The sequence below is a fragment of the Gracilinanus agilis genome, chromosome 1 (genome assembly GCF_016433145.1).
Source record: "Gracilinanus agilis isolate LMUSP501 chromosome 1, AgileGrace, whole genome shotgun sequence".
NCBI lineage: Eukaryota > Metazoa > Chordata > Mammalia > Didelphimorphia > Didelphidae > Gracilinanus > Gracilinanus agilis.
The window spans coordinates 683,474,862-683,597,899 of NC_058130.1; the positions used below are offsets into that span (position 1 = coordinate 683,474,862).

The 123,038-nt window shown below is 36.2% G+C and overlaps 1 protein-coding gene across 1 annotated transcript; it reads right to left on the bottom strand.

Moving 5' to 3' along the window:
* Positions 1-17,403: 17,403 nt before the first annotated feature.
* On the bottom strand, positions 17,404-108,714 carry DNAAF11 (dynein axonemal assembly factor 11). Its single transcript, XM_044684342.1, has 12 exons — positions 108,486-108,714; positions 85,033-85,200; positions 81,151-81,228; positions 67,715-67,887; positions 60,298-60,530; positions 56,115-56,300; positions 51,736-51,813; positions 43,820-43,885; positions 39,977-40,046; positions 39,792-39,887; positions 22,499-22,581; positions 17,404-17,584 (listed from the first exon to the last, which is right to left on the bottom strand). The coding sequence occupies exons 1-12, from the start codon at positions 108,712-108,714 to the stop codon at positions 17,404-17,406; spliced, it is 1,641 nt and encodes a 546-aa protein (XP_044540277.1).
* Between the last annotated feature and the right edge of the window lie 14,324 nt (positions 108,715-123,038).

Sequence of the window (123,038 nt, forward strand, 5' to 3'; positions counted from 1 at the left end):
GAAGGAAGGAAGGAAGGAAGGAAGGAAGGAAGGAAGGAAGGAAGGGAGGAAGGAAGGAAGGGAGGAAGGAAGGAAGGGAGGAAGGAAGGAAGGAAGGAAGAAAGGAAGGAAGGAAGGAAGGAAGGATCTTGCCATTTAGAACAATCTACTGTGATGTTATGGTGAAAGACACTTGAGATAAATCCAAAAGAAAATGACTCTAAAATATTTACAAGCAAATCCTCAAAGAGGAACTTAGCTTAAACACAAATTCAACTAGAATTCCTAGAGGAGATGAAGTAGGAGTTGAAAAGACTTTGAAAATACTTTTTATTTGTGAAATTAGAGCACTAGAGCAAAACAATATAAAGAAAGTGAGAGCTATAACAGGTAAAAAGGGAAAGGAAATTAACAGGTTGGCACAAAAAGTATAAAACCTTGCCCAAGTAACAAACATTCTGAAAATTAGAATTGACCAAAAAGAATGATTTCATGAGATAATACAAAATGTTAATATGTCAAAAGACTGAAACAATAGATGAAAATCCAAGGTATCACAAATTCTTTTCAAGGGCTGGGAGTGTTGATCTTAAGATGAGAAGGGAAAGGTAGGGAAGAAAAATACACTAAGGTTAAAAGGAAAGAAAAGCTGGAGAAAATTATCTCAAAAATAGCTCAAGTATATACTTATACAAACATGGAGTAGGGGTTAGGGAGAGCAGATGACATTAAAACATTGCTCACATCTGAACTGGTCAAAAGAGGAAAGAATACATACATACATACACACCAATACACAAAGAGTTCTGTGCAGAAATACATTTTACTCAATAGGGACTAGAACAGAAAAGAGATAAGGGAAAAAGACCAGTATAAATCCTACCTCAGACACTTACAGGCTTCATGACCTTGGATATGTCACTTAATCTATGTCTGTCCCAGGTCCATCAACTGTAAAACAAGGATAATGATGGGACATATTTTCCAGAGTTATAGATTAACTAGATAATATTTGTAAAACACTTAGCACAGTGTCTGGCATGTAGGAGACATTATATAAATGCTAGCTATTATTATCATGATTATATTGAACCATTTACAACGTAAATTAAGGGGTTTTGTATTTGTCTATAACCTTTCATTTTTTAATCTGAAAAATTTTATTTAATTAATTTAGAACATTTTTCCATGGTTACATGATTCATGCTCTTTCCCTCCCTCCCAACTCTGCACCCCCATGTAGCTGACATGCAATTCAACTGGGTTTTACATGTATCAGTTTATAACCTTTCGGGGGCATGCAGAACTCTGTGTCTGCATATATGTCTATCTACATACGTATATGCATATATGTCTGTATATTTATCTCTGTACTCACTATTACAGTAGTCAAAGGAAAGAATCTATCTGATATAAGTATGAATAAACAAGAACTAGACTGAGTCCAAATATCTCCATGGAAAAGAAAATAGCATGGTAGGTGCTCTAATTTCCATTTTATAGTTGAGGAAACTATAGTTAAGTGACTTGCCCAAGATCACAGAGCTAGTAAATAGCTTAATTCAGATTTTAATCCAAGTCTGCCTGATTTTTGAATCTAATACTTGATACATCATGTGACCAACTGTCCTACATATGAAGGTCTATGTGGGTCTTAAAATATACTGCCTATTTTCTATCATACACTCAAGTCACAGTCTGAACAGAGCCTCCAAATGAATGGTTCAAAGGTAAAGACAAAGTAGAGTATCCTACAGCAAATGTTGAGACCTTAACTGGAGATGAACTGAGGAATGAAGCAGAAATTTCTGTAGTAGATTATTAAATTATAATGTCTTTTATTATTATGTGTTATTTGTATATCATCATAATATATTAATATAGCATATAGTATATATTAATAATAAATGGTTAAATCATAATTTATAATCTGTAAATTATGAAATACTAAAAAGAATTCTTTTAGTAATATTAATGCTTTTCTGAGGAACAACATCATCCGATTAAATAGCTTTTGGTTTTTTGGGGAGGGAGAGGGACAGAAAATGAGCAGAGTTTCCATTATCCAATTAAACTCTCCTGAATCTGGGCTACTTTAATCAATTTGCCATTTTGAAAATGGTTCTCAAATTCAAAATGTTTTCTTCATTTGCTTTCAGTTAAAACAGCATTTACTTTGAAATGTCAAATACTTCCATCAAAATGGACACTGCCTTCAAATGACTTAGAGAGAAAGCCTGCTTCCTATTAATTCATACAAACATTTTTAGTGCCTAATTAATTCTGATGGTTCCATCCTGGACTTTTTTTTTTTGATTAGTCAAGCTCTTAAACTGGCATAGTCAAGTGTTGCTAAAGTGCCCCCAAATTAATAACACCTCATCAAGACTGATAGATGGTGAGAAATTATCTTTTAAAGTGTGTCACCTGAAGGCTGTTAACACCCCCATCAGGTGCTAAGTTCATATTTAATGGGCCCAAGCAAAGAACTCTGCACTTCTGTGATTGCCCTCAGCAAAATTAGAGGGTCATTGTAGGCAATGTTTGTTATCTTTTTTTTTTTTTTTTTGCTATTCTTGCTTAAAAAAAGTGATGTCCCTATTTTCGATGTGAGAAAATATGATTTTTTATTCTGGTATTCAAAGCCTTTCTTTGTCTGACTCAAACTACCTTTTTACCTTTTCTTCAATATTACTTCTCTTTCCAAGTTTTACATTTCAACTAAGCTGGACCAACCTTCCAGGCTGTTCAAACTACTGGTCAGAACAAGCAAATCCACAAGCATTTAAGTGCCTACTCTTAAATGTCTGAAACTTAATCAGCCATCCCCAACTTCTACACATTTAGATAGCTCACTTCTCCTTGGAATATATATCCCCTTTACCTCTGCCTGTTGAAATATTTCTCTTCCTTCCAGGTTCAGAAAAGATGTCATCTTCATGAAGCTTTCCTTGGGCCTCCCCAACTGCAAATGACTTTGCAGGCTTCTGATTTTTCAAGGGTAATTTATCTGGATCTCTCTTTGGATGCCATTATATTCTTCATTCCATTATATTTATTTGTGTACATGCCATATACCCCAATAGAATGTATAATCATTGAGAGAATGGGCTGAAATTCATATTTTTATCCTCAGGATGTAGAATAAGATGCCATGAGGCTAATTATAGCTTTTTGTACTAACATTAGTTACAGGTGATGAGTGAGGTAGAGAAATTCTATGAAGAACTTGATTAAAACTCTAAAATTAAATCAATATATGCTTCAATCCTCATGGATATCAATACAAAAGTGGGCATAGGGGAAGGCCTTGACAAATACCTCAGAAAATATATTTCACCATAAGATAGGAGAGTAGCCAAAGTTTTGTAGACTATGCAGAAGCCTCATGCTATATTGTCACAAACACTTCCTTCAAGAAGAGAGCTAGGAGGTACTTAGACAGTATACTAAGTGGAAATACCTTTCATTATCTAGTGCCATATGTTATTTACTTAGATTTACCTCAAGGTATCTTCAAGGCTTACCTCATGGGCCACTTCTAACAGGAATTTTCTCCTGATGCCCCAATAGAGGTCCCTGTGTCCTGAGATTATTTTGTCTATATTTTCTATTTATTTTTCTGTTTACATGTTGCATTCCCTCTCTGGAATATGCGCTTCTTTTTTCATTTGGATTTTAAAAACAAATTTCCACATAAGTTTTTCAAAGTTATATGATACATATTGTCTCCCTCCTTCCTTCATTCCTCCAGGAGCTGACAAGCAATTCAACCTGGGTTATACATTTTCATCCCACAAAAACATATTTCTATATTATTCATTTTAAGTGAATAGTTCTATAAAACTCAACCCCCAAAACATATACTCAAATAAACAAGCGATAAACCATATGTTTTCATCTGCATTTATGTTCCAACAGTTCTTTATCTGGAGGTGGGTAGCATTATTTTTCATAAGTCCCTCAGAAATTGTCCTGGATCAATGTATTATTGTTGCAGCAAAATCTATCACATTTGATCATCCCACAATATTATTGTTACTGTGTATAATGTTCTCCTGGTTCTGCTCATTTCACTCTGCATCAGTTCATCTAGGTCTTTCCAGTTCTTTCTGAAATCATCCTGTTCATCATTCCTTATAACACAACAGTATATAAGTTTCTTGATAGCAGACATCATTCTGTTTTTGAACTTTGTATATCACATATCTAGCATGGTATGTTCCACATAATCAATACTTTATAAATATTTGTTAAATTGATAATATTGATAACTCAGACATAAAATGAGGTCTCCAGTTCAGGAGTCCTAAGAACAGGAAGAAAGAGAACCTAAATAACCATTTATATTTGGCATCTTAGCTTTCAATCATACCATTCGTATGGGGCACCCTATTACACATGAGTGAATAATATCATCCTATTCCTTGAGAATGTATAATAGAAAGAACACTGAATTTAAACTAGAAGAAATCAATTTAAATTGGAAGAGCTGTAATTATATTCCAAAACATGATACTTGCTACTTGTGAGACTTGGCCAAAGTGGCTTAACTCTCTGATTCATAGGGTCTTCATCTGTAAAACAGGAACAATAATATTGGCAAGATATGTTTGGATTTTATAGAAAAAAGGACCTTATTTTAAGTATTAATCACTACAAAAACTAGTGATGATGATGATGATGATGATGATGATGTCTCAGGCCTGATAGGGCCACATCTGGAACTGTGTCCAGTTCTAGTTATAGTTTTGGGGGAAGACATTGACAGATTAGAGTGGAATGTACCCATGATGATGAATGAACTGGAGGACATGCCAAATGAGGATCGTGTTAAGGAGTTAGAGATGTTAGACCTGAAGAAAATATTTTGGAGATACAAGAAGAAATGCTATCTTGGACCATTATTTAAAGGACCATTATGTGGAAAGGCTTGGCCTCTCTCCAGCCTCAGATAGCAGAAGTAGGACCAATATATGAAAATTGCAGAAAAGTAGGTTTCAGGTTGATGAAATGAAAAAAATCCCATAACAATATGAGCTTCTCAAAAGAGAAATGGTCTTCCTTACTATTCCTGAAGGCCTTCATTTGGCTGAGTCATCAAAGTACCCTTCCAAATCTGAAATTTCAATTCACCTGCACTCATCAAAGCTACCTCCTTTTATGGGTTAGGGAGTTTTGGGGGAGAAGGAAAGAACATGAACATGTAACTATGGGAAAATATTCAAAATTAAAATTTAAAAAAGGAAAAAAAAACCTACCTCCTTTGTCATCAAGAAAGGTGATTCTATGGTGACTCTCTTGATCTTCCTAGCAGAGGTCCTCCTAAGATTCCTGTTTAGTGTCCACTTTCCTTCACCATCAGTAAATTCTATGTTCAAATCCTTTTCTAACCCTTTCCCCAGAGAGAAGCAATTCTAAGTATTTAACCTTATATAACCCCCCACAGGCTAATCCAGTTATTGCAGGTATCCATTCTCCTAAAGACTCAGGTTCTCTGATCTTCAAGATTAATAGGGTGATGAATACCGTCACAGTGAAAATTTCTTTGGAAATAAGAATATTGCTTTCAAAAGCTAATTTCTGCTTAGCCCTATGAGTTCTTGGACTCTTAAATCATTCTGACTCAAGAAAGAATTGAAATGAGTTGAATTGAACAGTCGTTAATGAATGAAATATGGGGACATTTGTAATGAAAAGATCTCCAGAAATATAATTAGAAAAAAAAATGGCTTCAAGTTTTAGCTTCAGTTCTGCGGCATCGGTTCAGTTAATTTCCCTTTCTAGAATTTGGCTTCTTCATCAATAAAATGAGGGATTGGGCTAATCATCAATATCCTTTCTAATCCTAATAGTTCCTATTGTGAGCCCATGTCAAAATTTTAGAGTAAACCTATCCTTATTATATGGGAAGGGCTTTCTCAGAGGAAATTTGGGATGACCACATCAGGTGATGTCCATCTTAGACTTTAAGGTTTCTCATACAAATGGAATCTCTAACAATGCACTACAACACCATTGAGTGTTAGTGTAGTGTACACAATTCTTCTCCCTAATGGATGAAAAGGCTTGAATTGTTCCCAAGACTTGCCAATTATCTCCCCAGGGAAGGAGATTGGTTTAGGGTGTAATCTCTTTTTCAGTTGCTTCCCATGCCCTTTCTCCCTGGAGGTTTAATCAGACGTGGCCTGTTATAGTAACAAGTTCATTTTTCAGGCAAGGGGGAATAAGACGACCCTCAGGGCCACATGGTCCTTTCCTCTGCTGGTTCATGAAATTTATATTAGACACAACATTACTGGCATAATTCCAATAACCTGAAGCTCCCAGTTATGAAAAATTCCTAACATTCAGATGGAGATTTGGCTCTCTGTCCTAATTTACATATTTGAGTATCTCAAGCTAAAACCTGTCTTCTCTATAGTTGAGACAAGGTCATGCTATGATTCAGGAAATGTGGAAGCAAAAGAAGAGAACAGAGCATATTACAGTGCATCTATCACTAGATACGAATATAGAGATTAGAAAAAATTATATTTTATAAGAATTTCTTTGATTCCTTGAAAAGGTGAGTACAACTGATATCTTCAGCTCAATCACTCCTTTCTCTGCTATAGTTCCACCTAGTTTCTCCTTTTGGTTTCTTCTGTCAGTTGGTTTGGATAACTGGTCATTATTGGATAATTGGTCATTGGTCATTGCCCCTCAGTCGCCATTGCTTTTATAGATCAGCTCATTATTTTTCCATTACTTCCTCTCAGGCTGTCCTCTCACAGACTATTGTAGATGTCACTTTTTAAAATCCCAAGTTTTTCTCAAGTTCTCTTTCTGGCTCAGAGATCACAATATTCCAGACTGCGTCTTTATGAAGAACTTTGAAATCAATTATGTGACATATGAGACACTAGTGCAGATTTGTCCAGTATAGTATGCTCACATCAAAGAAGGTGCTGTGCTCTATGAGCAAAGTGTAATTGCAGTAACTAAAAAAACCATAAGATACCCAAATTTAGAGACATCTCTACTCCAAATGTTTATATGAACTATCTGTGCTCGACCTGTTGTAGAACCCTCCAAGCTCATCTCAGTCTGATGAGCCACAGTCATGCACACCTCAACTTTGTGATGTCATTTTGGTTCTCTTTGGGTACAAATTGAGCAACCAATTCCAGATCACTTTTACTGTTGGTTGAGTGCTTGGCTCTCTGAATTACAAATCCCAGAATGTCAATTGTCAATGATATTCCTGTTATACTTGTGTCACAGAAAACTTCCACATGGTTAGATAAATGAGGGTTTTATCTAAACCTTGTATCTCCCCTCAAGGTCTAGCACAATATTCTATGCATAACAGATACTCAATAAATGTTTGCCAAATTGAATTTAGCTCTACACCTTTCTATATTTCACTTCAAGAATATCACTGAGTTATTTGCAATGTGCAAGGCACTCTACTGAACTCTGGCACTATGAAGAAAACACTCCTTTTCCTAATTGATATTACAGTAAAGCAGGGGAGATAATATTTACAAATAATTGCAATACAAAGTAGAATATAACAAGTACTGAAGGGAGATACAAATGAAGAGATATAAGAAATTTTGAAGAAAGGAACACTTCCTGCTGAAGAAATAAGTGGATACTTCATGGAAAATGTGGTATCTAAGCTTGGCTTTGAAAGATAGGGAAAAAACCAACCAGTAGAAATATGGATAGAGAGAAAGGAACATTCCCAGAATGGGGGAACAACAGGAACAATGATATGCAGGCAGGAAAGGAGGATAATAGTGACTACTCTAGTTTGGCAAAATATTGAAATATTGAAAGAATAATAATTGGAAATGAGGTTTAAAAGGTACAACAGAGATTTTGATAGTCCTTGAATTCCAGGCTAATGAGTTTTCATGTTATTCTGTAGGTAATAGGGAGCCAGTAAAAGATTCTGAACAGGAGAGTGATGTGATAAGAGCTGTGAGAAAATTACTCTACCTTGTGTCTAAATTAGATTGCAGAGGAAGACTGGAAGAATTACAAGGCTAGTCTAATAATCCAGGTGACCATAACTGTCAAGTTAATTTATCCTTGGCCACATTATTATAAAAGTACATCATTAAGGAGTTCCAGGACAATAAAGTAGGTCTTTATCTACTTTCATAGTGTTAGGCTCTGATTACAAGCTTTGCCCACAGGGAATCTGTCTTCCATTTTCCAAGTAGAATGATCAAATTGAAGGGTTGAAAGGAGGCTAGAGAAAAGTAATCAATTGTTTTCAAAAAATGTGCCATATTTAGGAAATATTCATCATCATGTGCCAAACAATGTACTTGGGGATACCAAGCCAAAAATAATACAGACTCTGTTCTCAAAGAATTTGCTTTTTTGTGGGAGAAGTAACATCTATGCATATTAAGTAAGTTTTATGTTTGTATATATTCACATATGTGTTTATATAAAGTAAATGTAAGATAATTTTGGGGAAAGGGCACTGGAAGCTATCAGGAACCATGTAGTATTAAATGTATTATTTAACACTAGAAAGTAGCGCTGTGGAAACAATTATTTCACTATTTATCTTAATATGAAGTTTTGTATTTCTCTAGCTAACATTTCTTGCTGAAGAAATACATGGATACTTCATGGGAAATGTGGTATCTAAACTTGGCTTCAAATGATAGGAAAAAATTCAACCAGTAAAAATATGGATAGAGAGGAAGATACTTTTCCAAAATGAGGGAATAATAGGAACAATTATATGCAGGCTGGAAAGGAAGATAATAGCGACTACTCTAGTTTGGCAAAAACCAGAATATTGAAAGAGGAGTAATTGAAGAAAGCAGATCACACACTGGATAGAATCCCGAGATTGGAGTTAGGAATACTTGAATTCAAACCCATTCTCTTACACTTACTTGCTGTGTGAATTTGCTGGGCAAATCACAATTTCTGTCTGCCTCGGTTTCCTCAGTGGTAAAATAAGGATAATAATAGAACCTATCGCATAGGGTTGTAAGAATCAGTTAAAGAACATTTATTAAGCACTTAACTATGTTCCAGGAAGCCATTGAGCTAAGTGCTTGGAATACAAAAGGTGCCAAAAGATAGTGCCTGCAGTCAGGGAGCCTGGAATCTAATGACACCAAAAGAGAGAATATTTGTAAAATACAGCACAGTGATTGGCATACACTGGAACTTTGTTTGTTTCCTCCCCTTTTTCTTTGTGTATGTTTGAGGTAAAAATCAGGATACAGGAAATGTTCAGGTAAAGATGCAGTCTATTACTGAACACAGAGAGAAGTAAAAGAAAAACAAATCTTTTGTGGGGGATTTCCCTTATACTAGAAAAAGTGAGTACAACTGATAGCTTCAGTCTTAGTCATTACAGGACTAAGAACCCAACAGTTCTCATTAGTCCTCAGAACCCAAAGGTCTCCCTAGATCCCTTCTTGGCCATAGCTCAACCCTTTAAAATTTTTCTTTCTTAGAAATTAAAGCCATCTATATATTCATAAAAATATTCTACATCACTCTTGATTAGAGAAATGCAAATTAAAACAACTCTGAAGTACCACTTCACACCTGATCAGACTAGCCAACATGACAGAAAAAGAAAATGATACATGTTGGAAGGGATATGGGAAAACTAGGGACACTACTGCACCATTGGTGGTATTATGATCTGATCCAACCATTTTGGAGAGTAACTTGGAACTATGTCCAAAGTACTCCAAAACTGCATACCCTTTGATCTAGCAATACCACTACTAAGTCTATATCCCCAAAGAGATAACAAAAGGGTTGAAAAGACATATATATATATGTATATATATGCATATATATATGCAAAAACATTTATTGCAGCTCTTTTTCTGGTAGCAAAGAACTCAAAATGGAAGGGTTGTCCATCAATTAGGGAATGACTGAACAAATTGAGGTGTATGATTATAATAGAATACCATTGTACTATAAAAAATGACAAGCAGGATGATTTTGGAAAAACCTGGAATGACTTAACATAAAACTGATACAAAGTGAAGTGAGCAGAAGCAGAAGAACATCATACACAATTACATCAATTTTTTTGATGAACAACTGTTAATGACCTAGTTATTCTCAGCAATACAGTAACCCAAGATAATCCCAAAGATTCATGATGAAAAAATGCCATCTACCTTCAGTGAAAGAAGTGATGGAGTCTATATGCAGACCAAAATATACTATACTTCTTTCTTCTTTTGTTTTTCTTCATGAGATTTCTTCCGCAAAATTATTAAAATGTTGAAAACATTGAAAAATATTTTACATGTCTGCACATGTGTAAAATCTATATCAGATTTCTTTCCATCCCAGGGAGGGGGAAAGTTTAGAGAGAGGGAGGGAAGGAGGATGGAAAGAAGAAAGAGAATTTGGAACTTAATTTTTTAAAAAAATGTTAAAAATTGTTTTTACATTTAATTGAGAGAAAATAAAATATTGAAAAACTACAAAATAAAAGCATAAAAATAAATACATTAAAACTCAGAGAATGTTTAATCTTCAAAAAATAGTTTGAGGTTCAGTGTATTTTGTAATGATTCACATACACATATATATATATATACCATTCATTATTATGTATCTTCCATAATAACCAATACAACAATTTTATTTTTTTATTTCTCTTTCAAAATTTCTCCCTTTCAGTTTCTGCTTGTAAGGGTTAAATTTAGTGGTTGGACTTAAATTATGTGAAATGTGGTCTCCGGAGTTATTATATCTCAAGTCAGAAGTATATTTATAAAATAGAGTGAGAAACAATAAAGTAGACAATGTGACAGATGTTAGAGAAAATACCTATACTAGTCCTCAGCCAGGAGGGCTGATAGTGACTATGAGGCCTCCTCCAAGATGGAAGCTAGTCTCTTAGGAAACTAGGAAAGTAGTCAGCCCTTTTCACTCACCCAACAAAGTTCTCCAGTGAAGTTCCTTCAAAGATTATCTCCAGAAGACACTCTTCACTAAAGTCAAGTTCATCAGCCTGACTGCTCAGAGTTTTTCATGGCTTTTATGGTAGTTTCCTATCCTTACCCCTTTTTATGGGGGCCAATAACAGTTTCCAAATTGTCTGAGTTGTCACCTTTGTATTCACATCTTTCTGAGTATGTGAACTCTTAAGTTTCTGACTGCATGAGTTTGGGGAAAAATTGGAGCTCTCCAAGTATCTTGCTGGTTTCTCACCTAGCATCGCATTATGGTATGAACTCACTAAGTGGTTTGTGAGCTCTTCCATCTAGTTCAAGCTTGTGTTGATTCAATCAAAAGGTAGAAAAAGGAGAACTAATCTTTTCCTCACAATCCAGGAAGTACTAAGTAGGGGTACTTAAGTTATTGTCAAAGTTTTAACTCCAAGGAGGCAAAGACAACAAAGGATTCTCTTTTCACAAGTGTGAACTCAAAGAGAACTAAAAATTCCCTTTCACAATCCACGCCCCCCCCAGATTCTTTGGGAGACTAGTCTCCCCAATGAATCATTTTACATAACCATCTTTTATCTCTAAAGATCTTCTAGATAAAAGTGCATATAATATTCAATAATTAGAGATAATAAGGAAAAAAGAAATCGAACCAAGAATTCCCTTTCACATGCTTTCATTTGTTGCCCCTGATTCTTTCCAGCTCCAGTCATTAAGTTCTGGAGGGGCTAGGGACTGCTGCTGCTGCTGCCCTTCAGCTCTTGCCTTTTCTTCTTTTTCTTCTCAGTCTTCCTCTTCTAAATGAAGTGTGTCCCTTTAAGAACTCCCAGGCATGTCTTGTCTGCCCTCTGGCTCAGAGACCATGAGGCTAAAAATTCTATACCAAATAGACTAAACATGACATTGCCAAATTGTTCACAAGCTTGTGAGATGCTTGTACCTCTGACCTGGACACTGGTTAATCTCAGACCCACATTATGTTCTATTACTTAGAGCCATAAGGGATTAGCCAAATTAAGTCCAGACACATCAGTAGGTCCTGTAGTCAAACTCTTTGTCCAAAACAAGTATAAATAAACAATTTGTAATCTTTCCAGAATCTAGAAAAAAATAACATGAGAATTGTAATTGAGAGAAAGATAAAATAAGTTACTGAGACATAGCAATCACATTGGATTTTGTTTTTAGAATATTGACAGAATTAGAGTGTAATAAAATCACAGAGTTTGAGAGTTGGAAGAGACCTCAGAGGCCATCTAGTACAACCCATACATGAAAAGAATATCCACTCTAAGATACCTGACAAATGAAAAAAGTGGTCATATGTGAGCAGATAACTGATTAAAAGCAAGATATACAAGCAAGTTACACAGACACACTGTGTCACCCACCTAAAGGCAATAAAGTTTCCCAGTTGAAAACACTTTTCTATCACATCTTAAGGAAGAAATATTTTACCTATTCATAGCCTTTTTGCTAATGGTAAGTTTGCTTATCTGGCAAATGACCCAGAGAAGGAAATGGTAAACCATTCTAGTATTTCTGCTAACAAAATCCCAAATGTGGTCACAAAGGATGGGATACAACTAAACAACATCAACAAAAAAGCTCCTGGAAACCCAACAAAACAAAACAGTCATAAAGCTATTACTCTAAAGTGGGAAGTAGCACTTGAATTGAGCCTTAAAGGATGATATGAGGTCAAATCTCATATCACTTGCCACAGACACCTATTGACTCTGAGCAAAAATTTCATTTTCTCTATTTTCTAATCTATAAAATGGGGCCAATAATAGCACCTTCCTCAGAGGGTTGTTGTGACAATCCAAAGTATTTATTATATAAAAAAACACTTGGCAAATCTTAAATCATCATATAAATGTGAGCTGTTATTATTACTGTCACTATTATTGTTATTTTTGGTACAATGAGCAGACTCTACAAAAGCATAAAAGTGGAAGATAGTATGTCATACGCGAGAAATAGAAAGTAATCCAGTTTGGCTAAATCTTGCAATATACGGAGAAGAATGACACCTCTGGCCAATGTCCCACCACCTGTCAATTACTTTGATCTTTCGTTGCTATTGTTGAGTTGTTTCAGTCCTGTCTGACTCTTTGTGACCCCATCTGGGATGTTTGTGGCAAAGATAGTGGAATAGTTTGCTATTTCTTTCTCTAGCTCATTTTACAAATAATGAAACTGAGGAAAACAGCATTAAGTGACTTGCCCAGGGTCTAAGGCTAGATGTGAATTCCCATATAGGGGTTTTCTCGACTCCAGGCCCTGCACTCTATCCACTGCACCACCTAGAACTTAAAAGACCAAAACTAGACACTGAAGACCTGATGAAGGAAGAAAAAGAATAAATTGCCAAATTCCTTCCAGAATATGTTTTATCTAAACTAAGTAAATTGAGGTACAATTAAGCAATAATTAAATATAATTCTTTACTCTTTGAACTCACCCTAACCCCTTTAAGTACCCTAAAATACCAATAATATGATTTTGGACTTTAATATAGGAATGAGGCTTTTATTTTGTATCCTGGATAGATTTGATAGTTAACAGCTGGCCTTTAGCAGGTGTTTCCATTAGGTGACCAAGAAGGTGTTTTTATAACCCATTAAACAATGAAGAAATTGTATGGCATTAACAGCTTTCCCTTGAAGAGTTCCCAGTGGGAAACAGAATTTTATTCATCATAGGATCATAGGATATTAGAGTTGAAAGGGATTTGGATATCATATTAGCCAATTCTATAAATTATAAAGTAACTGAGGCTCAGAAAAATTAAAATAACTGTTCTCTTCTTTCCTTCATGCATCAAAATATCAATATTTCTCCATCTTTCCAAGGAAAACCTCCCTCACTACATTTTATACATCCTAATCTCTCTCATAGGATCTTTGTTCATTAATTTTTTAGAAATTAAATTTTATTTCTTTTTAAACAATGAAAATCTTACTTTTTCATTCCCATCTATCTCAACTCTCTTGTTGAGAAAATAAAAGAAAATAAAACGTTGCTAACAAACATATATTTTCAAGCAAAGGAAAGTTCCATATTCATTGGCCATGTCCAAAGCAGGGAGGGTAGACAGGGAATTTGTCAACCTGCAGCTGAGGCCATCACCTCTATCAGATGAGTAGCAAATCTCATCAGGTGTCCTCTGGATTTGTGTTTGGTCATTGCAGTGCTCAAAATTCCTAAGTCTTTCAAGGTCATTTGTCTTTGCAATACTGTTGTTTATATATGAATTGTTTTTACAGGTTCTGTTTTCTCTGATCAATTCATACAAGTCTTCCAAGGTTTTTCTTATCCCCTTCATCATTTCTTGCAGCACAATAAAATTCTCATTTTTCAAATGTAGAATTTATTTTGATTATATATAGTTTTTAGTGAAAGACAAGAAACATGATACAGTAGCTTGAGGTCTGGACTAGGAGTCAGGGGAACTGGGTTCAAGTTGTGGCACTGCCACTCAATAACTATAAAACATTAGACATTGCTGCTTTGTTTCCTCAACGTGAAAATGATGGGGAGTGGGACTGGATGATCTCTAAGATCTCTTCTATAATTGTCTACTAGGCTAACAATTCTACAACCCTGAATTATTTCTACCCTTTCAATTATAACATACCAGCTACCAGTCACTCCTTTTTTCCAAGCCCTCTAATTAAGCCACACCTATTCTTCAAAACTGGCTTGGATACTTCTTCCATGGTAAAGGAGTCCCACTGTCCACAGAAATCTTTCCTGCCTAGAGTATTTATTGACTGCATCACTTATTTGGCACTTAAAATCATAAGCCACTGGGGGAAAAAGTTTCTAATGGATGAAGCTATTTCGTTTGCAACCCTCTTTATATAAAGTAAAAAAAAACAAAAGTAGAAAATCAACATTTAGTGTAACATATTGCTTTTTCTCTCTCATTTGAAAGAGACTCAAAGGTCTGTACAGTTTTTCAAAGGAGGCATTTGTATGCCTTTTCACACACACACAAAAATGTGAACATGTGCCTTTACAGAAGTTAGAGTGGGTAATTAGAAGCTCTTAGGGAAACATAATTCTAGATTTAACAAAAATATAATTAATAAAAACCTCATACTTTGAATTCTTTAATGGCTATTTCTTCCTAATAGAAGTGGTCTTTAAAACATAGATGTAACTATTAAAAAAATTTCTTTTGGAAAAACCATCAGGACAGTTTAAAGCTGTTCCTTTAAAATATGTTTGTTCATACTCTGAGTCTCTGTTCATTTTCCTGGGAGAAAAGTCAATCTGTATTTGTTGTACCAATAGGTCACCGTGTCATGCTTTAAGTATTTAGTAATTCATATTTATGAGTTTTTGTATTTATTAAATATATTTTGTGGTGAAGGAAATTAATATCTTTCTGATACTTGATCTAATTTATAATGAGTATCTTTCTAGAAGAAACAATTAGTTCCTTTCAGGGAAACATCAGACACAAGCTATTACTAAGTTTTGTCTTAGAGATTTTTCCAAGAATTCTCCTCTGTAGTAGGGGGATAATGTGCCAGAGAGAGTGGTAGTCCTAGAGAGCCCGATTAGCCCTTCTTAGGGACATAAACCTGGTCTTTGGACACCCAGAGCTGGACCTCTCTGTTGAAAGAAGGGTACCTCTCTCCTCAACATAATGCATGTGTCTTTATATTCTTTAGCATTCTTATTTGACCAATGAGGAAATAGAGTGACGGAGCTATTACATGACTTGTCAAAAGTTACAGAGACATTTTAGAGACAAGATTCAAACTAAGGTCTTCTGATTGCCAAACAAACATTCAAGGTAAGAATGAAAATTCAGAAGAGAAAGAAAAGCTATTCATTTGCAAAATTTCCCTCTCTCTTCTGATGGATATCGAAGGAGACTTACAGAATCTTTATATGCTCAAAAAAAAAAAGGAGAGAAAATGATAGCAGAAGTTGTTTCACCTTTTAAGCTTATTGAGTGGGGGGATGCTCTTCCTGTTCAGTGGCCAATACACTTACCATATGTCCCTTGTATGTACTTTGTCATGAGAACCAAGAAAATGATGAAGGGATTGCTTTATTTCCACAAAGTCTGAGATGATGGTAACCAACAAAGAGCTTCTTTATCATTCCTAAGTTCTGCATGCTGATTAAGATGTCTCTCCAAAAGTAGATTAGAATCAAACAGATCAAAGAGACTCCTCTTATTATAATAGTTTAAAAAATCACAAATCAAAGAAAGCATTTAGAAGATCAGAGGGGCCAGTTAATTCTTGATTTACAGAAAAATAAAGAAGGAATTAGGGTTTTCACCCCTTAGTTCCCTCTCCTTTGCCTGTCTGATCACTTTATGTCTTGCACTGAGAATCTCCTAGCTTATTACTGCCCAGTCTTCTTCACTGTTATATTAATCTCTAGATTTCCAGCTCATACTTTAATCTGGTAAATCTGTTAAGGTTCTCAGCTCCTACAGTCACCTTCAGGATGTAGCTTCAAGGCTTCAAGACTAGAAAGAGATAAATCTGTCACAGACCAAAAGAAACACTGTTCTTGTCACCAGCCTTCCCTAACCAAGAGAAATCTACCATTATTTGGCAGCTAAAGACTTCTTTGGGTATCAGCTTGTCTACATTTATTCAAGGAGTCACTTTGAGCTTTGGAAGCTCTATTTCATGCTTACTGAATTCTCCCTGTCTTATCTGGTTTATTGAAGCAACTTTCTTACATGGCTGGGTCTAAAGGTCCCTCTGACCTTTGCAGGGATCTGGCTCTTTTATTCCATTTTCCAGCAGGCTCTTTAGTCCTTTTCCCTGCTGAGACCCTAGAGCTCTCAGATGGTGCTAAACTGCTATGATTTCTTTTGCCAACAACATGGGTTCCCCCAGACTAGTTTTCCTTTCCCCATTCAAGTCTAAAGTCTCTGGTTCACCTCCCCTGGTTCTCAGATCATTGGCAAGGAAGAGATCATATCTTTTTTCTGGCACAAAGGCTGTTCTTGGGATCAGAATGCTATATATTTCCCACTCTTTAAATCCCCAACCCTAGAAAATTAGAATCTAGATTCACAGTTTAAAAATTTTTGAGCATACAGAAAAGAACAAATACCTTAACTGCCAATTAACTGTAGAATTATATATAAATATAAATTATTACTTTCCCAGTCTAAAGAACATTTTTATAATCTAGTGGTCACTTCCTTTCATACGCTCTTACAATATTTCTGTTGCATGAAAAACTTAGATAAAACATTATTAAATGTTAATAAAATTTAAACAATTTCTGAGATGCTACAACAAAATCAGTAGTACACACATGATATATATTATTTTTAAAGAATATTCAAAGTAGATTAGAAATATAATGGAAATCATTTTGATAGATTAAAATATGATACAATTTTAACTTAATATGATATATTCTCTTAACTGAAGGAAATAGATCATGCAGATCATATTCAATGAAAGTCCTTTCTGATGGTTTAAATCAAAGGTGGTACTTCAAGGTTATCTTCAAAGTCTGGGTCTTCATCAGCACAGGGCATAGTTTGCGGTTTAGCTCTGATTCGTCCCAAAGTGTTTTTGTTCTCTTGGACTATAGTAGTCACATCAGGGAATGAATACTTGCTGGGATCTACCTCTAGTTTCTCAATTTGCTTGCCTCTATAGTAACAACAACAACAGAAATAAAGATGATTACAAAGTCAAAAGATTTTCAAAATTATAACGGTGCTTTTAAGCCTAATAATATAACAAATAAAAGTTTCAAACATACTCAATTCAATTTAACAATCATATTAAACACACAATGTACAAAAATCACTGTTCTAAGTACTAGGGGAGATAATAATTTTAAATAACTCTTGCTATCAAAATAATAACTCACATTTATATAATGCTTTAAGATTTATATATTATTGTATCCCAAAATATCCTAAGAAATGAGTAGTACAGATATTACAATGCCCATTTTACAAGTGAAGAAACTGAGGTGAAGTTGTTTGTCCTGTATTGCCCAGCTAGAATCAGTACCAAAACATAAACCTAGTTCTTCAACTCTAAAGATCAGTGTTCTTCCCACCAGAGCAAACTGCCTCAGAGCTCACAGTCTGTTGGGGGAGTGGCCTCAATTAGATGCCTCAAACTAGATTATGAATTGAATCAAGAATATGAGCACGATAAGAAAAGATGAGCAGGATGATTTCAGAAAAAGCTGTAAAGATCTACATGAACTGATGATGAGTGGAAATGAGCAAAACCAGGAAAACACTGTATACAATAACAGCAGTACTACTGATGATCAACTGTGAAATCTCTCACTAATACAAAGATCCAGGACAATTCTGAAGGACTTATAACAAAGAATACCATCCATCTCCAGAGAAAGAACTTTGAAGTCAGAATACAGATCAAAGCAAACTGTTTTTCACTTTATTTTTATTTGGGGGTTTTGGTTTAATAAGAATATTCATTTATGGCAATGACCCAGATCAAATTGATTATCATCTCTGGGACAGGAGAGGGAAAGAAAGGAGGGAGATATTATGATTTGGATCTTATAATTTTGGAAAATGTATCCTAAAATTGTTATTACATGTAAAATATTTTTAAAAAAAGGATATGAGCACAAATATAACAACAACATATCTAGTCTATAGCTAGCTATAGTGGAATGAATACCAGCTATAGTGAAAAGAATACCAGCTCTGTTATTTACTAGCAATATGAGCCTGGATAACATTTGGAATCTCTGTTGACAATTTCTCATCTGTGCAATAATGATTATGCTATCTATCATGTCAACACTGATAGTTTATTGTGATAATTATTCTAAGTAATATGATATATGTAAATGTATTTTATAGACATTAGTATAATCATGGGACTGTGATTTCATTGATTGGTCTTCCAATGACCACATCCTATAGGCCTTCCTGACCCTTCTAATCTGTCTTATCTGTTTTCTCCAAAGAGAATATCCCCAAGATGCTAGACCTCTCCTAATACTTTTGTTCTGTAGGTAGTTTATCTATCTTAGCTCTTCCTGCTTGATTGCTCCCCCTCCCATTCTGATCATACATTTTCTAAATATCAACCCAAAATGCACATTTCCCATATAGGTCACAATTGGAAACATGCTACATCTTAAATGCATGAAATGTGAGTTTCTATATTGGTCTTTGGGTCACCCATGACTTTATTTGGAAGTCTCCGATGTGTCAAGATTCATAGACAGATAGAATCAGTGTGAAAATACTCATGTTTAAAAAAAAGTTTTGGTTTTGGGCCACAGATAGACATTATTTTAAAAAACTAAAACAAATATATTGAGCACATTTATAATCACAGTTTAGCCTCTGATCTTCATCCAGTTCCATTGTGGGTTCAATGTTGTCTATCTGTAATATTTCTTTATATACATATACTATGTACTAATATAATAAGTTAGCTACCCAACTTCATGTTAATATTCTGAATTATAAGTACTTTTCATTCATTTTTTCCCTTGTGTGAAATAAATAGGCCATTTTCTCTTAAGTATGCACATATCTCATTTAGGAGGCTCTAAGAATAACTTATAAATAAAAGTTATGTAGTTTGATGTAATCAACATAAAGGGCCAACTCAAGAGCATCTGGAGAACCCCATACCAGCTATAAGGAATCTCTCTTCAATTTTGGACTTTGTCCATGATATCCCTCCAAATCAGGAGTAAAATACTTTAGTATAAAGCATCTTTCTCCCTATTTTTATGACTCATTCACATTAATAATAAACTTTTAGAACAGAATTTTTGTTGTTATATTATGCTAGGAATTTGATATGGGCCAAATGTATGTATGCACGAGAGACTCCGTTGAACAACAGCCTTTAAGACTACATTTTTGTTCTACTGAGATGATGTTTTGATTTTGTCATTTAAAAAATGATGTGATGCTTTTTTCTCTACTTTTTGGGCAATGGTGTGACTATAAAAATGTAGTCTGCTGAAGAAAATGTTTATAAAGAAAACCTTATTTGTTTCCTTTTAATATCTTCAGCAAGGATATCCCATCTCCTTCCTTCTCCTTTGGCAATTTGCCCTGGCAATTTTCTTCCCCTCTAATTTCCAAACTCTCAGTTCCTACTGACTCTTTCCTCTGCTGCTATGATTATGCTCAAATATCTCCTATTCTTTAAAAGAATCTTCAGTTTATCCTTTTATCACCTCAAGTTATCATCCTACATCTCTCCTCCTTTTCATAGCAAGACTCATAGAAAAAGCCACCTACATTCCTCACTTCTATTTCTTCTCTTCTCTTACTTCTCAATCTCTTTTAAATTGATTTCCAATTTGATCCCTCCACAGAAATGGCTCTCCCCAAAGTTGCCAATGATCTTTGAACTGCCAGATGTAATGGCCTATTTTTTATGTGAATCCTTACTGAACTCCATGTAGAATTTTATACTTTTGATTATCTTCTTCCCAGATACCTTTTCTTTCTTTTTTTTTTTTTGAGTTTTCATGATACTTCTCTCCCGAGTCTTGACCTACATAACTGGCCATTCTTTTTTAGTCTCCTTTGATGGATCATAATCCATGTTCCTTCCTCTCTGTGTGTTCCCACCTCTTAGGCTCTATACTGGGCCCATTCTATCTCTAAATTTTCCCATCTGGTGTTCTAATAAGTTACCATGGGTTCAACTATCATCTTTAGGCAAATGATTCTTAGACTTGTATCTAACTCTAGTCTGTTTCCTGAACTATCAGTTTCATATTTCCAACTATTGATAGCTTGAACTCCAAATGCCCCAAACAGAACTCATTCATCATCTTCCTCCCACTTTCCCATACTTTCTTCCAAAATTCCCTATTTTGTTTGAGAGAAATACCATTCTTCTAGCAAACTGCCTTCATAACCTTGGACTCATCTGTATAGTTGTCTTCTCTCTCTTCCCCTCCCCCAAACAATCAGTTAATGAGCATTAGCAATATTTCTCCTTCTTCAGTATGGCACAGTGGAAATAAAGTTAAGTTTTGGAATTAGAGGAACTTGGTCTGAACCCTGACCTTACTAGAAGAGGAAAGGATTGGATCTGTGATTTCACTGGTATATAGGGAAGCTGTGGGTGAAGAATTTCCCTCTACTAATGTGGGCCAGCATCTTCTTTGCAACTTAGAAAGTTAACTAGAATTCTGAGAGGTTAAATTATTTTCCCGGGGCCACGGAGCCAGTGTATGCCAGAGGGAGGACTGAACCTGAAGTACTCTCAGCTTTGAGGCAGTAACTGTCACTGAGCACCTTCACATTTACAAAGCATTTTATGCACGTCATCTCATTCGATCCTCACAACAATCCTGAAAGGTAGATACTAAACTATTATTAGTTCCATGTTGAAGGTGTGGATGCTGAAACTCAGGAAAGTGAGATGACTCCCGTGCCCATACCTCAAATACAGAGCAGAGCCAGGACATCCAGACAGCGTGCTCGCTAAGACACTGACATCCAAAGCATCATTCTAGTTAGGGGGGAAGAGTTGACTTTGTGTGAGGGGATGCAGGGAATGGCTGTCGCTTCTGCTTAAAGCCCACATGATCCCTGTTCACAGTCTTCTTCATCGACCACCTAGAGCTGGTACCTTTTTCTCCCTCAGCCCATCGAGTCCTGAGCCAGCCTAAATTTCTCAGTGGCAGACATCCATCCATGCCATGCACAAATAGTGTTGTCCACGAAGAGATAATGATAAGCTGGCTAAAATACCTTGTATGTGACATTTGTAAAAAGTGATCACCGCACAACTGAGTAATCAAGCTGATAGAGAACAGGGTTAAAAAGGCAACAGTACAGTGAAGGATACCTGGAAGTATCTTACTAGGAGTTCTGGAAGCCGTAAGTGTAATCACTGAAGTAACGAGGCTCTGTCTTGTGAAAGCCCAGCTCCTAATGATTCTGATTACCTCGATTGTCTCTTCTCAGTCTGGAGGTTGAGACTCCTTCTGCATCTTGCTATTCCTTCCTATGGTGAATCCTTGGCAGTGGCATTCAGCTACCATGATCCAGCTTTCTTGTAACTCACTCATGGAGTTGGAATTTAAATTGCTCTACTGAACAAAACAACCTGCTTAACTGATTGGGGGGTACGGAGATTACATTTCATCCATCCAAGAACAAAGACCACACCTGTGGTTTAAACAAACCTCCTCTTTGGAAGCCTTTGCACAAATTCAGCTGTCGCCTTTAATCAGAGATATGCCCAACTCCTTGAATATGTTACATTAGAGACATAAATATAGCTTACTCAGGCCTTTTCTGTGGCTACAACATTGCATAAACATTTACAAGCTATATGCTGATGGGGGGAAATTCCAGAGCTTTAAGTAGTGATGTGGACTCTTCTTCTGGGGACCACTGAAACCAAGACCTTTATAAGCCAATGTTTCCTACTGGAGACTCAGGTTTCTAGGACAAATTGCACTGTCTATAAGCAATACCATTTGTTGTTTTTCTTTCCTTAATTACATGATGGTTAAACAGTAACATCTTCGCTTGAAATTACAAAGGCAAGAATATAAAACTATTAAAGAAGAAATATTACCTTTTATTTTCTTGCAATTTGTTTCTTTCAGGATATTTCACAGATTTATTTGCTTTTCTGTTAACCAGAATTACTTCTCCTACCTAAAACAAGGAAATAACAATAATAAGTGCTATGTTATTTCCTGATGCATCTTCCATGATGTATTTGTATGTTTGTATGCATTTAAAGATTATTAAACATTAAACAAATCTTCAACTAATGGGACATGAAAGAATCCCATTTCAAATGTTGATCTACGCAAACAAAATAAGTCAAACAAAAGCTTTTTAAATAATATTTTGTTTTCCCCAACTACATGTAAAAACAATTTTTAACATCCATTTTTTTAAAATTTTGAGTTCTAAACTCTTTCCCTCATTCTCATTCCTCCTGCCCTCCATTTCCCCCATTCTTCCCTATCCAAAACACAGTAAGCAATCTGATCTAGATTTTACATGTTCATTTATGTAAAGTATAAAAGCATTTTTAAAATAAAAGTAAAATTTAATAGCTTCTGTGAGACTTGAGCTTAGGATCCTTAATTATGAGACTGAAGACCCATCATTGAACAAAAAATGGCATAAAAAACATCATCCAGATAATGTATGATAAAAAATGACTTTGGTCAGTCATGTAAAAAGAAAAGTAAATAAATAATAAAGCTGGTCTGACCAGGGCAGAGTATAGTTGGACTACCACATCAAGCTATCAATTATCACATTTCTGGACATAAATTCAGAATCTATATACCCAACCCAAATATCTTCACTAAACAACATTCTTACATGTGCACCTACATGCTTGTCATTTCAACTTGGTCGTTCCAATGGCACCTCAAACCTAACAAGTTCCAACTTATTAGTTTCCCCAAAAACTCATTTTTTCTAATTTACCTATTTTTACTGATGCCATTAAAAATCCTCCTAGTCCAGTGATGGGCAAACTACGGCCAGTGGGCCAGATGAAGCCCCCTGAAATGTTCTATCATGACATTATTCCTAATCTGATGAATACAATACAATGAAACTTCAAAAGAGTTGCCTTAGAAAAAGACCAACAGATAAGCATTTCCTTTTCTTTGGCCCCCTCTTTAAAAAGTTTGCCCATCAGGCTGCCATCTGAGTAATCTTTGATTCATCCAATGAACTGCCAAATCCTGCCCATCCTATTCTAATAATCTCTCAAATCTATTCTTTCTTCTCTACTAACACTGCCAGTACTCCAACTCGTCATCTTCACTTCCTGTTTGGACTACTATAATGACCTACAATAGCTAATTAATTAGTCTACCTAACATCTACCTTTTATCACATTTATCCTCCATAAGGATGCCAAGATAACCTTCTTAACACATAGTATTCACAGGGATACTCCCAAGTTCAAAAAACATTAGTATCTATAGGATTTAATATAAACTTTCTTGACATCCTGCTCCAACCTACTTTTTTGATCTTACAGGATTCCCTTTCATCTCCTCTCTATTATGGCCATACTGTATTATTAGTTCTTTGATTTCATCCCATACTCTCTTACATCCATACTGATTTTTTAACCCTCATACTTGGAATTTATAATTACCTCATTTTTCTCATTTAAATCCTCCTTTCAATGTCCAGATGAGGTACTATCTAATACCCCTTGATGATTTTCAAATAGATAAGTAGAATAGAAGATATTTAAGATGAGGAGGAAGGAAATATTGATGTCACTATCTGCTGGAGAAGGTGGGAGGGGATAGAATCAAGGACTCACACTAAGTGTTTGATTTTGGCAAGGAGAGGGCATTTTTATTGTCAGAAGCTGGAGGTCAAGAGGAAAGATTTGGAGGTGATATTCAGAGGTTTTGAAATGAACATGAAGGAAGAATAAAGAACTTTCATCAAAGGTTCTTGACTTTCTCAGCAAGGTAAAAAGATCTTTGGTTTACAGAGAGGGAAAAATGCAAGAGGGTTAGAATAGTTTTTGAAGGGAATGAGGCAGGGAATAAATTAAGGAGGAATGTCAAAGAATTCCTGTTTTAAAAGTCAAGTATGTTCCTCTAAAGGGGAATCCACACCATAAGGTAAAACTAAATATCTGGATATCTTTGTGGATTAAAGGGGGTAAAGAGGATCTCACCAAAATTTCTGAGGGATTCAACTCCAAATTAGATTCAATTACTAAGGAGAGTCCAAACCACATAGATTATTTTAGGTCCCTGAGAGGTATAACTCATCGGAAAGAGTTATCAATTATTTTCTTGCTATTGAAAATTCTTGATGTATTTTTTAAAAATCCTTATCTTCTGTCTTAGAATCAATACTGTGTGTTGGTTCCAAAGCAGAAGAGTGGTAATGGCTGAGCAACAGGGATTAAAATGCCCAAGGTCACACAGTGAGATGTGTCTAAGACCAGATTTGAACTCAGTCCTCCCATTTCTAGACCTGACTCTCAATTCACTGAGACATCTACCTGCCCCTTCTTAATGTTTTTTTTTTGCATGTTATGTGTGACAGAACAAAGGATGTGCTGTATCTAATAAACATGTAATTACTTTGAAAGCTTGTATGGGATCATTGGACTCTTTTTTAACCTAATGGTGGTTTGGCACATGTGCATATCCCCTGAGATGGCATCTGTCACATGGAGAGGGCAAGGAGCTTGTTTCAGAGGAAATCTGACTATCCTGGTGATATATAAAGTTTGGGCCTTAGAGACCCTGGAGAGCATGCAGACACATTCACTCACTTGCTCCAGTCAACATTGTGTTAAAGAATGGATGGACTGCAGCGGCATCCAAAAGTGCCTGTCAGGACCAGCTACCTCTCCTTCTGTTTTAGTCACTCTTGAGGGAGCTCAAGTCACTCTTTCATTTAAAAAGTCAGGTAAGAAGTCATAATATAAGAGACTTTCAGGACTCCTCCCTTCTGATGCCAAGAAACAGACCTTGATTCTTGGCTTTTTCATTTGTTCTTTTCCATTCTAGGTGGGAGCGAGGGATCTTTAGGGTGCCTCAGCACCTCCCTCCCCATCCAGGCTGGGTTTTGCAGCTAGTCCTGTAGCAGCATCTCAGGTATCAATGAGCAACCTTCTGGACCATGCCAGAGAGGGCTGATATGATCATGCGCAATTCTAATTTAGACAGTGTGTTCCTGCCAATGTCTATAGAGTTGAGGCCTGCCAATATTACTACATGATGCTGTTGTGCCAGTCTTGTAGCCTATTTCCTGAACTCATTATTTCTGTGCTTTTAAAGATGAAGTAACATACTCCTATCCAGTATTGTTTGTTTCCCTCTGCTAACATTGCATTCAAATGCTAAGCCTAACTACAAGGCCATCCCATTGTCTCTTTTATTATTTTGTTCCTTCTGAATAAGGCATACTCTTCAATATAGATATCAATTATCACACAGCCTTCCTAGTTCTTTCCTCCAGAGCCAAGGCCAGATTCACAATATAAACTCCACATTATGAAATAGAGATTTAGGAGAGCTTTGACAGATCTCTAAATTCTAAAAATTAGAATTAGAGTAAAAATATCCAAGTACTGCTCACCTGAAAATCATGTTTTTATATACAATCTCCTGCTTATTATTTCTGCAGCTCTCCATTATCATAAAGGAAAAAACCTTTACTTTTACATAATTATTCTATCATTATTATAAGCCATATTGACATTGTTTTGTTTGGTTCCAAAGGGCAGAAGTAGGAAGAAGAGATGGAAATTTCCAGAAAGACAGATTTCTGCCTTACTATAAGAAAAACACTAAGAATTAGAACTGTTCAAAAGTAGAACAGGCTGCCTCAGAAAACAGCATCTTCTCCATTACTGGACATCTTTAAGAGGAAGACTGAATAATGTGTAGATGGAATTAGCTCACCCTCATTCATTCTTCAGACTCTAGCCACCAGAAATAATGCCACCCTACCCAACTTAGAATTAAGTGGGGAGAGGGGAGGTCTGTGACCCACATGTGATAATAACAAATCAAAAACAAGGGACTGCCCCTTGGGAGTCCAAAACAGAGTTGAGGCTGTCATTTGTCCACTTGAAATTGGAAGTGGATGCAGGAAATGATGAAAGATGCTATCTTTTAAATATGATGGTAACTTCCTGTGGGGGGAGTTGGTGCTTTGAACTTGGTATTTGAAGCAGCTCTGGTGAGACCTCAGACTGTTTCCCTTTGAATTGTCACATGGGGAAGTTAGGCCGACTCTCTTTCTCTTCCCTTGGTGTTTCTGGGGGCTCTAGCCTCAAGGAGGCCTCTCTTCTTAGAGGAAGCCTTGTGGCTAGAAGCTTTGTTTAATTAACCTCTGTGTCCCTCTGCTGGGGCCTCTGAATCCCTACCTGGTTCTGGCCTCTGGTCCAGGCTAGAGTTTTTCTCTCTCTCAATTTCCCTACCTTCAACCTTCCTAATTGTAAATAAACCACCATAAAGGTTATCCTGACTTGGGTCTATTTTATTTTGAAATGGAGTTAATCGATTTCTGGTGACCATACCTTAAATATCTAGTCCAACCATAATAATTCCCATTTTCCCCTCTTACAATAACCACTTGTTGGGGATATTGTAGAGGACCTAACAATTCTTTTGGCATGGTTTGGAGTAGATCATCTCTCGTTCCCTTTTAACTCAGATTCTTTGATTCTATGAGGTACCAAATTTTTCTGGGACAGCTTAAAACTGTTCCACATTGCAAATGTATTAACAAGAAAGTGAAGTGTGTGCATAATTACTATCTTAAAAAACCCTTTTCCAACACTATTATTTTGCTGCATAATAAGTAAGGACAAAGATTTTCTGTGTTTAAAGAAATGCAAATAGCATAACAAATTTAGAACTTTTCTTCACAGAAAATTTGCTGTCTCCAGAATCTAAGCTTATTTTTTTATTCTAAAAGATGTTTCTATCTGAACTAATCACAAAGGCTCTTTGCAGGTTAAAAGAATTTCAGGCTTGCCTTTTGGAATTAAAAAAACAGAAAAATAAAGAACTAACACCCAGGGGAGTCTTGGATTTCCACAATTCATAATAATAGCAAAACAATATATTAGTGCTATCTTTGACTCCCACCTTTTTCTTTTCTCTCATGTCAAAATCTGTTATTAAGTCTTGATGATTTTTATCTCCACAACATCTCCTGATTCTATCCCTTCTTCCCTTCTCCCCACCACCTTAGTAGAGTCTCTCATTAGCATTCACCTGGATAATTGTGAGTTTCCTAACAAGTTCTCCTGCTTCCAATTTTGTTCCCCTTCAATCTATATTCTTGCCTGACTACTCATCATAATGATCTAGTCAATAATTGATCTAGTAAAGTCACTCCTCAGCTCAAAAATCTTCAGTGACTCATTGCTGAATACTGAGTAAAGTTTACCTTCATTTTTTTCTGATATTCAAGGCTCTTTATAACCTTTCCCTAGTCTTATGTCTTATTGCTGCTCCTCAACGTGAACACTGTTGCTCCTGTCAAATGAGACACAACTCTATTCTTAATCTTGTGCTTTCTCATTCTTGTGCCTATATTTCCTATGCCTGAGATTATCTAAGTGTTGTCCTTTCCAATAACTGATTGAAATCTATCCTTTAAAGCTCACCTCGAGTGCTATTTATTCCACAAAGCTTTTTAGGATCTCTTAGTCAGTTTTCCTCTAACCTTCATAAAACAGGGTTTTATATGTCATTAAAGTTTTTGTTTTGTATTATTTAAGCCTACAATAATATAAACTCTATCTTACCCCAAGGCCAAACTTGGATGAATTTATTAACATGCTCTGTTAACAGATTTTACTTATGAGAAGACAATTTCCCAACTCACATGGAGGGAAGGGGAAGGAGTCCACAAGTGTGAAGCACGGTATATGTTGTCCAATTTTTTTCAGTACATAGATTGATTTTGCTAGTTTTTTTGCTCCTCTTTTTTGAAAAGACATTCTTTTATAGAGGATGGTTCTCTAAGAAGGAAGGATTTCTAATCTAAGAGGGGATTTTAACAATCTAAAAGATATCAATGAACGTTTTATTTAAAACATGTATTTTATCCCAATTGCCTATAGGCATTGTCTGCTTTTGTTTGTGTTTGATTATTGCATTAGCAGAAACCAGCACACTGTAGGTCTTCCTTAGTCCAAATCTGTTAATTCAATGATTATGGAATTTCATTGATTATGAGGAGCTTATAATGGGGAATAACCAGGGTTGTTGCCTTAAATATTATTTTATGGGCTCAGTGGGTGTGAAAGAGACAGGAATGACGGAAGGCAGGACCAAACAAGGTAGGGAGACTGGGTTTAACTGCTAAGGAGATTATCTGTTAACAGAAGTGGTGGTTAGGCCCCAACTGTCACTCTGTACCATCTAGGCATGGGGCCTATGGAAGCTAGCAGGCAAAAGGCAAGAGTTTATAACAATTTAATTAAAGAAACTATGGTAAAGGATAGGAATAGGGGTTTCTACACTTTTCAGATTAAGGGCAAACCACAGGGTCAGGGGAGGGACTTAACTACTCTCATCTAAGACCTAAGCCAGGCAGGGCCCAGAGAATAGCAGGGCTGGAGTGGGAATCCTCACAGCAGAGTCCAGAGATGTTATCAGGATGCCAGGAGCCAACTCCTCCAGAACTGATGATCCAAAGTAGCCCAGTAGGGAGAGGAAGTCTGCAAGCTGTAACCAGATCACAGGCCTCTTCCCTACTCAGTGCTGTCTTGCAGGATTGATGTCTTCTGCTTTCAACCTTCACCACTCTCCAGGATCCCAGGGAATCAGGGTACAGCTCCACTAGCTCTGAGGTCTCCCAGCTTGTCCCAACCACCATGAAGTCTGTCTCAGAGAGCAAAGCCACACTTCCTGCTTCCCCATTCCATGTGGAATTCTCCAGCCCTTCCTGTTAGGTCTCCTAAATGATAACTAAATAATCTTCCTCATAACAAGCTTCCCAATGAAGAAACTGCTTTTACCAATACATATTAAAAATGCTCTGTGACTTAGAGTCTTAAGGAGCTCTCTGGGTCACCAAGAATCCTAGTGAATTACTCAGAATCAGAGATAGGATGTATCTGTCAGGACCTAAACCCAGGTCATCCTGATTTCATCCTGGCCATGGACAGCTTCAAGCTGGCCTTAGTTTATGTATTCTGGATTGGATTGGAATATTCAAGAAAAGAAGAGGAAAATAAGAACTCTAGATCTGGGGTAGGGGAGCAGGTTATACATACTTATAAATTTTCATTTAAATATACATGTATATTTAAATGAAAAATTAGTAATTTAGTATGACCACCAATTTTGTCAAAGAGACACAGAAAATTAAAAAAAACGATGACCATAAAACATGAAGCCACACTGTGGAGGTCCTTGGAAGCTAGGTTAAAGGGTTAGGACTTTATTCATCAATGAGAGGTATTAGCATCCTATTTTCCTATTTTTATGTTATTATATCAAACCAAGCATATATGTAAATTATAATATATTAAATGTTATAAATATTTATATATTTAATATATTTTTGTATAAAATAATATTTGATTATAATATAAATATATAACATAATAATATTTTATAGTATATATACAATGGCATTTTATATAATTATATATTAATATATGCTTACATATTATATTTATGTATTATTTAAACTAAACTAATAAATAATATAAATATATTTAAATAATATGAATAATCATTTAAGGTATATGTCTCAAGGATTTTATTTGAAGAATATGCTTGTCTTGTTTATTCACTGCTCTAAAGATATATGCCATGCAATGTTTTTGAAGCAATATAGTTTTGCAATATATAACCAAATTCTACCATCATATCTCAAAATTTTTTTCTAATGTTACTCAACATCCTCTAGCAATGACAGGAGTTAACACTGAAATTCCAAAAATATTAACTGCCCTGGGCATCAGTCTTGCTAATATTGCACTGTTGCNTATATTTAATATATTTTTGTATAAAATAATATTTGATTATAATATAAATATATAACATAATAATATTTTATAGTATATATACAATGGCATTTTATATAATTATATATTAATATATGCTTACATATTATATTTATGTATTATTTAAACTAAACTAATAAATAATATAAATATATTTAAATAATATGAATAATCATTTAAGGTATATGTCTCAAGGATTTTATTTGAAGAATATGCTTGTCTTGTTTATTCACTGCTCTAAAGATATATGCCATGCAATGTTTTTGAAGCAATATAGTTTTGCAATATATAACCAAATTCTACCATCATATCTCAAAATTTTTTTCTAATGTTACTCAACATCCTCTAGCAATGACAGGAGTTAACACTGAAATTCCAAAAATATTAACTGCCCTGGGCATCAGTCTTGCTAATATTGCACTGTTGCTTATGTTGTATGTATAAAAGTTTTCTTGGATAACATGCTCTTAATTTTTTAAAATAAAGCAAAATGATCACAGAACTAATTAATGCCACTAGGCAGAGTATTCCAAAGCACATTTAACTCCAATTTTTTTATGCTACATAATTTCCAATAGGTTCTCCAGAATTTCTATTCTCAGAATTTTCAATATCTAAGTTCGTTTGATACCAAGAAACTGTGTTTTAATAGCAAGAAAATGTGGCCTATATCAGCTGGTTTGCAGATTCATAAATCAGTCATTTGGTTGAAAGCTCACAGCATTTAAGCCCTGCTCTTAAAATAAATTATTTTTGAACGATCCTTATATGAATGTAATCCATATATTATTTAAAAATTTCTGGTGTTGATATTTATCATTAAGCATCTGTAGAACTGACATTAAATATTTAATATTTGGATTTTTAGAAAGAACATCAAATTTAATGAGATTGAGTTTTTCTCTTTGGCTCAGAGTAGGTAATAAAGCATATTTTGCCTGTCTATAAGGAAAAATGTCCTGAAAAATAGAACTATAGAAAAATGAAATTTCTTGAGTCAGAATAGTGGATTCCTTCCTTCATGATGACCAGTTTGAAGTATTAAAGAAAGGTATTGTATTCAGACATTGAATTACTTGGGTCACAGGTCCTTGTTTAAACTGTGGTAAAGCAAGAAGGGCCTAGACTGTCAATACTCTTAACTACCAAACTAAAGACATTTTATTTGATCCTGGGAGAATCAGCAAGACGCTGGAATTTATTTGGAAGAGGAATAACATGATCAGGCCTTGGAAAGTCACTTCAGCAGCTATATGAAGAGTGGATTCAAATGGAGAGACAGTGGAGACAGGTAAGATAATGAGAAGACCATTGCAATAATTCAGACAAGAGGTGATAAGGTCCTATACCTGTGTAGGAGTTACATAAACGGAGAGAAAAGAACATTTAAAGAGATGTGAAAATGAAAAAGAAAACATATGGCAAATGATTAGATATTTGGAGTCAGAAATAGTAAGAAGTAATGAACTTAGGAAACAAGCAAAAGCTGAATGACAGTGGGATTTCTTTTTCATACAGAGGTTAGATTAGACAGCCACTGAGGTCTCTTCTATCTCTCAAAACCCACAATTCTATGAGATTGGAAGAACGATGGTGGTTTCAACAGATATAATGAAGTTTGGGAAAGGGGTAGAATTGAAATGAAAGATATTAAATAGTCCTAGTTTGGGCATGTTAAGTTTGAGATGGCTTTGGGATATCCAGTTTCAAATGTCTAAGACGTAGTTATAGGATTTACACTTAGAAGAGTGGCTAAGGCTAGATATAGAGATCTAGGAATCATCTGTGTAGAAATGATAACTGAACTACCTAGGCAGCGGATAATAAAGAGAGAGAAAACGATCCAGGTTTTGGAAGACAGGGGAAGATATTGAAAAATTTTGGCTCCTTCTTCTCAGATATCCAGTTATAATAAGTAGGAGAAAAATACTAGTAAAAGATGGAATTGCTGACATTTTATATAAAATTATGCATACATATATATACATGATTTTTTTAAACCCTTACCTTCCATCTTGGAGTCAATACAGTGTATTGGCTCCAAGCAAGAAGAGTGGTAAGGGCTAGGCAATGGGGGTCAAGTGACTTGCCCAGGGTCACACAGCTGGGAAGTGTCTGAGGCCAGATTTGAACCTAGGACCTCCTGTCTCTAGGCCTGGCTCTCAATTCACTGAGCTACCCAGCTGCCCCTTTATACATGATTTTTTAAAAGCAGAACAAAACTCTTAGAATTGACTGACTTCTTTGAAGTTGTGTCATACTTAAGAAGATTGATCATATTTGAACATTCATCATAAAAGATCATCAAAATATTTTAGCATAAAATGGAAAATATTATTAAAAGGATTTCTTCCTCACTGCCCCAGAAAAAGTATTTTGCCAAAGTCAGTCTCAAAGGACAAAATAGTCTTTCCCAACTTAAGCAAGTACCTAAATTATGTTTGGTTGCTTATTTTCACTAGCTTTCCAATACCTAATTTACTTTATAAAAAATTTAAATGTAGATCACCACCAGAAATATCCACATTCCTGTCTCTTCTCTGAACTTTGGAATGGTAGAAAGAACACTGGTGCTCAAGTCAGAGTCTTGGGTTGTGCTAATAACTGGCTACGAAGCAAGTCAAATAATAATTCTGGGGCTGTTTCCTTGTTTGTACAATTAGAGAAATAGGCCATAAAGATTTCTAGACCTTTTGTTTTTCCCACAAGTCTCTAGTCCCAAATGGTCTTACTCATAAAAGGTTGCTATTTGGAAGAAAACATCAAGGTAATACATCATTCACTCCTGTGTTCATCCTTGTCCCTGGTAGAACATATCACTGTCTACAACCATCCTTTCATCTGTCTTGGCATGAAAGATGAAATTCAGAGGATTCCTGAGGCCTGACAAATGGAATGTACTCAAAGATGGCTTTTCCTGCCTAGGTTTTACCTATGGATAAATAGAGATAAAAGTTATCTGTATCAAGATGGCCTTAAGCAGTAGCAGCTGCTCTAGTTTCCTTGGCCAGTCCTGAATCATGGGGGTACAATGACCTGGGCTAGCAATTTGTTCCACTCAGGTCAGGATGCCTGTGAGAGCCGACTTAACCAGGCACCAAATCCTATAATCAAACGACCTGTCATTTATCCAAATATCTCCTATTGAATTGAGACTTTAATAGTTTCTTCCTCTCCTAAAAATTAGGAGCACTGGCAGAGCTTCTGGGAGGAAAAATCACAAGTGGTTATCTCAGAAGCAAAAGAATAGGAAAAAAGGAGAAGGTAGATTAACAACTTCAGTGGCAGAATAGCCTAAACCAGTGATGGCAAACCTTTTAGAGACCCTGTGCTGTGCCCCTGCCCCCCACCCCATGCTGGGTACACCCTGCCCCTTCCCTTCCCCCACACAGGGAATCTAGGAAGCACTCTCATTGGGCTTCTGGGGGAGGGGTGGGTGAAGTGAGGAATGTCCTCAGTAAGTGTAGAGAGGGGGAGGGGAGTGGCTCAAGCACTCCATTCCCCTTCAACTCTGCCACCTGTGAGCTGCCTCTCCTCACCCTCTGTGCCCTCCCATTGGGCTGCTGGGCAGAGGAGCAGGTGATGTGAAAAAATGTCATCAGACATGGTAGAGAAGGAGAGGGGAGCAGCTCTATCTTAGTCCCTCTGCCTTTCTTGTAAGGAACTCTTGGGATGGATGGCATGGAGGATGACCACATGCCCACAGAGAATGCTCTGCCTGCCATCTTTGGCACCCATGCCATTGGTTCTTCAATTTAATGCTGTGAACCTATAAAGACAATTGAGAACTCAAAAGAAAAATTCTTTCACCTTTTCTATTTTCCATCTGCCCCACTTCCCTATCTGTTTTCTCTTGGATAAATGGGGGGGGGAGTTAGAGAAAAAGTTGTAGGACTTAAGTAGTCACTAATAAAACTATAGAAGAAAAGGGAGAGTTTCAGCAATAAACTTGGCAATATTTTTTACTATAATTGGAGTCCTTTTGAGAGTTGCTATGTTTTTTGGGGGGGAGGGTTATATAGGTTTTGTTTTATTTTTTTTACCTAGAATGAGCAGAGAAGAAAACAAAAGGAGCTTTTGCTCCCAAAATATGTTGCATAAAAGAAAAACTAAAATTATAAATCAAGATAAAAAGTTCTTTCCTTACACTCAAAGAATCAGGGAATCAGGCATAATCTCTTAAAATATGAACCTGGAATCATGTATGATACTTGAATTAAGGGTAGAAAACAGTCTGGAAGTTATATACTACCTGGACCAGGTTGAGATCAGATCAAATACTCTTCACACATGATCCTTGGCAAAGAGTTCCTATTGAAATTACAAGACCCACCAAGGAAGTGGTTTCTTCAACTGTAATAGGAATCCTGACTAATGAAGCATAAACTACTGATAGGGATAACTGTTTCCCTGGGTCTAGTGATATTTGAAGGTTAGAGGAAACATAAAGAGCAGCTATCCCCCTTGGGACCCCTAATTCTTTTCTCTATGTGTCCTCAAATAAAGTCCAAGCAAGCAGAACTCCCCATAAGTACATGTACTCAATTCCATACTATTTTATATTATTGCAATTGATTCCTTTTGTTAGTTGTTATCTTCCCAACGAAATTATAAGTATATGAAGAGATGGTATAGTATGTGATGTCTCCATCCCCCAGAGCACATAGCTTACCTCTGAACACACAATAGTGTACAAGTGAACTTAAGCACCATCCCTGAAATTTAAAAGGAAATGGAAACCTAAATGTATTTGCCTTACAATCTTGGATGATAATAAGCTGTGTAAATATTGCTACATTTAATAGGTGAAGAAAGTCAGAAACAGAAGCTTAGCAGAACATAGGCCTTCTGACTTTAAGATTAGTGTTCTAAACCAGTGATGGGCAAACTATTCCAAACCCTTTCCCCTGGCTCAGGCCATAGTTTGCCCATCATTGCCCTAAGCAATTCCCTAATCACTACATCTGGATGTGGGGGTGTAGTGATTAGGGAAATGCTTAAGACAGCGATGGACAAACTACAGCCTGGATCTGGCGGGGGGGGGGGGGGGGGGGGATAGTTTGCCCATCACTGTTCTAAACCATATAATATTTTATCAGGGACTCAATAACAAGGTTGAAAACAAACTAACAACTTGTTTATTACAGGAGAAAACTGACTACTGAATAAAGTATAAGCTTATAATTCTGTTACTCATAACCTGGCTTCCACCTTACCTCCCCCTGCCTTAGCTCACATTTCTCTCCCTCTTGTCCTCTATAATCCAAGCAAATCAAACTCTTCATTGTTCCCCATTCCTGGCATGCTCTTTCCCATCTCTGTGCCTTTGTTCACAAAATCATCTCTCCTAGAAAAAGCTTACGGCCACCTGTATAGTTCCTCTCTTCTTTCAAAGAGTTACTCAGAAACCAACTCATTAGTGAATCTTCTAGCAGAAAGTGATCTCTCTCAAGTAAAATTGATCATAACACTTTTACTATATTTTTTCTTTGCATTCATCACATCCCCTTTTGTATCCCAGCTATCTGTGCATATGTCTTACTCCCGTTATAAGATTCTTGAAGACAGAGCCTGAGTCTTATTCATCTTTCTATCACCAGAACCTATAAAAATGACTTGTAAATTATACAAAACCGAATAAACGTTTGTGGAATTGTACTGCTCAAGGTCACACAGCAAATTAGTGAAAGAGCCAAGGCTAAAACTCAGGTCTCCTTACACTCTATCTTAATTTCATTATTTAAAAAGAAACCTCACTTGTACACTGTGCATACCTATATCATTTGTTAATATGGTATCAGCTCCTCTATGGAACACCTCCATCTTGGATGCCATCTATAGTTCATAAGTCCTCATAGCTGCATTTTTACTTTAAATAAGTAGCAAGAAAACATAATTAGCTCAAAGCAAAGGGATTTACTTAATGGCACACCATAAGTAGTAACAATAAAATATTCCCCCATAATTATGGGGCAAACTTGCCACAGCATCATTGGAAGAGTGGACACACATGTAATATAGGGAACATACATGATCATGACAACTCACACCTCCAACACTTCTGGACCCCAAAGGCTTTTTTTTCTCAAGGTGCCCTCATATTACTGCCCCAGAATGCAGGATGTATGACAGATAGGTCACACACCACTGGACTCCATGAGTCTCCTCTTCTTCCCAGGGCAATCAATTTCCTTAGCCAGCTTCTCTGAGGCTCCTTTCTGATGGGCACAGCGTCCCCTGCTCAGAATTGCTTCTCTTCAACATGTCTTTGCTTATGGGAAGAAGGGGAGATAGAATACCCCTTCCTTCCTTTCACAGATATAAAGGGAAAAGCTAAGAGCAGTTTTCCCTCACCAGAACTGTGTTCTTCCACAGCTGGCTTTCTTTCCAAGTTCCAGAACTGACTTCTCTCCGCTGTCAGAGACAGCTCTCTTGATGGCAGTAATCTCTCCCTACTACCTCCAGCTCTTTAAATTGTTTTTAAATACTACCAGAAATATGCCTGCTCCTTTAATTAGCCAATAGCCCTTTGATAATTGCATTGTTGACAGAATATATTAATACCTTCTAAAGAATCAAGAATACTCATCTACATGTCCTTAAAAGCTGTCAATTGGCTAGTTTCTGTTTAATGCCATTAATATGCTACACATCCACTTAGGTGTGGGCTACTCAAGGTTTCATCTTTTACATAGTGCAAAGTGATACTCAAAATGAAGGGGCCCAGCTCTTTGAATTCTTCAATTTCATCAAGTGGTCTAGGGGTACCAAATTGACCAGGAGTCTTATGATCAGCCTTCTACTACAATATAATCAGATATTATATCCAGAGGTCATCATTTCTGCAAGCTAATTCCAAAAGTAATATTCTAGCATTTTCTCAGAGATACAATTATAAATTTATATACATTATGTGTATATACTGTATATACTAAACATAATGTATATATGTGTGCCCTGTATTTGTGTGTATATATATCCTCTCTCTCTATATATATAATATAGATTTACACACACATATATATATATTTAGAAAATAGCCTAATTAAAAGAATGATAAATGTATATGAAGAATAAAAAATGTAAACAAACTTTGAAAGTATTTAATATTCAAAAACAAAACAATGTGAAAAATAGTTCTAAAGTCAAGATAAAATTATGAAAATGAAACAAGGTAACAAGATTCCTCAATTATAAACAACTCTTTAAGTGTGAATTAGTTATTTCTGGAAGCCAGATCAACCATTTCAAGGAAATGAGGTATTATTTTAGGCTATTAAAGGAGGAATTTATTAATTACATCTAATGGATTTATAAAATGTCTAAATCACTCTTGGGGTACAGTGCCACATTCAGGGATTATGATTCAATATATATATATTTAGAAAATAGCCTAATTAAAAGAATGATAAATGTATATGAAGAATAAAAAATGTAAACAAACTTTGAAAGTATTTAATATTCAAAAACAAAACAATGTGAAAAATAGTTCTAAAGTCAAGATAAAATTATGAAAATGAAACAAGGTAACAAGATTCCTCAATTATAAACAACTCTTTAAGTGTGAATTAGTTATTTCTGGAAGCCAGATCAACCATTTCAAGGAAATGAGGTATTATTTTAGGCTATTAAAGGAGGAATTTATTAATTACATCTAATGGATTTATAAAATGTCTAAATCACTCTTGGGGTACAGTGCCACATTCAGGGATTATGATTCAATAATCATAGTAATTGGTATAATGACAAACTTCCATTATCATTTATTGTAATTATATAACTTTCCTAATTTAGAAAATTAGGAAATCTATATGACCCTAGAGGAGAGAATTAGAAACAATGAGTGGAATTTGCAGAGGCAAATTAGGGTGGATGTAAAGAAAATAATCTTTAACAATTAAAGTTGCCCCAAAGTAAAATGGCCTGCCTTGGAAAGTTAGTGGATTCCTCCTTACTGGAAAGTCTTCAAGTTGAGATTAGATGACTATTCAGGGATATCAGAAGAAGTTTCTGATTAGGTCAAAGGACTATATGCAAAATACCCCAAATTTAACTTATTATCTTTTCTCTTAAACCAAAGATTCTTAACCTTTTTTGTGTCCTGGTTCCCAAGCAATCCATGAGTTACAATAAGCTGAGAAAGAGAGAGACAGAGAGAGACAGAGAGAGAGAGAGAGAGAGAGAGAGAGAGAGAGAGAGAGAGAGAGAGAGAGAAATGATGATGATGCATGATTGATAAATAGATGATAGATTAATATAATAGTTAGATAAATGAAGATTAAATTACTTTTCTGCATTAATTATTTTTGAAACTTAAGTTTTCTGCAACATACAAAAGTATAATACACTTAGTTATTAATACAAACCAGGTCTGTATCCCAAAGATAAATTTTTTTAAAAGACCCATATGTACTGAAGCAGAATGAAGGGAGTGAGGGAAAAAATCTGAGTCTTATAATTTGGGAAAATGTACAGTAAATATTGTTATTACAAATAGTTGGGAAAATAAAGTGTAGAAAAAAGATATGGAAATGTTTGTGTTAACTGCTGTTTGATCAGTAAAGAATATCAAAAAATAAATATTACTTTTTCAAAAAATGTTTAAAAAGTATGTCTATATTATGTAGAATTATTTTAAGAAATATGCATTCATTAACTCCTTTTTTGCTTAAATTTCTATATCTTAAAATGAGGAAGGGACTAGATTATATCCAGTAGAAAGAAGATAAGCTGGGTTTAAATCCCAATTCAGATGCTTACTATCCATATCACCTAACCTCCATGGATCTCAGTTTCTTCATCTGCAAAATGAAAAGATTAAACCTGATAGTTTCTGAAGTTCCTTCTCTCTCTAAATCTCTGATCCTATTATCCTACATAGCAAAAGTCCTTTTCAGCTCTAAATTTCTCTTATCCTATTTTCAATAGTACTTTTCTGGTCAGGTGATGTGATTTATTTATCATTTAATTGAAACATTTGCTTTTGATATAGCAGACACATCCCATTACACACACAAATAAACTCTCCGTATAGTCCTTCATAACTAATAAGACCCACCACCTGGAAAGCTGTTGTGCCTGAAAGTAAATGTCATTATTATGAGACCCTGAATTCCTTTAGCCAGTGTGATAGTTCCACAGGGTTTACAAGATCATAGATTTAGCATTGGAAGGGACCTTAGAGATCTATTCCAAACCATACTTTATATAGATGAAGTTATATAGAATAAATTTAATTGCATTTTTAAGGTCACACACATATTTTGGAGTAGAGATTTGAACTGAGGGCCTATGCACCTCCATTTTAATCTCTATGTTTCATATAAAGCTGAAGGTTTTAAAGACTATTTTTGTCTAAAATCAGTTCATCACAGACCTTTGGCATGGTGATCATCAGGTGTCCAGTTGTTTGAGATCTTTTAGCACAACTACTATCAGGGTTCACTTCAGCAGGAAGTACAATTTGAAATGGCTGAAAATAAGAGTTTATAGGATTATAGGATTTAATAAATATTTGTTGACTGACTAGTTCATCAAACTATTATATACATTTATACCTACCTTACCCTTGACCATTACTCGGACATAAGTTGGCTGCACATCAACATCAATTAGAGAAGTATCCATGAACCTTCAAAATTAAATATCTTAGTGGTTAAGTCTTATAAAAACATAAATGTATAAAAATGTAAGTCCAAATATTCATGAATAATTTTAAATTAAGTAAATTCAGTTCTATTCAATTAAACAAATATTACACTACTACAATATTCATTTTTATTGGTTTGACCACATCTCAAAAAATTTCTCAAGTCAAAGACCCAGGACAACTTCAGCTTGAAAAGAGCTCAGTTTAATAAGTAACTCCAGTTTTAGAATCATTATTAAATGTCTTTTATCTTTCTGTTCTCAGGAATCTTTAACAATAAAGCTAGACAATTTTTATTTTGTGAATATATTATTTTCTATCCTTCTACCTTAGAATGAAGTAACCACAAGTTTTCCCATGACTCTAGTAGTTCTACAACTTTTCAGTCAGTCACTTCATATATAATTAATAGATTCTTCAATATTGCTTCAAGATGGTTAGTAGAGTGACTTCTCCTCCTATACCTGAAATAATAACTAGCTGAGAATCAGCATGAGTTGGGAAGGACAGATGTCCTAATATAAGGACATTTATAAGGCAATGTTAGAATTTCATTACATAGAATAAAACATTTATATATGTAAGGTTTGGGTGATTGATTTATTCAATCTTATCCCACTTAAAGTACTTCATAAGATGTCCAATCAATCTCATAGGCATTAGAGTAGTTTTGTAAGCCCTTTTAACTCTACTGATGTTGCACAAGAATTATGTTCAACAAGGCCAAGAAAACTTGGACATGCCCCCAGAATCATCCATAAACTATTAAGCAATTTGAGAAGGGATAGATTAAAGAGACTAGAGCAAGTATGTCATTAACTTGGGAAACAAAGGCAAGAGTGAATTGTGCCACAGAAAGGAGATGAGGAAAGTCATTGACTCTATAGGCATCTCAGTTCAGATGTGATCTGAGAAATCCCAAGGAAGGGTCCGCTTTTTCCTCAATTTCCCTTTCCATTGCCTGTCTACATGCATAAACTATGATATAATTTGATATTTTATTACCCAAATATTTCTGTTAACTTAATATTTTGCTTCAACCACAAAGAAGGAGTAACTAAAGATAAACATACATTTTAATTTAAGCAGGGAATTATGACTAAGCATAACTTTTTCTTTAACATAAACTACCTAAAGCTGAAGAAGAAGGGATCATGTAGATATATTGCCTCTTGGGCCTAAAACTAGCTAAATTATTTTCATGGTGATAATATGGGTCAAATGTTTTTCTGCAATTGTATCCTGATTATGAATATTAGAAAAATCAGTACAGGTAATTAAAATATGGATAACCAAAAGGTAAAGACATAACTAATGCTAATTTAATGTAATATCAATCTTTGATTTTTAGTTTCATTTTATTATTTTAATGAAAATTCTTATTCTCTTCCTTCAACTATAAGAATTTCTAACAAAGCAGATTTTCCTAGTATCAAGTGCCCTAGCCTTGGAGACTTGAGTATATCTTGCCTCTAGTACCGAGTGTTTATGTGATTTATTATTATTATTAATTATTATTCCTGTTGACTCCTTAGGAGCATAGGGCTGCAACCATCTCACGCCAGCGGACTCTGTTCTGGGCAACTTCCCCCAACTGGGCCCATGTCATTCTGACTGTTTTTGTTTCATTTTCGGCAGAAAAAAAAAATTCGTATAGCCTCTTCATGTTCCCCTGCCCAGCTGCTGTTTCTGCTTCTTCGGTCATACCGTGAATGAACCGTCTCTTGTCATATCTTGCGCTCTTCTTGACTTGACGGTTAATTTCCCACCACTGTGTCCGAATTTCTTCTTTCTCCTGTTGATCTTGGCACTGGCTGATCTTCTGTTTCAAATCTCTTCTCTGTTGTATCTTGGCCCAAGTCTCTTGTGTTAACCATTCCTTGTGCTTTCTCTCTCTCTTTCTCAGGACTTCTGCGCAGGTGATCTTCCAGGTCTGCTGGAGTTTGGTTTATGTGATAGTGGCCCTTTATTTCCTTGGGCCTCAGTTTCTTCATCTGTAAAAAGGGAGTAATAATGTTGCTATGGCCTATTTTATAAGGCTGTTGTGGGAAAGTACTCTAATTCAAGTTATTTTTACTATTTACATTATATATCTGATGACTCCAAGATGACCTGATTAAGCTAAGCTCTAAACTCAATTCACACAATGACATCTACTTTCAGGCACAATAGCTTTCCAGGAGGCAGGTCTTATTAGTTATGAGGGACTATACTTTACAGAGAGTTTATTTGTGTGTGTAATGGGATGTGTCTGCTATATCAAAAGCAAATGTTTCAATTAAATGATAAATAAATCACATGACCTGACCAGAAAAGTACTCACCAAGATGAGGTTCATATGAGCATAAGAAGGTAGACATAAGTTATACTAGAGGCATCAAACACATGGCCTGCAACATTTCCAAATGTGGTCCAAACCAGACTAAAACACCATTGAGAAATGCTTTTCAAAAATAAATAAAAATACAGATAACACTAATATGTGGTTTTCATTGTGCAGTCTACAGGGATCTTTGTGTGTTTCTATTTGAGTTAAGACACAATTGAGCTAAACCACAGCTCATTAAATCTTCTGACCACATATGGAGGCACTACAGTATTCATAGTGATGACTCCCAAAGCATCAAGGTTTCTCAATTCATTAGCCTGTGACCTAAACTGATATGGCAGGCCAAAAAAGAAATGTGATCTTAGGTTGCATTAAATGTCTAGAAGGAAAGAGGTTGTATTTCCACTGTCCTCTGGTCTAAAGATACCTGGAGTACATTTAGTATGAGATGTCAGTTGAAGATGGACATGTATAGCTGGGAAAGTAGGGACAAAAGAAAGGTGCTGAGTATGGAGAAAGGCCTCAGAATGATTGTGTATGAAGAGTGGTTGAAGGAAAAGAGGATGTTTCACTTGGGAAAAAGAAGACAACAAAGATATGAAATCTTTCCTTGAATATCTGAAGGGCTGACACCTGAAGAGGAAATAAATGAACAGTCTCCTTGGCCATAGCAGTCATTACAGTTTTGATGTAATGAAATAGTCTCTAATGATATCATCCAAAAATGAAATGGAGGGTCTCAGGAGGTAGATTATTCTTCCTCATTAAAGACTTTTAAGCAATGGTTAAAAGACCATGTTTCTGGACATGTTAAGTGGATTCTTGTACAAGCATGGTTGGACTAAATGATTCTGAAATGACTACCAACTCTGAAGTGGGGAGCACTTAGGAATCTTGTTGCTCATTTTATGAAACTGGTCGAGGTTCTTCTCAAGCAAGGTATAATGAAGACAAGGTAGAATAGCGAGGGATTTGTGGCACAGTGAATCAATATGTTCACACTGGCTCTTGGGGTTCTTCCTTGTGTATACATTCTCTGTGGCTCTAATTCAACATCTACTCAACATCAACTCAATTAACAAAAGGCACTCAAGGAGTCTTGTCAGCCTAGAAGTATCTATGGGAAGGCTACTGTGTTACCTCTCCGTGTCTATTACGGCAAGTGGTGCAGTAATCAAAGCAAAGAAGACATTAGGAGAATCACCCAATATCACAACCAGCACAACAGATGCTAAATATTTGAAGCTCACTCTCTCCCTGATGAAATGTCTAATCCAGAGGTTTTAGCCTCTAACAGTAAACCACAAACTTCAGCTTGCGTGTTGCAAATGAGTGATACATTTTCTTTTTTAATTAGATATGAGGATAAATAAAACTACTTTTAAATTAGGTATAAATACTACATAAAGTAATAAAATACATTTACCTATATACAGCAAGATCCAGGACAATTTGATTATTTTTTTCATCATCTTTCAAAGAAAAATCAAGCCTAGGAATAATGGGAAAGGAAAAAGAAACATTAGACAAAATCCTCACCACATTATATTTAAAAGCAAAATAAGGGACAGCTAGTTAACACAGTGGATAGAGTCCCAGGCCTGGAGGATCTGGCTTCAACTCTAACCTCACATACTTCTTGGCTGTGTCATCCTGGACAAGCCACTTAACCCCACTTGCTTAGGTCTTGCTGCTCTTTTGTCTTAGAATTGATACTAAGGCAGGAGGTAAGTGTTTTAGAAAAAATAAAAATTAAAAAAAAAAGCAAAGCAAGACATATCACAAAAACTTCTATTGATGTGGGTATTTTGGTATTTGAACTATATTTCTTAATTATTTATAAAACTTCATGAGAATCAAACAAAACACTGAAATTTTTTTTTCTATAGGTTTTTTCAAGCATAAAATTTGTGGCAAGTTATAGATATATTTTACATTGGTGCAGAAATAGAGACATCTGGTGGTTAAAACTTTCCTTTTTTAAACTATTAAATTAATTTTTGCTGAAGAAATCTAGTTTAAGATTTGTTTGTAAATAAACAGATGCTTTATTAGTAAGACTTTCTGTATTCTGATTTTAAATATCTATATATCATTCCTTAGTTTTTATATATTAAATACATAAGAATTCTTATTAACACAATGACCACTCATGAATATAGAGGACCCATGATAAAATATGCCCTGATAGATCAGTGCTTTTATTCAGGAAACACAATATGATATATTTTTTGGTAGAGACAAAGTGAGACGTTTGGATTTTGTTTTGTTTGTCTACTTAATAATTGCAAGAAGTTTTTTTCTTTTCTTTTTTTACTTAATGGGAGATTTAGATAAATCTTTATCTAAATTAAAATTTAGATAAAGAGAAGCAGAAAATAAGCTCACCTTATAAGCAAAACATATTGTAATCAAAGACAGGATGCATAAAGAAAACCTCAGCATAATGTCTCCTAGGAGAACATGACAGGAGGAAAAAAAAATCTCAACCCAAATTAATTTAGTAATAGAGAACTGCCCAGAATTTCTAAACACAGAAAGTAAAACTCAAATTGAAAGAATTCACAGATCATCTTCACAAAATAAAAATGGTTGCACACTCCAAAATAAATGGTGGTTAAATTTAATAATTCAGAAACAACAAGTTCTGCAAGTCATCAGGAGAAAGACTCAAATACAAAGCAAAGAACATTAAAATAATGAAAATTATTCTGCACCCACTAAACAGAAGATAAAGGAATGGAATGTTGTGTTCCAAAGAACATTGAAACTCAAGATGAAGTCCAAGGTGACCTATCCTGAAAATCTAAGCTTAATCATACAAGATAAAAGATGAACAATAAATAATAAAGAAGAGTTTGAAACATCTTTAGAATGAAAACCAGAACTAAAGAGATTATTTGCCTCTTGAAAATTCTAAACAACAGAACTGCAGGAGGAGTGATTAAATGCAGCAGGCAAGGCCAGTAACAGCAGAGAGACCAGTAAGAGACTTCTTTCTACATATAAACCAGGATATAGGGGTAAAGGTGGAAATCTGGTAGAGTTAATAGTGAAGATGCCAACAAGGAGATATTATGCAGAGAGCCTATACATCCTCTGCTTAGAAATGTATATTCGTGGGACACATCATAGAGAAGGAGGAAAGCAAGGGGAAACAAAGTGATGCATGGGGTCAAATCAAGGGTTAGCAAGGAAGGGAAGATGACCTTTTTGGTCTGAGAAAGAGAAAAGCCTACACTGAAATGGGGGGAAGAATGGGGGATAAAGGAAGAAAGTCTTACTTTGGAGCTTCTTGTCCTGGGAAGGAAGGAGTTGGAATCCTTGGGGGGCACCTGGAAGAATGGAGAGATAGACATAGGGAGGAGATTTCTAAGGCAAATGTAAGAAAAAAAGGATCAATATGAGAGAGTATTGATCAGTGATGGGCTGCACGATCAAAAACACAATAGGTAGGGGAGGGCCCTTTCTGACCCCTACAATAACTGGTATTGTTCTAGAAATGAAATACAACAGAAAAGGGGAATCCATGAAGCAATTTCTACAAGTCAATGCCAGAAAGCACCAGGAAGAAAGAACCTAGAATGGATCTTGGAAGATCTGAATGCATAAAAAATACAAAGAAAAGAGAAAGACCAGATAATTATAGGAGTTATGAATCAGAAATTGAAAGAGATAGATAATGGAGAGAATGAGAAAAAATTTTTGGAAAGGGGAATTAAAAATGAAATTTCAAAACTAACAAAAAGGACTAACTAAAGGGGAGGAGAAGAAGAAATATTGAAAGAATTAGAATAGGCAATGAGGAAGGAAATAGAGCTATAGCTCTTTAAATATGATATGATGACATACTTTAAAAAATTCAAGAAAATCAACCAAAAACCTTAATTAAACAATTAACAACTTAGGTAAAATTGCAGGATATAAAATAAATCCACATAAATAATCAGCATTTTTCTATACTACCAATTAAATCTAAAAGTGAGAGGAAGAAAGAGAAATCCCATTTAAAGTAACTGCAGACAATATAAAATATCTGGGACTCCTTCTGCAAAGACAAACCTAGGAATTCTGATAACTCCAAAACACTCCTTGCACCAGTTAAGTCAGATCTAGACATTAATTGCTTAGGGGTAGGTCAGTCTAGTATAATAAAAATGAAACTCTACTTAAGTGAATTTACCTATTCAGTGCTACACCAGTCAAACTACCCAAAAATTATTTCAGAGAGCTAGAAAAGCAATAATAAAATTCATCTTAAAGAACAAAAGGCCAAGAATATCAAGGGGATTAGTGAAAATAAAATATGAATGAAGGTACCTTAGCTGTAGGGAATCTTAAACTGTATTATAAAGTGGCAACCATCAAAACATTGTGGTACTGGCTAAGAAATAGAGTAGTGGGTCAAAGGAATGGATTAGGCACTAATTAGTAAATGGTCATGGTAACCAAGTATTCAACAAACTGAAAGATCCAAGCTTTTGGAAGAAGTCACTATCTGACAAAAACTGCTTGGAAACCCAGAAAACAATATGATAGAAACTAGGCACAGAACTCAAGGCCAAAGCAAAGTCAAAAGGGACATGTGATTTTAAAAAAAGGGTAAATCCACAAACAAATAAACTCTGAGGTTCCCCCTCATACCTATAAGACTGGTTAATGTGACATAAAAGGAAAATAAATGTTGGAGAGAATGTGGGAAAACTGGGACACTAATACACTGTTAGTGAAGCTTCAAACTGATACAGCCATTCTTGAGAGCAATTTGGAATCATGCCTGTAAAACTGTGCATACCCGTGGACCCAGAAATATGACTATTTGGTCTTTTTCCAAAGAGATCAAAGAAAGGGGAAAATTACCTACTTATACAAAAATATAGATGGCAGCTTTTTTTGGTGGTAGCAAAGAATTAGAAACTGAAAGGATCAATTGGAAAAATTGAATAAGTTGTGGTATATGATTGCAATAAGAAATGACAAACAAGATGATCACAAAAAAAAAAACTCTGGAAAGACATGTATGGAGTGATGCAAAAGTGAGAAGAGTCAGAAGAACACTGTACAGAGTACAGAAATGAAGTATGATCCTCAAAATTGGGGATTGGCTAAACAAATTGTGGTACATGAATGTAATTGAAATGATGTGTGCAATCAATACACAGAAATATGGAAAGATGTGCATGAACTGATGACAATATACACAGTAACCACAACCATAAATGGATATTACACACCAAAAAATCAAAGTTAAGTGTAAAAAAATTACAAAAATGAAGCAAAACCAGGATAGCTAAGTGGTTCAGTGAATCAAGAGCCAGTACTGTAGTCCAGAGGACCTGCGTTCAAATTTAACACTTTCTCACTATGGGATCCTGGGCAAGTCACTTAATCCCAAATGCCCAGGCCTTACTGACCTGTTGCCTTAGAACTAACACTCAGTATCAGTTCTAAAAAATCAAGGTAAACTTAAATGAAGAGATATGAGAAGACACTCCCAAACCATTTCTTTATGAATCACTTCAAGTACTAAGTGAGGAGAGTTTTCCTGATAAATAAGTTATTATCAGCAATGGGGAACAGGTCTGGTCTGATGGAGACAGCATTTGCTTTGGGCTTTGAAGGATGGGTAGGAATTCAATAAATGCATGTTGGAGAGGGTAGGGGAGGAACTGAGACACACTTAGGGAATGATGTGAGCAAAGGCTTAAAGATGAGAAGGTTCCAACTGTGTTTAGGTACTGAGAAATGGTGACCCACTTCAACTACAGCATAGGGTAGGAAGTAATATATAATAAAGATGAAAATGAAGAATGGCACTGGATCTTGGATGGCAAAGGAATCCAAACTTGATTCTGTAAGCTATAAAGGTGTAGTGGAGATTTTTACACCCAGAAGGCTTGAAAATTCAGAAGGAAAATTAGCATAGCAATGGTATAAAAAGAATTAGAAGGATAAAATATAATTTGAAGTCATTTAACAATGAAAATAAATAATCCAACATGAAGAGCTTTTGGCAGATATTGTTAAGAGTATAACAATGAAAGGGTGCTGAATTGAATCAGAAAAACAGAACACAAAGACATTGCTGAAGGAAAATATGTCATGCATGAAGTATTATTTTAGAGTATAACAATATCTACCCAAAACATAACCCAAAGCAATGAACAAAATGATCACTCAAGATTGGAATAGAACAGATACACCCACTTCCACAAAAGAAGGAATTCACAATTTTATTTCTATTATTCATGGTTTGAAATTTTAAGCAAAAAGTATTGAGATGAATTGGATAATATTTTTTAAAATCTACTTATAATTCACAGAATTGTTAAACATACTGGTTTTTTTTTCAAATTCAGCCTATATACAGCTTGTTTATACATGGCTATTTATATGTAGTTTCCTTCCTTAGATTCTGAACTCCTTAAAATAAAGAACCATCTTGCATTTCTTCTATCCCTAACACTTATCATAGTACCTGGCATATGGCATAAAATTAAGAAATATTTACCAATTGGCTAATAATGGATCTCTGATCTTCTTGATGTAGACATTTCCCCAGTAATATCAACAGCAGCTTTTGGCATCTTCTTCAGCTTCTTAGCTATATCCTCCAGTGAGGCCCACCAGAATACTGGTGGATGATCCCTAGATTTCCTTATATTTCATAGGGACCAGTGTAGTAGATAGGCTATGCTTAATTATCCTACACTCTGGCTACCATACCAACACACATGCAGCAGCATCTTTTTGCCTCCAAGATCAAAATACAAAAATCATTTATTTGGCTTAGAGTTCTTTAAAAGCTGGCCTCTTCCCAACTTTCTAGTTTTCTTATACTTTATTACTCTCCACACAATCTGTGATCTAGTGACTCCAGTCTCTTTGCTGTTATTTGAACAAGACATTTCATCCCCTCCCAACTCTGAGAATTTTCATTCTTGCACTCATAACTGAAATTTTCTCTCGTCTCATCTCTACTTCCTAGGTTCTCTGACTCTCTTCAACCCTCAGCTAAAAACTCACTTTCCATACCTTTCCTAGTCCTCCTTAAAATTAGTGCCTTCCCTCTAAGATTATCTCCAAGTCATCCTGTCTATATCTCATTTGCATACTGTTATTTGCATACAGCTCTTCTCTATTAGATGGTGAGCTTCTATAGGGCAGAACCTGTTTTTGCTTTTCTCTGTGTCCCCCATTGCTTAGTACAGCATCTGGCACATAGTAGGCCAAAGGGAAAAGAGTACTGATCACCTCCTGAAATAAAAATGTTGAAAGGAAAAGTCTCAGAAATATCATAATCAAACTCCACTTTAAAGAGAACTATTTCAAGCAGTCAGAAAGAAAGCATTCAAGTATCAGAGAACAAGGATCAAGATCATAAAAGTTCTGGCAGCTTCTACAATAAACTAGATGAGACCATGGGATATATCAATACAAAGAGCAAAAGGCATGAGCTTACACGCAAGAATAATTTACCCTGCAAAGCTCTGTATAATACTAAAGAAAGAAAAAAAATTGATCTTTAATGGAATAGAGGACTTTCTAGCTCTTAGATGAAAAGACCAGAGCTAAGTAGGAACTTTGAAAGGCAAACACAAGATTCATGAGAGACCTTGAAATGTCCATTAATATTACCACAGGAAGGTGCTTCAGGAAGATAAAGGGTTAATATTTTAATATAGAGGGAAGAAACAAGAGTTTCTTCAGAATATTAATGTCTTCAGAGGGTATTCAGGGAATTAAATAAAAATAAACAGAATGGGGGGGGGTTGATTGGTCCTGTTCTTAAGATTTTAAGAGGGGAAAGAAAAAAGAAAAAGAAAATGAAGGGCAAATGGAAGAATATAGAAAGTGTAGAAAGGGGTAAAACTTACTATTACTCATAACTGAGCTATATGAGAAGAGAATACCAACTTGGGAAAAGGGGTGGGGGTAGGACAAAAACTAACTTTTTACCTGAACCTGACAAAGGAGGAAAATACCAAGAATACCACACACATGCATGCACATATGCGTACACATTACCCATATGCATGCCAAGAGTTAGGTATAGAAGTAAAATAAACCCAACAGAACATTTTTCTGGAAAGAATAAGGGGTGATTGTTAAAAAGAAAGTTAATACCAGAGTGGGAACAATTGTAAGCAAAACTAACTTTCCTGTTATTCAAGAGAAGATTAAAAAGAAAATTTTTACAAAAGAAAAAAAAGAAATGATATGGAAATTAAGGGCTGCTATCAATTAGGAAATAGTTGGACAAACCATCATATATGTAATTAAATGTTATTGAACAATAATAAATAATGAAAGAGAGGGTATCATAGAATCTAAGGAAGTAGGAACTGACATAGAGTAACCTGACTCAGGAGAACAATTTAAATAATAAAATAAAGAACAACTTTCAAATACTTAAGAACTCTATTTGAATCAATGATCAGACTACCTGTTATGAATCATATTACCCATGTCCTGACAGAGAAGTGATTCACCCAAAGGTACACATGTCTTTGAACTTAGAAATCTCTTTTGACCCTGTTAAGTGAGAAGTTACTATATTTTGTGATTATTATTTTGAGTCTAACTCTAGCTCACCCTTCGTATAAACCAACATCATAAATCACCAAGCTCAATGAATAATATGCTATATTATAAATTTATTTCCTTAGTCAAAAAAAGGTTTGGTGAATTTATTTTAAGTTTTAGAAATAGATCTTTAGGGGATGCAGTCATAAGAGGTATCTCAATATCATTATTCAGCTTATTCATTGCTACTTCAGAACAAATCAATATATTTAATGTATTGAAACCAAATATAACAATGTTCTAACTCGAGTCATGTTTATAATATTCATCAATAAGTTTTGAAAATACAAATGAGTGAAATACTCTGCTAGCAACATTAGATGGTTCCACAAAAACACACAGAGTATTTAAAGGAGATAGTTTCATAAAAACAGCATTATAAATAGGCAGTCAAGGGAAGGATATTATAATGAGATTCCATGATTTTATGATAGGACTCATTATAACACATTAGCAATATTATCATGAAAGAGTACTAGTTGGGATAGTCTTATGTGTGGCATGCCTATAAGTTCATGGAATTTTCATAAATGTCAGCTAAATTAAATATAGTCTGATCTGGTCTGAAAATATGGTTAATTTGCTACTTTGAAAAAATGGTGAATGGGGAGCGGGGAATGATATTTTTTTAGAGCCACCAAACCAGTTAAAATTGACAAATTTATTCATTGCAAGGCAAACCTGTAATTAAAAACAAAATCATGATTACAAATCCTACTAATTTTATTTCTTCAGGTTACTGTTTTTCTCACTTACTTTGGCTCATTAATATTCAAGACTCGTCCATCTGCAGTGATCAAAGTCCTAGGTGGCTTTTGCTGCTTTTTTTTCTCACTAAAAATAAACAGAGAGGGGTGGGGTAGATTGGAGAAGGGGATTCTCATTTTGTTAAAGTAAATGTTAAAGGGAGTAATATCCCAGCAAAATAGTTCATGAAAAGTAAATAAACTTCTGAATGCCACTAATATTTCAGTTTCAAAAGTCAAGTTACTGTAATTATGCCATTTGCTTTCACATTCAAATCAAGGGGTATCTAGGTAGCACAGTGAATTGAGCCCCAGGCCTGGAGTCAGGAAAACCTGGGATCAAATGTGGATTCAGAGACTTCCTAGCAGTGTGCTCCTGGGCAAGTCACTTAACCCCAACTACCTAGTCTTTAGCACTGCTATGTCTTGGCATAGATATTTAGTATCAATTCTAAGACAGAAGGAAGGGTTTTTTAAAAAAAGAAATTAAAATCAGAGAAAGATTGCTATGTTGTTATGTCTACAAAGAGGAGGCAGAATTGCAAAGTAAAGCAATTTCAATAAGAGAGCTTTTGTTGTTCAGTTCTTTCAGCCCTGTCTGACTCTTTGTGACCCTATTTGGGGTTTTCTTGGCAAAGATACTGAAGTGGTTTGCATTTCCTTCTCCATTTCATTTGACTGGGGAATGGGGAAACTGGGGCAAACTGGGATAAATGACTTGCCCAGGATCATACAGCTCCTCATTGTCTGAGGCAATAGATGAATTCAGGTCTTCCTGATTTGAGGTCTGGCACTCTAGCCACTTAGCTGGCCAAAGGCTACCTTTTCCTGAGAGATCCATATAAATTAATTTGTGTATATAGGTGGGAATGAAAAGAGTGCCTATATTTATGACATGAAAAGTTTCTTCCTTTTTTCCAAGCTGTTATATCTAAAGAGCAATAAGAGGAGCTTTAAAGCTACTCACTTAGCTGAGAATGGAAAGGGCCTGGTCTGGAACCAGTTTTCATCAGCACTAACACCCTTTCAAAATCTGACCCACACAGACCCATTCTCTGGTTTCTTCCTATTCCTCCAAAGCAGACAGAGAACAGAGTCTCTTTTCCAAGGAATCCCTCTGGCCCAGGTACAGAGACAAGCTGCCATCCCTCTGATCCAATCCTAAATACCCATAACCTGAAGAAGTCACACTGATTCATACATTTGGATTCTAGCTCACAATGAAATGATTTCAACACAGAGTGAGAAGCTCCCAATTCATATGGTCCAATGAGCCTCCCAGCTGTGGTATGCAGGGGTGTGTGTGTGTGTGTGTGTGTGTGTGTGTGTGTGTGTGTGTGCACATGAGCATGCCTCATGATTACTGGATGGCTAAAAGAAGGAGCAAAGACAGACAACCAACTTCAGACCATGTCTGATGTGAGACAGGGGAAAATGGCAGCTAAAGCAAATCCCTATGAGTTTCGTAGCTACGGGGAATGCCATCCCCAAGTCCTCTGCCTCTGAGTTTTGCTTTCTCTCTCCCTGCTTATATTTCAGCAGTTGCCCTCCTCCATGAGCTCGCGTGGGGATATGTGGTTTTTGTCAAGCCTGTGGGGCTACACACTTGTTGAACACTCCGGTGCCGAGGCGAAGAGAGTGCCAATAATGAATGGCTATCAGATTTGATTTATGATTTATAGAGATAATTGCCAATTTACTTTCCTACTTTGTATGTATAGCTTCTGATTTATTTAAAACTACATTTTATAATATACCATAATTGCTTCACAAGTCAATAATCAGGTCAGCATATAGATCATGATAGCATTATTCAACAGGCACCAAACAAATGCTTAGGGGAGAACATGATTTTTAGTTTGCCACCAAACTTATCTTTTTCATTAATTAAGAAAAGTGCATGAAATCACCAGCAGCCTTTCTAATGTAATGCTTTTTTTTTTATAAAAATTGCCTTTAGCTCTTTATCAGAATGGGGAAGATACTTGTGCTTCATTTTGAGCATTTCCTAGATAAAAGTACTTTAAAAGACAGCCAGGTGGTTCATGAAATAAAGAGGGAGGCCCAGAGTTGGGAAGATCAGAGTTCAAGTTCAGCTTCAGACACTTAATAGCTGTGTGACCTTAGACAAGTTACTTAACTTCCATTTGCCTCAGTTTCTTCAACTATAAAATAGGGAAAATAATAGCACCTACCTTACAGAATTGTTGTGAGGAAAAAAATAATATTATAAAACATAGCACAGTGCCCAGTACATAATAGGCAATGTATAAATGCTCATTCTCTTCTCCCCCAACCCCCACCACATCATCTTCCAGGCTTTTAAGGATAAAATGAGGGAACTTTAAAGCAACATAAACATGCTACTTTTCACTATTTTTTAATAAATAAAACTCTTACCTTCCATCTTAGAGTCAATACTGGGTGTTGGTTCCAAGGCAGAAGACTGGTATGGGCTAGGCAATGGAGATTGACTTTTTCTGGGTCACACAGCTAGGAAGTGTCTGAGGCCAAATTTGAACCCAGGACCTCCCATTGGTGGACCTGCCTCTCAAGCCACTGAGCTACCCAGCTACCCCCATCTATTATTCTTAAAAGCACCAATCATATTCTTTAATTTGCTACTTCACAGACCATAAATTTTAAATATTCCCCTGTCAAATGTTATGTCCTTGGTTAAGTAATTAGATGAATGGAATGTCATCTTACCTATCTTTAATGATTTAAAAAGGGCTACTCTGAAGATTACACATCATTTAACTTCAAACACATCATCAAATAAGCAATCTGTAAACACTTTAAAGGTGAAAGGGTGGAACTAAATAGGCAACATAGCTTTGTAAGGAAGAAATAATCCCATTTCCATTGACTGCTCTTATAGGTGACATAGCAATAGACATTCAAAGAACAGGTTCTTGTAAAGATGAAAATACCCCCCCCAAATAATACAACTGTGGGGTCAGGTGCTCAAATATAACCCAAGTGCACAGTCTCTGAGGTGTGCACTGCCCAAAGAGTATATATATGGGAGCTGAAAGTTTCTTACTGTGTGCCTTCTATACATGTATGTGCCAACTGCACCTGGGGAGCCATTCTTCTGGAATTACACATGGCAAGTATTTAGAGAAATTGGTTCATCCATCCCTCCAAGAAGAGTAAATTATAGTGAAAATGACAATTCTCAAGGAAAGGGAGATGATTTCTGAGTGACATGAATTCTCTAGCATAAACAGGACAATAAAGTTGAATATATCTTGGCTTTACAATTAGCTTAAAAAAAGGTAATATCCTAATCATTTATTGTATTGATTGCTTCTGTTTTCAAAGTAGAAAAATGGAATGTCTTTTATATTCATCAAAATGGCCAACTGGTAACTTAATGAGAACTCTTAATGAGAACTTAAAAATATAAGTAAATTTGCTCATCAAATAAAACATTTCTATGACATGAAAATATGTTCACTGTTATCATTCTGGTGTAAAGAATGGGAGAAGTATCTATTTTGATGAAAATCACATTTTTTTCAAGGCATCAGAGTCAAAATGTACATTTTAGTTATTTGCAAATAATAAAGTACCATGAAAAGATAAGGCATTATTATCATATTTATCAAACACAGAAATTCTTCTAAGAATCAAGAGATAAGTAGGTGGTGTGGTGGAGAAAGTCCTGGTCTTGAGTTTAGGAAGATCTGAGTTTTAATACTGCTTTGGATACTTATAAGGTAGCTTTATGACCTTGAGCAAATCACTCATCCTCTCTTAGCTTCAGTTCCTGTAAAATGGGGATTATAATAGCATCTATCTCAGAAAGCTGTTTGTGAAGATTAAATGAGTTATGTGCTAAAAATATTTTGCAAGTCTTAAAGTGATAGATATATGGATGATAATGGTAGATGATATAATAAAAAGATAAAGCTAGTCATAGAGATGAATATTAGATAAATGGAATGGATAATAGATCTAGAGAGAAAAACAGAGACATTTATTTACACACATGCATATATACATTTAAGTATGTGTATATATATATTAGCCATTATTTAATCATGTGGTGACTAGAGTAATAACTAACAACCATGACTGTATTGTTATTAAGTTGGTGTACATATTGATGATCTAAAAAAATCACTCAGAAATTATTTAATATCACATGAAGTTGGCATATTCAATGGCGTCTAAAGGAATAGGTATATTACTAGCAAATTTTTATTAGCATTTAATAAGGAAAGGTCCAAGACACTTCATTTAGCAAGGGAAAATCAAAGTACACTAATGCAAATTTTAGGCTAAAGGCCTAAAATAATTAATGAAGAAAGAAATGTGATTTCTGAGAATATATTCCATAAGAATTTATTCAGTTAGCAAGGTGTGAATAAGCAACAGTACCTTGATTTTTCTTGGTTTCTCCTTTGTTTTTCCAAGTATCTATGAGTTTCTAGTCTAGACTCGGGGGTAAATAAGGTAGGCTTCTCCCAGAATTCTTTGTCTAATTCATCTTGTGTCTTTTTATTAACTTCCTTCTCTTTTTTGGCAAGTTGCTGGTGATTTTCTTTCTTCTCCAACGAATATGGACTAGAATAGAATAAACACAAGGCATTTGAAAACAGCAAAATCAACATTTTTTCTAATTTTTTTCATATTCTAGTACAATGATAGAACTCAGGAACTTAAAGAGTAACTGTCAGAAGTGATATTATTACACAGAAGGTAGAATGGCATTATGGGAAAAGCTAGAGTTAAAAGATCTAAGTTCTAGTCTAGCTCAACTACTGATGAATAAGCCATTTTAACTTTCTGAGTATCAAACAGAAAATGGAAACTATGCGTGTATCACATATTTCATGGGGCAGCTGCTGGGAGAGTCAAAAGAAAGAAGGTAGTAGAAGATTTTGTGTATTGTCAAGTACTACATAAATATCATCTACTATTATTTTTCCTCATTTAAAATAATAAAACATTACCCTGTTCTCATTCATTCACATTTTGTGAAGTGCTGCTACTTGGAATATGTCACTCAGTGATTTGCAAAGAGAGAGAGTATGGTGGTGTGGAGAGAGTCATCTTCAAAGTTGGGAAGAGATTCATTCAAGTCTTCTCCGTGCTGTAGGCAGATTTCTTTGACTATAAATTGCAGAGAAGGTAATAACTTTCTTGGACAGCTAGGTGGTACAATGGATAGAGTGCTGGGCATGGAGTCTGAAAGACCTGAGTTCAAATTTCACTTCAGACACTTATTAGTTATGTGACCCCAGGCAAGTCACTTAACTCTGTTTGCCTCAATTCCTCATCTTTAAAATGAGTTGGAGAAAGAAGTGGTAAAACACTCCAGTACCTTTGTTACAGACCTCAAATGGGGTCAGGAAGAGTTGAACATGCCTGAAACAACTGAACAATGACAACAATGACCTACATTGACAAGAGGGTTTTCCTCACTAGAAAGTTCCCTGTTTTATCAAAATCACAGGTCGGTCCCTGGTTTAGCACTCATTTACTTGCTTCTAACTAGTTGTGAGACCTTTGGCAAACCATTTCAATTTGGAGGATTTAATTTTCCTCTTTAAAAAATTAAAATTAACTAATTGGTTTAAAATATTTCAAGGACTGTCTTTTGGAAGAAGAACCATCTCCCCCCTCCCTACCTTTCTAGTATTCTCATACTTTAATCCTCTCCATGTACTCTATAATTCAGTGGAATTGGCCTCCTTACTGATGCTCACACAAAACACTCTATCTCCTATACACCAATTGTTTTCAAAGGCTATTGAACCTCTGGCACTCAATAAACCTCATAGGTTCCCTACTACCTCTATGATCAACTATAATCCCCATTTGGCATGTAAAGTGATTTACAATATGGTAGCTTCCTAACTATCCAGCCCTCCTAAATATTTCTTTCTTTATTTTTTAAACCCTTACCTTCCACCTTAGAATCAATACTATGTATTGGTTCCAAAGCAAATGAGAAGTAAGGGCTAGGCAGTGGGGGTTAAGTGACTTGCCCAGGGTCACACAACTGGGAAGTGTCTGAGGCTGGATTCATATTACTACTCTCTTTTAATGTATTCTATAGTCCAGTAATACTGACCTTGCTTTGCCTCCGTCTCCCATCTCTGTAACAATGTGCATGGAATGCCTATAGAATGCTCTCCTTCCTCACTTCTGATTCTAAGAATCCTTCACCTCCTTCAAGAGTCAGTTCAAATATCACCTTCTGCAGAAGGTCCTTCCTGGTCCCCAGGGCTTGCTTGAGCTTTCAACTCTAAGCTTACTGTCCATCTGCTCGTTGTGTTTCTTGTATACACTTCTTTATTTGTATGTTGTCTTCTCTATTCCCTTGAGGGAGGCAACCATTCTCATTTTTTCCTTGATTTCTCTGGCACTGAACAGTTCTTGAAACATTATATGTGCTTAATAAATGTTTGTTATCTTATTAAATGAAGTAGTTGCTTCATCAAGGACAAAATGTTTCTGTTCAATTCCACAATCATTTATTAGGCACCTGCTATATGCAAACCTCCGTGCTCAGTACTGGGAGAGATTGTAAGTTTCCAGGCATGGTACATGGCGCCTCGACACTGAGAGCTTACTCTGCATACACTCTGCATACAGAGCAATACAATATGCCCATAAATGACTGTAACATAAAATGATATATAGGAGTAATCAAAACAAGTGTGAAGTCAGAGTCAGAGAGAATCATTACCAAATGGGTAGTTAAGCTTCACGGAGAATGTGGGAAATATAAAGTATACATGCAGCTGTTTCTTCGATGCAAAATAACTTAAAGTTCTATCTTGTGAGCAATGACTTCTTATAATGGTAAATAAAGGGTATCCAAAAAATGAGTGAAAATGTAAGCTACTAACGCTTAAAAGGATGTCCTTAAAGTCTAGTGACTGAAGTTTCAGAGTATACTTAAATTTTTGGAATACCCTTTATAAGCAAAAATAGGAGATGGAAGAAAGATCCACCTGAACCACTTACATCCTGATAAATACAGAAGCATACTATGATCAGAATAATTTGGATTACGACAAATAAATAATCACTGGCATGTAGATGCAGGCTTCCAAGATAAATTTTACCACATTAGAAAACTATTTTACCACATTAGAAAACTATCTGTCTTAGAATCAATACTAAGTATTGGTTCCAAGGCAAAAGAACAGTAAGGGCTAGGTTAAATGACTTTCCCAGGGTCACACAGCTAGGAAGTGTCTAAGGTGGGATCTGAGACCAAGATCTCCTGGCTCCCTGTCCACTGAGCCAGCTAAGCTGAATCATATAGTAATATTTGTGGCTGAAATAACTGGCTACATCTCTCTCTCTCTTTTTGTTTTCTCTCATTCTAGGATAAAGACTGACAATAACAGTTTCAACCTTTTGCAATTTAAATAAACAGTCTGAAAAAAATCAGGAAAGAAAAGTATCAGAAAATACTTGTTGAAAGGCAAAGAGTGCATATGCTTTTATTAGAAAATCATTACAATGCAAGCGCATCTCTCTGAAATGATATCACAAGGAAAAATTTTGCAAGAAAAAAATTCATAAGGAAAAAAATAGATTCATTTCAAATTAAGCAATATTTCAGGACAAATTTCAATGAATAAAATGATATTCACAGAAACTGCAAACTATGATTGTAGAAAAAAGAAAAAATGAATGAAAAAAAGGCTAATAAAGATTAGGCTATTCAGTTAGGGTTGAAAGAATATAATATTTGAGTCCTTTCCTTATATGGAATGAATGTTTAAAAATAAATATGTAGGGGGCAGCTGGGTAGCTCAGTGGAGTGAGAGTCAGGCCTAGAGACAGGGGGTCCTAGGTTCAAACCCGGCCTCAGACACTTCCCAGCTGTGTGACCCTGGGCAAGTCACTTGACCCCCCACTGCCTACCCTTACCACTCTTCCACCTATAAGTCAATACACAGAAGTTAAGGGTTTAAAAAAAAAAACATCACATAATTCCCAGTGTAATGCCTCCCTCCCAGTAACAGTGAAAATATGATTTAATTTGATTTATATGCAACTTTTCAACAACATATATTATATAAAGGTAGACATGAAGATTTATAAGCAAGTCAGATCATCTCTCTCCATTGCTTTTGCTAGTACATTTTAAGATACAATAATTTAAATAAAAATACTGGGTTTTAGTAGGAGGTTTAGTAGGAGGTTTGGAAATACAATGATGGAAAACGGGTTCTGAGCCTTTGGAAATCTGGTGAATCCTATGGACTCTCTGCTCAAGATGAAGTTTTTAAATCAATAAAAGAAAGTGTTTAGATTATGAAGGAAATAAAATGAAATCAAAATATAGTTATTAAAATATATCTTAAGTTCAAGTTAAAACTCCCTGATCTAAAAGGACCATTAAGTGACCATAATCCAGAGAGTTGTCATTTGTCATTTGTAATTGGAAGTAATTGAAAGTTTCAGTTTTGGAAGTAAATCTCTGAATGTAAAATGAATTTGTAAGAATGTCAATAAGAAAAAGAGAGGAGTTTTGCAATGTATACTGATTTTTAAATCACTAATAAACAGGAAACATGAATGTTAGATTACATACACAGTGTTGTTGATATCTGTGTACCAACGTCCATCGAAGCCTGGTCTATTTCTGTTTTCCTTCTGTTTTTCCTTCTCTTCCTCTTCTTGAAGTTTTCTCTGAGCCTCTTCTTTCTCTTTGGCTCTTTTGAGGCAATAAGCTTTTTCCTGTTCTTTGATTTTTTCTCTAATTTCTGGGTAGTTCTGCAAGGCCTGAATTCTCTCTGATCGCTCAATTTCCTTGCCATCTAACCACTGGTAAAATAATAACAATAATAAAATGATTATTCAAAAGTCGAAATTCAAATTGACATCAACCTTTTAACTATGTAAGTGGGTCAAAAATATGTGTCAAAATAGTTTAATACTAAAATGTAAGTAATCAATGAGAAATTACTCCAGAGGCTTGTCCCCTCTGCCCCCTTGCTTCCCTGGCTTCCTTAGCTAAAATCCCACCTTGGGAATGAAGACCCTCCCAGGTCTCTTTAACCCTACTGCCTTCCCTCTGTGCCTGCCCCAGCGTATGGATCTTGTTTATATCCAGGTGCTTCACAGTGTCTCTCCCATCAGTGAGCTGGTTTTTGCCTTCCTTTCTATCCCTAGCACTCAGCACAATGTGTGGCATACTGTAAGCATTTAATAGCAGCTTACTGGCTGACTGACAAAATATTAAACCCTCTGATAAATATTTGATACTCATCAGATTCACTGCCTAATAGCAATAATAATAATAGCTCATGACATGCTACTAAAATAATACAGTTCACTAATTATCTTTAGCAGTAATATAATTTAAAATTAATACTTCTGTCAATGAGTAGTTCTGTTCCATTTTCTTCATGTCTTTATAAAGACTATGTTTTAAAATGGCATAATGTGAATACATATTGGTATATTTAAACAACTGCCTTTTTCCTACTCTATGGAAATATGTTCTGAAGACAGTGTTTTGGGGATTTCATTTTTGAGAGCCTGCCCTCTCTCCTAGTCTTATTTCTACTATAGAATTTTAGTCATCAATCAATTAACAAGTAGTTATTAACTGCTGCTACATGCCAGGCAGTGTGCTTAAGCACTGGGAATATTGGTGTAAGGACAAACATGAAATAGTTTCTGTTTTCAAGGAACTTAAAATCTTACAGGAGAAATGGCCTATAAACATAGTTTTAAATGCAAGTTAAACACTGGACACTAGAGGGAAACATGAACGACCTCATATAGGAAGGAGTCATCTGGAAGAAAAGAAGTAATTTGAAAAAGGAGACATGCATTCCAAGTAATCAATAAACATTTCTTAAGTGTCTGCTACGTGCCAGGCATTGTGCTAAGCTCTGGGGATACAAAAGACGAGCTTTCCATTGCCTAAATCCAGGTATTTGAAGGGTGCTAAGGCACTGAGACAAAAGAAGGAATGCCATGTGTGAGGAACAGCCAGAAGGCTAGTTTGGCTAGAGTGATTAATATGTGAAAGAGAATAATCTGTAATAAGGTTGGTAAGGAAGATTGGAGCTAGCTTGGGGAAGGGGGAGTGCTAAGTTTCCAAAACACAAGTTCATATTTGATACTAGAAGTAGAAGGGAGCCCTTGGAGTTTAGTGAGGAGGGCCAAAACATGATCAAACGCTGCTTTGAGACTATTATTTAAACAATTGCTTAGAGAATGGATTTGAGAGAGGAGAGACTTCAGGTAGAGAGAGCAATTAGAAGACCCCTGCCATATTCTAGGTTAGAGGTGAGAGGTGCCATTACCCAAGATGATTACACCATAATAACTGCTCCATTAATGAGAATGAGATTTAGAATACAATTTTCTCTTATTAGTTCACCCTAACTTTGGAGAAATGAAAATTTCAGTACAGAAAGTCAAGAAATGATTGGCTACTCTGCTTTTGGAAGAAAAAGAGCTTCAGAGGATAACTGGAGTTCCCCATCACTATACTAGCATGCTCAGAGCCAAGTTTGTGAAATTTTTTTTCATCTAGTTCCAGGTTTTCTGTAATTTACTCCAATTATGGTGACACTTAGGTTGCTGCTTTCAATTGCCCAAATGATCTCCAGAATACTCCCATCACCTGATTTCTATATTCCCTAATATAAGTTATTTTTTAAAAGCCTAGTTAGGATAACCTCCCTAAGTCATGGATCGTGGTCTCCTCAGTGCTAAACCAGTTCCTGGCATAAGGTAGTTAATACCTGCTTCTTGAACTAACAAGTGAATGAATGAGCCTTGTCCCAAGACGCAGTGATATTTAAGAAGGCAAATTTGCCTCCTGGCATTAGGATCTCTAGTTTCTCTTGCTAAGTACCTGTACCTGTATGTTGTCGTTTTGTGTACAGATGTGAACATTCATGTTATAAACTTCATAAGGACTGGACTTAGTTTCTGTTTTGTTTTGTTTTTCACAGAGACATCATTAGCAATGGTAGAGCATAGTTCCTGTTCTCCAAAGAATAGAAACAAAAATCTAAATGGTTTACTCTTTTTACTTGTCAAAGTTTCTCATATTATTCTTATAGAAAAGATAATGATATAGGAATTAGGGAAGAGGGAAGGAACAAATATTTATATGGCATTAACTTACTTTAGGCCTGTCATTGTGCCTTTAAGTACTTAACAAATATCTCATTTGATTCTCATAGCTCTGTTCTTATCCCAATTTTAATGTTAAGGAAACTGAGGCAGACGAAAGTTAAGCAACTTGCCCAAGATCACATAGCTAGTAAGTTTTGGGGCTAGATTTGAATTCAGGACTTCAGGACTTCAGATTTATAGTCCTATCCATTGTGTCACCTTTAAATTTTTTTTTTATTTCTTAGAAAAATTTGCCATGTTTACATGATTCATGTTCTTACTTTCCTCTTCACCCCCTTTTACCCCCCTAACTCTTCCCCCCTCATAGCTGATGCAAATTTCAACTGGTTTTAACATGTGTAATCTATGAAGACCTATTTCCATATTATTGAAAGTTGCATTGGTGTGGTCGTTTCGGGTCTACATCCCCAATCATGTCCGCATTGACCCATGTGTTCAAGCAGTTGTTTTTCTTCTGTGTTTCCTCTCCTGTAGTTCTTCCTCTGAATGTGGATAGCGTTTTTTTCTATAAATCCCTCAGAATTGTCCTGGATCATTACATTGCTACTGGTACAGAAGTCCATTACATTCGATTTTACCACAGTGTATCAGTCGCTGTGTATGATGTTCTTCTGGCTCTGCTCCTTTCACTCTGCATCAATTCCTGGAGGTCTTTCCAGTTCACATGGAATTCCTCTAGTTTGTTATTCCTTTGAGCACAATAGTATTCCATCACCAGCATATACCACAATTTGTTCAGCCACTCCCCAATTGAAGGGCATGCCCTCATTTTCCAGTTTTTTGCTACCACATAAAGTGCAGCTATGAATATTTTTGTACAAGTCTGTTTATCTATGATCTCTTTGGGGTACAAACCCAGCAATGGCTAGATCAAAGGGCAGGCATTCTTTTAGAGCTCTTTGGACATAATTCCAAATTGCTATCCAGAATGGCTGAATCAATTCACAACTCCATCAGTAGTGCATTAATATCCCAATTTTGCCACATCCCCTCCAACATTCATTACTCTCCCTTGCTGTCATGTTAGCCAATCTGCTAGGTGTGAGGTGATACCTCAGAGTTATTTTGATTTGTATTTCTCTAATTATTAGAGATTTAGAACACTTTCTCATGTGCTTATCGATACTTTTGATTTCTTTATCTGAAAATTGCCTATTCATGTCCCTTGCCCATTTATCAATTGGGGAATGGCTTGATTTTTTTATACAATTGATTTAGCTCCTTGTATATTTGAGTAATTAGACCTCTGTCAAAGTTTTTTGTTATAAAGATTTTTTCCCAGTTTGTTGTTCCCCTTCTGATTTTGGTTGCATTGTTTTTGTTTGTACAAAAACTTTTTTAATTTAATATCATCAAAATTATCTATTTTACATTTTGTAATTTTTTCTAACTCTTGCTTGGTTTTAAAATCTTTCCTTTCCCAGAGATCTGACAAGTATACTATTCTGTGTTCACTTAATTTACTTACAGTTTCCTTCTTTATATTCAAGTCATTCACCCATTCTGAATTTATCTTGGTGGAGGGCATGAGATGTTGATCTAAACCTAATCTCTCCCATATTGTTTTCCAATTTTCCCAGCAGTTTTTGTCGAATAGTGGGTTTTTGTCCCAAAAGTTGGGCTCTTTGGTATCACCTAGTTATTAATTCAGTTAAGTATATTTGTAACTAGCTGGCTGAGTGGCCAAATCTGAAATGTAGTCATTAATGGTCTGATTCAGAGAATTTTGAGTTCCAAATTCTCTCTCCTCTCCCTCTCCCCAAATCTCCAGGGGAATGACCATGGACTTTCACTTAGTTCTATATTATTTAACTAATGATATAAGGATCAATTAAAGGAACTGATCTGGAGAAAATTTTCAAGAATAATAATATCTTCAAGTATTTGAAGGGCTGCCCTGTGGTGTTTTCTGTTTAATCTCAGAGCAGAAATAGGATGGTAGGATGGCAATTGCAACAGCAGATTTGGGATCAATGTAAGGAAACAGTTTCTAACAATTAATGATCCAAAAGTGAATGGATTGCCTTGAAAGGGACAAAATTACTCTTTAAGTAGAGGTAGAGGACAGACTAGATTTTATGGTCTTTGAGGTTCTTTCAAATCTGGAATTCCATAATTTTGTGATTTTCTTAAATGATGAATAGCTGAAAACACTGAAGATATTATTTAGATTCTATCAGACCCTTAAGTTATCAAGCTAGTTAAGAGAAATTTCTCCTACCAGACTATGGCTAAGAGAACATGGCAAAGCTAGAACAAGAAGCTCAGGCTTGTTGGTTCTCAGTAAGATGTGGTATAGGCTGAGAGAAAAATCCCTACTCAGAGATTTCTATTTACATATTTCATTGTCTCAAAAGTTTCCTTTGTAAAAGCTGGCACCTTGCCTCTTAAAGGAGTTCTACAGACCACTAATCCCTTAGGGGAATACAAGCATCAATCAGTCTTTGCTGGCTACAGTTTGTGGTCTGAATGAAGAATAATTTTCACAGAAACCAGGGAAAGAGAATTTCCCTAATGGCTTGAGCATGCCTTGGGTTATTATAGGAAATTAGTTCTAAAGTAAAGTCAAGAAAGGGAAGACATCAGTTAAACCCAAATGAAAAATCAACATTTTTATGATGCTTAAAAAAGTCAGTTGTAACAAGAAACCCATTCTGATCAAATTAATCAATAGTCACATGAAAATATATTCTAAAATGCTTTTAGAGAAATGAAAATTAAAACAACTCTGAGGCTATCAGATTGGTTAACATGAGAGAAAAGTAAAATTATATGTGGCATACGGGATGTGGAAAAAGTGAAATCCTGGTGGAATTGTAAACTGATTCAACCATTCTGGAGAATGTTTTGCAACTATACCTAAATGGTTACAAAACTGTACATAACCTTTGACCCATTAATATCACTGCTAAGTTTCTTTCTCAAAGAGATCAAATAAAAGGGAAGACCTAAGTGAACAAAAATATTTAAACAGCTCATTTTGTAGTGTCAAAGAATTGGAAATTAAGGGGACATCCATTAAACAGAGAACAGATAAACAAGTACTGGTATATGATTTTGGTAGAATACTATTGTACTATATGAAATGACAAACAGAATGCTTTCAGGAAAACCAGGGAAGACATATAAACTGATGCAAAGTGAAGTGAGCAGAACTGGGAGATCACTGCACAAAATAACAACAATACTGTAAGGATGATCAAATGTGAAAGATTTAGTTACTTTGATCAAGACAATGATCCAAAGTAATTCCAAAGGATGATGAAAAATGCTCACCACTTTCAGAAAAAGAACTCATGAATACTGATGGCAAATTTAAGCATTCTTTTTTCATTTTATTTTTCTTGCTTTTTTGTTTTTACAACCTGATTAATATAGAAATATATTTTATCTGACTTCATTGTATAATTTATAACATTATTTTTTTCAGTGGGTGGGGAGAGGCAGAGGAAAAAGAATTTGAAATTCAAAATTCTTTGAATGTTAATAAATAAATAAATTACAAATGAAATAAGAAACCCAATCAAGGAATATTCATAAAAACAGAGAACTATCAATGAAGTACCTAGTAGAATTACATCTACAAATGCATAATTGTCTGGGACTATTTAATATAAGGATTAAAAAATCTTGAAAACCTCAATAATCTCTCAGAAAAACATAGTATTTCATATAATATACTATTATAATTTATATACAATTCTATGTTATTAAGAAAAGGCAAAATTATGTTTATTGTATTCTATTTAATAAGGCAGGGAAATATATAATGTCTTTCGAATGGTTTCCATTAAAATTGTTAAAATATAAAAGTGTTTCAACCCTTAAAGGTAAAAAACTTCAGTTATCCATATGCTCTACTTACATGGAAGATCTCATCCACTGACAAACCTAAACAAATTTAGCATTATTCTAATTTTAATTTTAGAATTTTTATGAGATTTGAGTCAATAAAAATTATTAAGTGCCTATATTTAATTGCAAAGCACTGTGCTACATACTAGAGAAACAAAAAAGAGGCAAAAATACAATTTCTGCTATCAAAGATTTCACAAACTAATAAGGAAGAAAACAAATATGTACAAACTATATATAGGATGAATAAGATATAATTAACAGAGGAAAAGGACTAGAATTAAGAGGGACTGGGAAAGACTTCCTTTAGAAGGTGAGATTTTGACTGGCACTTAAAGGAATTTAAAAAAGGTAGTAGTAGAAATAAGGAAGGAAAGCTTTCCAGGTAGGGGAGGTAGCCAGAGAAAATGTCCAGAATTAATAGATGAAGTGTCTCATTCATTAAACGGCAAGAAGACCAGTGCCACTGTATCAAAAAGTACAAGGAGGTTGGAGGTGGGAGATAAAAGATTAGAAAAGTAGAGCAACTGGGTAGGGGGGAAATCTAGATTAAATGATTTTGTATTTGATCCCAGAAGTAATAGGAAGCCAGTGGAGTTTATTGAGTAGGTGAGTGACATGGTCAGACCTCAATTTTAGGAAAATCGCTTAAGACAGATGAATAGAATATGGACTGGAGTAGGTGAGACTTGTTGCAGGCAGATGTGCCAGCAGCCTATTGCAACAGTGTGAATATGAGATGATGGTGGCCTGCAATATGGAAGGAGAGAAGGAGGTACATTTGAGATATGTTACAAAAGTAAAACTGATAAGTCTTGGCAATAGATTCAATATGTGGGATAAGTCAAGGATGACACCCATGTTGTGAGCATGGGGGACTAAAAGGATAATAACATTCTAGAGAAGTTTGGAAGAGAAGATTTGGGTAGAAAGATAATGAGCTCAATTTAGGATAATGTACTGAAGTATTAGAACCATTAAAATATTCATACTTGCAACTGTTGTAGAGTAGCAATCACAAATTCTCTGTATCCTTCAAAATCTGCACATGGATTACCCATAAGAAAAATTTCTTTAAGATGTACATTATGCTGAAGAATTTTAATGCTGCTTAATTCTCCAACAAAATTTACTGTGAGATCAAGTTTTTCCAATCCTTCACATCCTGTGGGTGAAAAATGGTAAAATACCAAGTAGTGAGGAAAGACTGTGTTTGGCAAAGAATGTATGCACTTGTATGTAGTATCAATAACAACCAAAACACTTAGAATTCATTACTTACTTACCATTCAACTTTATAATACAACAAAAATTTACTAAGCATTTCCTTTAAGCAGGCTATTATACCAACTGCTAGAGGAAATAAATTGAGAAGTCACAATCTCAGAAATTTCATAGACTAGGAGGAGAACAAAAACAATGGATAACTAATACGCCATAACATGATAAATACATTAGTTGTAAAACAAAGTGACTTATGAGGTACAAAAGGAAGAAAGTCTTTCAAACCTTTAACAAAAATTTAGTGTCCTTTGCATGCAGAATGCTGTATTAAGATGTAGTTCCTATTTACACTGAAAACACTGCTTAATAGAGGATAGAATACTAACACATATACCACCTCAAACAATCCATGTGCCAGGGTCCAAACAAATCTCGAATAACATAAACCAAGTGAAGCCAAATTTTCCAAGCTTCTCTTTAGACTCAGTAAGGGCACCAAATAAAAGCATAACTTCAGGGAAACCTTCAAAATAAATTTTAAGCCTTTGTTGCATATAGATTTTCTCAAATGTAGTAATTATGTCCCCAATTCCAACATAAACACTCCATGTACAATATCAGTATTCAGTGGGATAGCCTTCCTGATTTTTTATCATGTTATCTTTGAATTATCCTTATTAACTGGAAGCCTATCAAAAGAATTACCTGGGTCCCTCAAGCAAGGTATCAGGGCTTATGTCTCGTTAATGGAAATATCATTGGATATCTTCAATCAGTCATTCTGTCATCTCACTGAATTGATTAAGGAATTTATCAAATTGATATGAAGCTCCCTCTTCAACATTTCTTATAATTATATCTCATAAGTGAGAATTGGGGAACATTTTTATAAGGTCTAATAGGAAACTATAAGGTTTAGGAAGCGCTTCATGTAAGAGATGGCATTAGAGGGGCAGCTGGGTAACTCAGTGGAGTGAGAGTCAGGCCTGGAGACAGGAGGTCCTAGGTTCAAACCCGGCCTCAGCCACTTCCCAGCTGTGTGACCCTGGGCAAGTCACTTGACCCCCATTGCCCACCCTTACCAATCTTCCACCTATGAGACAATACACCGAAGTACAGGGGTTTAAAAAAAAAAAAAGAGATGGCATTAGAGGTAAGTTTTAAAGAATGAATGCTGGAGAGAGAGGTGGTTCTGTGGCTTGACAGCCAGGCCTAAAGACAGAAGTTCCTGAGTTCAAATGTGGCTTCAGATATTTCCTAGCTGTGTGACCCTGGGCAAATCACTTAAGCCCAGTTGCCTAGCCCTTACTGCTCTTCTACCTTAGAACCAATACACAGTATTGATTCTAAGATGGTAGGTAATGGTTTTTAATTTAAAAAATAGTAATTCAGTAGAAGAGGAAGGCAGAGGGAATATTCTAAAGACAGAGAGACAAAAGAATGCCTTGCTTGTTTAGAGGAAAGAGAGCCATCCAACTTGACTAGATATAGAAAACATGGAGAGAATTAAAAGGAGATAATGCTAAAAAAGAAGGTTAGTATAAGACTGCCAAGGGCCAAAAATGCCAGGTAAAGGAAATAAAGAATGATGACATGTTGGATACCTTACAGTGTTGATGCCTTTGAAGCACATGATTTTGTAACAAAGGGCCACAGGAAATCTTTTTTTTCCAGATAATTCCATAAGAAAAATTATTCTGGAAAGATCATGAAGGATGACATCAGAAGATCTGTTAAAACGATAGTGCATCAGTGCAAAATGGTGATAAGAATAATGAGTTTGTTGGTTGATTTTTATCTATCACACTCAAAGGGCACCAAAATAACATGAGTGATGTCTTTTGACTCATGCAGAAATTGGAATTTTGAAGCAGAGTTGCACAAGATCCTTGGCCTCTCTCTTTCAAAGTCACTAAAATCCAGCAGAAAGACAAAAGTCAAGACAATTGGTGTGGGCCAGGGATGCAGTGGATGACTTTGGAATGATGGATGACATTCTTTGATGTCTAACCAAGCTCTAAGCACTGCCTAGAGCCTGCTTCTTCTGCCTTCATGGCCACAGAATGAATTATTCTCATCCATCACTTCCACTGGGGAAAGTCTTCACATGCTTGGGGGAGACATCCCCCTAACCCATTAATAGGTTTTGTAAGAAATAAAGAAATCTCTATGCCATGATCCTGAGCTGAAAACTGACTTTATTCATGGGTAGTCAGTGGTCCATCACCATTTCCAGCCTATGATGAAAAGACTTAATGATATTATAACAGACAATAACTTAAAAGACGAAACTTATAGATACAAAATGTTGTCTCTGAATCATAAAATTTGAGGACCCTTCTACTTTTACAATTGACTCTATGATTGCTTTTGTTATCTTTATTCAGAATCAGGAGATAGTAAAGATATGTACTTAACACAAGAAATTTTATGACAGGAGCTCTTAAACTATCTGTCTCCTTATTTATCACAGTTAATTTACAACTTGGATGAGCCTTTCTGCATAATTAGAAATCTTGAACCCTTGGATTTCACCTCCCAGAATCCTTTTCCCTTCGTCCAACTAGCATCCTTATGTATTGTAAATAAGTTTGCTGTAACCCCGCCCCCTCTCTCTCTCTTCTCTCATGAGCACAGCTGGGTTAGCTCCCTATTTACGCTAGCTTTTTATTTTCTTTTACTTCAAGTTATTATTAATAAATCTTATTAAATATAATACTTGGAAATATTGTATATTAATTTTTAAGCTTATATTTCTTACAATAACTTACAAAACTTACAATAACACTTAGTTACATATAAGATTAATTCATTTTATACTAGATCATATAAGAAGAAACTAAAAGAAATAAATGTAAGTTAAGCTCTTCAGTTTGAGACCTGCCAGGAACTTTCAATTTGATTTAGCTTTCCTGCCAAGATGGTTTACAAGGCTGTGCATGCTGGAGCCATAGGTGAGAATTGGGTTCCTGGTGGACATCAGAGGAGAACAGTTAAGAAAAGGGCTCAGGAAGCCCTCATACCAGAGGAACTAGTCTTTCCTGAACACCCCATGTATCCGAAGAATCATGAATGTGATAATCTTTTCAGGGGTATCCAGGGGACAGACAGATAATACAGATCTAAATGACAGAATTCTGAAACTGACTGGCTATTAGAAGTGAGGGAAAAAAGGGTCAACAATTACTTTAGGTCTAGAAACATAAGAGAAAGGGTAAATACCACAGACAAGAAATACAAAAAGGAGAGGTTTAGGGAGAAAGAGAAATTCAGTTTTGAGTATGTTGAATTTGAAAGTTACACTTTTGCCCATCAGGAAAAGGGTTACCTAGGCCTAACCAAGTACTCCTGGAAGATAAATCTTCAGGCTCTGGTATCCAGATGTTACAGCTTCTAGAGTCAGTGTTGTCTCTGTCGTGTCTAGTTGTAAGTCACATATACTCTGGTAAAGTTGAGGTCATGTGATCCAGAGGCGTTCTGTGCTCCCAACCATTCGGAAGGGGATAACCCATTGGTCCCATTGGTCAAGACATATCAGTCAAAGCATTAATTAAGCTACACTCCAAAAACAATATTAGATATTAATAATACAGAGATAAATATCAAACAGCCCCTGCCCTCAAGGATTTTATATTCCAGCTAATAAAATAGCATGTACAAGCTATAAATTATTTGAGAGTATATCTATTGAAATTTACCTAGAACTATATAAATTCAACTATTAAACACTCAGTAGAAATACAGACCTAAATAATTGGAGAGACATTAATTGCTTGTGGATACCACAAAGCAATAATCATTTGGCACTTGTTTTTTAAAAAAGGTTAATCAGGAATAGATTAGGAATAGAATAGATTAGCAATAGAATAATTACACATGTAAAATAAGGGGGTATTTTTAAGAGGGAGATGAAGCTGGGAACAAGCTGAATTTTGTACAGAAGTTTGTACAGAAGTCTCCTCACAACTACAGTGAGACTAATTGGGGTCCCCTAGGAAAACAAGGGGACCCTGGGAGGGCATGTCACCACTGGGAGGCTGAATGATACCCCCACAGGGAGAAGTGAGCAATACCCGGTTCAGTGATGGTGCAAGTTGGGGTACACAAAAACCTCTCCCTTTGTCACAACAGGTGGTCAGGCTCAAGATGGGGATCAGCTTGACTAATTTATTCACTCTCTCCAATGAACTAATGCAATCTGATCTTTCTTGTATTTATTTAAGTCAACAAGGGATGAGGAATGGATGTAGGGTATTTGAAGGAAAGCAGGTACAGGGAACCCTAAGAAAGTTATTCCTCCTAACAGGTCCTTCACCCAGGAGAGCCTAATCCTGTCTCAATCCAGGAAGGAGAGACAGAGTCTTCCTCAATCCTGAGCTTCACCTGCTCTTCCCACTTATATTATTGCCTATAAGTTAATATGTCTAAATGGTCTAAGGTGGGACACTGTTTGGTAAGGTCCAAGGCAAGATTGCTTCAGAAAACTGCTCCCTGAAGGAGTCCAGCAACCCTAAATGCTGTTGAGCACTGCTAGAGTTCCAGGAGATGACAGGATATCAAGGTATCTTTATAACAGGTCTTCCTTTCAGATCAGGAAACCAAGGTGTCTTCAAGGGATCACAGAGCTCCGATCCAGGTCCTCCAGCTCAAGCCCCTTGGAAGACCTCCCCTTAAGTCCCAACTCCCAGAAGTCTCTGCTGTTCCAACCATCACTGGGACTCTCCTTCTCCCAACATTCCATCTCTTTTCCAAGATGTCCATGCCTTGCCTTCCTTCTTACACACAGAAAAGCAAAAAAATACAGTAGCATAGTGTTCAATAAACCCAAAGACCACTGTCATTGGGGGAAGAGACACATTTGAAGAAATACTGGGAAAAGTGGATAGCAGTCTAGAAGAAATTAGGTTTTGACCAACACCTCACACCATCTACCAAAATAAGCTCAAAATGGATGTAGATAAAATACTCAAATAAATACCTAAATAGAATGGAAACCATCAAATATCACAACATAAATAAATTAGAAGTACAAGGAAGAATTACCTTTCAAATCTAATGATATGGGAAGAGTTCATAACTAATTTGTAATAGAGTCAGATAAAATAGACAATTTAAATTATATAAAGTCTTATGTTTCAAACAAACAAATATAATGCAATAAAAATTAGAAGGAAAATAGAATGTAATTGGGGGGAAATCATCAGCAAGTTTCCTTAACAATAAACGTCTCTTATGCAAAAGATATTTAAGGAACTGATCAAAAGCATAAAACTAAGCACTGCTCTCCAATAGATAATGATCAAAAGGTGTATACTAACAGTTTTCAAAGTAAGAAAATCCAAACTATAACCACATAAAAATGCTCTAAATCACCAATAATTTGAGAAATGAAAAACAAAGCAACTTTGAATTTTTCCACTTTATAATCATAAGATTGGCAAAGATAATAGAGGGAAATGACAAATGTTGAAAGGACTTTTGGAAATGGGTACACTGGTACACTGTTGCTAGAGCTATAAATTGGCCCAGCTAGTCTGAAAGACAGTTTAGAACTGTGCCCCAAAATTTCTAAACTGTGCATACTCAATTATATCCCCATAAGGCATATGCCATGAAAGATCAAAGAAGAAAAGGATTCATATGTACAAACATATTTATAACTGCTCTTTTCATAATAACAAAGGACTGGGAACTAAAGGGCTGTCCGTCAATTGGGGAATGGACAGACAAATTATGGTGTATGAATATAATATCTTATTATTGTGCCATACTAAATGATGAAATGGAGAATTTCAAATGAAACTGGAAAGGTTTCTATGAACTAACAAAAAATGAGTAGAACTAGAACACTTTATTTATAAAATGATAGAATTACAGAGAAAAACAGGTTTAAAAGACTAGAATTTTGATCAATATAAACTATGAATCAAAGAAGTGAAGATGAAACTGCCCCTTAACCTGAGAGAAAAATGATGAATTTAAAATGCAGAAACAGACATGTACTTTGGGGTATGGCTACTGTGGATTTTGGGGAGAGTAGAGTGGAGGGGAACTAGTCAATGTAGCTATGACTTGAGGGCTTTATGGTTTTTTTTCTTTTTTTCTATTTGTTTGAGAAGAGTAAAGGTGGAGTAATTGGAATGGCAGATTAATAAAATACCTTCAAAAAGGATATTTATGCTATCATGTATCACATTTATTTTAATGATTAATTCATATGCAGCCATATTGCTTTGATTTGAAAATCTGACATTATAGCCATATCACTGAAGAATAGTGAAATTTCCTTGTGTCATCTTGCTACTAAGAAAAGAAAGAAATTCAATGTACTGTTCTAATAGGGTAGTATTACAATTGATATTAGAGTAACTGGTGGCTCAGTGGCTAGAGTGTTGGGCTTGGAATCAGGAAGACTCATCTATGTGAGTTTGAATCTGACCTCAGACTCTTACTAGCTATATGACCTTGGGCAAGTCACTTAACCATGTTTGCTTCATTTTCCTCATCTGTAAAAAGAGCTAGAGAAGAAAATGGCCAACCACTCCAGCACCTTTGCTAAGAAAACCTCAAATGGAGTCACAAAGGTTTGTATATGACTGAACAACAAAAAATATTGACATTGTTATTGGGAACCATCTAAGTATTTACTTTAAAGATAATGTTAAACGTACAAGATTTAAAAGAAACAAGCATTATTAAGCACCTATTAGTTTTTGGACTCTGGGCTAAGCACTTTATGAATATTATTTCATTTGATCCTTACAACAACCCTGAGAGGCAGGTGCTGGTTACAGTTGAATACACTGAGGCAGAGGTTAAGGGACTTGCTCATGATCACACAGTTTTTAAATTAGGAGGCCACATTTGAACTTGGGTTTTCCTGATTCAAAGTCGAGCACTCTAGCTATCTACCTGATTCTAACTGTATTTTTAAATCATTGCATTGCTAAGTTATGCTGGAAGAGTAAAGGGGAAGTGGATGGCACCAAAGAGGAGACAGAGGAAAAAGAAAAAAAAAGGGAATTGCCTAGGATATCATGATGTTAAGTGACTTACTTGCCCATAAAATAAGAAACAACATGTATACATAAATCCACTTAAAATATATCCAAAATAAATACAGAGTAATGAGTAGGGATGGTATATTATTAGCTGGGAGTAAAGACCTTATGGAGTTGGAACTCTTATGAGAAAATGTGGCGAAGTTAATTAAATATTTATCTGGGTTCAGAAGGGTGAGTAGGAGACAGGAATGAACAATAGTCTGGGACCAAACAAGCCAGGGAAACTGGGATTTTTTAGCTGTTTAGGGAAATGACAGTTGACAGAAATGACAGTTAGGCCTCAACTGTCACCCTGCTTCACCTAGACAGGAAGTCTGTGAAACCAGCAAGCAAATGACAAGAGGGATTATAAACAAGTTTAATTTAAGGAAACTATAGTTTAAGGAGGGAGAAGGGGTTTCTATTCTATCAGACTATGGGTAAACCACAGGGTCAGGGGAGGGACTTATCTACACTGAACTGAGAACTGAAGCAAGACAGGACCCAAAGAATAGTAAGACTGAAGTGGGTATCCTCACAGCAGAGTCCTGTCTCACTCCAGCGATGGTACAGCTTTCCCAGATCTTAAGAAAGTACTCCTTCAATTGGTAAGTCAGGGAGCTAAACCAACCTGAGCTGTCCAGCAACTCAGGTTAGATTTTATAGTCTCTACCTAACCTGCCACAGGCAAAATCCTCCTTCTGGATATCAGGAAATCAGGGTATAAACTCCACTTCCTCTGAGGTCTCCAAGGATCAGTTACAACCTGTCCCCAACCACCATGGAGTCCATCTCAGAGAGAGAGAAAACACACTTCTTGCTTCCCCATTCCATTTAGAATCCTTCAGCCCCGCCTGCTAAGTCTCCTAAATAATAATTTATTAATCTACTTTACAACAGAACCTGAACAGCTTTAGGGGAAATTAGTGATGCTAAGAGGTAGAAGTGGGAGCCAGTCAATGCAAAGGCATAGAGATGGTACCAATTTGACTGAACCATTGAATAAATGATAGGGGGTGGTACCCCTATCATCTGGAGCCTGGCTACAGGTTGAAGCTTGGTTGTGAAGGTTTTAGATGCCAAAGGTATTTATATTTGACACTGGAAGTAGCAGGGAGCTACTGGAGTTTATTGAGTAGAGGAGTAATATGGTAAGAAATACGCTTTAGATAAATTATTTTGGCATGTGTATAAAAAATAGATTGGAAAGGAAAGAGAACTCAGGCAGAGAGCCTAATCAGGAAGCTGTTACAATAGTCCTGGCAAAAGGTGATATGATCTTGAACTGGTGTGATGGCCAGGTGAAGAGAGAGAAAAGAGACCCATGTGGGAGCTGTTGCATATAGAAGTGTCTATCCTTAGCAGCAGGGTTCAGGAGAGCAAGGCACTGAGATGAACAAAGATTGCAAAAATATGTGACTAATGCTACATCTCTATTTAGTTTTAATTTTATATGTGTATTTTATTATTTAGTTTTAATCACCCAGTAGTCTAAAAACTACCTTGTTTTTAAGAATCACAAAGAGCAAATGAATGTATATGTTGTAATGGTTCCCTATGTATTAGGTAACTAATTTTTACTGAGGAACAAAATTTTCTTGTAGATGTTTTTATCCTGAACTGCTTATTCATTATTGAGTGGTCAAAAAGTTAAATATTTATTGAGATTTCTGAGATTCGTTTCACTATGCTTAAAAAACCACAGTTTAGTAGAAATATAAATTACTAAATTTATGCAAAAAGTTCTCCCTATTGCTTGACTTATAATAAAATTCTGACAGATGATAAATTGTGCTATATACTACTTTCATTTTTTGATAATAAAAGAAATGCCAAATGCTTCAGAAGTTAACATACTGATGTTTGTCTTTTATAGTTCCACATATTTTTCCATTAATTACTCATTACCAAGTTTCTTGACTGCATTTCATACAAAGAGTTATGATGATTTCAGCTAGTAAAATGGAACAAAACCCTGGAAATGTTTGCTTGTTTTTATTTTAACATTTTATTGATGTATTTTGTTTTGTTACACCATAGTCATTTCCTAAAGAATCCACTCACCCTCTTCCCCTGCTGTAGAATTCTTCCTTATATAAGAAGAAAAAGCAGGTAAGCAAAAACAGTGGACACAGGAACCATGTCTGGAAGGACAGCAAATCCCCATACCTATAGTCCACAATTTCCCTATCATGAGGAAGTATGGTTCAGAAGGATGAAACTAATTAGTTTTCTCAGACTGACATTAGTCATTATATTTAATATGAATTCTGAAATCACTTAATGCTGTTTTCATTTACATTACTGTTACCATTGTTGTATTACCATTAGCCTGGTTTTGCTTTTCTTTTCCCTTTATATCAATCAACAAACAGTTTTTAAACACCTATTCTGTACCAGGAATTGGGCTAAGATATTGTGGAGATCTCTTTATCATCTCTGATAAGGACAGTTTAGTTGATAAGGAAATAAGGACAGGACAAGGGAAATGTCTTTTACTTCATGCTTCCAGCTCTGGCTCAGGAGCATGGAGTTTTTTATATATATATATATATTTCAAGACTCATTTCACACAAAGAACACAAAGAAAAACTTACAGCTCATGGTTACAAATCACACAAAAGAAAATCCTTGGAGGCTTCAAAGTAAAGATAGAACAGAGTCCATGGCCGAATTCTAGCCACCTGGATATCAGCAAGCAAATTCTGAGAATCGTAACTATATTCTATAGATATCATAAATGAATTGAGTCTTGCATTTTTTATAGGGAGGACTGCACCTGGATGGATGAAGTTTTGTCTAGCTCTGACCTTGGCTGACTTAGGAATATTCTTAGAGTTTATGGATCTTAATTTTCTTGTAGAGGAATTGTTAACCCAGTAACTGCTGGTTTGTTTAAAGCTTTCCAATGGGACCTATAATGTTATTAAGAAAAGGTGTGGATCTTGAAAAGGAGTCAAAAGAGGAGTCTCAGATGTTCATCTATTTAAGACTCTGTTTCTCTTATTGGCCTCCCACAAGATATATAATTATTCCCAGTTCACTGAATCACTCATATTTGACATTTCTTATGGCATGACCATATTTCTTTACTTTCATAGACCACAGTTTATTTAGTGGAGATCCACATCATTTGCAGTTTTGTTTGTTGGTTTTTCAGATGTTTTTCCTCCTATGAAAAGGATTACTATCAACACTTTGGTATATGTGGAAATACTCTCTCATTGATCTTCTTGAGGTACAAACCCAACAGTAGGTTTGACAATTCAAAGAACAGTTATAAATTTTATTTCTATTACTGGTGATATGGATCAGTTTATTATATAGTTGTTATTTATATTTCTTCTTTTGAAAGCTATTTATTCATATCCTTTATTTGCTGTTCCATTAGAGAGAGGCTTACTATTTTTATCAGTTCCTTGAATATCTTAGATATCACTTAATCTTAGATTTTTAAATGAAAATATTTTTTGTCATTCAACAACTTTTTAAATTCTAGCTGCACTGCTTTTATTCTTACAAAAAACTCTACAAATTTCATAAAATCAAAATTCCTGACTCAAATTGGGCTTCCCATCCACTAAAACTGGAGGCTTTTTTCCAAACTTCTGTCTAATCAGGCTTCTTCACACTTTTTATGCAGTTAATTGTTTGACTCCAAGTGTACATTTTTACATTTGTTGCTATGAAATTTCACTTTATTAGACTGAGCCCAATGTTATTCCCTTTTGAGAGTTTCATAGGTTTTGACTTTACTAGTTGGCATTGTCAGGGGAACAATAGGAAACACACTTATTTTGCAACATCTTGATAGACTAAAAAATTATAAATTCCCCATCCACCTAGAAGCCAAATAGTGGAAAGGAAATTTTAAAATGTATGCATCAAAAAAGAATGCAGCGGGGGGACAGCTGGGTAGCTCAGTGGATTGATAGCCAGGCCTAGAGACGGGAGGTCCTAGGTTCAAATCTGACCTCAGACACTTCCTGGCTATGTGACCCTGAGTGAGTCACTTGACCCCCATTGCCCACCCTTACCACTCTTCCACCAAGGAGCCAATACACATAAGTTGAGGGTTTAAAATAAATTAAAAAAGAAAAGAATTTAAAAAAATAATGCAGCAAAGATTTTTCAATAAAATCCATAGCAACAATAAAGAGATTTATCTAAGTACTGTATCCAAAAAAGAAAATCAAAGTCAATAAAAATGTATATTGTCCAGCTTAAAACATTGAATAACCATTCTGAGAGATTAGTAAAATTGGCCCCATCATTGAATTGGGGATGGAGATTAAATAGGATTGCATTGGGGAAATTGGACAGTATTTCAATGATTCTAATTGCTGCCATCAACAAAAAAATCCTTTTAACACTAAAATTCCCTCAGTGATGGCATAGAGATGGGTTTAGATCTTGCCTCAGACAGTCCCTGGGCAAGTCACTTAACCTCCACTAGCTAGCCTTTACTATTCTTCTGAAGAAAGGAAGGAAGGAAGGGAGAGAGAGAAAGAGAGAGAGAGAGAGAGAGAGAGAGAGAGAGAGAGAGAGAGAGAGAGAAACAAACAAAGAAAAAGAATGAAAAAGCACTGAACTTAAGAATCAAAAGTCCAGAATTCAATTCCCAAAACCACCACTTTTCATCCTTGTGAGCTAGGGCAAGCTATGTAACTTCTCAAAGCCTCAATCTCTTCTTCTATATAATGGAGATTTTATTATACCTACATGATTTCTCTCACAGAGTTATTGTGATGAAAACACTTTAGAAAATGTAAAGTTGTTAAATGTATGTGAAATATAATTATTAAAATGGAAATATATCAATATTGAGAAGAAGCATTACACAGTGAGAGAGGTAGACTAAATTTAGAAGACTTGGGATCCAGCCCATATCTGATAAACACTAATTATGATGGTGGGTAAGTCACTTAACTTCCTAGTGCCCCAGGCAGCTAAAATGATAAATCAGTTTCTGATCTGTACTGGTCAAGATACTATCTGTATGATCTTCCTTAACTGAAGGCCTCAGTTCCTTATTTGTAAAATAAAGAATTTAGTACCTTCTAGCTCTAATATAATCATATGATCCTATAAAATCACATCTTGATTAAATCCATTCTTCCTCACCACTAAAAATAATATCAAAAACAAAACAAAAAGCAACTCTCTATCTTTAAATTATAATTTACTGAGGTACTTTTATACATCTATAGTTTTATCACAATTCTACAAGGTATGCTTAGATTTGAAGTACATTTTTAAAAAAATACAACAACCAGGGCAGCTGTGTAGTTCCATGGATGGAGAGCCAGCCCTGAAGATAGAAGGTCCAAGGTCCAAATTTGGCCTCGGATACTTACTAGCTGTGTGATCCTGGGCATGCCACTTAACTGCAGTTGCCTATCCCTTATTGCTCTTCTGACATGGAAACAATACTTAGTATTGATTTCAAAAGAAAAGGTAAACTTTTTTAAAATAATAAATAACCAAACTTCATTAGTCTTAACTTGGGGTATGTAACATTTTTAAAATAACAATAGCTATAATTTATATCTAGTATGTGCTAAGCAATTCACATATATTAGTGCAATTGATCCTCACAACAACTCTGGAAGGGAGTTGCTATTATTTTCTCCATTTAACAGTTGAAGAAACTGAGGCAAAGAATAGCTAAGTGATATACTCAGTCAATAAGTATCTGAAGCTGGATTTGAACTCAGGGCTTTCTGTCTCCAGGCCCAGCATTCTATACATTTCATCACTTAAGTACCTTTTTTAATGTGTTGGCAACTGTATTTCAATATAATTAGTTTCTTTGGTAAACTTACATATTTTATTTTATGCATTTAAAAACATTACTCTAAAAAAGGGATCTGCCAAAAGGATCCATGTTCCAAAAGAGGTCAAGAAGCCAGCTCTAAGTTTGTCCTAAAACTGATACTGAATACCTGACAACTTAAAAAATCCTGGGAGCTCAAGAAAGACTCCATCAAGTATTAGATGTAATGAAATTAGATGTTGATGTTTGAAACCTCCATAAAAATAATACTCTTAAATGAAAAAAGTTATTATGGATAAAATAACTGAATGTTTATCAGTAGCCAAATTTCTTTATGCTTCTAGTTCTTAAATATTTATTTCAACATTGGAAAGAAAGCTCTTACCTTCCAAATTTTCAATTTTTTCAATGTTGTTCAAAGCTAAATTCAGGTATTGTAATTTCTTTAGTCTGCTAATATTTTCTGAAAAAAAAAACCAAGAATTGAATTATTTTTTATTATAAAAGAACTTTTTATAGACATCAAATGGTGAACACAGGCCACAACAAAAAATCTCTTAATTCACTGCAGACAGCAAAAGTGCTGAGGAATATGGACTGTCATGATTTCTAATGGAACAAAAGATGATTATTACAAGGGCCTTCAACCTGAAGCAAGGTCCTAAGCTCATAAATTTAGAGTCCATCAAGTCCAGTCCCTTCATTTTTGAAGTTAAAAGACTTGCCCAAGTATACCAATATGAAAATCTCTGAGGTAAGATTTGAACCCACGTCTTCCTGATTGTACTTCTAGGACTATCTCCAGTATACCAAGCTGTCTCTAGCCATAATTAAAAATATTAATTAATGAAAAGAAATTAATTAATAATGAGAGCTTTTCAGGTTTATTTTATATCACAAAAGGAAGCTAGAAAATTCAACCAAAAGATAAACATAAAAGACAGAGTCATTGGAATACTTCCTTCAAATGAGGTATCATTGTGAAAATATTTTTATAATGTATAAAAATGGGAGAGAGACATAGAGTCTTTTGGAAATTGGGAATTCTTAGCTAGTATCATTTAGAAAACAGTTTATCTTTTCATTAAGTGACAAATTATTATTCACAAAAGTTTTTATAAGTAGCTTACTACATAAGAATTATATCTTTGATCTAATAACTATTGCATTAAGTTATTGTTATATAATAATATATTATTTTTAATCATCATCCTATTACTAAATGAGGACATTTACTTAAAATATCACTATAACCAGGCATAGACAGCCTGGATATGGAGAGCGGTGAAGGATAAAATCAAAGGTAATCAGATTTTGATCCTGGGAAACAGGGAAGATTAACAGAAATAGGAAAGGTTAGAAGGGGAAGGAGTTTGGGAAGCAAGATAAGGAGTTGGGTTTCCAGGCATGTTGTGTTACTGTGGAATACAGGAAGTTGAAATGCCAAGTAGGCAAGTAGAAATGAAAAATAAGAACTCAAGAAAATAAATTAGAGCTATAGAACAAAAAGTGGGAATTGTCAAAGTGAATATGAATGCTAAAGCTGTGGAACTAGATGAGATCAACACAAGTAAAGAATGTAATGGAGAAAAATGCAGAGAACCAAAAAATATATCCAAATTAAGGTTAGGTGTGGGAAAGACAGAAAAGTGAGTTAGGAATACAGGAGTAATTATAGGTGTAGATGAAGAGCCAAGGTACTTTTCAAGGCCATAGAATAATCAAAGAAAATAAATAATAATAACAGACCATGAGATCTGGTGGTTAGAAAGGTATTATCAGAAGATTTAGGGTTTCAATTGAAAGGAGCACTAAAAGTACAGTTTCATTTTGAGCAGATGAGACAGAACCAGATTCCAGAGGGTTAAGAAGTGAGCTTCATTTTGCAAAGAAAAAAATAATAAAAACTTGTATAGTTAAAAATATTTGGAAGCAAAATTTGAAACTTTTTAACAATTCTGGAATGGCTCCGTATAGCATGCTACCATTTATTAGCTTTAAAAGAACCAGCTGTGGAAATGAAGAAACTGGGAAACTATTTTAGATCTGTACAATTAGTACTAAACTTCCATGTCCCCATGCATAAAGGCTGGTGATTTGATATAACAGCCTTTTAATTCAACTATGTGCCAGAACTTCTAATTTCTACTAAAGACGCTTGAAATAATTATCTGAAGAAATCTGGAAAATTTCAACGTCTAGTAAAAAGGAATGCAAAGTCTAAGTTTTCAACAAACATTTCTAAATTATGCACATATAACAACAGCAAGAGAAAATTTCAGATTTAAAGATTTCACACTGTAGACACCCTTCAAAACTCTAAAACCTTTCACCTAAGTCAATATTTATACTAATAGTCAAAATCCACAGCATACTTGCTAACATGTATGGTACAGGTGACCATTTCAAGCCTTCCCTGTTCTCAACGTTAATAGAAATTCTTGCTTCCTCATTTGAACAACAAAATATTTTATACTTCACTTACTATAATTTAACAATATACTTTGCAGTGTAATTATTTTGTGTATCTATCTAACACATGCACTCACATACCCCTGTATATGCCAGGACGGTAGCAGCTATCTTGTGTTTATTCACCAGAGTGACTTGCCTTGAACACAGTGAGTACTCATGACCCAGATGAAATCTTCCCCTACCCCACCGTCTGGAAGTGACTATTCTCATCTGAATTCATTGAGTAGATATTCTAATATATTTGGAGTTTATATTCTAATATATTGAATTATATTCTAATAGCATACCTGATCTATTTTATATGCATATTCTCATTTGTGTTCCATTTGTCTTTTATCGTCTGACTTCCTTGCATTGGACTGTAAGCTTCCTGAGAGAAAGTTAATTGTTGTACTTATCTTCATAGAACCTCAAGTGCCTAAGATATGCTTTACATGGAAGCATCAAGGATCTGTTACTTCATTAGTGAAGGTACTCCCTCACTGACAAAAAACTGCCTTCAATACATTAGTAAGACCATAAGTTACTGCAGCAAATGAAAATTAAAAATTTAACTTAATGCCTAACCTTCTAGAGGTTAACCTCTTTGAAGTTAGAAACACCAGTCTTTAGATAATACAGAGAGAGTGTATGGAGCATGTATATTATATATAGCATTCTCACATGTCTATACATATGTGTATATGTATATGTGCACATATACACATGTGTGTGCCATGTGTGAATATTATACATGCTTGCTTATATAAGTACGCACACACTGTGAGAGAGAGAGAGAAAGATATAGAGACAAAGATAGAGATAGAGGTAGATTGAGATAGAGACAGAGATAGAGGTAGCATTAGAGATAGAGATGGAGACAGAGATAAAGATATGTGCTATAAAGTCTATGTAGAGCCCATGTCTAAAACCTTTTCAGTTTAGTAGGACAAACCTATACTGGCATAATCTGTGCCACCACACCATAATGAATCACTGGAGTAGAGTTTTAAGAAGAAAATAGCTCATCTAAACTGTTTAATATTTCCTGCTTCTAATTAACCCCAGAAATAATCATTTCTTCCCACCATTTTATCTTCAATTGATCAATAATCACTAAAATAATAATAATAATAACAATAACAATAACAATAATAATAATAATAATAATAATAAATGGCAGTGAGGCATTCTGTGACAAAGAACTGTGATCATTTCTGGCAACATTCCATACCTCGCTCTGTTCCTCCATATTCCCCGAGTCTGCTGATGTGGTAGAAACATTTGGTTAATCCTAGGAACATATTCTTTTTCATCACAATTCTTTTTACCAAAGCAAATTGGAGTCCTATCAAAAACTCAAGGCCATGAGGAAGCTAGCTGGTTCATAGTTTAGAGTGCCAAGCCTGGAGATGGGAAGTCCAGAGTTTCAATTCTAACCCCCAAACACTTTCTAACTCATACAATCCTGGACAAGTCACTTAACCCCAATTGCCTGGATCTTCTTACTCTTTTACTTTAGAAAATATACTTAGTATCAATGCTAAGATAGAAGGAAAAGGTTAAAAATAATAGTCTCAAGGCTACAAATGGCTAAATGAAATTCATCTACTTTCTATTCCTCTCCAAACTCTCTGGTAGAAGATATGACATATAGTTGAACTGATTAATGGATGACAAAGGGAGATAACAAATTCAGTAATCAATCTCTGAAGTATATTTTATTATTCTACATAAAAGATTGATGCTTCCTTTATGAAAGTTTTCCAATTCAAAAATGCTAAAGAACTGAAACAAATTATTAAAAACTTACCGATTTTTGCAATAATATTGTTTTGAAGATAGAGAATTTTTAAATCCCGACACCATTTGTCAATATTTTCTAGTTTTTCGATTTCTTGTTGATGCAAGGAGAGTTCCTCCAAGGAAAAAATTTCACAGTTGTTATGTTCCGCATTTTTCCTAATCATTTCTTCAGTAACTGAAAAACAATTTTTATTATTATACATATTTCACTCAAAATGACTTACTCTATACTGAATGATGAAGGAAATAGTTTACTTTTCAACTAAAAATTATTTGCCCTTAAATATTGTTGAATACATATGCTAGAAGATTATAATTGAAGTGCATAACACTAATGTGCCAGTGCCAACAGTTATTGTTAGAAAGAGTGAAAAAACTGTGAAATGGAAAAATTAGAAACACATACCATCATCACTGGTCAGTCAATTATTAAGTGTCTACTACATGCCAGGCATGATACCACTTGCTGGGGAACAAAGAAAGGCAAAAGTCAGTCCCTGCTCTCAAGCAGCTCACAATCTAGAGTGAAAGACAACTTTCAAATAACTATTTAGGGAAAAAAAGAAATATGCAGAATAAATTGGAGAAAATGCATAGAGGGAATCCATAGTATGATGGAGGTTCAGGATAGGATTCTCATAGGAGGCAAGACCTCATTTGAAACTTGAGAGATTCTGGCCAGGAACCAGAAATGCGGAAGGAGATAATCCTAGTCATGAGCAACATCCCAAGAGAAAACCTGGAATTGAGAGAACGAGTATCTTGTAGGAAAAACAGCAAGGAGACTAAAATGGCTGGACAGCAGTATACCCTTGGGGAGAGGAGAGTGAGGTTTAAAGTTGTAAGAAAGGAAAGTTTGGAGGGCTATGAAGAAAGGACAAGAAGAACGAGGGTTAAGAGAAGACCAATGAGCGAACATGTGTGAAGTGCTAAGTGCTAGAAATACAAAGAAAGGCAAAAACGTAGTTCCTCTCCTAAAGTTCATATTTCAATGATTGAGCCAGCATGAGAACAATTAAGTACATATAAAATATGTTAGGAGTAAATGAAAGGTAATCTCAGAGGAAAGACACTGGCAGTGAGGGCTGCAATTTAGACATGGAAAAGGCCTCATGCACAAAGTGAGATTTGAAATGAGTCTTGACGAAGCCAGAGAAGTAGCCAGGAACCATAAGTGAGAAGGGGGAGCATGGCAGGCATGGGGGACAGTCAGTAAAAGGCAAGGAGACAGGATATTCAGTGTCATGTGAAAGATATATAAGAGGAGGACTATTACTATCAAGTGTAAGAAGAATGGAAGGGTAGGAAGGGGCTAGTACATAAAGGAATTTAAATTTGCAATAGGACTTTATATTTGATCCTAGAGATAACAGGTAACCACTGGTATTTATTGAGCTAAGAAGTAGCATTTGCATTATAGAGAAATCATGTCAAATACTAAGCAGAGGATCTACTGGAGTGGGAAGAGATTCCAGACAGGGGAAGCAGGGTAAAGCATAAGGAAGGATATTACAACAGTCCAGGTTTGAGAGGGTGGGGATGGATGGATTAGGGAGGGTGAGTGAAAGTGGGGATTTGAAGATGACAACTAGCTTGTGAATTTGGGTAATGGGGAGAATGGTGGTGCTTTCAATGGAAATGGGGAAGTACAAAAGTAGGGAGGGTTTGGGAGGAAAAATGATGAATTCTATTTTGAACAAAGTTAGCCTAAAATGTCTAAGGGAGGTCCAGTTCATGATATCCTGTAGGCAGATGGTGAGGAAAAAGGACACCAACAAACCTTGAGGGGACATCCAAATTTAGTGGGTTTGCCCTAGATGAAGAACCAAGAAATAAGATTGAGAGGGAAGGCATCAAGGGGCAGGGAGGATAAGGCCTGGAGATGGAAGATCCTGGGTTTAAATCTGACTTCAGACCCTTCCTAACTGTTGATCTTGGGCAAGTCACTTAACTCCAATGGCTTAGCCCTTACTGCTCTTCTGCCTCAGAAATGATACTTAGTATCAATTCTAAGACAGGAAGTAAGGGCTTTAAAATTTAAAAAGAGAAAGAAAGAAGGGAAGAGTCAGACATAGGAAGAGATCTAGGAAGGAGTGATCATAAAAAATTAAAAAAAAAAGATGAGAGTATCCAGGAAAAGAAAAGAATCAACTTAATCAAAGACTGGAGATCAAGAAGAATGGAAAGTGGGCCATTAGATTTTATAATTAAGGGATCATTGTAACCTTGTAACCTCAGAGAAAGCATTTCAGTTGAATGATGAGGTGGGTAATGTAATAAGGGAATAAAGCAAGTAGATGGGGTTTGTGGGTCCCTAAGCCAGTAAGTGGGAAAGGAGGGTACAATGGTGGAGGTAATAGATTGAGGTGGTAGGAGATGTAAGGGAGCGACTGAGTTTAGGGAAATATAAGATGATGAAGTATAATGAGCGGCAAAGGGAGATGATGAGATAGTTGGGCAGGCAGCTGCAACAGAGAGACACAGACTGGGTACACAGGCTTGAGACAGAGGACACTGAAGGGAAACAGGATGAACCCTTCCAGGTAGGAAGGGCACTTCTACAGACAAAAGGTTAGGACCAGCCAAAAATGTTTGAAACTAACTAGAGGGCTTTCTAGTCAGTTTCTCAAGTTCACAAAGGAAGAGTCTCAAGGCTCTTCCCTGTCTGTGAAATAGAAGGGCTTCTCAGAGGAAGTATAGAGATCACCACTTCCTCCAAGATGGATGCCTCCAACTCCCTTCAGGACCCAAAGAGAAACTATTCCTTTCTCTCCTTATCCCTCTTTTATCATTCAATCAATGATTTAGCAAAAGGTTTGATTAAATGACAACAGGGTTAATTTAGTTTCAGGGTTGATTATAAAGAACAGAGGGATACAAGGTTTCTCAAATAACCTCCTAGGGAGAAGCTCCAGGTGGGGGAGGGACACAGGAATGGGAGACTGAGAAAGAGCCTGCTCTCACTCAGCCAGGAAGGTTTTGTTGCCTTTAAGGTTAAGGAAGTTATATACAATTTATATCAAGGGTAAGCCCTACTTGATTAGGGGAAAAACTAAGTCTTCAAAGTTTGATTGCTACCACCCAAATTCACCCTTCTCCCAAAACCCACAAAAAATCAGGAAAGGAAATGGTGATTGAAATAAGGAAGGTCAGGGAGATCCAGAGGAATTAGCTAAGCTACAAAATCTCAAGAGAAAAGGCACAGATTCAAGGCCAGGTTTCAGCCCAAAGAAAGTTGGCCCTTCTGCTCTGTCCAAGCCTCCGGGATCAACTGCCCTTAGTCAGGGTTCTAAACCCTCTTAACTGCCAGAAATTCTGCAGTTAACCTTTTGCAGGGTTGATTGCACCTCTGCACTACAGTAACCAGACTTCAGAGAGTTTAAAAAAGAATGAGAGGAGAGGAATTAAAGGGACTGGCTGCAGACAGCTTTCTCAAGAAGTATAGCTACAAAAGAGAGGCAGTAAATAGGATAAGTGCTTGCACAGATGGTGAGATCAAACGAAGGTATTTTTAAAGATAGTGGTATGGGAGATAGATGAGTGTGTAGGTAGGCAGTGTGTATGGAAGCAGACCATAGTCAGGGGGAATAAATGTTAGTGAGAGAATTGAGATGATGGGCACAAGATGGGAAATCTGTTAGAAAAGGCTAGATTGGGGTGAAGGTATATGTAGAGGAAATGTGAGAACCAAGTCTTTGAAAGTCTGGCCAGAGAAGCTATGTCATCAGGAAGGAACCAACTCTCAATGAGAACAAGAAGATAGAGAGAAGAGTAAAGGAAAAGGTTTAAGATGAAAGCATCAGGCATTCCAAAGAGGATAGTGGAAGTTGTAAGTAAACATGATAGACTGGTTTCAAAGTTACTTTAGGGTTTCCCTGAGAAGTTTCAGAAACAAGGAGGCCACAGGCCAGCAACCTAACTATGGGGCCCAATAAGCACTTATTAAACCCTAGTGTGCCAGACACTGTAGTAGTTGCAGGCAAATATGCATACATACTCTAAGAATATACTTATACAAGACAATGAAAATAACCATATCATATATTTAGCGATGGAGGGCATAAGCAGTTGTGGGGATCAGAAAAATAGGTAAAAAGTGATTGTTTAAGTTGTATTTTTGAAGGAAGAGATGGATCCTATTAGGAATAGATAAGGAAGGAATGCATTTCAAGGACCTGGAACAGGCAGCACAAAAACCTGGAGATGGGAGATGGAGCATCATGTGTAAGGAACACAGAGACAGAAGACTAGTCTGGCTGGTTCATAGAGTGCAAAAAAGAAAAAAATGTAGATAATGAGTCTGGAAAGGTAGGTCAAGGCCATAGATATATAGGGCAAGGTAAAAGAGGTAATAATAATGTCAAAGTAAAAACCTATGAGAGAAGAAAAGTAATGTCTTTCCTAAGAAATAAAGAATTTGGTGGGAAAAAGTAGGGAAAGGCTTGGGAGAACATAAATAAATCCTGTTTCCGATATGTTGAATCTCAAATATCTCCAAGATACCCAGTTAGAATTGTCAATCAGCAGTGGGTGATATTGAACTGAGGTCAGGAGAAAAACTAAAGCTGATTTTTTTGCATTTGCATAGATAATTAAAACCAAGGGAGCTGATGAGGTCTAAGAGATTGAAGAAACAAAAGAAAAGGGTTCAGGACAAAACCTCAAGAGGCAACCACAGTTAGGAGGCATGATATAGATGATGAAACAGGGAGATGGATATGAAAAGAACAGGAAGATAGGCAAGTCAGAGAAAGTATTGTTGCAAAAACATATCAAAGAAAACATATCCAGAAGAAACAAAGGTCATCATGGCGAAATGCAGCAGACAATTCAAAAAGAATAAAGAATGATAAGAGACTATCAGATGTGGGAATTAAGAGAGTGTTGGTTACTCTAGAGAGAACAGTCTTGTCTTTTTTTTTCTTTTAGAGTGAAATGGATTACAAATGGGAAAAGCCTCATAAAGGTCAGAATGTTTATCTGAATTATTAAATACCACAGAGGAGTATGTACACTAGGACTTTTCACACTCTGAAGCACAGTTTTGAATAAAATCTGCTTATTTTTCCATTAGCTTCATGAAAATGTTTCCAAAAAGAATGCTTATATCTTGATGATTTAATTATGAATGATGTTTGTTCCTCGTTTATTGACAAAACTCTTATCCTTCTCTGTATCATTCTTATATAAGTCTAATATGTCCAATTGTGTCCTATAGCTTTAAGACACATCAAAGCATTTCTATTATTTTCACCATCATGAAAAAAATAACTTATTCCTAATTCTATTTTGAATTGAATTTAAGTGAATTAAATTCAACTCAATCCAACTCAGTAAGTAGTTATCAACTGTCTACTATGTATAAGCATCAATGAATAAAATAAGCACAGGAGATATAAAGGTGAAAATCAAAACTATTTCTGCCTTTAAAGTGCTCACTGACGCTTAGTATCAATTCTAAGACAGGAGGTTTTAAAATTTAAAACGAGAAAGTAAAAAAGAAAAGAGTCAGACATATAGAAAGAGTTCTAGGTGGGAGTAGTCGTAAAAAACAAAGATGAGAGTACCCAGGAAAAAGAAGAAAATGAATTTAATCAAAGACTGGAGATCAAGAAGGATGGAAATTTTGATCCAAAGGATTCATGATGAAAATTAGTATCCACCACAGAGACACCTAATGAACTTTGAGTGCTGGTTGAAGCAGACTTTTTTCACTTTCTTTATTTTTCTTGCCTTTTCTTTGCAACATGACTAGTATGAAAATATATTTTGTATCATTTCACATTTATATTTGAATTACATTGCTTTCTCAGTGAATGGGTAAAAGGTTGGAGGAGGGAGGGAGAAAATTTAAAACTCAAGATATTAAAAGAATGTTACAGATAAAAATTATAATAAATGAAACATAAGTCAAACAAAACAAATAATAAGTGTGGCTAGACATTAAATTTTAAAAATTAATTTTGAAAAACTTTTGAGAAGCAATGTGCTAAAGGAAGTGGGAGGGGACAGAATCCAGAGAAATGAAAGAGGGGTGGGTTTGGTCCAGGAAAAGGGCCACCTGATCATGTGAGACTGGAATAAAAGAATAATAGTATCAAGGGGATTTGAGTTAAAGGGAAAAAATGCCAGAATTTCAAGAATTAAGAACTAGAGGCAGTGAGGATGGGCAGCTTTTTAAAATAAGTTGACTATTTAAGAAAAAAAGAGATAAAGGATGGTTGCTCATAGCAGGTAAGTGGCAAAGTGGATAGAGTAATGGACTTGAGTTTGAATCCTGACTCAGATATTAGTACCAAACCCTGTTCAAGTCATTCTTTCAGTCTTAGTTTTCTAATCTGTAAAATGAGTAAATAATAGCACCTACCTTACAGGGCTGTTGTGAGGATTAAATGAAATAACATGTAAAGTGCTTTGTAAAGTGCTATCTAAATGTCTGCTAGCTAATAGTTGTAAAAGCAGTAGAAGAAGAAGTAATATAGTTTAAAGGGATATTATTGTCAAGCGAATGACTCAAGAATGAGGAAGCCTAGACTTACTTAAAGGCAGCAGAAAAAGGAGCAAGTTGGTAAATCCTGGAAATTTAGGTGAGGTGATAATTGAAGTGACATTCTCTTAGCAAAGACAAGAAGGGGAAGGATCAAGGGACCAAGAAGAATGGAGATACCAAGAAAAAATATCTTCAAAACTGAAACAAAGAAAATGATAAGGAAAGATGTTGAGGATATCTGAAGAATGGAATAAGGGAGAAGGGCTCAATGAACGGTCTCTTTTTTCTAGGCAGCTGGGTGGCAGAGTTGATATCCCACTTCAGTCACTAAATAGCTCTGGGATCCTAGAAAAATCATTTAACCTTTGACAGCCTCAGTTTACTCATCTGTAAAGTGGGGATAATCATAGCACCTACCTCTCAGGATTATTGTGAAGATAAAATAAGATAAGATAGATAAATTACTATTATTATAGTATTTTTAGTGAAACAAGATGCTCTCCTTTAGTGAGGAACAGTAGATCTAGCAATAGTAAGTAGCTTGAGGAGAGAAGTACAGAACAGTTACCAAGGGGATTATGCTACAATATATCAGGAAAAGAATTAGTGTGAATTGAGGGCCCCAGTGAGAATGAACAATGAACAAGATAAATACATAGCACACCAGTCTGCATGGAGTCATATGGTTTTCTCCAGCAGCATTTAGCAGCACATGAATAGGATCAGAGAACACAAAAGGAGAAGTAGAGATAGGACAAAGAGCCAAGGATAGGGAATGACCTGGGCCCTAGTAGATGGATTAAATTGAAAAATCTTCATGGAGGAAGATGCAAGGAGGATATTTCATTACTGATATATAAAACTGCACTGATGATTTAATAGAATCATCAATGATTTAATATTGATTAAGTAACACTCCCATGTGTCATATGAAAGAAAAACATTCTTTGGACCAAAATGATGCATGAATTTACTTACTACTACTGGTAAGTAAATGTGACAGACATCAAACATATTAAGGAACTTTTCTGCCTTGCTGTAAGTCTTATTAGACTACCAGCACTTAAGTTAACTTCTAATAAAATAAAACTTAAAAAAGTTAAAGAAGCTATGAAGATGAAATTGGCCAAACATCACTATTTTAATGCATAGCAAAGAAACTAGCACTGATCCAGGACATTAGAGAAATGTGGTTGATTTGTTTTTTAAGGACCCAGTGAGACAAAAGACAATGCTTTTCACAGTTGAAGATGAAAAACAGATCATGAATGATACTTATGAGATCTATTTTAATACAATGGAAAAAATGAACTGACAAATTAAAGATGCTAACGTAATGTAGAAATATCATGATTTCCAGACTTATAAAGAAATAAAACACATATCATTTTAGGGAAAGTTTTATTTATCACTTTAGAGCCAGCTGAGCAGGAAGAATGTGGACAAATTGAAGAGGTCCTATAAATAAATTAAAAAATCATCTTAAAATGAGATATTTGAAAAATAAATGAAAAGGGTAGTATGGCTTAACAGAATTTTAAGGATAACTTCATATCATTCCTTAGTGACACAAAGTATCAGTATCTTACTCTTCATTCTCAATGAAAAAAATTATATATTATTGAGTTAAAACAGCTGATAAAGATTGATGAAGAAAATGACAGGTTGACTAACTAATAACCAGCTATTGGATCAAATAGCACAAATCATAAATCTATAGTTTTGTTTAGATGATCTCCAACATGTTTTAGGGTTGATAAATTTTGGGAAAAGGCAGTATAGGGCCAACACAGCATTTGTACAGCCATCTACAATCTTAACTATCCCTTGACTATAAAAAAAAACAATGTCACCTTTAAGAAAGTCTTAACATTGGAGATCACTGAACAACATAAGGTGCAGCTCTTGGATATTTTTAGTTATGCTAGAGTACAGAATGATGAAAGATATTCGAGTGCACGCCCTCAAAACCAATTCTTTGTAGAGGACTAGAGAACTTCATAGGTTTTAAGTTTTAAGACTCGTCACTTAATTACCAAGGCTTTTTATATACTCAAAAGATCTTCTATCTGGGATTGATATGTACCAATATTGGCTCTGGATAATTAAGGTCATTCTTATAATCTCCTTCATCCTAAAAACTCCAGACTACATTAGTCTAGTTCTAAGATCATACTGAGAAGCTGATTCAATATGGAGAATAAAGTTCCCCTATAGGCAACTTTTAACTGAACTTTTAGTAGTTCTTACTAATGTGCTATAAACCCCAGGAAAGTTCTCAGAACTAACCAGGTTTCTCAGTTCTTAGAAAGATTATGATTAGTCAAGATCTTCTAGAGATCTTCCCAAACTTTTTTGGCCTACTCCCCCCTTTCCAGAAAAATATTACTTAGCGCCCCTTGGAAATTAATTTTTTTTTAATTTTAATAGCAATTAATAGGAAAGATATATGTATTAATGGTTCTATCTTTTTCGTAAAATGCACCTGTGGCCATCACCGCCCTCCTGGATCGCTACAGCACCCACCAGGGGGTGGTGGCACCCACTTTGGGAATCACTGTTCTAAAGCTTTTGCCTCTAGAAATATATTCCACGAGGAGCTCTGAGATGGATAAATATAGAGCTGTATACTCAGAGGGTTTGCTCAGAACAAGGCTAACAAATAATCTGACAATGGATTAGTTATTAATTTGTGGAATGAGCCTTATCATAAGGCTTCTGGTGAATGTCTTACCAAGCTCACACACAAAAGTAAATGTCTTAAAGCAGCAGTAGTTGTCTAAGGTAATAGTAACCCCTCAAAAAGAGCACAGACCTGCAAATTTCACAAAGATAAAAGGTGGGAATTTTTGAAATGCTCACTTAGCATAGCAGGGAAAAAGCCACCCAACAGCAATAGTAATACACAATTAAAAGAAATTAAAAGAAAATGGAAAATCACAGAGCAAGATAGAACTGTGAAAATCTGGAATTTCCCAGTGGTTCTGTTCTAAACTATACTATATTAAGCCAGAGCCTTCTGTAGCATACCATTTTATAGCACCTTTGAAAATTGTTGTTTCACAACACAGCTTCCCCTGAAATGGCAAACATTAGTTCTAAAAACAGATTCTGAAATAAGAAATATGCCTGAATACCTACATATAATTGGGAAATGTCAGTGTTTCACAGTTCTAATCTGAAAGCTGTTTACAATTTTATCCATCTAATTTAGACCAGTTATATTCTCTTTTAAAAATGTTTTCACAAATGTTTTCATAAATTACTTTTAATTTAACTTTTTCAATTAACAAAAATATTTTTCTATATCTTCCACTCCCTCACTTCCCACTGGAAAAATAAGAAATGAAACCCTTGTAACAAATACACAGATCAAGCAAAGCAAATTCCCTCATTAGACATGTCCAAAATATATATATATATATATATATATGTCTCATACCCTGAGTTCATCACCTTTCTGTTAAGTTTTTTGGAATATTTGGAACTATGCCCTAAAAGTTACTAAATTATGTCACTGTTAGACCTGTATACCAGAGAGATCAAATAAAGAGGAAGAAGGCTCATAGGTGCAAAAAATATTTCTAGGAGTTCTTTTAGTGGAGGGGAAGAACTAGAAGCTAAGGGGATGTCCATCAGTTGGGGAATTACTGAGCAAATTATGGTATATGAATGTAAAGGAATACTATTATGTCATAAAAATAAAGGGGTGATTTTCAGAGGATCTTGTGATAGCCTATGTAAAATGAGCAATTTAAACAATAACAACACTGTAAAGACAAGCAACTTTGAAAAGCTTTCATAAATTATTGTACATTCTCTCCTGATATGTACTTTTAAGAGACCATTTAGCCAAAGATCTCAAAATGTTTTGCAAATGTCAATTTGACCTCATGGGATAGTAGGCAATTATTTAATGCAAAAAATAGAGAGGGACAAAACAAAATAGAACATAGGAAAAATTTTGTTTAAAAAGTTATTGAATTTCACTTTTTTAATTTAAGATTTAAATTTAATTCAAATTTTAAAAACCAAGGCTTTGGATAGCATATGGATCTACTAAAGTTAATAAAGATTTGCCCTGTCATAATTCTCCTTTCTTTTGTAAACTTGGGCAGAAATCCTATGGGACCTAGGTCCCCTTTTCCAATAAGGAAAGCAAATCAGAAAGAGATTCATGTCCAACATGGACTCCTAGAGATTTAAGAGGATTACCTAAAAGACAGCATGAGAAACATAAGCCCCTGTAGGATCAAAGACCTTCCTTCCCCAAGGAGAGGAATACCCAGAGGTATCCCATGCCTGTAAAAATCAAGAATGATCTTTATTAAGCAGTTATGTGCATGTGAAGCATTCAGCCTGGTACTGGAACAGCTCAACAAAGGGGAAGCAGGGAATGATTTCTATAATTTTCTAACCAAGGGAGGTAGGAAGTAGGTTGATCCAGGGAAGGAATGAGATGTATAATGGATGGAAAGTATCAGGAAAGGAATGTGAAGGGCTCAAGGTATGGGGATAAAGAATTCTTCAAACTGGGGCACAGATTCCTTGATACTTTTTGGTACATGGAGGACAGTCAACAAGATAAGAAGGATGATGCAAAGAATCAGAAGGTCAGCTGATAACGTTAGGCCCACATAGTTCCCTTTGATTACCTAGATCAGTGATTCCCAAAGTGAGCACCACTGCTCCCTGGTGGGTGCTGCAGCGATTAAGGGAGGCAGTGCTGGCCACAGGTGCATTTATCTTTCCTATTAATTGCTATTAAAATTTTTAAAAAATTAATTTCCAGGGGCACTAAGTAATACTTTTTCTGGAAAGGGGGTGGTAGGCCCAAAAAGTTTGGGAACCACTGACCTAGATAGTTGGGGGAGAGAGGCTCAAGCAAATTAAGGCAGTTAGCATATTCCTTTTCACACTTCCTTAAATTTAATTAAATTACAGAGATATTAAAAGTACTTTCCTTAGATATTTAGACCTTTTGGCAGAGAACCATATTGAGGAACTCAATCCAACTTTATTAAAAGAGACTTATTTTCAAATTGTTATTTTAGTGCCTTAATTGAATTGAGGCCACTGGCACCTAGGAGCATAAAAGAAAAAAAAAGATGGGGAAGATAGAGAGGGGACAAAGGAGAGTTTATTAATTTCAGCTATTTGCTTTGAACTCTAGCTTCACTCACTTTAGCATATTTCAGAAGGGCTTCTGTTTGGGACCCAAACATCTAGTGACATCTAAGTGAGAAGTTAGTGTGCACTTCCTCTTACTGGCTACATTCAATGGAAGATACAGAGCGAAAAACACTGAATTCTAAGTACCATAAACAGTTATCCCTGTGCTTCTTTAAAAAGAGCCAAGAATAACAAACCAGGATCTCTGTGAATATTGCAGACATGAGAGAGAAGAATGTCAAAGCTTTGAGGTTGTTCAGTTTTTATGCTACATACACTTGATATGGCTTTTGCAAGAGATTATCTCTACCTTTTCTAATGGATATGAAATTAATACCTCATTTAGAGAGCATCATTAGCAAATGAGATATTCTGAGTAAGACTTCCAGATAATTGAGGCATACTCCTTTGATAACCAATACCTTTGTATCATAATTTTATCTAGGAATCCTTTCTAAAATGTGGCACATGCCTTTTGGTTTTCTTAAACATATTATGTGAAATGAAATAAATTTAAACTTTAAAGTATGAGGACAATCCTATATTGGCTTAAGGAACCAGTAGAACATGTTGGGCTATTTTTTTCTATATATCTTTTTTAAGGACCGTGGACTCCTTTATGCTTTGAGTCCTTATGTCTTTTTCTAATTTCAAAGTGTTACTTATGGAAACAAGCAAATTTGGGCAGGGACTCTATAGGACTTAGGTTTCTCTTCCCCCAAAGGAGATCTACATATCAAAGCACAGTGACAAGCAGGAGCTTTGACCTAGACCTCTGCCCCACTTTCCCTGAATAGGAAGGAAAACAAGAGATATCAAGTACCTGAAAAATTAAAAGCAATATTTATTAAGCAAGGATGTACATGCACAAGGTAGCAAATCAATCTAAAACCAAAAAGCTCAAAGTATAGTTACCAGCAGTTACTTTTATAATTCATAGTGAAGGGAGGTGGGAAAGGGCTAGAAGAAGCCAATCCAAGGAAGGATCTGGGTCGTATGCATGGAGAGTTCCCAGGGGCAGAGGTGACAGATTACCAGGTGCAAGGAGAAACAATTTTTAGGAGTTCAAATAGTTTAGTATGATAACAAGCATCAACTAATCAGATCCCATATTTGAAAATACAGTAAGGCATTGAATAACAACACCATCAGGCTACTTTCTTAAATGTAATAGTGAATAATACTGAAATAGTTCAATCAGAGATAATGAGTCTAGGAACAAGGAGAGAAGTTTTATGTCCACAGGTACCAGGTCTGAAACCAGACTTACTGACATGAAGCCCAAGGACTTCTGGATAGCATATCCCAGAGAGATTGTGAGAACTGGTATAGAATGAACCAGAAGAGGTAGAAATCAAATTAAATCTACTATCCTCAGAGCTTAGAGATCTGACTTCCATTTCAACTTTAGTCAGGCTATAATTTTCAAAGACATTTTCTTCAGGTTACTCTAGGTTACAGTAAATTTCTCCAAATCACTCTGTCTCAGGTTAAAAAAAAAAAGGCAATCTTACACATTTTTCGTCATTCATATCAGAGGGCAAATCAACATATCAAGATAGTTATCAAGATAATTTACACAGATCTAATAGTTCTGACATTATTAGTTTTCATTAGAATATATTCTGCTGTTTATACATAATAGCTGCCTAACCATGATCATGTAACTCAGCCTCTCAGTTCCTCCTAGCACTCTAAAACTGAGAAAGTTAAAGCTAAAATGTTAATCTGCATCTGACATGGAGTTTCCACACTGGATGTTCCACACATGCAGATGCAATCACTGAACTTGAAACAATTATTGTTTTGGTTTTAGGCTCAAAAAATTTGAAAATGCCAAAGTTTTATACAGCATTAATTTGTTTTGCAATAAACCTTTCAAATAGATGTACAGATAAACTAGAGCAGCGAGGTCCAGTGATTTAGTAACATCTGAGGACAATTATAACAAAAGTAGGAACTTAAAAAACCATAAAATCTATTTCAGAATATGACAGGGTAATTTGTTAGAAAAAACTGGCATTAAAGGATTTTTTTAGAGAAATGTGACCTTTGTTTTTGTTTGTATTTCTAATTACAACAAATATTAGAACCTAATATATAAATCCATCCCAGTGAGCAAAAAGAAGAGGAGCAGGCAGGAATCAAGGTAGGTCTACATTACATAATAATGTATCTGCATCAAAAGTCCCTTGTTCTTTTGATACAGGATCGATTGGCAGTCCTAAAAATTAAAGGCCAACTGCAATAATCCTTTATTTCTTGAGTTCTTGATTTGGAAAAACTACGGAACTTAACCTAGATCTTCTGTACCAATAAATATTTCAATATCATTGAAAAAAGAAAATTCTGTCATTTTTATCATTGCTAATAACAACTTATTCCTGTAGCATTTTAAGGTTTATAATGTGATATTTTTCACTATCAATTATAATGTGATATTTTTCACTATCTTACAAAATGAAACAGATGATGCAGATATTATCCCCATTTTACAGATGAAAAGATTGGGATTGGGATTTAAGGAGGGGACATAGCTAATAAATTTGGGAGCTAAAATTTAAACCTAGGTCATTGGATTATAAATTATCAAAATAACCAGGGCAGTAGGAGACAAGGATCTGTACCACAGTGGTATAGTATCAGAGAAGTGAAGAGGGCATGTTTTAGGGATGCAGCAAAGGGGAAACCAATAGGCTTTGGCAACAAATTAGGCTAGGGAGCCAAGAGTAAAGAGTTAAGGATGGCAACTAGGTTGTACATCTGGAGACTGGAAGGATGGTGTTGCCCTCTCATTCTAAACTCCTGATAAGCCTAACTCTCTTGTTTGATTATGCATATTCTTCCCTTATTCCTTAACGATGTCTTTTATCCTATGTTTCATAGTATGCTGTAACCTGTTTTAGAATCAACATATGTTATTCCACTGACTTTTGTGCCACCTGAAATTGTATTTTGTTTTGTTTTGTTTCTGAGTTCATGGAATTTTCTGACTCACAGTTATACAGCATTGTCAGGAGAATATTGGTTTGCCTCTCTCACATTGATTTCTTAAAATTAGTACAAAGAACAAAGTGTTTTCTTTTGCTACAAACCTCACTATATTTATCTAAAGTAGCTTCATTAGAAGACTAGGTAAATTATAAAAAGGAGTAGAAAATTTCCACTTTTGAAGCTATTTTAAAAGTAAAAGTTGTTTTCAGTATTTGTACAGTCACAGTAAAAACAAGATTATGTAAAGCTTTAGGAATATTTTTGTGGCCCAGATAATATTTTAAAGACCCGAATTTGACTAATAATCCAAAATGTGGAGTATTTTAACTTATTAATAATTTTATTTAGATAATACTTGAGCTTATATACTAAACAGCATATATAAAATATAAGTAGTGTGTCCCAAAAGTCTTATCTATAGAAGCATAAAAACTGCACTTAGACTTCTGGGATATCCCATATAAAAGGTTATCTTTCTTAAAAAAATTATTGTCCATTAATGAAATTTCTCATGTGGTTGATAACATTGAAGGAAGCAATCATTATTGGTAGAAGTCCACAAGCACCACCCATTACTTACTGATAATCTACTGATCATGAACGGTTAGTCAGAGAGGCCCTAGATTGCCAGAATGCCAGTGCCTCCTTCCCTGCAATTATCCAGAGAAGCAACCCCTGTGTGAACTCAACCTAGCAACTACTTCTATAGGTGCTGAAACCCCCACTTCCTTGGCCACCAATAATAGGCCCCAAAATAAAAGTTCTCAACACCACAGTCCTTGACCCTGTCAAATAATTTAAAATCAGAAACAGGAATTTTATCTGTGGAAACCTTAACACTGCATTACCATCTGCTTCACTGTTATCCCCTCAGGCCCATGAGTTTTCTAGTTGAAATCTTCTTTATAAGTAATCTCCCCCATTAGAATGTGAACTCCTTGAGATCAAAGGCTGTCTTTTGTTTTTCTATTTTGTTGCTCCATAGTTTAGCAGAGAGAACATTATACATACTAAGTGCTATTTTTTCATTCATTCATTTATAAGCATTAGATAAAATTTCACAAGAGGGAAGTGCTCCTCACAATCTCATGTTTAAAGAGGGCTGAAAGCACTCACATTATCTTTATATTCTTTAAAAACTAGGAAAGTGAAGAAAGTTAGGATCCCCAGGATTTGGTCCTGATTTACCACTCTGTGACCACTACAAGGCTCTTCACTTTTTGTGGCTTCAATTTCAAAGAATGAAGTAACTTCAGAGAGCTAGGGCTATAAGAGAACTCAGAGGCCATCTAGTCCAAGTAGATGGGATAGGACATATGTGAGACCTAAGGTCAAAAAAGAACAGGTGTCAGAAGTGAGACAGGAATCCTGTTCATCTTATTTCTAGAGATATCTAAAGTCCCTTTCTGCTCTAGAATTCCATGAGTCTTGTTCTCTGATCCATTACTCCCTTTCCAACTAAATGTAACAGCCATATAAGAAACAATTTTTTTCATTTTGTAAGACTAGAACTAAGTAAGTGCAATGAATGGAAAGAAATAAGTTTTTTTTAAAAAGTGTGGATGCACTGGGGAACAGAAGAATTAGATCTTCACCAAGTTTCAATTCCTACTGGCCTGGGCCAATATTGGCAACACTCAAATAAAGTATGAGAATGACAAGGAAATTTGTAAGGAGAGACTAAAGGAAGTATATTATGAAGAATGTAGGAATAAGGACTGGAAAACAGATTGGTGAGAAAGGAGAGAGACTGGGATGAAGACAAGGACAGTAAAGAGCTATGAGAGAAATGAGATCATTAGGATGAGACCAATGAGAAGAATAGAAACATGATAGCTGGTGTGTGTGTGTGTGTGTGTGTGTGTGTGTGTGTGTGTGTGTGTGTGTGTGTGTGTGTGTTGTGGGGGGGATAAGAATAGGAGATATCTGTGATAAGAGCAAAGACAAAGAAAACTGTCCTAGGAGATAGTTAAAGAACAGCCAGGATGAAGTTAAAGCAAGAAAAGGCAGTGAGAGAATAGGCTGTTTTATTATTCTTTTGAAGAATCAAGAGGACAAAGAATGAAAATGGCTTCCTAGTACTCTAAATACATCTTGCATCCTAAATCTGCTGAAGACCAGTAGTCTTGGGATCTTCTAAGCAGGGACTAGATATGAGCACCTGTAATCAGAACCACACAAAATAAACATAACCTTGTTCAAAAATGAAAGAGAGGGGGCAGCTGGGTAGCTCAGTGGAGTGAGAGTCAGGCCTAGAGACAGGAGGTCCTAGGTTCAAACCCGGCCTCAGCCACTTCCAAGCTGTGTGACCCTGGGCAAGTCACTTGACCCCCATTGCCCACCCTTACCAATCTTCCACCTATGAGACAATACACCGAAGTACAAGGGTTAAAAAAAAATGAAAGAGATATGTTCTGGGAGCAATCAAAAATATGGAATATAAGGGAAATTATTAGTAAATACATACTCATCTATCAGAAATAATTCCAGTATAACAAAATAGAATACTTAATAATACCAAAAAATATATATACTTTTGTTCTTAAAAATAGAATAATAAATTAACTCTCCTAGATAAAATTAGTATTTTTCTCAACTTAGGGCCATGAAGACTTTAAATTCAGCAGAGAGAAAGGACACTAACTGTTGGCCATCACTCATGCCCATCCAAAGGAAGGTTTTTAGCCACCTCTTCTCCCAACTGTTCCATTGTCCAGATGAGGAGAAAGTAATGGCTTTAGAGATAGACAATACCTTAGAGTCAATTAAATCTAACCCCTCATCTTATAAATCAAGAAACTGTGACACAAGGACGACAAGTCACTTGCCCTTGGTCATCCTACTCATAAGCATTTAAGATGAAATTTGAACCTGGCTCTTCCTCACTCTAAGCTTTGTGACCACTCTGCTATGCTGTATTACTTCTTAAATAGCCAGGACAAAAAATATTGTTAGGGAAAAATTAAGAAATTATACTTCCTCTATGGCCAGCAGAGGAGAACAAGATAGATGCATAAAACTTCAAAAGGACTGTCTGAAGCCCCACTTACTATTCCTGATTATCATATGCTCCTAGTCATATGCTTTTGTGCTAGATACAAAGCCAACTCCTCAGCTTCTCCACCAAAAGTGAGACAATATCTTATCTACATCCAAAACTCTCTCATCAGAAGTTTGTTTTGAATACAGAAGATCACCTCCATTCATAATAGAATGCAGGCTCCTCAGATCAGTCTCCATGATTCACTGAAGCATGCCCTATTCATAAAAGAAAGTTAACCATTGAATCTGTAAAATAATGGGTACCAATTCCAAAACAGCTACTAGAGTCAAATGAGGAAAAGGATGCCCTCTCTCATTCAAATAAATAGAAGTTATCCATGATGATATTGCCTGAGACAGAAGAGCTAAGCAGGTCTTTTAACAGAAAAGGGGAACTGAGTCAAGAGAAAGAGGAGGAGAGCCTGGGACAAAATCGAATGATGAGCGACAGAAGAGAATGAGCTAGGAAAGAAGATAGAAAGTTTTAACAATATTTGGAAAAGAACAGATATGAATTAAAAAAGAAAATAATATATAGATGGTGAAATAAGACTTCTCAATTAAAGCAGAAATTGCTGAAATGACATTAGGATTCCCAAGTCCAAGTCTCAACTATACCACTTAAAAGCCATGTGATCTTAAGTCTTTTCTAACTCAGCAAAAGTAAAAGAAATGTTTTTTATAAAGAATACTCCATCCTGGAGTCATTCAAAATTTGAGTTTTAATCTCAGCTGATGTCTGATCTTAAATTATATATGATACCTACTCTTTTAATTCCTACTTAAATAATTGTAGTCTTAGAAAACTCATAAATGCCTTATGAGCAACCATTTTGCTCCTCTACAATTCTACTTATTAAAGTATCATGAGCCAAAATATGCCTTTTTCTAACTTTCTTCTTCTAACTAAATTATATTTGTAAAAGCAAAATGCCCAGAACAAGGAAAATTATGGTTCTACTGTATTCTACTTCAGGAGCCATGTTTTCAAGAGGCTACTTGCAAACTGGAATGTATCATGAGAAGGGCAACCAGGATAGAAGGATTTGGAAAGCATGCCTTAAGAGGAACAATGGAAGTAAATAGAAATGTTTAATCCAAAGAAATCTTATTTAAAGGAATAATAACCTCATTTTAAGTATATAAAGAGCTATCATGCCCCTAACAGAACTGGGAGGGACCAGTGGATGAAAGTTAGAAAAAGGCATATTCTGGATCAATATAATTTAACAATTAGATCTATAAAGTAAAATGGTTGCTCATAAGGCACTCATGAGTTTCCCAAGGCTATAGTTATTTAAGTAGAGATTGAAAGAGCACTTGTCAGGAATGCTGTGAGGGGATTCTTGCTCAGGTCTAAGATTTCTTCAGCTCCAATTATTATATGATTCTATGAATTATTTAATAGTTTAATACTTAGCATAGTCCCTTAACCTCTGTGCCAAAGGTTCTTTTTTTCAGCTAACTGGTAATAATACTATTTATCTTACCTATGTAAGCATTCTGTTGAGGCCCAAATAAAATGAAGCAAGCAAAGTAAGTACTTATATGAACATTATTCTTTTCGTTTATCATTAGTACATTAATTGAAAACAATAAAATAAATGTATTGGCATGCTCTTCAAATTTGCAAATGCTTCATAGCTAGAAAGAACAGCTAACACCCTGGATGATAGTGAGCATCCAAAAAGACTCTGAGAGGAGAAGATGAGGCCATAATTACTTCTACTGGAGGGAAGGAAGGAAAGAGGAAAGGGAGAAGAAAGAGGAGGAAAGAAAGGAGAGATGGGAAAGGGGAGAAAAAGGAGGAAAAGAGGGAGAGAGATGAAATAAAAGTTGGAAAGGGGGAGGGAGAGGAGGAAAGAAGGAAGAAGGAAGGGTTCTGGTTAGGAGGGAGCAAAAATTCTAAAGGATTGGAGAGGAAAAGAAAAGAGAAGAGGTAGGGGAGGAGAAAGGAGAGAGAAGGAAGGACAGAAGGAGAGACAGGATGGTGGAAGGGAGATGTAAGAGGGAGGGAAGAGAGAGGGGAAAGACAGGGGAGGGGAAGGAAAGGAGAAAGAAGAAAAGCAGGGAAGGGGAGGATGAAGGAAGACGGAAAGGGTGGTTAAAGAGAGAAAGGTGAAAAGAGAATGGGAGGAAGGAAAAAAAGGGAGGAGGAGGGGAAGGAGAGGAGAGGGGAGGGGAGGAAAGGGGGACGAGAGGCCAGCCATAGCTTCTTCCTGGCCCCACCCTACAGTGCTGTCACTTCCAAGCTTAGGGAAATCAGGGTGGGGAAGGGGACCCCAGAACTTGGCCCCCGGAAAACCGAGGCTGAACAGAACAGGGGCGGCGCGTGGGAAGGGCTTACTCAGGCCCATGGCTCCGCTCCTACTCCAGTTTGGTCACCTGCCTCCTGATGGCTCCACTCCCTAGATGCCAAGCTTTGTTGCCGAGCAGGGTAACCATGGCAACAGGAAACTCTACGGAGGCCGTACTGGACCCACCTTCTTAGATCTCGAAAGGCAAGGGGATAACTGGAGGTGGAGTTTTAGATTCATTTATTTGAGAATTGAAGTAGAAAGGCCTTCAGGGTTCTTTAGTATAGGCGCTCTTAAGTTGGATTTCATAGACTTAAAAAAAAAAACAACAACTTTTTTTTTTAATATTTGGAAAACTAATCCTAGGTATTTTATTTTATTCATTTAAAAAACATAGACTCCATAGGCTTCACTAGACTGCCAAAGGGGTCCAAAACTCAGGTTAAGAGAACCTCTGATATGGTCCAACCAACCTCGTTTTGCAAATGAGGTTGTCCTTCGCTAGGCAGAACACAGGAAATCTCCAAAGCAGCCTCAAAGCATCCCTGGCTCCAAGGATCTGTTCTTTCCTCTGCACCAGGGCAGCTCCCAAAATTAGGACTAAGGTCATTCAATATCCCTTTTCCAATCTTCTTACAACCTCCTTCCCACTCCAAGGTGCTATAACGTTTTCAGGTCCCCTCCTTTCAAACTTCCCTTTGCCCAAAAGAGTCCCCTGGTAAATTAAGGAGGCAAGTGGAATTTGCCTAAAATAATCTCCTAAAAATAGTAGATAACATCCCTTGCAAGTAATAAGGCAGTATTATTATCTCCATTTTATAGATGAATAAATGTGAGAAGTGCCCAGGTTCACGTGGCTATTTAGTAGCAGATAAGGACTAAAAGATCCCTTGGAAATCAGCTTTAGCCCCTTCATGTTATATAGTTGAGTAAACTTTTGATTTCCTCAAGGATTTACTGGCAAGGAAGTCTAAAAGTTAGGATTTTAACACTTGTGCTCTGATTCTTAATCCAGTATTCTTTCCATCACAGCCTATAGTTATTAGGCACATATTATATATGAGGCACAGAAGATATTCGAGAAAAATAACATAGTCACTACCCTTAAGGGTTTTACAGCCTGCAAGGCAAAAATAAACAAATATTATACAAGGTAGAATAGGATAAGGACCTAGGAAAGATTCAGACCATGTTGCCTCTCCTGTTGGCAGTCCCCTCCTCTGCTCTGCTCTATATGAAATGTTGGAGAGAACTAATTTCGGAAATCAGTGTGAAGGTTTAAAAGCCTACTTCACTTCACTTATACCATCTGACTAGCCTCATTAGCCTTCTTGTGACCTGCTAGAGTCACATTCCCCAAATTCTGCAACATTGGTAAGTTATCTCCTATTTCACTCCTTAATGATTACATCTCCTTCAAGAAGTTTTCTTCTAACAATACCACCTATTCTCCAGCCCAGAGGGAAAAAAAAGAAAGATGGATTTAGAACCCAAGACAACTGTTTTCTGCTAATATTATTTTCCAAAGGCAGAAACCAAGGCCTCTAAAAAAGAATTGACTTTCCCAACATCTGCAAACTCATAAGCCATGGAGTGGGGCATTCAAACCCCTTGTCCATTCCCCTTTCCATGCTATCTCTTCCAGACCTCAAACCACAACCAAAGACAATAAAACAATATGTTTGGAAATATAAGGATAGGATGCAATTTCTCTTTGCTATCAGCTTTGAGAATTCCAAACAAGAATTAATTAAATCCTGGTATCTTTCCTTTTTCAGTTCTTGCATTCTCCTGTTCCACGTCTTTCCCTGGCCCTCAACTGCCCTCTAGTGGCCATTGGCAGTACTACCCCTACCTGCACCACACCCTACCTAGGTTGTGCTGGAAGCAGCCTAACAATTATTCAAAATTTTCCAATTGATTAATTATTCATTCAGTCAGTGAGGTCCTTAGAACAGCCCCACAGTAGCTAAATCCTGTCATTTCTGTCTCCATAATATCTGTCCCTTTCCTACACTCGCATGTAACATCTCTACTCCAATGCAGTAATAGTCTAGTAATTCGTCCCCAACTTTCTAGTCTCATCTTTTCCAATTCATCCCCAGCAATGAAGATTATCTTCAGGAAAGCATTGAAGCCATTCTCCTGTGAGGGCCTCTCTTCTGTACAAAAGAAATAAAAGACCTGATTCTTCCCTTCAGTTGCCTTAAATATTAATCCTTTACATTCATAGAGGACTTTTTACATGTCTTGTTTAAGCCTTGTTGAACAACCTTAGGAGATATTATGATCTATCTCAATTTTAGAGGTCAGAAAATACAGTCGATGCTCACAGACTGTTTGAGCTAGAAGGGGTCTTAGAATTTTTCTAGCTTTGATTTGAGTAGAGAAACTGACTCTGAGCCTCAAAAATTCAATTCAGGGGGCCAGTTAATTTTCTTAGTAGTTAGAGAGCCAGATTTAGAGACTGGCGGTCCTGTGTTCAAACCTGGCCTCATAAAATTCTTCCTGGGCAAGTCATTTGATCCCCATTGTCTAGCCCTAATCACTCTTCTGCCTTGGAACTCATACTTGGAATTGATTCTAAGACAGAAGATTAAGGTTTAAAAATAAAAATAAATTCAATTCAGGAAACAGTTATTAATCACTTATGGCATGCAAGGAAGCATGCTCAACACAAGGATAAAAAAGAGACAAGACCCTGCCTTCAAGGACCTTGCATTCTGTTGGACATATAATATATATACAAGTAAGCATGAGGTAATTTGAGGAAATGAGGGCTCACTCACAACTGTGATGATAAGATAAGGTTTCACAGAGAAGTAGTACCTTAGTTGAAACTCGATTCCAGACAAAGACTTCAAAATGGGAAATGTATCTTAGAACCATTGGAATATGCGTCCCACCATGTCTTCCCTCATCTCCTCCTACTTCTCTGGGCTTACACCTGTAGGAAGTACAAAGAAGACTAACGACTCTGGTATAAAGGCCTGCCAAGTCCTTTTCATCTATTTTTGTTGTCCACCTCACATCTAACTCTCACCTGTAACTCCAAGATGTTATAGAAGATTGGCTAAACCAGGTTGAGCATGTACTGATAATCTGAGATAATGGGTGACTAAGGCACAAAGTTTATTCTATTTATTGGCAAGGCTAGCAGTTACTAATAACAGAAGTCAAAAGTACCTCAGTAACAAAGACCCCTGGAGCAGTTAAAAAAGCTTTTTTATACAGTTTAGTCCAGACTTTTGTCCTAGGTGTGTGATTGGTTCTTAATTGTGCTGTCTAATCATTTGACTATGAGTTTTCATCCATCACTGCAATTTGAAAGCCCAAATTTGGCCAATAAATTTAGTTATTCGAGGAACTAATCCCACATCATGGTGAGAGAGAGAAATAACAAATGAAAGACTTTGCAAATAGGAAATAGCAAAGGCACAGGTTTGCATAGGAAGGTCTGGTTACATGCACAGAACTGAAAGAGCAGTTCCAGAATCTGAGGAAGGGATAAAACCGAGGACATAAGACCATTAGAGGTCCATCGTTTCTGTTCATCCAGGAGAGTGGAGAGTCCACTCCCTGTTGGCAGTTTGTCTGTGCCTTCAGGAGGTGACTTATCTTTCCTGATATTTGGAGCTTCTTGTGGTCCAGCTATTGAGAGATTCCTGTCTCCATCCCTGTCTCCAGTTGCCATCTCCCAGATATCTTATAAGCTCCTGATTCCTGAGAGGTTTCCTGATTGAATGTGTGTGTGAGAGCCAGAACCCTGATAACCTCTGTCTTTGGTGAAGAGGCCTTACAGCCATTTTGGCCTCTGTCAAAGAGACTGAGATCATCTAGATTTCAACTGTCTACTCTGACAAACTTTTACTATGTCTATAATTTATTTTGAGGACCAATAGGTTAAGATAGATTAGATAGATATATAGAAGTAATTTAGTTAGAGAGAGTAGGTTTTAGGCAGCTTGAAGACTTGAAGAAGGTTCCATTAGGAACTCTTAAAAGTTGGGTAGAGAATCTAGATGATAAGATTTAGGGACTCCTTTATCCTGGTCCTCCATCATTTCTCTTTATTTGCCTATAAATAAAATCTAAGAAACTTTTTTTACAAAAGAGTCAGATAGCATTTTGGCCTAAGAGGTGACTCTCAGGCCTACTCAGGCCCGTAGAGTGAGTTCCTCTGAGTATATGCCAAAAACAACTCTACAAACCCTGTTTAGTCATCTTACTTATTTCACTGGAAAACCCAAAATAGGCCAACATCCTCCTGTAATATTCTTCAGAAATTTCCTTATCTACTACTCCATGTATCAGCCAAATCTAATACTAGGAAAATATCTTGTGGTCAGGTTAAATCACTGTGTGAATTTAATGTAAATTATACTCCTCTTTCCTTTCCAAAGGGAAAGTTTTGAAAATCTACTTCAGGCTCACCCCCATTTTAGATTAGGTTGGGAACTTGAGGCCTGAGGCTTATCTGGGTAAGGAGAAGTCTCTGGCTCCCTGGCATCCAGGAGGATGTTTGCCTCTTGCCCCACATGATTCCTGGCATCTGGAGTACTGCCCCCTTACCCAAACCGAGGTTAGGTCTATCCAGCCAAGATCTAGGTCTTAGACCAAGAAGGAATAACTTCACTATGGTTATAAATTGCGGAACAAGGAAGCAGTGTGGCTTTCCCTTTGGACTTGGTAGGGCAGCTGGTGTGTGATCTCTTTGATAACAAGCGGAGACAGGAGGTGAGTGGCAAGTTCTGGTTATCTAGGTGACCAGCCATGTGATTGATTATGTGCCTTTTCTCTTTATGAGTCCAACCTGCTTTCACTATCTAATAAATAATTATAAATTAATATATCATCTCCTGAGAATTTTAATCCTAACAATTTTGGCGACACAAAACAGGAGTCTGAACTCCTTTTGTTTTTTTTTTTTCTTATTTTTCCCTTGTCCCATAAGAATGACTTATATGTAGAGTAGAATTTTTTTTAAACCCTTGTACTTCTGTGTATTGTCTCATAGGTGGAAGATAGGTAAGGGTGGGCAATGGGGGTCAAGTGACTTGCCCAGGGTCACACAGCTTGGAAGTGGCTGAGGCCGGGTTTGAACCTAGGACCTCCTGTCTCTAGGCCTGACTCTCACTCCACTGAGCTATCCTACTGCCTAGCATTTTTTTAATGTGGAAGTTCCATGTTCCTGAGAAGTTAAAATTATCAAGGAAAAGTTTTGGGAAAGATGATTATTTTTCATGTGTATTTGTCAGTTATTTTTCTGTCTTTTTTTTCCTTTGGGGAGTGTTGCAAAAATAGGTTGGGAGAGCAGCAAAGTCAGCAAGATATCCAGACACTGAGGTTAGAAAAGTGAAAGGCCTAAATCTAGTGTTAAAGATATAGAAATAAGAAAGAGATGATGACCTTCAGTTTTCTCTCCACTTTACTTTGAAACTAAACTGTGCTTAGGCAATTCAACAGAACCATGTGGCCTCTAAGGTAACATCTAAGATGGATATTAAAACAGTTTCTAACTTAATTTTTTTCTTCTTTTTGGGTGGGTCCTGGTTTATAAATGATGAATACCCACAGTACCCAAAGGGGTTCAATTGGTAGGAAAAATAGTATCCCAAAAGTAAACTCAACATAAATTGCTTATCTTGGGGGGAAAAGATTTATTGCCAAAAGAGCCAGGAATGATTAGAAAAGAGGCCATTAGCTTTTGTAAAAATATGGTTTAAGACTCTAACTACCCCAACAGGAGAACCTCTTTAGCTTCATTTTGGATCTTTTGGCTTTAAGACTTTAAAGGAGTTAAAATTAGCTATTGGGAATAACAACACAAGAATTAGATTACTGTTTCATTTGGGCCATGCTTCTTGGTGAATCTACTAAGATTCAACCAAGGAGACAAGTTTTAACCACTTTTCCACTGCCTTTTCATATCCTCCTCATTTGACCTCACTGTCATTGTCTGAGCCTGTTCCCCCTTCTATTCCTCTTTCTATATTTTTGGAGGAGCCTCTGAAAAAGAAATATACCTCCCAAAGGAGATATATTTATTGGAAGGACCTAGACAGGTTAGTGATGAAGAAAACCCACCCAGGAACCTTTTAGGGCCAGTAAAGCACAAACCCTTTGAGGCAATAGGGAAATTAAGTTTATTTAGCTAATATTGAGGTTAGGGAAATGGTAGGTAAGGTCCTAACTCTACACAGCTCTATCTCTTCCCGCATTCTGTGCTCCCCTCATGGGGATGCTCTTCTGGTCTTCCCAAACCCTCCTTAATAGCTCCCTGATCTCTCTAGGCCCCAAAAAGCTATCTGACTATCTTACTAAACTAACTATCCCAGACTGTCTCTAAAGAGGCTAAGAGTACAGGATTCACAAGTGGAATGAGTCCTTTCCCTAGCCTGGGGTTAGCTTCCTAGGTAAAACCCAAAGTCCCAGATGTAAAACCCTTGAGCTTACTTTAGCCAAGTTGTCACAGCCAGATTGTTCTCAGCCAGAATGTTACAACACTTCAGGGAAACACAGAACTCATTCCAAGTATTTCTCTAATCCCAAGAACCTACTAGTCTTTCCACAAGACTAGCTAGTTCCCAGAAGATGGTAGAGCAGCTGTTCTCCCTTCCAGCTCAGAGAGAGGAAGGTTTCAGGAGTGGTAGTTAATCTCAGTTAACTCCCAAGATCCTCCTCTGCAATGCCTTCTCTTTCCAGAATCTTTTCCCAGGGTTTGTGGCTAGATTCTCTTTTTTCCCCTTAGAGTCAACATTTACATTTCCCCTCTATCCTTTATTCCCTATCCTTACACCTCCCTACTCCCTTTTAGCTTGTTCCCTACCTTTAATCCAAGATAGGGTGAGGCAATGGATCTATTGCATGCTTTCCTCACTGATGAAGGAAGACAGACAAATTTTGAGGCCACTCATAATTCTCAAAATGAAGATGGAAAGCAATGGCCATTACAGGACCCACAATGGGACCCCACTAATCCTAGAGGACTAATCCTGAGGTTACATGAGGGCAGGGAGGTACTGTTGAAAGAAATGAGGAATACTCAACTCAAAAAGAAAATTGGCAAAAATTTGAAAGTGTTATTCAGAAAGAAAAGAGTCCCAACCAGTTTTATGATCAAGTATAAGAGGCAGTTAAAAGATATGCAGGTTTGGATCCTATTAAGCCCACTGATGTTCATATAATATGGCACCATTTTTGTGAACCACTCCTCCCCCATAATAAAATAATATTTTAACAAGCTTTGTCAATACTAGTCTATTATGAACATAGATCACTTGAAAAGGATAACTGTATATGTTTTTGAAAGGTATGAGAGAAAGGAAAAGGAAAAAACTGAAAAGGAAAAATTCAAAAGAGAGGACATCTATCTTGCCTTCCATTTTAACATCTGCATTTGAGGAACTTATGATTCCATTAAAAGAAGTTACTAAGAATCTAACAGATAGAGGTTCAATATATTGTTATTTCTGTGACAGGCTTGGTCATGTAGTGACAAATTGTAGGAGGAAAAATCAGGAGTTCAGAAATAAAAAATGGAATAATAATAGAGACTCCAACAGGGCTCAGACTTCTAATGAGGCAAACCATAGTGCTCCTGAAGGGAGTTGTAGTCATTTTAGGGGATGTTGGAGGAATAATCAGAGAAATCATGATTTATGATGGTGCAAGGTAGGGGAAAGGACCTTGGAGTCCAAAGACGGTGACTACTCCTTTCCAGACCCTGATGTTTTGATGCCAATTATTTCAGTGTGTTCTCCTCCCCCTAGTTAAAGAGAGTCATCAACACTTACGGTTAGGGATTCTTATTATGACTGTCTCCTGGACATTGTGGTTTCCAGATTGATCTTATTGAGCAAATCTGATTCTGAATATACTTCCATTGGTTCTTTAAAGATGACTGGAGTATCAGGGAAGTCTCAAGTTTTAGTAAGCTTCCTCCTTGCTTTGTGCCCATCAGGTCTCTATCAGAAGAACACTCATTCCTCTAATGCATGACTCTCCTACAAATCTATTAGGGAATTATTTCTTATGTAAACTCAAGGCCACAATATCAACCTCTCCAGAAGGCTCTTTGTTCCTACAATTACCTAAGGATTCTCTAACTTTATTTCCAGTCATTTTTCCTGGTAATCATGAGATAGTAGTCCTTTCCTTTGAAATTCTAGCAAATATCCCTGAATCTACCCGTACCTCCTCCTCTTCTGATATAGACCCACTTAAATCAACTGTACCTGTTCAGATTAAGAGAAAAGGTGGTCCCTTGCCTTCCATTCCTCAGTACCTCTTGTTATGGGGACACAAGAGGAGCTGAGTTCCTACTATTTAGAAATTCAGAGAAGCACTGTTGTTTAGCTAAGAAATGGGAGAAGAGATTTGCTTCCCACACCACCTTGGCAAAGCTTCCCTGAAAATGTTAGAATTCTCAAGATAGACCCCAAGCCTTAGCAACAGCTCCTGGATGTCCATTGGCTTAGAGGTAACAAGGAAGTAGGTCTTGACTTCCTAGGACCTTAACAATAATTATTGATTTAGCACCAGCTTGATCTAGATGTAATTTGATCAGTTAGATTGGCTACATTTGTCTAAAGGATGTTGTCTTCAATAAAGTAAGTTATCAACTTTAGAATAAGACTCTTACAGGCTTGAAGATTAACTGGGTTTATTTGGGTAACTTAACAGAAAGGTAAAACTGGGAGTTGGGAGAGAGAGGAGTAGGTGAACCCTAGTTAATTGTGCCTAATACTTAGTATAATGTGGTATGCTAATATTTAAATATAAAGTTATCCTAGGTGCAGAGTTCAAGGGACTTTGAGAGTCTCTCTTGACTCTGAAACTGGTATGGATTCTGTTGATGTTGAACCCAGGGACTATGAAGTCTCCCTGGGTCAGAGGCTGTTGTTGATTCTTGATGGTTTGATAAGATGATCTTGTATGATAATAAAACTCAAATACAATACAAAGATGAGTGATATAGCTAGCAATATAGATTTAAACCCTGCCTGCCTGCCTATACCAGTCTCCCTCCTAGGGCCCAGGCAATAGAAGAAGAAGAAGAAGAAGAAGAAGAAGAAGAAGAAGAAGAAGAAGAAGAAGAATTGGGCTTGAGGGGTCTGTGCACCCCAATTTATACTCCTTTCCTAACTGTCATATTGGCACATGCCCAGGGCTGCTTTGCCAGGTTATGAGTTCTAAAGGGGCAAACTGCTTTTTGCACCTACAGAAAATGGCTGACTATTTCTATATATTACACTCTTAACCAAGAAACCTATTGAAGGAATATCCCCAATAACTGATTCATCAGTTGAGCAAGGGATAATAATTTCATGCAATTTTCAAATTTTCCCAGTAAAAAAGTCTGAGCCAGCCCCAGATGGGAAGTCTGATTATTGGTCTGTACAGGATTTGCATGCAGTTAATTCACATGTTATAGCTAGGAATCCAGTGGTTCCAAATCCTGCAACTATTGTCTCCTCAATCCCTCATGAAGCTATATATTTTGCTGATACACCTCTGTTCTGCATTTTTCCCCATTCCTAGTCATATAAATTCTGGAAAAAAGTGCTTTAACTTAGAAAATTTCATATTGGACATGGACTCAATTTCCTCAGGGGTATGAGGAAAGTCCAACTTTATTTCCTTAAATTTCACAGCAGGACTAAGATATCATTTTTAAGGGTTCTAATTTAGTTCAGTATGTTGAGGAATTACTTTTAAGTGCATCAGATGCAGAGAAATGACAGGAAGACAGTAAGCATCTCTAATTAGAGCTTTACAGTAGAGGTAACAAGGTTTCAAGGTCAAAAATTCAGTGGTGACTTCCAAAAGTAATATTTAGGTTTTATTTTAGCTGCTGGAAACTGCTCCATTTCCCCCAACCTCATTAAAGCTATTCAGTAACTCTCTGCTCCCTCTTTATTTTTTTTGACTGTTAACTCATAGCTGCTTCTCCAAAGTGCCATTGAGTCACAAGTTTATTATATAAGAAATTCAAACTCCCTTTCACCCAAAAGCACAAGGATAGTTTCTCACAACGACACAGAGCTATATTTTTTTCTGCTCCCTCTTTTAAAAAGCAGCTAGGACAAGTCTTGGGGGCAATGGGGTTCTATAAACAATGGATCCCCTGTTACAGAAAACTTACTAAACCCCTTGTAGCTCTGACTAAAAATTTAGTCACTGAACCACTTCAGTTATATTCCCAACACCTGTTAGCTCTCACAGAGTTAAAATAAGCTATTCTGTCTTCCCCTGCTCTAGGAAATCCAGACTGTAAATAGCCATCTACTTTATACATGAACAGAGTAGGGTAGCTTCTGGCATCTTGACTCAAGCCTTGGGAACCACACTGTACCCAGTAGCTTACCATTCTGCACATCTGGATGCAGTGGCAGTTGGAGCACTGTCCTGCTTCCAGGCTATTGTTGCCACAGCACTCCTGGTGGAAAAGGCCTCAAACATAATCTTAGGTTCTCATTGAACTATTCTCTCCTCCCATGAGGTCAAAGCAAATGCTTCAACATAGAACACAGGCATTTTCAAAGGCATGCTACATATGAGATAACCTAATATCACCCTTAACCATGGTACAATTCTTAATCCTACAACATTGCTTCCTGATTTGCCAGTTTCTGAGGAACCACTACATGATTGTGCATCTGTAAAGACATGGCTAAAAAGACACATAAGGATCTCTCTGACACACCTTTATAAAACCTAATTTAATTCTATACATTGATGGTTCTTCTTTTATAAGGGATGCCATATGCCACAGTGGTGTAGCAGTTGTAACAGACCATGATACCATCTTGCAGCTTCATTGCCTTCAAATTTTAGTGCTCAGATGGTGGAATTGCATGCTTTGAAAAGGGCTTATGAGAGAGCTAAGGGAAAGAAACCAATGATTTACATGGACTCAAGGAATGCTTTGGAGGTCTATCATGCTGTTGAGATACATTGGATCAAGAGGGATTTTCTGACTTATATTGGCAGTCAATAAAGGTAGAGATCATTAAAGAACAACTGCCTGTTCAGATAAAGAAATCAAAACTATCAATAAGCACATGAGAAAGTGTTCTAAATCTCTAATAATTAGAGAAATTCAAATCAAAACAACTCTGAGGTATCACCTCACACCTAGCAGATTGGCTAAAATGACAACAGGGGAGATATTAAAATGGATATAGATGGATATTAAAAGAAGTATTAATATTTTAATTAAGGCTATGTTGGTAAAATATAAGATGACCATGTACCTGCTAAGATCTAATTCAAATCCCCTGCCATACCTTCTGCCCACCTGGCTCCCTCATACCAAAAAAAGCCTGTCTCCAATCACCTCAGGAATCTTATACTGTTCTTTTACGTAATCACACTTCCTGTCTACCTACATTACAAGAGGAATCATGGGAAATGTAGTTTCCAAGTCCCCTAAATGTCCACGGGAAGTTTGTCATATATCTAAATATTTAAAACACAAATGAACCCCAAATAACCCTCAATGGAATCCCCAAAATTCCAAATAACACAGTAATGAATGTTGGAGGGGATGTGGCAAAATTGGGACATTAATGCATTGCTGGTGGAGTTGTGAACTGATCCAACCATTCTGGATGGTAATTTGGAACTAAACCCAAAAAGCTCTAAAAGAATGCTTTCCCTTCAATCCAGCCATAGCATTGCTAGATTTGTACCCCAAAGAGATCATAGATAAAAAGACTTATACAAAAATATTTATAGCGGCACTTTTTTGTGGTGGCAAAAACCTGGAAAACGAGGGTATGCCCTTCAATTGGGGAATGGCTAAACAAATTGTGGTACATGCTGGTGATGGAATACTATTGTGCTCAATGGAATAATGAACTGGAGAATGGAAAGACCTCCAGGAATTGAAGCAGAGTGAAAGGAGCAGAGCCAAAAGAACATTGTACACAGAGACTGATACATTGCAGTAAAATCAAATGTAATGGACTTCTGTACTAGCAGCAATGCAATGACCCAGGACAATGCTGAGGGATTTATGGAAAAGAATGATATCCACTCTCAGAGGAAGAACTACAGGAGTGAAAACACAGAAGAAAAACAACTGCTTGAACACATGGATTGATACAGACATAATTGGGGATGTAGACTCACAATGACCACACCAATGCAACTATCAATAATAGAGAAATAGGTCTTGATTGATGGCACATGTTAAAATCAGTGGAAATGTGCATAGGCTATGGGGGGTGCTTTGTTAAGGGGAGGAATGGGAAAGTAAAAACATGTAACCATGGAAAATTTTTATTAAAAAAAAAAAAAAGAACAACCGCCTGTAATTCAACTATCTGCAGCCTTGGCTATTGTTCATTGTTCTACCCAGGCAGAAAGGACTGACCCCATCTCTAGTGGAAATTAGAAGACAGACACTGCAGCTAAGCTTGTTTCCGTAGAAGGACCTAAATTAATTTTAACTCTGACATCTAGTGGAAGCACAGTTTTAAAGCAAGGCAGAATAATGCGGTTTGGGTATCATTAGAAGGAAAACCTACATCTCTAATTAAATATGCTTATCTGTTCATAGGAGTGGCCACTTTGGTACTCAGGGGATCATGAACTCCATTAAAACTTTGGATGGCCCCAGGTTTTACTAATATAACCTCCTGTATGTGCCTCTTGCCCTACTTGCCAACTGCCATTCCCAAACCTCACATCCCAATTAGGTTTACCTGTGTTCCTCTGTTTGTCTTTCCCTTGTGAGGTGTGGGTGTGTCCCAGTTTATTATTATTCCCCATTCCCAATATTATCTTTTTTCAATATCAAGGGCTAGCCAATTTTGTATGGCTGTCTTTGCTAATCCTGGAAGGAGATAGCTTTATAAGTTTGGAAAATAGCTTAAACTGTATCCTTAACCAATTTCTCCACCTCAGCAGAGATATTCCTAATCGAATCTGTTACTGCCATCATCTCAAAAGTGGGTATAGGGGGCAGCTGGGTAGCTCAGTGGAGTGAGAGTCAGGCCTAGAGACAGGAGGTCCTAGGTTCAAACCCGGCCTCAGCCACTTCCCAGCTGTGTGACCCTGGGCAAGTCACTTGACCCCCATTGCCCACCCTTACCAATCTTCCACCTATGAGACAATACACCGAAGTACAAGGGTTTAAAAAAAAGTGGGTATAGCAGCCCAGAAAAATCTCTTTGCTGCAGAAGTGGTTACTGTATTAGGCCTAGATCTCTTGCTCTTGTATGCCACTAAGTGTCCAGATTACTAGCCATGGACTTGTCTACCCAACCAATACAATGATTATTCACTGACATTGGTTGGTTAACAGTGGCCAAACCATAGCTCTCATACCACCCTTGGGGAAGGGAAGAATAAGCTAAAGAATTACCAACAGAATTGCTCAGGAGTCATCAAACTCCATGGGAAATCTACCTTTAACTGTGATGAGGCAATAACAGTAGCAAAGGATATGTCTCTTTATGACCTATTCTTTTTGCTATTGAGCTTTGTCTTAGCACAAATAAATGTAGTGGTAGGGAATGGAATAGTGAGGTTGTACTTCACAGTTACTTATATATCTGCTATTCAATGGACCCTTACTGCTTTTAACATACAAGTCAAAGGTGGGTAAATGGTCAGTCAGTGGAAGTGGGGATCCCATAAACTGGGTATCATCAGAAGGAAAACCTACTTCTATAATTAAATATGCTTATCTGTTCATAGGAGTGGCCACTTTGGTACTCAGTGGATCATGGACTCCATTAAAAGTTTGGATGGCCCCAGGTATTGCTAATATAACCTCCTGTGTGTGCCTCTTGCCAACCAGGGAAAACTAATGAAGTGGTTTTTTAACTAAGAAGAGACAAGAAGTGCTAGCAAACTGGGTTTATTTGTAATAACTGAGGGATGTAGGGAGAGGGGTATTTCTATTCTGAAGAATAGCCTAATAGTTTAACTAAATAGGTTTCTAACTAAGCTTGTCTCTAACTAAACTAGGAGGGGCTGAAGAGGGGTTCTCACAGTACAGGTTCAGAGATGCTCCAAGCTGGTCAAAGATGTTACAGGACAAGTTCATCAAAAGCAGCCAGTTACTCCAAAGCAAGTGACTCCAGGGAGTAAGGAAGATTGATCTGCTGTCCACCAACAGATAACCCAGTCCTTTCCTCAACCTAGGCCACTATGTTTCCTTGAAGAATATTCTTCTCAGCAGTATCCCACATTGACAGCTCCTTGGGTATTTGGCAAAAGCTGGATCACACAGCCACACAACATCTCCTTTCCTCCAGCTTGGTCAAACTCCTACACCTTTTCAAAATCCCAGCTTCATTCTATTACAGAACTCTTAGGTCTTTAGAATTAACCTGGCAGCCTGGGTGCTCCTGCTTAATCTCTGCATTATGATATGCTCACAGGCCCTTCTGGGGGTGTCTGATATCTTGTTAATCAATCTTGTTGCTCTTACATAAATAAACCAGGTGAAATTGTTACAAATGTCTATGAGCTTCAAAAAATTTTGAATGACATTCAGCAAATCTCATTAAAGACCCATGTGATATCTAATAATATATGGTAGAGTCTCTCATGGATACAGGGCACAGGTTGGTTAGCAACTGTAGCCAAATGGGACTTTTTAATTCTTAGAATTTTTACCCTTTTCAGACTTTGCTTAGTTGCTGTATTAAAGTCTATGCTAAGCTTTTACCAGGGGAAAAACTTATGTATGTGCATACTGAGAATCATGACCATGTTAGAGATATAATAGAGTTAACTTTTAAGTAACTAATCTATATATTTTTTGAAATGCATATGTTTATTGTTACATTGTTTAGTGTAGTTTGAGAAATTATCTTTTTAATTTTTTTCTCTCTTTTGTTTTCTTACTTTTAAGTATGATTTTTTAAAACTTGAATTTATGGAATTATACCTGATATTTGGTATTGAAGAATCAGTTTACAATGTCTAACAGCTCTGACAACATTGCATACCTCAAAGCTTAGAATAATGAAAACTGCCACTTGTGAGACTAAAACTGATATTTGAGTCCTAATTCCAGGAAAACTACAAAAGGACTGCTAACGAGCCACTGACCATTGCTGATAAATAGATGATCAAAGATGTAAACAATTCCTGTAGGGATGACAAATGTCAGTGCTAAAGTGGGGGAGCTGTCTCAGGGGAAAGTCACCTCTTCTGACTTAACCTATAAGACATGAGAATATCTTTATTTGACTCTAACTCTAGCTTGCTATTCCTATGACTCTTGGATAAAGTAAAAATCAGAATAGGGGGCCACATTCCCCTATTTTGTCAAACTTCTGTTCCTTTTTTTCTTTGGCATGGCAACTTTCTTTAGTCATGGCAGATTGTGGGTAACTACAATATTGTTGCAACTGACCTACGTGCTTCTAGAATATAAACTACCTCTACGAGGCCCTGAATATTTATCAGACATTTGTTATAATTTTATTTCTATATGTATATATTTTCCTCTCTTATTTTTGGGATAGGTGATTCATATATTATTTAATGAATTCTTAAATTAGTAACCTAAGCATTCCTCCTTTACCAAGTCTTTTGTTGCTGTTGTAAAGAATATTCACTGTATTGGAACTTTATTTTGTATTACCATCAGGTTCTTGTATGTAGGATAAGATCCTGGATAATATCTCCCCCTCCTGAGAGAGGATTGCAAAGTTATCCTAAAAAATTCATAGATTAATATCTTTTGAAGTGATTTTAGGGAAAGTTATTGCCAATAATCTGGACCAGGAAAGCAGATCTCCTGGAAAAGATGTTGTAAGACCCATCATGATTCCAGATGGACTAAAAAGGTGACAGCAATAGAGCATGTCCCCAGAAATCAAACACAACATCATAAGACTTTGAGTGAGCCTTTGGATCTAATGAACTGAACTGTGGGAGATAGGGCCCTCCATCTACTTCTGTCCTTCCCATGTACCAATATCTTATCTTAATTGTGCCAAAAAAAAGGGGGAATGCCTTCTAATGGCTCCTTGTTAATACATCTATCCATTGTTTCTTAATATGTTAAGAAACACCCAAATATAGTTGTATTCTCAATGAAATGCACATCTTTGGGCCCTTATGCATCCTAGTAAGACAATCTTGAAATGTATTGATGTTATATATGATATGAGTGACTTAGAAAACTAGCATGTTAATGTCTGTTATAATCATTAATCTGGGATAAGATGGATGCCACCTTGACTGACAGGGATGACAGCTGAGAGATTTGGAATGTTCCCAGGTGCCGTGAGCCAGAGGCAAACGTCAGTTAGCCCTCACCCTATATATACCCCCTAACAGCTACAGTGGGGGTTCTGAACTCAGAGGTTAAGAACTGGAGGTCTCAGATCTCTGAGCTGAGACTTGAGCAGCAAACATCTTTGAATCAAACTGGGCAGAGGGAGGTGAAGGGTGGTTGAAGAGTGTTGAAGAAGAAGAGGGTATGTCAAAGCCTGCACCTATTTCCTTGCTTGATTGTGAGAGCTAGTGAACCATCAATACTATTGGTAGGAGAGCTGAGAGAATATACAGACCATCAATATCTATCTACAGCAATAGCCTTCCCTATTCTCTGGCTTGGCTATGGCCAAGTCCAGTCAGAGATAGTGTGAGGGTGAAGACCTCAAGCCTCTACAAGCCTAGCAGTCTCCAGTCCTAATTATCAATTAGTTTAATAGTCAAATAGAGCAATAGGGTTTCCAATCCCCAAACCTGTAACTTGTTATCCTTTCTCTATCAATAGATAAACAGTGTTTAATAGCAAGTATCTTCCTGGGTGGTCATTCTATCACAGCCTTTAGGAAGGGATATCAATTACACAGTCAGATCCTAATCGTTATCCAATACTAATCAAAAGCCCATTACCAATCAATCCAACTCTTATGGGGGAAAGACTGGGGGTAAAATTAAATATTATCAGGGTTCTGAGGAAGAGTAAGTAAGAGATAAGAAAAGACAATAGACTGGGAATAACAAATTGGGGAAATACAATTTAGAATGGGTTTGGCAGTTGGAGGCCCAACTGCCAACACAGATCCACCTAGCCAGGGAGTCTGTGAAACTTAATGAGTGAGTAGACTGACAATAGGTGTTATAAATAGGGTTTAATTCAATGAACTATAGTTTGAAAGAAGGGAAAGGGGGTTCTAGTCTACCAGTCTACGGGCAAACCTCAGGGTCAGGGAATGGACTTATCTACACTAAGCTAGAAACTATAGCAGGGCAGGGCGCAATGGAGATCAGGAATAAAAGTGGGATCCTCACTGCTGAATCCTGTCAAAATCCAGTGGTGATACAGCTTTCCCAGGTCTTCAGACAGTACTCCTTCAGTTGGGTAAGTCAGGGAGCTAAACCAACCTGAGCTGACCAGCAACCCAGGTTAGGTTTTATAGTTTCAACCAGACCTCCGATAAGCAGATGACTTTCTTCCTTCTGGATACCAGCATATTAGGATACAAACTCCACTTCCTCTGAGGTCTCCCAGGGGGTCAACTTGTCCTCAAGCCGACATCCCAGAGAGTCCATCCCAGAGAGAGAAGCAAAACTTCCTGCTTCCCCATTCTATTTAGAATTCTCCAGCCCTTCTTGTTAAGCCTCCCAACTAACTAATCTTAAACATCTTATTAATTTATCTTACAACACAACCCAGGTTGGGCCTAGAGAGGTTAACCATCCACCTAACCTCTCAAAGGCTAATCACCTGGGCAGCTGTTAGAAGGAATCACTGACAGGTTAATCAACCAAACCTGTCAGGGAGAAGAGGGATGATTTACAGCAGCAGCCAGGGTGAGAGGAATAGGTGTTCCTCCCCACCAACTGCAGTTGAGGAGATATAAAAAGAAAGAAACAAAGATCTGATCACAGAGCAAGGGATCAGATCATATATACATACACATTATATATATATATATATATACATGTATATATATACGTATATATATATATAGTGACATTTAAATTATTTAATGTATTAGGAGATCCTGTTATTCATTTAATTTTATTTTG

What these genes read in the sequence shown, in the direction of transcription:
- DNAAF11 (XM_044684342.1), bottom strand. Translation starts at nt 108,714, where the DNA reads ATGGCAACTGGAGACAGGGATGGAGACAGGAATCTCTCAATAGCTGGA. An exon ending in CAATATTATTGCAAAAATCG is followed by an intron (nt 81,229 to 85,032) that starts GTAAGTTTTTAA and finishes TTTTTTTTTCAG; the next exon opens with AAAATATTAGCAGACTAAAG. An exon ending in TTGAATATTAATGAGCCAAA is followed by an intron (nt 43,886 to 51,735) that starts GTAAGTGAGAAA and finishes CATTATTCCTAG; the next exon opens with GCTTGATTTTTCTTTGAAAG.